The sequence below is a fragment of the Lotus japonicus genome, chromosome 2, assembly GCF_012489685.1.
Source record: "Lotus japonicus ecotype B-129 chromosome 2, LjGifu_v1.2".
Classification (NCBI taxonomy): Eukaryota; Viridiplantae; Streptophyta; class Magnoliopsida; order Fabales; family Fabaceae; genus Lotus; species Lotus japonicus.
The window spans coordinates 80,365,772-80,487,304 of record NC_080042.1 but is presented as its reverse complement, the minus strand read 5'-3'; the positions used below and the strand labels follow the sequence as shown (position 1 = coordinate 80,487,304).

At 38.4% G+C, this 121,533-nt stretch overlaps 16 protein-coding genes and 1 non-coding gene across 21 annotated transcripts; 7 read left to right on the top strand and 10 right to left on the bottom strand.

The window, feature by feature from the left end:
• The first annotated feature begins 7,543 nt into the window (after nucleotides 1-7,543).
• On the top strand, nucleotides 7,544-9,108 carry LOC130740102 (dof zinc finger protein DOF5.7-like). The gene has a single exon (XM_057592606.1). It carries the CDS (start codon nucleotides 7,876-7,878, stop codon nucleotides 8,920-8,922), a length of 1,047 nt encoding a protein of 348 aa, XP_057448589.1. The 5' UTR covers nucleotides 7,544-7,875; the 3' UTR covers nucleotides 8,923-9,108.
• Nucleotides 9,109-15,787: 6,679 nt separating this feature from the next.
• LOC130740101 (kinesin-like protein KIN-14R) lies at nucleotides 15,788-21,780 on the bottom strand. The gene is made up of 19 exons (XM_057592605.1): nucleotides 21,466-21,780; nucleotides 20,801-21,105; nucleotides 20,526-20,697; nucleotides 20,367-20,437; nucleotides 20,089-20,272; nucleotides 19,687-19,796; nucleotides 19,494-19,593; nucleotides 19,285-19,371; nucleotides 18,988-19,164; nucleotides 18,579-18,852; nucleotides 18,285-18,446; nucleotides 17,953-18,168; nucleotides 17,831-17,868; nucleotides 17,554-17,717; nucleotides 17,211-17,462; nucleotides 17,044-17,109; nucleotides 16,802-16,876; nucleotides 16,637-16,702; nucleotides 15,788-16,389 (listed from the first exon to the last, which is right to left on the bottom strand). The coding sequence occupies exons 1-19, from the start codon at nucleotides 21,629-21,631 to the stop codon at nucleotides 15,928-15,930; spliced, it is 3,147 nt and encodes a 1,048-aa protein (XP_057448588.1). The 5' UTR covers nucleotides 21,632-21,780; the 3' UTR covers nucleotides 15,788-15,927.
• A 1,460-nt stretch (nucleotides 21,781-23,240) lies between these two features.
• On the top strand, nucleotides 23,241-24,318 carry LOC130735751 (uncharacterized). The gene is made up of 2 exons (XM_057587649.1): nucleotides 23,241-23,781; nucleotides 23,871-24,318. Exons 1-2 carry the CDS (start codon nucleotides 23,602-23,604, stop codon nucleotides 24,195-24,197), a joined length of 507 nt encoding a protein of 168 aa, XP_057443632.1. The 5' UTR covers nucleotides 23,241-23,601; the 3' UTR covers nucleotides 24,198-24,318.
• Nucleotides 24,319-30,586: 6,268 nt separating this feature from the next.
• On the top strand, nucleotides 30,587-34,798 carry LOC130740100 (probable glycosyltransferase At5g03795). The gene is made up of 6 exons (XM_057592604.1): nucleotides 30,587-30,896; nucleotides 30,999-31,331; nucleotides 31,724-32,010; nucleotides 32,705-32,937; nucleotides 34,056-34,213; nucleotides 34,508-34,798. Exons 1-6 carry the CDS (start codon nucleotides 30,759-30,761, stop codon nucleotides 34,607-34,609), a joined length of 1,251 nt encoding a protein of 416 aa, XP_057448587.1. The 5' UTR covers nucleotides 30,587-30,758; the 3' UTR covers nucleotides 34,610-34,798.
• Nucleotides 34,799-37,734: 2,936 nt separating this feature from the next.
• On the bottom strand, nucleotides 37,735-39,314 carry LOC130740099 (uncharacterized). The gene has a single exon (XM_057592603.1). The coding sequence runs from the start codon at nucleotides 39,248-39,250 to the stop codon at nucleotides 37,934-37,936; it is 1,317 nt and encodes a 438-aa protein (XP_057448586.1). The 5' UTR covers nucleotides 39,251-39,314; the 3' UTR covers nucleotides 37,735-37,933.
• A 455-nt stretch (nucleotides 39,315-39,769) lies between these two features.
• On the bottom strand, nucleotides 39,770-40,918 carry LOC130737099 (glutathione S-transferase T3-like). The gene has a single exon (XM_057588869.1). The coding sequence runs from the start codon at nucleotides 40,916-40,918 to the stop codon at nucleotides 39,770-39,772; it is 1,149 nt and encodes a 382-aa protein (XP_057444852.1).
• Nucleotides 40,919-55,049: 14,131 nt separating this feature from the next.
• On the bottom strand, nucleotides 55,050-56,219 carry LOC130737098 (uncharacterized). Its single transcript, XM_057588868.1, has one exon. The coding sequence runs from the start codon at nucleotides 56,217-56,219 to the stop codon at nucleotides 55,050-55,052; it is 1,170 nt and encodes a 389-aa protein (XP_057444851.1).
• A 2,643-nt stretch (nucleotides 56,220-58,862) lies between these two features.
• Nucleotides 58,863-59,633, bottom strand: LOC130737097 (uncharacterized). The gene has a single exon (XM_057588867.1). It carries the CDS (start codon nucleotides 59,631-59,633, stop codon nucleotides 58,863-58,865), a length of 771 nt encoding a protein of 256 aa, XP_057444850.1.
• A 3,485-nt stretch (nucleotides 59,634-63,118) lies between these two features.
• Nucleotides 63,119-67,462, top strand: LOC130740098 (probable 1-deoxy-D-xylulose-5-phosphate synthase 2, chloroplastic). 3 transcript variants are annotated; one of them, XM_057592600.1, is made up of 10 exons: nucleotides 63,119-63,300; nucleotides 63,543-63,704; nucleotides 64,018-64,182; nucleotides 64,813-64,963; nucleotides 65,056-65,348; nucleotides 65,452-65,725; nucleotides 65,810-66,117; nucleotides 66,226-66,507; nucleotides 66,591-66,875; nucleotides 66,996-67,462. In XM_057592600.1, exons 1-10 carry the CDS (start codon nucleotides 63,211-63,213, stop codon nucleotides 67,140-67,142), a joined length of 2,157 nt encoding a protein of 718 aa, XP_057448583.1. In that variant the 5' UTR covers nucleotides 63,119-63,210; the 3' UTR covers nucleotides 67,143-67,462. The 3 variants fall into 3 exon arrangements, with proteins under 3 accessions (XP_057448583.1, XP_057448584.1, XP_057448585.1); XM_057592601.1 differs by having other exon boundaries at nucleotides 63,121-63,300; nucleotides 65,077-65,348; XM_057592602.1 differs by lacking the exons at nucleotides 63,119-63,300; nucleotides 63,543-63,704 and having other exon boundaries at nucleotides 64,029-64,182; nucleotides 64,796-64,963.
• Nucleotides 67,463-67,771: 309 nt separating this feature from the next.
• LOC130740097 (pentatricopeptide repeat-containing protein At5g65570) lies at nucleotides 67,772-70,690 on the bottom strand. Its single transcript, XM_057592599.1, has one exon. The coding sequence runs from the start codon at nucleotides 70,646-70,648 to the stop codon at nucleotides 68,618-68,620; it is 2,031 nt and encodes a 676-aa protein (XP_057448582.1). The 5' UTR covers nucleotides 70,649-70,690; the 3' UTR covers nucleotides 67,772-68,617.
• Nucleotides 70,691-70,844: 154 nt separating this feature from the next.
• Nucleotides 70,845-70,917, bottom strand: TRNAE-CUC (transfer RNA glutamic acid (anticodon CUC)). Its single transcript has one exon. It is a non-coding gene; the product is annotated as a tRNA-Glu (tRNA).
• Nucleotides 70,918-71,862: 945 nt separating this feature from the next.
• LOC130740095 (RNA-binding KH domain-containing protein RCF3) lies at nucleotides 71,863-77,256 on the bottom strand. Of its 2 annotated transcripts, none has more exons than XM_057592597.1 (7): nucleotides 76,540-77,256; nucleotides 75,735-76,169; nucleotides 75,259-75,531; nucleotides 74,490-74,684; nucleotides 74,301-74,380; nucleotides 73,011-73,122; nucleotides 71,863-72,291 (listed from the first exon to the last, which is right to left on the bottom strand). In XM_057592597.1, the coding sequence occupies exons 1-7, from the start codon at nucleotides 77,167-77,169 to the stop codon at nucleotides 72,151-72,153; spliced, it is 1,866 nt and encodes a 621-aa protein (XP_057448580.1). In that variant the 5' UTR covers nucleotides 77,170-77,256; the 3' UTR covers nucleotides 71,863-72,150. The 2 variants fall into 2 exon arrangements, with proteins under 2 accessions (XP_057448580.1, XP_057448581.1); XM_057592598.1 differs by lacking the exon at nucleotides 76,540-77,256 and adding an exon at nucleotides 76,424-76,480.
• A 3,908-nt stretch (nucleotides 77,257-81,164) lies between these two features.
• On the top strand, nucleotides 81,165-84,374 carry LOC130740094 (pentatricopeptide repeat-containing protein At5g65560). Its single transcript, XM_057592596.1, has one exon. It carries the CDS (start codon nucleotides 81,369-81,371, stop codon nucleotides 84,057-84,059), a length of 2,691 nt encoding a protein of 896 aa, XP_057448579.1. The 5' UTR covers nucleotides 81,165-81,368; the 3' UTR covers nucleotides 84,060-84,374.
• A 2,016-nt stretch (nucleotides 84,375-86,390) lies between these two features.
• On the bottom strand, nucleotides 86,391-89,946 carry LOC130740093 (RNA polymerase II degradation factor 1). The gene is made up of 5 exons (XM_057592595.1): nucleotides 89,519-89,946; nucleotides 88,700-89,445; nucleotides 88,157-88,289; nucleotides 86,911-87,335; nucleotides 86,391-86,825 (listed from the first exon to the last, which is right to left on the bottom strand). Exons 1-5 carry the CDS (start codon nucleotides 89,852-89,854, stop codon nucleotides 86,702-86,704), a joined length of 1,764 nt encoding a protein of 587 aa, XP_057448578.1. The 5' UTR covers nucleotides 89,855-89,946; the 3' UTR covers nucleotides 86,391-86,701.
• Nucleotides 89,947-91,322: 1,376 nt separating this feature from the next.
• On the top strand, nucleotides 91,323-94,190 carry LOC130740092 (7-deoxyloganetic acid glucosyltransferase-like). Its single transcript, XM_057592594.1, has 2 exons — nucleotides 91,323-92,042; nucleotides 92,855-94,190. The coding sequence occupies exons 1-2, from the start codon at nucleotides 91,520-91,522 to the stop codon at nucleotides 93,790-93,792; spliced, it is 1,461 nt and encodes a 486-aa protein (XP_057448577.1). The 5' UTR covers nucleotides 91,323-91,519; the 3' UTR covers nucleotides 93,793-94,190.
• A 3,322-nt stretch (nucleotides 94,191-97,512) lies between these two features.
• On the top strand, nucleotides 97,513-104,098 carry LOC130740091 (receptor-like cytosolic serine/threonine-protein kinase RBK1). Of its 2 annotated transcripts, none has more exons than XM_057592593.1 (8): nucleotides 97,513-97,820; nucleotides 98,074-98,550; nucleotides 101,583-101,840; nucleotides 102,063-102,214; nucleotides 102,316-102,395; nucleotides 102,759-102,897; nucleotides 103,352-103,501; nucleotides 103,593-104,098. In XM_057592593.1, the coding sequence occupies exons 2-8, from the start codon at nucleotides 98,130-98,132 to the stop codon at nucleotides 103,749-103,751; spliced, it is 1,359 nt and encodes a 452-aa protein (XP_057448576.1). In that variant the 5' UTR covers nucleotides 97,513-97,820; nucleotides 98,074-98,129; the 3' UTR covers nucleotides 103,752-104,098. The 2 variants fall into 2 exon arrangements, with proteins under 2 accessions (XP_057448576.1, XP_057448575.1); XM_057592592.1 differs by having other exon boundaries at nucleotides 97,514-97,820; nucleotides 98,074-98,556.
• A 1,707-nt stretch (nucleotides 104,099-105,805) lies between these two features.
• LOC130740090 (AP2-like ethylene-responsive transcription factor AIL6) lies at nucleotides 105,806-110,610 on the bottom strand. Its single transcript, XM_057592591.1, has 9 exons — nucleotides 110,167-110,610; nucleotides 109,537-110,080; nucleotides 109,100-109,182; nucleotides 107,876-107,884; nucleotides 107,670-107,758; nucleotides 106,998-107,071; nucleotides 106,865-106,915; nucleotides 106,694-106,770; nucleotides 105,806-106,591 (listed from the first exon to the last, which is right to left on the bottom strand). Exons 1-9 carry the CDS (start codon nucleotides 110,306-110,308, stop codon nucleotides 106,110-106,112), a joined length of 1,551 nt encoding a protein of 516 aa, XP_057448574.1. The 5' UTR covers nucleotides 110,309-110,610; the 3' UTR covers nucleotides 105,806-106,109.
• Between the last annotated feature and the right edge of the window lie 10,923 nt (nucleotides 110,611-121,533).

Here is a 121,533-nt window from a genome sequence, read left to right as displayed (position 1 = left end):
CCTATGAAAACATTATCACACCACTGCCTGGCCCTGACCAGTGGATTGTGACACCAAATGACCCTGTCTGCATTATGCCACCATTGTATAAAAGAGGTGCAGGGAGGCCCAAGAAATTGAGAAGGAGGGATCCTTATGATGATCCTAATCCAAATAAACTGAAGAGGGGGGAGCATTTGTAAAATGTAGCAAGTGCAAGCAGTTTGAGCACAATAAAAAAGGATGCAATAATGAAGCTGTTGATGAGGGAGATGATGATGAAGAGGCAGAAATAGAGGGATTAATGAAAACATTTGGAGAAGCAATTGCTACAGAGCAAGATGTAGCAGGAACAGGAATTGATGAACTTGCATCTGGAACAGATGAGCCTGCAGCTCATAAGAAGAAAGAAAGGGTAATTCATGTTACTAATTCCTATTACTTTGACTCTCTTCACCATGTCACTCTAAATCATATTCTGTTGTGACTATTGTTGTATGTTGTTTTTTTACAGAAAAGAGGTTTTAGGAAATGCAGTAAATGCAAAAAATATGGTCACTACAAAAACAGTTGCAAGAACATCCCACAGGTCCAAAACACTTCTCTGCCAGGAATTGTTATAAGGGAACCTGTCAATCCTACTGCCCCTACCACACTGCCTGTCAATTCTGGAAAACAGGTAATGTTATATCCCTATATCTATGCAATTGTCCTAAACAAATGTTCTCAAAATAAACAAACCTTGTTCCATGTTTTCAGAAAAGAAAAAAAAGTTGTATATGCACCCAGATCTGAGAAGGGAACACACACCAAAAGCAACTATTATTCTGGAATCACTTTTTATGGAGGTGCAAGCACTTCTGCCTCCAATTATCAAGGTCAGATGGAGAATCGTGCTGGAAACACAGATCCAAGCAGAGTAGCAGTAGCAGACCAAGAGATCCACATGCCCATAGAAGAAGAGGCTATGCTTGATGGAGATGCTCTACCTACACAGTGTAGTGTTGTTGTTGACAAAGCCCTAGGATGAAGGGATAGCTTTAGCATAGTGGAAAAAAAGCAAGGAATCTTAGCAGAATATGGACCACATGGCCACTAGGGTCGAATTTTTTGTAATATTTATGGGGGTGGAGATTATGGACCACAGACTATGTCCACTTATATTTTTATAAGTGTTTTTTGTTGGAACCTTGTTTTACATGTAATCTCAGATTTGTCCAAACAATGAGCAGTGTTATTTTGTTCAATCTATGTCATTTGAATTCAGTAATTGCCAATGTCCCTACTTATTATCATGTTACCTAAATTGTTTGAATGAACAGTGTCAATTATATTCATGAGCAATGTGTTTGGTGAATAAAGTACGAAGTCATATTGAGAAATAAATGACACAACAACTCTTGTTCAATTTCATTAAGATCAATTCAGGATACATCAATAAGGACAGAACTGCTAACAACATGAAATCTCTAACACTCTTCAACCACCACTCAACAACCACTCAAAACAATATACAATTCAAACCCTCCCCCTACATAAACACCACACTGTGACTATACAACACATCAAAGCAATCAAACATGCAAGATTCTTGTGAACATGCGGCACAGAGTTGGTGTTGGATGAATTGCCAATCTCAGAACTCATAGTCTCAGCCTGTACCTCTACATGTGGTTATCTTCCCTTAACTAGATCATCAATCCAATAGAAAAAGTCACATGTTCCTGGAATCTGAAGAAGCAAAGAGAGAAGATTTAAGAAAAAAGTCACATGTGCCTGGAAATTACATAATAGACATTCATCTTACCTGCCAATTTCTGCATCTAAGGAATCTCCTATCTTGGTTCTCACGAGTACCAGCAGTGTATAGCATTAGGGGAACTCCACATTGACATTTTGCCCTTGCACCTGCACTTCTTTGCCTGGAACGACAGGAGGATGCAGATGAAGCATTCATGACGAAAAACCGAAGGAGATCGAGATGAAGGACAACAGAAGAGGGGAAAGACGAAGGAGATCGATGAGAACGAAACAAAGCTAGGCGATTCGAGTCCAGGGAAGGAGATGGATGGGATAAAGGAAATCGAAGAGAGAATGGGGTGGGGAAGACAGGTTCGAGTCTAGGGAATTTGGGGATATCAGGAACCCTAAATTCATGTGAGAAGATTGGGAAATTTGGGGGATTATACAAATAGATATTAGTTTTTGGACTTTGATTAGGATTAGTTAGATGTTAGGGTTAATTAGGAAATTTTTATTAATTAAAACTGATTTGTATTTTTATTTTATTTTTTTTTCCTTGCCACGTCAGCCTCATTTATCCAGTCAGCGTGCCCATTCATCACTCGCCGGAGCTCCGGTGAGGGCCTGCTCCAGACTTATTGCAAACGTGAGGACCCAGATTTGTAAATTTTTCGGGGAGGGACTGATTTCAGACGGCAAGACAAAGACAGAGGCCAAGTAGACGATTAACCCTTAAAAAAATCACATATTTTTACTACTCAATTTTTTTTCTAATGATTTTTTAAAAAATAAGTGAGGGCACATGCCCTCATGGTGGTGCACTTAGATCCGTCCCTCGTCGTATTGACTTATAGTATATCCACCACAAGAAAACACTTGATTTTTTTTACCAGTGGTGATTGTCGGTAATTAAGAAATCTATCTGATGACTTAGCCATAAGTAAGTCATTTTCTCTGAGAACTTTCTTTACTAATTGTCCTTAATTGTTGGTATACGAAATTTATGCGTGCAACCTGCCGCACATCGTTCTGTCGGTACACTGGTGCGAACCTTATTTTTAGTAATAAAATTGATCGTCCAATTATGGGATTTAGGTTTGGCACCCCACCTATTGGGTTTGGCACCCCACTTTATTCAATACGGGAATTAAATTTCCGTTTTCAAAACGGAATTTAAAATTCTGATTTTTTTTATATGTAATGAATGGTTGAAAATGTGCCACATATGCTAAAACACAGAACGGTTTTTTAATTTCCGTTTTTTTCGTATTAAATTCGGAATTTTAATTCCAGTTTTTAATAAAGTGAGGTGCGAAACTCAATAAGTGGGGTGCCAAACCTAATTCCCTCCAATTATCGATGGCCTAAACCGCAAACATTTTATAAATAGTTAAATACTATATATTAGTAGATCTCCAAGTTAGATCTACTATTTAACCTGGACGAGAGTAATAAATTTAGAGGCCCTCAAGTAACCAGCAAACAACTATAACTTATCATTAGGTTTGCACTCTTAACCAAATATTTTTACTTCACGTAAATAAAGTGTATATATATTGTGTGCAACTATTCCAAAAAACAAGCAGCTTGGCTTTGTGGTAGCCATGCTACCTTGCTACAAGGTTTGTCAAGGCTCAATTTAGCACAATATCGACCCGGTCGAACCATGTGGTTTTTCCCACTAAAATTAAGTTTAGCCGATTATGGGATTCATATCAAGTTTAACTGGTTTAACATCATGTTTGATCGATCCAACTTAAACCGGTCGGACCATCGGTAATAAGTAATAACTAATAACTATGCTACTAATTAAGCCATTCACTTATCAACACTGAGGACTATAATTTCAACGATATATGAGTCATGAGGTGGAATACCACAGCGGTGAGTGGTGACGGATAAATAGAAGTGGTAGTGGACTGAACCAACCTAACCATTTGGCTAACGGGCTGAACAGGTCAATCTAGATAGTCTCTTTTTTAAACAAATCTATTTTTAACAAGTTTACATAAACCCATGGGCTGGCTCGTATATATACTTTAAGTTTAATTTTGATGCGTTGTAAAAAAACGAAATTTTGCATATGCGTACAAAATAAATCTATAATTTTTATATAACAAATACTTGAATTAAATGTCTATATTTTTTCATATAAAAAATATTTTTTTAAAAAAATATTTTTCTTATTTTTATATTGGTGGACGTGTTATCTTGCTAATTACAAGTTTCACAAACCAACTTGTGCAAACTCACAATTAAATATTAATGGATTATGTATTTTTGGGCCGACATAATAATGTCAAATCATTAATGAACATCGTAGGCAAAATTATACTTTTGGTTTATCTTTCCGATGTACCAAAAAAAAAATTATATTTTTGGTTTTTATATCGGAAATGTGTGATTTTGTTTCCTATAGTTTTAATTGCTCAAACCAAATTTATCTACTTTTAATTATTTAACATTTTTCATCCAAATGTTGATTTTTCATCAAATAGCTAAGGAAGAAAGTTGATGATGATTTTTTTTTAAAAAAAATCATTGAATTGATACATATAAATAAGTAACGTAAGAAAAAAAAAACACTTAAGAAAACTATGAACATTAAACGAAGGATAGCTGGTGAGATGTAACGTTTGAGACTTTGAGGAAATCTTGTTGTTATGTAATGTATGTCATGACGTTTGGTTTCACGGGAATCCAGCCACCCCTCTCAGTCACGTGTTCCCTCTCTTCTTCTCTCTCTCAGCTGGACCTGGCTGTTTTTCAGCGTGCTATAGAACTAGTAACTCTATCTATGGCGTTGCATCGCACGTTTCTTCACAACCGTACCACACAACCTTTGGTCGGTGGTTCCATGATGATGTCTTTGTTTGCCTGCTAACTAGCTGTAAACTCCATACTTGTAACCAGAATATATGCCAAGAGTCTATAGTAACTGTTTCTGCAGTTGTTCATATATTATTTCATTGTCAAAACTTAAAACTATCAAATTAGTGACTGATTAACTGCATTGTAAAAGAGTAGTAATTAATCTCTAAGTAAAATATCTTCTCTTTTTTGTTTTGTATTGCACGTTAGTCTATAGAACTCCTGGTTCCCAGAAAGGTATTCCATTCTATCAACTAAGCTACAACAAGACAAACAGGTAAATGGTTGATCACGACCGTTAAAGTCCTGTTATAGATTGGGCATCTTTGCAGTTATTAGGGTTCTCACAATTGTACTTCCTTCCTCATGTCAGACTCAAATATGTCAAGCTAGCAGACTGCCCGGATTCAAATTAAATTACTTTCATTCATTCATCTCTCTCATCTTCTTTTTTTCTTTTTCTAATAGATGTGGAGCTAGCAAAAGAAATTAAGGTGTCTGTGTGGTCAATTCTTTTGGTACTTTGTATGTTTTTTCAACTTTAAAATAAAATAAACTGATAAATCTTCATCTGGGTCTATGAGTTCAATAAATTAATTAATCAAACTTTCCACTTGTAACAGAACATAACTTTTCAAGAGCTTGTACTGCTTTTGCTCAATATGGTGTTCAATTAAATGGCATATAGCAAAGTGTTGTGGTAGGTACTGCATGCGGGCCATATATATGCACATATATATGCACATATATATTATTGATAATCGAGCCAAAATACACAATCAGTTAACTGGAATTAACTCAAGCTAATCATGTTAAATAAGCTATAGATTAGAGGGATAAGAAAATGTCCCACATGTGAGCTTTGATTTGGGGATTTTGGTTTTCTTAAGCAAGTGGTATCCTATTATAAGATAATCATGTTCGAGTCGAGTATGACCTCTATGTATTACAAATTTTTCTCTAATAAATATTTAACACAACTGCAATTTCGGAGGGACTCCAACCTGAGACCCTTATTTTATTTAGAAGATCGAAATTGGTTTCAGTTGATCTGCTTGTGTGATTGTGATTTGGGGATCTTTAAGTGAGGTGCAGTTAATCTTTGGTTCAACAGGGACGTTTCAAAGAGATAAATAGACAAGCTGTTGGCATGCAGTGTACAGAGCACCCAGTGCTGTTGTACTAGTGCTGTCTTTGTGTTTCCCTTTTACTGACTTGGCTCTTCTCCCTCCTATCTACCATCCTCTCTAATTCTATTGCTACTGATTTGGCTCACTCGTTGTTATAGCTGGTTCCAATTGTAGCTCATATTCTATTGTTATATTATACTGTAGCTCATGTACCATCTTAATTGTCAATTCCTTTACTTTTCATTCTTTCAGCATACCCTCATCTTTGTGTTTGTTGCCTCCTTTTTTTATCACTTTAACGATAGAAACAGGTAACACTGGTTTGCAGGGTGGGGTGGGGAGTGGGAGATATAATTATTGTTATATTCAAAGAGAACAAATGGAGGCAACCAATAAAAATTAACTTGAAATGAACATGCACTAATATTATTGTAAACACTAAACAGAAATAGATATACCCAAATTTTGTTCAAATATAAATAGAACTGATAAGGTACTTTCATTGGATGAATCCCATCATAAAGGTGAATTTTTGGTACTTTTATGCGTGCTGGTTAAGAAAAAAATTATCTAGTAAGAGTCAAGTCATTATAAATTGAGTCCAATCAATGTTTATGGCAAAGAAACTTTACAATTATATGCAAACACGAGTGTCAAAATCCACGTATATATAACTTAAAAGAGAAATAAAGGATCTGCATGTATGACGAAAAAGTTTGTTAAACATGTCCCAGCTGAGAAAGGAAAGTTACATTTAGTAAAAACTCAACACAAAGGAATTACCCGCACTGGTTTATTTGCACATTTGGACTACATGATGGAACATGGGTAACTTTTTTCTTGGTGTACTAAAAGCTTGAGTAATTTTTGTCTGAATGTAGTTTGAGACCTTCACAAATGCAAACCCCTTATACACTTGTTTCATATATTGCTTATAAAAAAAACTTGTTTCATATATTGCTTATAAAAAAACTTGTTTCATAATTAGTGTAGGTTTGTTTTGGAATTACCGTGTTAACTAAATTCCAATTGAAGTGATTTTTTCCAATAAATCAATGCAAATTAGGAGGATTAGTCACTCTAAACAGAGAATCCGTGCCATAAATAGCGGTGTTAATCAACTCTGTCGATTTCAAGCAGACAAGTTTTCGACATTTCTTCCCTTGATTAAAGGGCTCAAGTGCTATATATCCACTTGTAAGAAGCCGTTTTAAAACCAATATATGTCAAAATTACATTAAATAGGTCGCTCAAAGCGCGACCCCTTCCCGGCTACTGGACCATTCCGGTGCTTTGAGTACTACAGAGCCTCTTCCATCCATTGCAGCAGAGTTGTTTAATGGGCAGGGCAATTCTTTAAATCAAACGTTGAATGATCTCGATTCTTTTTTAGATATCAAAATATAAAATATAAATCGTACCAGATAGATGGATAGATCTATCATATCTCATCACACAGCTCATGTACAAAGCTTTGGCCCTATGAGATTCGGAAGTAGCTAATTTTCATTGCCAAATAATGCGTGAGAATGTCTTTTCTAAACATGATTTCGCATATTTCAAACCATCAATAGAGAAGATATAATTTGTCACGTCAAATTAAACATGAGTTGAAAAAAAATGATTTTAACATGTTATAACAGTAATTAAGTACTGATTAACTGTCTAATAGTTTTGTTATAGTTGTGGATCACCTCAGGCTCATACTGACACAACTACATTTTGGATCATCTACTCCTTCCACCCCATCCTCCAGTATATATAATAGCAACAGTTATTTTCTAAGTGACATCTGTGCCCCACTCTTTTTCTCTCTCTCTCCCTGTCTCTACATATATCTATCTCTTCCATACAATTATGTGTATAGACACAGCTTTCTTTATTCTCTTAGATCTGAAAAAGACCAGTTACTCAACCTCATATGTCATTTTACTAGCTCCCAACAATCACCTTCTTTCATGAGAATCACAGGTGATGTACCCATCAACACCCTTCCAATCCTTCCATCCACATCTCTTCTTCCTCCATGCATGAAACCATTCAATTGGTGATCATCACATTCAACTTTCCCTCTGCAAAAGGAAACTGAAAACACAAGTCCCTTAATTTGCTCCAACCTCTCTCTGCCTCAACCCGACCCCCACCACTTACCATGTCACCCGAGGACACATCCCCCGCAAAGCCCGCAAAAGACAGCGACAACAACCAAGGCTCCGGCAACGGTGGTCGGAAAGCCTCCTCCACCGCAAGGCCACCGGAGCAAGGCCTCAAGTGCCCTCGCTGCGACTCACCCAACACCAAATTCTGCTACTACAACAACTACAGCCTCACGCAGCCGCGCCATTTCTGCAAAACATGCCGCAGGTACTGGACCAAAGGCGGCGCTCTCCGCAACGTCCCCATCGGCGGCGGCTGCAGGAAGAACAAGAAGGTGAAATCCTCCAGACTCTCGACTGATTCCAAGGACTCTGGCTCCTCCTCCGATCACATTGGCGGTGGCCTGAAATTCCTCCATTCTCTTTCACCTTCCATGGATTTTCAGCTCGGTGGGATGCCATTACCATTCCCTCGCCTCCAACACCACCCTCCAATCTACAACCAGTTTTCTTCCTATCTCGGCGACAGTTCCGCCCCTGCTTCTTCCGGTTTCAACCTTGACCCCTCAAACTCCCTTGCTTCTCTGAACTACCCGTTTTCCACCGCCACCGGAAACGGTTACACCGGCGCCATACAGGGCATGAGCGCGTTGAGCGTGAGCAACACACTCGCCTCTAACATTGAGTCTTTGAGCTCCATGAACCAGGACTTGCACTGGAAGCTTCAGCAGCAGCGTTTATCGATGATGTTCAGTGGAGAAAACCAGAAAGAAAACAACAGTGTTGTTACACCAGTTAATACTCTTGAGAACCAGAACCAGAACCAGAGACTTCAACCCATTTTGTTTCAGAATCTCGAGCTTTCAAGGACTGAAACTGATTTCTCCATTGGGAATTCCAGAAAAGAAGGGCAAAATGGGGATACACCAACTGAGTGGTTTTTTGGGAATTACAATAACGCTGCCTCGGTGACTCCTACACCAACCACCACTAGTAGCGGCGGCGGCGCTGGCCATGATAATGTTGGCAACTGGAGTAATGGGGTTCATGCCTGGGGTGATGTGCAGCAGCAGCAGCAGCAGCAATATAATGGTCTGCCCTAGATTAAGAGGTAGAGCTAGCTAGCTTCAATTAAAAGCTTATATTAGGAAGAAATTAATAGGCCAACTCTGCTTAGGTATATGTTAATTTAGTTACTATGTCTCCTTGTTCTTAGACTTTTGGGTTGGAAAGATCATATATGTAACAGATGGGAAAAATTAAAGACCATAGAGTTGTGTTCATAATTTCATACTCTTGTTTCATCTAGCTACATGTAAATCATTTCTCTAAATTCTTAATTTTACTAGTAGTACTAATTTGATTTGATGAATTGAATTAGGGATGATATGTGATGGGATTGTTCATGGTTTTACCATTTTTCGTCCATCAACAATATGTTATTGGGATCTGTGATGGGAATTTTTTTTTGGAGTGTAGTGATGAATTTAATTAAGAGAATTGAATGGCATATCTTTGATTTGTTTTATGTAGAGTTGATATCCAAAAGCAGTGTCACAGCGTGTCCCCCTCTATGTGTGTATCAGAGAACTGAACCTCAGGCTGTTCAGCTACTGATCAATGCGACACACAAAACACGCAGTGGCTCGCCGTAGCTTTCGCTGCTTCACCTCTTGTTAGCCCTGCAATATCAAGGCCTATAGCCCTCCCTCATAGCTCTCTTTCAATTCTCTCTCTTTCTATATAAATTAAATAATCCAAATAATGTTAATTATTGTTGCAGTGTGGAGAGTGATTTGGTGGTGTCTGAAAAAGTGGGGGTTTGAAAGTGAATTGAATGAATGAACACATACACTGTCAACGTTTGAATATGAGACATGGAAATATGGCATCTAAAGTTAGGGTTGTGTTTTTTGGTGCTTTTTTAGTGTGTTGGAGAGTGAGCCACTCTCATCCGTGCTATTTGCTACTGACCATCTACTCTCATTGCAATACTGTATCATGTACAGAGATAGCTATATAGAGAAGGAAAGCAAGCAAAGCAGCAAGCTAGCTTTTTTTCGCTTTTCTTGCTTGCTTCTCATCTTTATTCCCTCCTCACTTTCACTATTTGCGCCAAATTTTCCATACCCCACAAAATCAGAAAATATTATCATTATATTTAGTAGTATATGCTAGCTCTACTAACTTCATTTATACCTCACATTATAAAGAAAACAAGTATAGGCCTTCATTTAATCCTATATAACAACGAATAAGTATGGCTTAATTGCAGTTTTCGTCCCTGATGTATAACGCTTGTGCAATTTTGGTCCCCTTTGTTTAAAACGTGCAATTTTAATCCACCTAAGTTCTGGACGTGACAATCAAGTCCATCTGTTAGTTCTCCGTCTAATCCTTAACGCCGTTAGCTTACGTGGACAATTAAAACACCATGCCTTCAAATACATACACAACCATTAAACCCCTAACCAATGAACCATGCCTCTAAACACAAATCAAAGCTTCCTATACATAAGGCCAATCACAATAAGCAACACCACAATGACTACGCAGCATATTCCAGTACACCCAAACCAAAATTTCTCCTTCTTCTTCAAGCCTTCAACCAAAGTAAGTAACCAAGCAATCACCTTCTTCTCGCGTTGATTGAACTCACGGTCATGCCACTGAAAAAACCCACATCTTCTATTCCTTCCCTGACATATTCCAAATGAAAATTGTTGTTGGGATGAGGTAAGAATCGAGAAAAGCATCTCATTCAACCACCAAATTCAGTACCACATGCTTACCTGATACAAGCCACAGCCATAGAACCTTCGCCCTGGGTTTTCATCTGTCCACGACGTCCTCAGAGGGGTAACAACCCCACAATCGCAAACGACGACTCTTCTCCTGCCATGACCGTCGCTCGTGCTAGTCGCAGACGATGAAGCTTGGGGAACTCGTCGATGGTTGGTGTCCATTCTCCTCCGTCAATGGTTCTAGCTCTGAAGGAAGCTCTGCTCACCTATCTCTGCTTCAATCGATCGATTGATTATTAGGGTTTAGAATTGGGAAATTTGGAAGGACAAATATTTGGGTAATGTTTTTTTTACCATTGAATTTTTTTTTTAATTCACCTGTTTTATTTACATGGAGTTCTATGTGGCAGTAGGGCCAAGGCCATGTCATTAATGAGAGCCACGTGTGCTAATTTAGACGGAGAACTAACAGATGGACTTGATTGTCACGTCCAGAACTTAGGTGGATCAAAATTGCACGTTTTAAACAAAGGGGACCAAAATTGCACAAGCGTTATACATCAGGGACGAAAACTGCAATTAAGCCAATAAGTATATATGTGTTAATTGCAACATTCCTTTGGATAATAACCAAAAGGAAACTCCACTTTGGTTACAAAGTACAATTTACCCCCACAAAACTATTACCTTCTAGGTACATACATTTATTATATTCTTCATTTTCTCTATAAATGTATATATGATTAGACAACTTTTTCTTCTTTTATTTCTTCTGTTTGTACAAATGAGACAAATCTTATCTTATCAGCTACAAATAATTTTAATGTAAATTAAAATATTATGTGCATGGACGAAAAGGAAATCATTTTTTGTCAAACTATAATTAATCTTTCTTTTTGTGATCATATGTGTGTTTCTGATTCTGAGTGTGTGGATACTTGTGGGATCTATGACACATGATCAGTCACGGCAATAGAAGGAGAGAATCAGAAAAAGGAAGAGGAAAACGAAGAACATGAAGCTGCGTGCGTGATTAACGTGAGTTGGAGAGAAAATTAATTAAAGCTATATTTTTTGTTGGACTGCAGTACTGTGTGGGGCAAACCGTCATTTCACAAGTCACAAAGTGCAGGAACCTCATGACACTAGACATGAGAAAAACTGTGGTGATCTCTACTAGTTCTCATCATTCCCTTGCTTATCCTACACCGAAACGTATGGTCCCCACCACCTACCATCACTTGATCGTTTCCTCCACTAACCAACTGCATGCAATCATATGTATGACCAGAAACATAAAGGAAGGAAGACACCACATCATATATACAAAGACCAAGATTACTTTCAAGATCTTATTTCATCAAACTTTATGGAGTTATTTCAGCTTTTAATAAGATTTATTCACCCTTTTAACTTTTCTGAAGTATTGGTGCTTTAAATACTTTTCATATCAAATGGTTTCTCATAATTAATTAACCACTAAGGGCATATACATCAAGGTTTGTAGAATGATTCCATGACCCAAGAAATCTGTCCGAATGGGAAAGACCCTTGGGAGGAACAACGGAGGAACATCGCAAATCGTCAATGAAACAAAAAAGAGGCAGTGAGTTTAGCAAAAAAATTGGAATGACAATGTTAGTACTCTCGTACGTGCTGCAAATTATGGCAGATCACAACTCAATTTCACTTTGAAGAGATTTCTCAATCGTAGTAATAATAAATGCATAATGTTGGAACTAGGATGAACATCATGTATAAGGTTCAAAACAAGCTTAAAATCGTGTTGCCAACAAACATTCAGCACTTGAAGAAGGGGTAACTGAGTTTCTGTTTTACAATTTCTTTTTCATTGAACGTTAGCTTTTATCTGATATACTCATTTCTCAATCGATCAGTTTATCATCTATTTACAATGGTTTGATGCCCCTTTATGCTTTTCATAAATTTAATTTAACTTATACAAAAACTTGTAGAATGAGTGACAAAATGTAATTAAAAATGGAAATGTTAGGGCTGTTAAAATTATCTTTTCCCGTCAATTTATTTTAACTTAAGAAGTTGTCTAAATCACCTAAGATTTAAGTAAAATCGCCAAAATTAGGATAGTTTTGGGGGGCAATAATATTTTAATGGTTTTAAAAAATTCTAGCTCATGACGTCACATATCCAAGTATTATTGCATAAGTGATTTGTATTATTTGCATATGCATACAGTTACATAAAACGTATATAAATTTTCTTTACATTACTTTTATTTTCCATCCACCTTATTTCACAAGACATGGACAAAAGTACAGGAATTGAAATGATGGTGCTGGATGGCTGGTGATGAGTGATGTCGGATTTAAATGCTCTGAATGCAAACCTGGTGGCGGAAAACATGGAATAAAACAAAAAATGGTGACGGAGACGAAAGCATTATTCTCGTTTCTGGGTTGTGATGGCGGTGATAAAGACAGAAGTAGATAACAACCTAAGGACTTGGAGAAGAAGTTTCTACTTTATAGGCTCAGCATTTGACATATACGAACGTTACAATGTACAAATGTTTCCACACAAAAAATTGCTTTTACGTGTTAATTTGAGCAAATAGCTAGCATGAATCTTATCAGAGGGGAAGAAGAAGAGTGTCATGATGGTGATGCCAAACTCTGCCTTCTGGCTCACATTTCTGATTTCTCCCTTGCAAACTACGTAATAAATAATAAATTTCTGAAATATATTCAAATTAATATTTTTTTAAAGTTATTATGAAGATACTTAAAAGATTTTTTTTTAATGTAAAATAATCAATCCAAAGATACTTATAACTTTTTTTTAAAGCAAAATGGAGTGTATTTATGTAATAGTTGGGAGTGCAAAGGCTTAAATATGTTATAGGTCCCCTTTTTTAGAGGTCTTTTGGTTTAAGCCCCCAAAAGTTTTTTTTTTCTTTTTTGATATACACCCTTAAATGAAAAAATGTAAGAAGAGTGTATAAAGAAAATGGAGAAAATATTGAGAGCAAAAAAGAAATCATAATTTTTATAGATCTAAAAAAATTGAAAAATAATAGCGTACTTTAGTCCCCTACTGTCAATGAACCGTTTTAAAAAAGTTAAATCAATTAGCACAAGCTTATGTGGAATTTAAAATATAAATTTTAATTAAAATTTAATATCCACATGTGTAATAAAAAAAAAACTCTTAATCATCCTAATTATGAGTGTTTTTCATTTAAAATCCAAAAATTACTCAACCCATAAAGTCATCAACCAACCCAGAAATTCATCAGCGGCCTAGAAATCTCAACCCAAAAATTCATCAACACCGAAAAACCCGAACACATAAGTTCAAGAAAAGGAACTACAGGTAAGGTCATATAACCATCTAAGCAAGAACCCTCAGAGATAAAAAAAAAAACACGTTTAAGATAAAAAAAAAAAAAAAAAAAAAAAAAAAAAACTCAGGAAAATACACAATCTGTGACGAAGAAGCCTCGGTGAAAGGGAACCTCCACCAGGGGCCTCGTCGTGGCCTTCCCGTTCTAAATCACAAATCATCACGAGACCACCAAGACGTTGTCGTGGCTGCGCAAGAACCACCACGCGAGGACGTCGCTTCCCCTTCGATCACGACCTTTCCCTTTCTCTGTCGATCCGTTCATCGTCTCCCTATTTTAATGGACTAGGGTTCAATTGGATGGTGAGAGAGAGAGAGAGAGAGAGAGTGTGAGAGAGAGGAAGGTGAGAAATAGGAAGAGGTTATTGGATAATGGAAGATTTGTATTTGAAGAGATTGAGAATTAGGTTTCGAGAAATGAAGAGTTCTGAAAATTAGGGGTTCATTTCGAAGAGAGTGCTTTAGATTTAATTCTAAAATTTTTATTTCCATGCGTGGATGCCTTGTCTGAAGCCTTGATGACATGTCAAATAGCTACCTCAACGTCTGTTAATTGAGTCACCATGTTTTGGACGGAACCTGATCGACAGCGTAGGATGAAAGCTCACTTTTATTTTCCATTTAAGGGTGTTTACCAAACAAACAAAAATTAGAGTGGCCTAAACTAAACCAACACAAAATTAGAGGAACCTAAAACATATTTAAGCCGAGCGCAAATTACAAAGAAAATTGCACCCAAAAAGTCCAACATAACAAAACACCAAGCTAAAGCCCAAGTAAGGAAAATCCAAATAACCCAAGAAGAGCACCCACCATGCAAAACGTTGTCTCCAAAAAAAATCTAAGAACCACAACAAAGCCATATGAATAAAGAACTTAAAGAAAATCCAACGAGCAAAATTATCTACTAGCATGAAACTCCACCCATCTCAGTCGCCAAACCTAAAATAGCTTCCTCATCGGAGCCATCAAACACCAAGTCAACTACCTTCACCACTAGCCAAGCACGACGAGCTCTAGCCATATCCAGGGATAGATCATCCTCTAGACGACTGCCATAAAATATAGTCAACATCTATGGAGACGATATCAAATAATCGCTTCTATGAGAAGAAACTTCGTCGCCTGAGGCTTACAACCTCAATTTGCCTTAGAATATAAACTAGACTCAAACAATACCGCTCTTAGCCTTTGGCCAACCCTCACAAGAAACTGCTTGTACCTCTTCTTAGACCTGTCACAAGATACTAAATTACTAATAAGTAATAATTACATGACTTTATTTTACTTTATTTGCTTATAATAATATTGAAATATTTAAACTTTATATTCTCAAAAAAATTATTATATTAATTTTTAAAATTATTAACTACATTTAATTACATATCGATAAACTTGATGATTTTTTCTTTTGAATGAACTTAATGATCTTAAAGGTCAATAAAATGATTTTGATAAAAATGAAATACTCACACTTATTGTTTAGAATGAATACATTAGTTAATTACAAGTTAAAATTTGATAATTGACTAATTACTAAAGCTTATCTCTCAAATAAAAGTTCTCAACGTTAATAATTTTGGATAGAATATGATTTTCAGTCATATCACTTAAATAAAAGTTATCACCGTGAAAGCTTGAGATTGCCTCCGTTCTTACAGCACTTCAACATTAGGTTCAGTAACTATGAAAACTTTGTTATAATTATGTTTGCAAGTTTACATCCAAATTAAAGGTTAGCAATAACCTACATATTTTGGAGTATAACACAAATTTGTAGTTATAATTTGACAACTTACTCATTTCTTTAAGTTAGTAAACCCCACAAAATATATCCATATATATTAGATTTCCAAATAGAAATTTTAAATTCAACTCATGGTTTCACAATAAGTGAAGAAGGAATTATATGTAAAATTACACACAAATAATATTCAACAATATTCATCAATAATATTCGTACAAGGAGCTATTTTTCTTCTATCTAGACCAAATTTTCTTCTTAGTATCTCTTTCTTTAATTCCTTGAACCTGGTCTCTACTTGTGCTAGCTCTCTTGTGAGACAATGGAGCTTGGGTGGCAATGACTGGCTTTGTAGCAGGCCTCCCAACCCTTACTATTTTAGGTGGATCAGATTTCCTTGTGATTTTTCTATCGTATAAGGAGGATGGCATGGGACAATTGTTCTCTATTTCATTGCTTCTGAACTCTCTTTTGCTTCTTATCTGATGAGTAGAATCATTCCCTTTGAACAAAGTAGAACCTTGACTCATCTGGCGGATTGCCGAGTTTGCACTCCTTAAAATGCGAGGCTCAGTCTCACTTGGATCATCATTTGTGCAGCTTTTAGCTACATTTGGTGTAGCCTTTACTGCATCAACAGAATGTGTCTGTTGCCACTGTTGCTCTCGCTCTCTGTACCTATCCTCCAGTTCCTTCCTCTGCCATGACACAAATTGCCAAATGAAATAATAACATGATTAAAACAACACAGTCAACAGATGGCAAAGAAGATCAAAGCTCTCACAAATGTTAAAAAACATTTGTGATATAAGTTAAAATCAAATATTATGCTGTTATGAATTGATCATGGTAAGATTCTATATGTGACTGAGATCAAACAAACGGCTATTCACATGTAGTATCCAGAAGAAACAAAATTCTTCTTTTTCTTCTTTGGCTATTCACCTGTTGTTGAAGTAAGGTCTCTGAGGTCTGTTCCTGCTCTTTCAGTTTTCTCTCGAGCTCCTTGATCTGAAGAAAATGAAGCAATTAGCATAAAGAGGGATCATCTAATATATCCAGTAAGATGCACAATATTGTATTATACGACCAACATTAGCCATTGCAAACCTTTTCTTTCAGAATGGCAGACTCAGACTCAGACCCTTGCACCTGATCCCTCAGCTTCTTTTCTAGATCCCAAACCTGCTTAATGTAGGAAGAATTGACTTAACTTTTCTCTTGAACATGCTAGTTTAATAGTGATACAAAGAAGGGTTATTTTTTCTTTAATGCATGTATGAAGAAGATTGGAGGAAAAAAAGGACTAGAGAAGAGGGGAGGAATCAGTTTTCTGAAGGTAACAGACAAACCTTCTGTTGAAAACTTGCTGCCTCTGACTGCAGTTGTTCTTTCAGTTTTTTCTCTAGCTCTTTGACCTTCAGCAGAAGCAAGAGTTAAACATGAGTGTCGAATGACCCAAGATAACTATGAGTAGATGAGCCACAAAATCAAACAGCATTCTTGAATAGAAAGCAACCTTATGTTGGAGAGTACAGCAGGTTTCTTCTTTTCCCTTCAGTTTATCAGATAATTGAGAAATTTGTTTCTCTGACTGGTTTTGCACGCCTGTTTTCAACTCAATCTGGCCTTCAAGCTCTTTAATCTTTTCTTGTAGATTTCTGTGAGTATGATCCTTGCTTTTGGCCTTACTCTCCATGCCTTGCAAGCTTTCTTCTAGTTTCCGCATAGATTCGTCTTTAATTCTGCACTCACTTCGTGCCTTTTCAAGCTACGCCAGAGAGTAAAAAGGATGAAAAATTAGCTATTTATAGAGCACGGTAAAATAGAAAAAGAAAAGTTATGTGTTCCAATAAGCATACCATTGTTTTCATCTTTTGAAGTTCACCTGTATCAATTTGCTTCTTAATAGGTCCTAACTCAACGCCTCTCACTCTAGTTGCAAAATTAAGTGAGCTCATAGTCTCACCCAAATCCTGGTCAGATGGGCTTATTTGTACAAACATCAAAGTTTTAGAGTCACCTCCTGCAATATGTTATAAAAACATGCAGCGAATGTTACCAATAACCTGCAGAAACCGGATCTAACTCCTAGAAATGCACAAGAAATATAAAGAAAGCTGAACTAACTAGGCATACCTAGCGAGTCCTGAAGTAAATGTGTCAATTTAGAGTTCCTGAAACCCCCCAAAAGGAAATAGTATCATTGAAACTTATATGTATATTAAGATGCCATGGGGAAAAGGGAAGGGTGGATATACCTATATGGAATGTGATTACTTTTGGCTGCTAAAGCGGAGATAACGTCCCCAAGGGCGGAAAGAGATCGATTGATATTTTGTGCTTCCTTCAGCCGCTCCCCTTGCACTTCAGTCTTTGCAAGTCTCTCACTACCTGCCAAATCCACAAGCCAAAGCTTGCTTTTGGTACACTCGCCATTCAGCAAATTTTTAGCCCTTACCATTATACAGAGCATGCTGAAAAAGAAACAAGTAATTATTAGAAAGATAAAATCTCATTGATGTCAAGGTCCTAGACAAGAAAAGTTTCTTGCAGTCATGAAAGAGGGATAAAAATTTAAAGAGCTTCGTACCAATGAGATCGACTGCTATGCTCATTAACATTATTACTTCCAACTGCTCTAGCATTACTTCCAGTCTGCAGTACATTCCACACGTCATTTATGTTATCAACCTTGGCTTCTACAACACCAGGAACATGATGAAATCCTTCAGAGTCTTGTTTTATCTCCAACCTGATAACATTTTCAAATCATTCCAGCTGCTTCAGTTTCCTGTTCATACTAGTGCTATTATACATTCTAGTATGCTGGAAAAGCTATACCATTCCACATTAGCTCATGAATGTCTAGCATAACAAAAATTACCTTTTTGACGATTGCCCCGTAGCTAATAGGTCTCTGATCTGTTCATTATAAACCTCAAGCACACTAACAGAAATGTTGTACGAAAATGTTTCACTCCTTTCCTTACTAATTTTAAACAAGTGCTCAAGAGTCCTGTAATTAACTCCCCTATTCTGCTCTGTTCCTTCCATTGTGAATGTCTTTCCTGTTCCTGTTTGCCCATAAGCAAAGATGCAAACATTGTAGCCATCCAGCACAGAGATTACCATTGATGATGCATCAGCAAAAACATCAACTGTTAAAACAAAGCAAACACAGTTGTTTATAATACTCCCAATCGCGCTAATATTTAATATTACGAATCTCGTGCTAAATAAGAAATCAATGGTGGTCAAGCAAACTGTTAATGTGTATTTGACTTTATACATACCTTGATCATCTTTTGGTGTATAAACTCTGTCAAATCTAAATGATTTCTTGTTCGATCCACTTGTCAAAATTCCAAGGGATCCATCCTTTGCTGCATCGAAATCCACAACTGTTGTGCATCCAGCTGACATTTCAACCTTGTTCAATGGACGACACCGGCAGAAAACCCTAATGCTCCCTAGTAATCACAAAAGAAACGCGCATTAACATTTAGTGCCTTTGACTTTTAAAATACTGCTCTTCAGATAGGAAAAACATCCACTTATACTATGTAGAATAAGTAATCATGAGAACATACCTTTAGCCTCCTGAACTTCGTTGAAGAGCTTCTTTCGCTGTGCCATCTCTTCATTGTACTTTACCTTAAGATCTTCACACTGCTTAACTGCAAAAAGGAATTTTTAGTACCTTTAAGATGATTTATATGATTTTAAACCCCAAAATTAAGTGCAACTCTTCAGTCTTAATGAAACAAAATGAAGATTGAATAATTTCACTGAATCATACCCAATTCCTGAACTGCAAAAACCATCTTATTTAATTCAGGGATAGAATCAACACATGCGTGCGCTTCAAGGGAAAGTTGACAACAATCACTCTTCATCAACTGCAAAACAATAAAAAAGCAGATATTCTTAAAATGTAATTCTGAGAGAAATTACGACAAATGATATTAACTAGACATCATTCTGTCGTTTACCTTTACTTTTTCCTGTAAACTGCTAATTTCTTCTTTCCATTTCTTCTTATCAAGCTCATACCTGTTGGAAATACTCCTCAGGCTCTCAGCTTGTTTCTCCAAAGTTTGATCTGCAAAGGAAATTGACAATAAAATTAGGAATGTTTTAACCTAGGATCAAATTCATTTGAAATTGAATAAGGTGATGTCATGATGGCACTGGGATATAGGCACATCTGACTGCATTACATTGGGATATAGTCTTTATAAAACCATAAGCTACGATAGCAAATGAAATGATAAGTTGTTTAAGTTCCTATACATTTGTGTCAAATAATCTCATTAAACGAGATGAAATTAAGTTTTATAACGACTATATAATCTACAAACTGTTGATGGAAAAAAGCCCTTCAAAACACATACCAGTAGTGAGTGACCTAAATGCCACTTTGTCAAGTTCCATCTGGACTTTCTCCAATTGCTCATTTGTTGAAGTTAACGACATCCATGCCTCATAGCATTCTTTTGTCTTGAGCTCACACTGCATTGACAGCTCCCTTATCTTATTCTCATACTTTGCAGTAGATTTTGTCTGCATAACTTTCATCTGAAACATTCCCATGGAAAGCAGGAAAAATGTCATGAATCAATGATACTTAGCACTTCAAACTATCACCTATCAACTAGGTTGCAACTCTTACCTGTGATGAAGGAATTTCAATTTGTCCAGCACAGTAGTTGCATTTTATGTAATCACTTGTCACTGATGGAACTGTTAAAAAATGTTGCAGAAGTAAGTTGCTGAGTAACAGCTATACCACTGGGAAATTAGTCAAGTACAGCAAACAGACAAAAATTACCCGAAGCCTTTGCCGCTTTCCTAATGCAAATCCCACTGACAACTGGGCTTCCATTTACACTTTCAAATCTTACTAGAATTATCCCATCATCCTTCACAGACACCCTTGAATCAATCAACTGCAGTGGCTTGTTGGCTCCAACAACCGCATATATATCCAATTCAGATAGAACCTGCCATATTATTTTAATAAAAAAGAGTTGAAGCTTTTACTAGAATAAATTTTTCAAATGTAAATCCACAACAAAAAAGTATAGTTTGTGTAGAAGAACTAACCTTTTCTTCTTGGATGTACACATTGAACACCCTCATTCCTTTTGGCCCATTTGTGTTAATAATCTCCACAAAATGAAGATCAACAACATAATCTCCAGGAGGAAGATTATCAAATCTATAAGAGAAACTTCCATACCGAGCTGATTGATACATAAACGGGCAGTCTCCACCCTCCACTATTTGCTCATTGGTACGCATAATGTTGCCACCATCAAAATAGGTGTCACCTAGGAATTTTATTCCACCAGCAGCTTCATTAAAGGCAGCATCCCCTCCCGCGTTAACAAACACAACATACTCCTCCTCTGCTCGAAAAGACATGACATTAAGTTAACATTTGATCCTCCAAGTAACTACATGAAAACATACATCAAAACTCCTATCCTAATTTTTGGAAACATCATGTATTCGCCTATTCGGAGATACTTAGATTAGAGTTGCATTTCCAAACTGATTGCAATTACAATTAGGCCTAAACCAGAATTCTAAAACCCTAATTGGCACCTCACTATACAATTGCCAGCGAACAGTTTCGCGAGTGGAGGGAATAAACAGAACAACTTAAAAAGACTGAATTTTTGCTCAGAAAGAACGAAAATTGGAACTTTTTTTCATTTCTTCACTTTAGTCCTCAAAATCAAAAACCCAAATTCAGAAATTCTAACCTGCATTTTCGGATCTCGTAAACCCAGTTGGGATCAGTCTTGAACTAGGATCACAGACCATCGATTCGAACAATGATTCGTCAGCATCTTCCATCAAAGAGTCTTTATTCTCTGAAATTAGGGTTTGTGGGTCTTTGGGGAAATCGTTCGATTGGGGAAGATCCATGTATAAAGATGGAGTCTTTGTAATCAAGATGGAATTTGGAGAGGGAGTGAGTGATAAAGAGAGAGAGAGAGAGAGCTTGTTGTCGCGAGAGAAAGAAAGTTTCAGAGAATAGAGTGGTGAAGGATGAGAAAGATCATTCGAATTTGAATTTGGTTACCGTTGATAGTTTAGGAGTAACGGACTTTTTAACTTTTGCCTTTTTTTTACCTTTTCACCTAAATTTGGAAACTATTTTAGTAAATCATCAAATTTAATAAGTTAATTATATTCAAATTCTTCCACGTATTTTTTAAGTTAGAAAATTATTTATTAGTTTTAAATTTAATAATCATACATTATAATTATTGATTTTTTAATATTAATATTTCATACTTTAATAAATATATATATTTTAGGCTTAAATACTCTAAAGGTCCTTGTAATTAGAAAGGGAATCAAACCCGGTCCCTAAAATATTTTTGCATCAAATGTAATCCCTAAAAAAGTTTTTTTAATCCAATTAAATCCGAAGTGTGTCAATTGCTGATGTGTTGAAAAATTTCCCACTTACCATTTCCACGTGCTTTTATCATTTTTTTAAAAACCTGCTTAAATAATACTTCAATTGCAAAATTGTCAAACTCTAAATAATACTTCCTTGCGTAAGTTGCGTTCATCTTCAATCCTCTATCAATTCCAAAATTCTCAAACTCTAAATAATACTTCTTCTTCACTGTTCATCTCCTAATTCATCACCTCAAGGCACTTCCAGAAACACTCCAACAGAGTAGTGCCAACAGAGAGAGACACAAAGAGAGAGAGATCTGGTTGTGATACATAGATCTGGGTGCGAGACCTAAGAGACAAAGAGAGAGAGGGAGGGAGATCTGGTTGCTAGACATTGTGAGATAGCCTACAACAAACTCCCCTTTTCATTCCCCTGATTTTATGAGGCAAGCCAATACAGCACCTTCGACTACAGCACCTTCAACGAACGATTGGTTATCCACCTTCGACTAACATCACCTTCTTCAACCTTCGATGACTGTAAATGGATCATCTTCTCCTTCGTCGTTCTCCCTCGATGGCTCTCTCTCGCTCACGATGCGCCGTAGTCGTCTCCTCTCTTCTTCGTTCTCCCTCTGTGTTCTATCTTCTTCAACAAACCTAGGGTTCTATTTGGGGCTAAGATGATTAATTGGGGTTGAGATGGTAATATTAGGGATTATTATTGATTTGCAATAAAAAATATTTAATCAGGTTTTAAAAAAATGTTAAAAGCTACGTGGAAATGGTAAGTGAGAATTTTTTTTGACACATCAGCAATTGACACACTTCGGATTTAATTGAATTAAAAAAACTTTTTTAGGGACTACATTTGATGCAAATTTTTTTTAGGGACCAGGTTTGATTACCTTTCTAATTACAGGGACCTTTAGAGTATTTAAGCCAATATTTTATTATGTAAAAATATTAAATTAGGCTTTATCATCTTGCTATATTATAATTATATTATGTAAAAGTAATAATATGGGGGGACATTGGTTCAAAAATATATATATATATATATATATGGGGGGACATAATTGAATGATGGAATTGATATTGAGTAAACAGCCATTCTGGTTCTTGAATGTGTTCACTTGTGATGAAGTGGTCCTCAGCTTTTGAAAATGGGCTTTTTTCATCCCTGAATGTGTTGCCGTCGGTCAAGTTAGTCCTTGGCTCAGTTTTCCGTTAGTCCCTCAGACGGAAAACACCACATGTCACGTTTTTTTACATGTTGACATCCTAGTTGGCTCTCCAACGGTCAGAATGAAAGTTTCTAACCTGTCAATTTAGTCCTCATCATTGAATCTACATAATCACCCCCAATTCTTAACCTTGGAGCCCCAAATCAGAAACCCTAGTTCTTCAAACCTACAATTGGCTTCTTCAATTCTCTCAATCGTGAAATCACTACCTCTCGTTGTCGATTCTCATCCATTAACATGACAGTGGGCTCTAATTCTCGTGGTGGTCAGAGGTCAGGGCCGACATATCGTGAAGGTGGAAGTGCTTCTGTGAATGGCAGAGTTGTGCGCTGCAAATGTGGCGTCGAAGCAAAAGTGAGGATCTCTAGAACAAATTTGAACCCAGGTAAACCTTGGTATGGTTGTCATCTACCAAAGGTGAGTTTCTTCTCTTTCTTCTTCTTGAATGTTGATGCATGTTATATTTGTAACCCATGAACTCGTGATGAATGTTGTTTTTTTCCCAGAATCATCCTCAAAATTGCAATTATTTCCTCTGGGTTAGAGATGAAGAAGATGGAATTACAGAAGTAACTAGCTCAAGGGAGGAAGAGATCATGCAACTGAAAGCAATTTTACTGAAAAATCAAGCCATGATTGAAGAATTAAGGGTTAAGAATGAAGCTGTCATTGAAGGTATAATGGTGCTGAATCAAGCCATGATGGTGAAGAATGAGAGGGTCACACAAGAACTGAGGATGTTGAGAGTTTCTGTCTTAGGTTTAGTGTTGATGTTGGTGATAGTGTTCTTTTTGTTGCTTTATTCAGGTTCTGTTCACTTTCTAGGCAGTTAGAGGTTGAGTATGTTATGGAATGTTATGGAGAATGAGAATGTATGTAATGTTTATGAATTATACAATCCTCCTTGTTATGAATCATGCTACCATTTTAATGCAAAATGAAAATGACTGTGTTCAATCCTTGTTATCCCTGACTACTACAATCCCTGACAAAGATATACCAAATCAGGATAAATTCATTCTGCATAACATAAGTCAGGATCTTGTCATTGAAGATAATTACATAATCACACAATGACAAACATATACCAAATCAGCAAATTGACATTCAACATAAATAGATTCATTAAATAAGTCAGTTACCACAAAGTTATGGCACATTAAACAAACAACATTGTTCCCAAAATATATGAAGACCATAAAAGGCCTCCAAATGTAACCAAGACCATAAAAGGTGTCTAAATGCAACCTAGACAATAAAGGGGTTCCTTGGCAAATTACAATCCCATCATACTATGGATAGGGATATCAAAAAACAAAAAGACTTGGTTCATTAGTTGTTGTTGTTCTGCCCATTCCTTGGGAAATTGGGGGTAGGCATGAAAGTCATTTGTGCTCCATTGAAGACAGCAGGACCTGGTGGTGGTGAGCTTCTGACTTGAAATTGCATAGGGCCAGCTGATGTTGTTGGAGTGGAAGACATATTTATGTTGCGGGGGGGCCTGAAAACAATTCCTGTGCCTCTAGCTCTGATAGGAGGAGGCCTAAATCCAACAGCTGGAGCTCTTGGTGGCATAGGCAGAGTTGGAGGTCTTGGTGGCATAGGCAGAGTTGGAGTAGTTGGTGCCATTGGCTGAGTTGGAGTTGTTGGTGCCCTAGCTCTTGGTGCCCTAGCCTGAGTTGGAGCTGTTGGTGCCATTGGCTGAGTTGGAGCTGTTGGTGCCATTGGCTGAGTAGGAGCTGTTGGTGCCCTAGCTCCTGGTGTCCTCCTTGTGGTTGTGGCCTGTAAAGTAGTCATAAAATTGAAATTAATTTTAAACCATAGTGGTTTTCTATCAATGAATTAAAACAACATCATACCTCATTTGATGAGCCTGCATTTGCATTCTTTCTTTGTCTTGATGCCCTCCTTCTGGTTGTAACCTGTAAAGAACCATGTTGGATGTTAATCAGGGGTTGAAACCAAAACTAAACTGATGATGGAGCAGGATTTTACCTCAGATGATGGAGCAGGATTTGCAGCATTTTCACTGACAGGTTGAGGGATAGGCTGAGACAAATTTTCCTCAGGTGGTGCATTCTGTGATAAATCAATCTCAGTTTGATTTCCCTCATTTTCCTCAGGTGGTGGGGGGACCCATCCTGTAGGCATTACTGGACAACCAATGTTCATGCAGCCTCTAGTGTTATGATTGACTCCACCACACCTAGAACACTGAATGTCAGTATATGTTCTCCTCAACCTTGTGCCCCCAGCTGTTGTTGCCTCTGTGCTATCCCTTCTCCTACACTTCTTTGGCCTCCCAGGTTTTCTCTTCATTGGTGGTGGAACTGGCTTCAGGTATGGAGTAGCCTCCCAGAACTCTTGGCTCTGTGTTGGTTGTACATAGAACTCATAAGTAGCATTGTATGCACCTGTTGTCAGCCAACCATTGCAATAATTCTCTGGCCTATCATGTTTGTGAGCAATGGCAGCAATTGCATGCTTGCAAGGCATACCTGTGAGTTGCCAAAGTCTACAGGTGCAAGTTCCTTCATCCAATTTGACATCAACTCTTGTGTCATGACATTGAACCTCAAATCTATTCCCATCTGCATCACCAGCCCATACAGCGGTCCAGGGGCGACTATTTATCTTTTCCTTATCCAACTTACTCTGTTGGACTGGTGTTAGCAAACCTCTGTGTGCTGCTAGCTTCATTTTGTTGTTTGCCATAGTCCTCATTATGTAGCATCTTACTTCCTCCAGCAGAGTTAGAATTGGTTTCCCTCTATACTTGAGGATCTTGGCATTGAAGACCTCACAAGCATTATTGCATATATTATCACATTTGCATCTGACACTGAAATATGACTTGGTCCAAGCATGTTTTGGCCATTTGTCCAGGTATCTCCAAGCAGGTTCACTCTTCAACTTCACCTTGTCCATCTTCTTGTTGAATTCTATCACAGTAGTTGCTCTAGCACAATCCCAGACTGCATTCTTCAATTCTTTGTCTTTCCATTGCTTAGTAAAGTTTCTCCACAGATGCATTGCACAAAATCTGTGATCCACTCCTGGCATCACCTCCTGCATTGCTGGAATCAAACCCTGCAAGTGTATTAAAACAAAAATTAGTCCTTCAATTTCACAACTTAAAACCAAAATAGTCCTTATAATATTCGAGAACAGTCAATCTAGTCCTTACTAACCTTCTGCATATCTGAAATGAAGTTCCATCCATGTTGTCTGTAATCTCCAAGGTCCTCATGCAACAATCTCAGGAACCATAACCAATTATCCTTGTTCTCCACATCCACTATTGCATATGCAATCACAAAAATGTGATTGTTTGCATCCTGTCCAACTGCTGATAGTAGTTGCCCTCCAAAGTAACCCTTCAGAAAGCATCCATCAAGACCTATAAGAGGTCTGCAGCCAGCTTTGAACCCCCTCTTGCAAGCAGCAAGGCAGATATAAATCCTCTGAAACTGTGGATCAGAGCCAGTGATGGGAATGGTATCCATTGCAACAGTTGTACCAGGATTGCTCCTTCTAAGTTCCTGAGCATAGTCCCATAATTTAGCATATTGCTCCTTCTCACTACCTTCTACAGCTTTCCTTGCCATTTTCAGTGCTCTGTAAATCTTGGTGTCATCTAGATGGATGCCATATTCTTCCTTCATAACATCAAATGCTTCATGGTGAGATAGTGTTGGTTGAGTTCTCAATCTGGCTTGAAGTTTCTGAGCAACCCAAGCTGTTTTGGCTTGCTTATTCCTGAATGTCCTGTAGCAAGTGTGTGTCTCAACAAATGTCTTCACTTGAAAGCACTTTTGTGGCTTGCTCCAAGCACATAAGATCACCCAAGGGCAACTGTCTAACCTGCATGCAGCCCTGGCCCTGGTGCTATCATTCTTCTCTCATCTCATTTGCCTACCTGCATCAATTGTGTAGTCCCTGACTGCAGCTTTAAAGGTTGCCAAATCTGCAAATTCCATACCAAGCTCCAAAAACACTTTCCCACCCGGTTGAGCCTTGTACTGGGGGAAAATACGAGTCCTACTTTCTCCCTCATCACCTGAACTCACAGGACTCATAAGCTCTTCACTGTGATAGCTCATGGCCCCTTCTTCGCATGACCATTCAGTTTGTTCCACTTGGTCAGCAGGCTCCACATGTGCACTGTCTGAATCTGTACTTCCATAAGAAGCAGATTCAGTTTCACTACTATCCTCATCCCTTCTTCTCTTTCCCTTCTTCTTGTTGTTCACCTTCTTTCCCTTCTTACCCTTACCCTTATCCTTGCTTGGCTTGTTCTTACTAACTTTCTTACCCTTGCCCTTCTTAGCTTGCCGTGCAGCATTCTCCTCATTCAATATGTCAGCCAAAATTGCATCAACATCATCTGAAAAGTCATGCCTTGAGCCATTCACCACAACCTCCCTCACAGCCTCCCTCACAGGTTCCACCACAGCCTCTTCCACCACAACCTCTTCCACCACAGCTTCATCAACCACAACATCTTCCACCACAGCTTCATCAACCACAACATCTTCCACCACAGCCTCTTCCACCACAACTTCATCAACCACAGCCTCTTCCACCACTTCATCAACCACAGCCTCTTCCACCACAGCTTCATCAACCACAACCTCTTCCACCACAGCTGCTTCAACACCAACATTTCCAATTCCAACTCCATGGCCAGAAAGTAATTGATCATCATCATGATCAATGACCACATCAAACTCAAGCATTGGTGCTGGCGGCACAATAGTGAGTGGTTCAAACTCAGGGTGCTCAAAGTAAATGTAAACATCCCCCTCAGTGAACTTGGCCACTGAGATCATGTTAATCACAGAACCATCTCCATCAACCTTCTTCAGGTTAAGATCCTCTCCACCAGCCTTCCACCATATATTCTTGAAGCTCCCATAACCATGCTCTTTTCCCATTGCTTCAACAAGGAATGTATTCAAAGTGTCACCATCAATGTCATCCCAAACACAAACTTCACCATTGACATATTCCCAGTCTCCAGATTCCTTGTCTACTATGAGTTGTCCACCATGGTGCAAAAGCAAATTCACCCTGGAAGCCATCTGCATTCAACCCCAAGATTATTTTAGAACACTAAATCTGACATATTAGAAGGGTTCCAAGGGTTCCACACTCAAAATTTAGGGATTTAAACACTACAACATAATCGACCAAGTAGAAAGGACATATGACAATTTAACACAACAAAGATATCAACTTTCATCTCACAAATATGTTAACCGACAAAAAACCCAAAAAATTTCAGTCACAGCTTAACTAAACATGGAATCTTTTCTTCGAAAAACCTAAACAAGCTTCACAACTACTTCAATCAACCAACAACAAGCTCAAATCATGAAACCTAACCGTAAATTTCAAAACATGCAGATGAAAGGAACGAACTTTACATACCTGAAAGCAAGGGAACAAAACCTCTCTGCCACAAGCTTTCCAACGTCGATCACAGCTCCGGTTAACTTCGATTCACAGAGCTGTTGCAATGGATGAGAAACCTAGGGTTCTTCAGCCGTTCTTCACTCTCCTCTCTCTGTGTTTTTGGTTGCTTATCTCATGGGTAATAGGTGAAGAAACACTTGGTTTCCATAAGAAGCTGGCAGGGACTTATTTGCCCGACTTTGGCATCCATTAGAGGGTCAACACCTGTCCAGGGACTTATTTGACAGTGAAGTTTTGGAGGGAATATGAATAAGGAGCCAACTAGGATGCCAACGTGTAAAAAAACGTGACATGTGGTGTTTTCCGTCTGAGGGACTAACGGAAAACTGAGCCAAGGACTAACTTGACCGACGGCAACACATTCAGGGATGAAAAAAGCTCATTTTCAAAAGCTGAGGACCACTTCATCACAAGTGAACACATTCAAGGACCAGAATGACTGTTTACTCAATTGATATTTTTAGCAGGAGCAAAATGGAGCCCACTGAAAAGAAGGCAAACTGGAAATAATTGTTGGTCTGGGCTGGACACAGAAAACTTGGGCTCAGTATCGTGTAGTAATAAGGTATCATATTAAAAATTAGATCTTTTAACAAAAATCAAGGAGAGTTTAGTTGGTAGCAACTCAGATTATGGAAGCCTGTTTTGAGCCCATAATGGCTGAGCATTGGCCCTCCACTAGTGGTCTAGTGCATTTAAAAAAAAAACTGCACAAAGCTGTAGATATTGATAATGTAGGGATTATTGACAAAAATAATAATGTAGAGATTGAATCTGATTTTGTGATGTGATTTATCTTGTTTGGTTCCCTTTCTTTTGGATAGTGTGTCCATTATCTATTGCAGGAGCTTGTAGTTCGTTTCTGTTTTCTGTTCCCCTTCATTGAAAAAAATCAAGTCATGGTAAAAATAACCTATATTAGGTCAACGTGACAAAGACATATCAAAATTTGGAAATAGTTTAGCCGTTGAGGTTCATGTTTTAGAAAGCTTAACAAATCTTCTTTTTTCCCCATCCTGAATAACACTTAGGATGAACCATGTAGACAAACATAGTTTATATATGTCCCCATTTGGAAAAATTAATCTTATAACATAAACGTTTTATACCAACAACAAAAAAAACTTATGATTTACCCATAAATTATTTTGAACCAATTTTTTGCTTAATTTTTTACCATCAATCCTCTCTCAACACCATTTGGATTTTGATTGCTTGTGCTTGTTGAAGACTTCTGAATTGGTTGTTTGTGAGTATTGATTTGGTTGAGCATCCTATACAACTCCATGTGAAACTCCTTGAGCATCTCCTTAAGCACCTACTTCCCCAACTTCTTGAGAAGTTCTTTGTTCAAACTGAATTATTTGTGTGCAATCCTTATTGTTAATGTAAAACATGTAAGTTCTATCATACCAACACATGAGCTTTTTTGTGAGAGATCGCCTGTAAATTGGGCAGTGCCACAACTGCTTCGATTGATCAAATTACCAACGGTCTAAATCATCTAAAAGGACCAGCTCAAGCCGTCGACCATAATGGTCGAGGATTTGCCGACGGCGATGCTCAAGTTGGCATCATAGCAACTAATAAGTGTCACATAAACTCATTTCGTTACATAAGTTCATTCATTTTGAACATCATGACCCAAATCACATAATCACAATATCACAATATACAATATGTTAGAGGCCAAAAGTGCAATTAATCAAGTCTAAAATAAAATAAGAAAGGGCAGGTAAGAAGCCAGCACAACAAAGTGTAATGGAACAAGCAAATGAGGTTCCAACTTCCAACTCCCATCATCACCCATGTTCATGTATCACATTCACATCACACACAGATTCACCCATCTGAGTCTTCTCTCTTCTCTTCTACTCACTCCACTGTAATCAATCAAATCCCCAAATTCAGAGCCAATGCTGATGAATTCCTCCGGTAAACAACCCCAGCAGCAATCGTTCTTCTCTCTGCGAGGCTCACTCCTCACCCTCGCAATCCTCACCCTTCTCTGCTTCACCTACCTCTCCCTCAAGTACTCCACCCCTTCACCCCAGGTAAGCAATTCACCAAAACAAACCCCACCCCATTTCTAAATTTGCCATTTTTCACTGTTTTCTTGATTACCCATTTGTTTTTTCTGCTTTTGTTTTCCCAAGGTCCCTATTGCCAACCTCGTCGGAAACCCACAGGTGGTGGAGCACAACCGTGATGACGACGACGCTGTTGATGATGATGAGTTCGGCGATGTGTATCACTCCCCGCGTGTTTTCAAGCTTAATTACGCGGAGATGGTGAAGAATTTCAAGGTTTACATATACCCAGATGGGGATCCAAAAACGTTTTACCAGACGCCGCGGAAGCTCACCGGAAAGTATGCCAGCGAGGGCTATTTCTTCCAGAACATCAGGGAGAGCCGCTTCCGCACCCTCGATCCCGATCAGGCTCACCTCTTCTTCATTCCCATCTCCTGCCATAAGATGCGTGGCAAGGTATGCTTCCACATCTTGCATTTTGTACTCCTTTTGATTATGAGATCCGGTAGTGGCTATGTTGTATGAGAAATTGTAGAATGTTAGTGCTTTGTTTCTGGTGTGTTTTACTAGTGATTGGTAGATATTCTCCAAGAATCTTTTAATGTGTGTAACCACTAGAGGTAGGAAGAGTGATCGATATGATATGTGATGTGACCAGAAGAACAGAGAGTTAGAGAGAAAAAATAGGCGTCCCGATGTATGCACTGGTTGGTTGTTTGGTGGTACGCGTATCATTACTAATATTTTAATAAGTAGTAAAAAAAGGTTCACAATGGTTGGTCTGGATGGTTAAGTGTTTGCGTCTTGGAGGAATGCAATCTCATCTCCTGCTTGTGTATATTATGCAGGGTACATCTTATGAGAATATGACCATAATTGTCCAAAATTACGTGGAGAGCTTAATAGCGAAATATCCTTATTGGAACAGAACCTTGGGTGCTGATCACTTCTTTGTCACTTGTCATGATGTTGGTGTAAGGTCAACTGAAGGACTTCCATTTCTTGTAAAGAATTCCATCCGAGCAGTGTGCTCCCCCAGCTATGATGTTGGATTCATTCCACACAAAGATGTTGCTCTCCCGCAAGTATTACAGCCGTTTGCTCTTCCATCTGGAGGGAATGATATAGAAAACAGGTGAAAAATACTCTTAACCCCTAACTCTTAGTTGATTGATTCACCCAAATTGGTTCAGGTTAGGTTTTGGAGATATGATTTGTCATCCTGTTTCCTAAGTTGTGTGTTAATCTTGTTATGGTCCTTCATGAGAGGCATGGAAATTATTTGGCGTTTCTCATAATGCACAAACAACTTTATCTTAAACGTACTCACAACCCTCAAGTCTTTAGTTTCTATAATAGTCTGCAGTTGCACTTCAATTATCCATGTTGTGCTTCAGTTTTTGAAAATTTATGTAACCTTGTTTAACATATCTACCTTGTGGATCTTAATATCTTCCATGCAGTATACTCTACTGGAAAAGAGCCATAGACATGAAAAATGCCGTTGACTCTCACAACTTATGATCTTCATTTTGTGATTTGCAACGAAATGTTTTTATGAATTCCTATGGTTCTGATTGCTATCTTATCCAAGAACCTGATTTTTTATTCTATTTTTCATTTTATGTAAAATACGATGAAAAGTAATGGAGAATTTAGTATTTCAAACAACAAAATTAGTGAGGAAAGTGGATACTAAGATAATTTATTTCATTAGATAAATGAATGTTGCTGGTGCATTGATAGGTCTGTATGATAAATTATCAATAAACAATGGTTCTACATCCTACTTATTCATTCTGAAAAATTGATGAATTTGTGCTTTGCAGGACTACTCTTGGATTTTGGGCTGGTCATCGTAACTCTAAAATTAGAGTTATTCTTGCTCGTGTTTGGGAAAATGACACAGAACTTGATATTTCAAACAACAGAATCAGTAGGGCTACTGGGCATCTAGTGTACCAAAAGAGATTTTACAGGAGTAAGTTTTGTATATGCCCTGGTGGATCACAGGTTAATAGTGCTCGAATAGCAGACTCTATCCATTATGGATGCATCCCTGGTAAGAATCAAACTTACTGATGTTTTTTCCCTTTATTTTTATAGTTGTATTGCATATTAAGTACCCTAAAATTGCTTGCCTTTATGACAGTGCTGGTATATATAAACTGAATACTTTTTGCTTAATGGTTTTTGTCATGTTTCATGGACAATAAGAGATTGGTAGATTTACCTTAGATTTCTCTTATTTTGGTCTCAGATGCCCATGTTCCTTTTTTACTATGCTAGAATATGAATTAAATAGTCTATTATGAAACATTTTCAAGCTCCTTCTTTGGTTACTTTTATCATTCCTAAGACGGTATTGCAAATTTTACTGACGTGTGTTAGGCATTCCTATGTTATACCAGTGAGAATTATCAGTAATGGGCAAAAGAGGGATTTTGGGTTGTGACAAGCTTGCATACAAAGGTCTCTCACCCTCCCAAAGGTCTTAGTTGCTTACAGAGGTCTGCAACCCTCCCTGTTTAACGGTCCCAAAACTTAATCAATGACTGGATGTTCTGTCTCATGTATCATCTACCTTCTTTTATCTTTGCTTCTAACAGTATCCCTTCCTTCTGGTCCTCCTTGCAAGAGGCTAGGCTCTTACAACCCCAAATCCCTCTTCTGCTCCTTTCTCAAGATTCCCACATGATCTAGCATAGGAATGCCTAACAGTATGATGATTGAGTGACTGAAATATGGTGGTTTAATCATCTATTAATTTATAGGATTTTATATGGTTCAATTTGAAAAAGTAGATTTCTCAAGTGGAGCAGATTACTAATAGGTGCAACTCTTTTAAGGTTGGATTATGCCTAACAAAATGGAAGGCCTTGGGATCAAATTTAGGACCTTCCACCCAAACTCCACTCCTCCAATCACCTTGGCTGAAGTTGAAGTATTTTATCTGTGGGTGATAAATAAATTTCAAATTCAGTAGTAGTTAGAACCCACCTAAACAAATTACATGTATACTTCTGCCCTACACGAGTGACATTTTACCTAAAACTTGGTTCGAATAAATTATTGTTACCTGTTAATGGTTTTGAGTTTGATATTCTGGCATTTGGGATGAAATTTGTTTGTCTTTAGACAATTGTGTAACTGACCTGAAATTTTTAATGTTGTTTGCAGTGATATTATCAGATTACTATGACCTTCCTTTTAATGATATTATTAACTGGAGAAAATTCGCTGTTGTACTCAAGGAGAGTGATGTATACCAGCTTAAACAAATCCTCAAAAATATATCGCAAGCTGAGTTTGTTACACTTCATAATAATTTAGTAAAGGTATCAATCCTCTTATTTCTTTACATGAAGTCTATATGTTGGTGAAATATTTTATTTTTCACCCTTGGTTTATAGCTCAGAAATCTTTAAATGTTACAAGTTTCATTTTTTTGTGCATTTTCTTATTTGTTGTATTTAAATTTAAACTTTGAAAAGTTAGAATAAAATTTTAAAATGTAATAAAAAGATGGCGTCTGGTACTGATCGTTGTCTGCCCATAGAAATTTTCATTTGCTATTGAATTATCTGTTAGTATGGTGAAACTGACAAAGAAAGTTTGCCATGTTCTATCAGGTTCAGAAACACTTCCAATGGAATTCGCCCCCAGTCGGATATGATGCTTTTCATATGGTCATGTATGACCTCTGGTTACGCCACCACGCGATCAAATACTGATATTAAGATACTCTTGCTTTGTATACACCTCATAGTTCTAGCAAACCCAGAGAGCACTGTAAATACGTTCCGGTTTTTTATGTAAAATCTAGTTTTTCAATATTCTTGCTCCCAGAACAATAGAACATTTCTTTATCATTATTATTTTTTTGTGCAGTAGAGCATTTCATCGTTTTTATTTGTTATTAATTTGCTGTGAACTGACTTGGTTGAGCAGGCCAAGACTACTAAGTTAAGGCAGGCGCAATGGTTAAGATTTGTTCAAAAACTGATCTGACTTGAACTGGGTTGGTTTGGCTTTCATCTACAACAACTAAACCATAGTAACTATAAGTTTATCATTTGGTTTAATTTGTAACATAATGCAGAAAATACATGAATTTTTAGATTTTTAGATTTTTAGATAGTATTGTTAGAAGAAATGGGAATTTTGGTATAACACAGCACAATCGTTAACCTGATATTTGATACACTAAATTTGAGAACTGCAGCTTGGGGCAGAGACATACTCAGCTTCCATGGTGGATAGAACTTCGCAATGGTGTCTTTCTTGTTACATGGCCATGTGGCCAGTGACTCTCCAAGAACTTGACATATGTTACCTGTGCCTTTTTTCTTCGAAAAATGATTCCTGAACCACTGAATAGTAGAAACACCCCTAAACACCCATTTTTCCTGCGGATTTGGCCAAATAATACACTGAACTAACCACCTAAATACACATGACTAACCATAAAGCACAGAACCGTGTAAAGTTGAAATTCCTAAATTAGGGATTTGGCCAAATAATACATTGAACTAACCACCTAAATACACATGACTAACCATAAAGCACAGAACCGTGTAAAGTTGAAATTCCTAAATTAGGGATTTGGCCAAATAATACACTAAACTAACCACCTAAATACACATGACTAACCATAAAGCACAGAACCGTGTAAAATTGAAATTCCTAAATTAGGGATTTGGCCAAATAATACACTAAACTAACCACCTAAATACACATGACTAACCATAAAGCACAGAAACCGGTTCTGTGCTTTATGGTTAGTCATGTGCATTTAGGTGGTTAGTTCAGTGTATTATTTGGCCAAATCCGTAGGAAAAAGGGGTGTTTAGGGGTGTTTTACTGTGTAATAGTTCATGAATCATTACTGTTTTTCTTCTGATCTATCACACGCAAAATCAATTATCACAATAACATACAATATCAAAACTAGAACCTTTGTTATACAAAAGGTCAAGGTTACATGTGCTAGTAAGCTACTTGATGATCCTTGACACCAGGAACAGTTCTTAATACTAGTAATACAACTTTTAACTACTTTTTATGTCTATAATTTATCATTAGATATTACACCCTCCGGTCACTATTATAATTTATAAGCAAAAGTTAGTTTTGTAGGTTCATTTAATAAATAATGTATGTGACCATTTTAATGACCACATACATCATTTATTAAATGAATCTAAAATACCAACTTTTACTTATAATAGTAATCGAATGGTGTAAATTTGAGTCATTATTCTCAATTCATGTATTTTCCTCCTGTAACCTAAAAAAATACTCAATTCATGAAAAGTCATGACATCATTCTCAATTCTCGTGAAGTTATGTCATATAAATAATAGTTTAAAATTTAAATAAATAAATGTTTGATAAGATTTGTCTTTTCTTGATCATCATAAGTCTTATCTCAGAAGGGTAAAATTTACTCAAATAAGAGATAAAAATGTAACTTTTCCCTTATTTTACCACTGGCTTTCCTCATCTTATTTTTTTTGTTTGATGAAAGAATCCTATACGGGATACAATCTGTATCAAGCCAAGAATATTCACATTTTACGAGCAATAATTGATATAAAAATATAGGATAAAAAAGAGTAAGTTTTATGCATTATTTAGATTAATGGAAAATTGGAAAAAAAAATTCCTCTGCTTATTTAGCTGGATGAAAAATTTATAAAGTGAATCGTTAATATATATTTTCCACCTTTGATAAGATAAAAATATCAATTCAACCTCATACTAGATAAACTAGATTAAAATTAAAATAAATTATATTGTTACTCATTATTCGTATTTTCATTCCATTTGCTGGGGAAAAACTTTAATGTGCATGCTTCTCTTCTCACGTCAACTATTTTCATCATACATTTAAATAAGAGAATATATTTGCTTCTAAAGAGTGGAGGGTCTGTATGTGTTTTGTGAAGCAAACAAATTTACTGACCATCTTGCAAACTGCAAAGCTTAGACATTTCATACATAATTTGTGTTTTGGTCTAGTTTCTTTCGTAAGGGATGATGTTATACAGGGATCTCTTTTTTCTAGGATTTTGAACATTTGCCTTCATTACTATTAAAATAAAGAAAATAATGATCTATATGCACTAACGTATAAAGTTTCTTTACACGTATGAGAAAATTTGTTATTTAATTTAATTAGTTGACGTGACACATTTTTAAAATCTGATTACATTGTTGGTGCATCCTTATTTTCTCTAAAATAAAAATTCGCTCAACTTTTCTTATGACCATTGTCTCAATTTTTTCGTCTCTAAGGGTTAGCTCAAGTGATAAGAGTTAAATGACATAAGGGTTTAATGAGATGAATGGTGAAGAGTTTAGATTCGAACCCTAACTGAGAATGAACTAATTTACTAATATTATTAACAACTAACATTTCTCAATTAAATAAAATTGCTGTCAAATGTTTTGAAGTATTAGTTAGAGCTAATGGTCAATGTTCTGGATTGTGGTCCCTTAGAGCAACTCCAATGCTTAGGCTCTTATTTGGGCTTTTATACACTATTCAGCACTATTCTACACTATTCATGTGCCACGTCAGACTTAAGAGCCTGCTAAGAGCCTGAAGCAGATTTTGCTCCAATGCATGGGCTCTTAAATTACTATTACAAGGGTCCCACTGTGTCCCACCATACAACATTAAATAATGATATTTATTTTCACCTAATTTAGATTTAAAATTTAATAGTATATCAATACTTCAACTAGAAATTAATTTAATTATTACTTATACTAATTTAATTTAAAATTAATTTTCCTAAAATTTTAAAAAAAGTACATTGTATTGAATTATAGAAATAAAAGAGAGCCAAACTTGAGAGAGAGAGCCTCATTAAAACCTTACTAGGAAAAGCCCAATTGGGATACAAGCCTAGTGAAGGAAAAAGAGTACAACAATCCCTAAGAGAGACCTTAATACATTACATTAACAAAATAAATACGAAAGGAAATACATGAGAATGAAAAATAAACAACAATACATTTGAAACGAAATACACATCAAGGCGTGAAGATTAAGTTTCATTATTATCGATTTCAGGAAGGTCCCAGATATGCTCCACCAAGTCTGCTTGAAGTTGGCGATGGATTGACTTTTCAATTTGATGTGCTCTCCTTTCCAACATATTTCTAAAAGCGGGAATAGGACCGCTTAATACTTCAGCATCCGATATGTCATTATTGACCTGCTCATAAACAAAATTACCTTTGTACGTGTTGCGCTCATCTTCAACAATCATGTTATGCAATATGATGCAAGCATAGATGATTGACTTCATGTCATTCGGATGCCACCAGCGTGATGGACCACGGACAATCGCAAACCGAGATTGGAGCACTCCGAATGCACGTTCCACGTCCTTTCTTGCTGCTTCTTGTCTTTTGGCAAACTTTTGCTTTTTTTCTCCTTGTGGCATTGGGATGGTCTTCACAAATGTACCCCACTCGGGATAGATACCGTCTGCTAGATAGTATCCCATGTGATACATTGTTTCATTCACTCTAAATTTCACCATGGGAGCAGCTCCACGCAAAACCTCATTAAACACCGGAGATTGGTTTAGCACAGTAATGTCATTATTTGAGCCTGCAATGCCAAAAAATGCATGCCAAATCCACAAGTCTTGTGATGCCACTGCTTCAAGCATGATTGTGGGTCTTCCATGATCACCTCGGGTGTATTGACCTTTCCACGCAACTGGACAATTCTTCCATTCCCAATGCATACAATCAATGGAACCTAACATACCTGGAAATCCACGAGACTCCCCCCATTGAAGTAGGCGTGTCATGTCTTCCTCGTTTGGACGCCTCAAGTATTGCCCACCAAATACTTCACACACACCTTCTACAAAATTCTTTAAGCACTCAATTGCAGTACTTTCACCAATTCTAACGTATTCATCAACACTGTCAGCAGGTGATCCATACGCTAACATACGAATAGCGGCGGTGCACTTTTGTAATGGTGATAGACCTTGTCTTCCAACTGCATCAACGGACATTAAAAAGTACGGGTTATAAGACCCAAGGGCCTCTACAATTCTGAGGAACACATGCTTTCGCATTCGAAACCTTCGTCGGAAAAGCTCTTCCGTGTATACAGGATTTTCAGAGAAGTAGTCCTTCATCAACCGCTCGTTCCCAGCTTCACGATCTCTCTTTATTACTCTTCTTGTTTTCTTGGGCCTAACGGTGTTGGCATGTTGTTGTTGTTGTTGATAGAACTCCATCTCCTGCTGCATCATATCTTCAACGAACGTGTCATTCATAAAATCCTCCACACATTCGTTGTAAAATGTGTTCCAGTCGGGTAAATTGTTTGGATCCATTATATGGCACAAATGACAAAATATTGGTGTAATTTGATAGGAGGAATACAAGATGAGAGAACGAAAGAACTGTTGAATGTTGAAATGAATGAAATATGGCATGAATAAATAAGAGTAACAACGGTTATATTCCCAACGGCTATATTCCCCAACGACTATATTCCCAACGGCTATATTCCCAACGGCTATATTACCCAACCGCTATATTCCCAACGGCTATATTTCCCAACGGCTATATTTCCCAACGGCTATATCCCCAACGGCTATATTCCCCAACCGCTATATTCCCCAACGGCTATATTCCCCAACATTGACATAGTACTTATTACGAAATTTGAATGATAAAATTACGACATTGACAATATACTAATTAAGAAATTAGAATAACGAAATTACAACATTGATTCAGTACACATGAAGAAGCTAGAATAATAAAGTTACAACATTGATGCAATACACATTAAGAAATTGGAAGAATAAAATTACATGACTAATACACATTAAGAAACACAAGAAGATTTAAGACATTCCTAGTTCACTTAAGGCGAAAGCACGTAGTGCGTTATGCGTACGCAACTCCTCATCGTTCATTCCAGATGTGTTCTTGTTAAGGATATCCATATATGCCCGAAAGTTCTCCGCCTTCTTAAATTTGAGTTCTTCCTGTCTCAATTGCAGTTCACTTTGTTTCAGTTGTTGGTCAGCTTGTTGCAAATCTAGTTCTCTGTTCCTTATCTCCCTAAAATTTGCCATCATTTCCATTTTAGCCTTCCCCATGGCTAACACATCAGGGTGAGGAGCAAAAGATAGAGTACTTGACGCAGTATCTGTTGTTTTGGCCTTTCTCTTCTCTGCCTTCTTGCCCTTCGGGCGAGTTGTTGGTGGTGTTGCCTCATATTCGTCGCAATCAATTGATGCACTTGGGTCAGTCGATGTTCCGTCGGCGCCAGCTCCTGACTTCTTTTGTCCCCTTGAATTGGTTTTCATTGATTGTCCCTTCCACTTTGGTTCATCTTTCACCATCCGCCATACATTCTCATGTGTGAAATCTTTTTTATGGTCTACCTGAAATAGGGCATGCGCCTCAGCCATGATATCCTTCTCTGAGTGTCCACTTTTCCAAGGAGTGGTAACTTTGTTGTAGCAACCGGTAAAGAATTGAATATCTTTACTCAATTTTCCAAAACGACATTTCAGCATCTTCCCTGTCCTCGGAGGAGTGTCAAAGTCACGGTACTCATCAAATTGGTCGCGGATCCTATCCCAAAACTTTGCTGCCGTTTGATCAGTTCCCACCGTCGGATCCTTAGAAATGTTGAGCCATGATTGAACAAGAAGTAAATCGTCTTTAACCCTCCATCTGGTGCGTTTCTTTCCAGAAGATTGATCCTCATCTTCAAGATCAATATCATCTAGACCCTCGTGTTGTGTATCATCAGGCGTAGCCTCACATTGTGTATCAGAGACTTTTGAACCAGTGCTACCAGTAGGAGGGGCTTGGCTTTGAAATTGGTATTGTGGTGGATACATGGGGTATTGTGGATTTGTGAAATTTTCATCAGGGTGAAGTGGTTGGTTTTGAGATGTATATGGAAACATTTGGTACTGAGAATTATGAACATTGCCACCGGTGTGAGGCGATTGGTTTTGAGGTGGATATGAAGACATTTGGTATTGAGAATTTTGAAAATTGCCACCGGGGTGATGCGGTTGGTTTTGAGGTGGATATGGAGACATTTGGTGTTGATAATTTTGAAAATTGCCACCGGGGTGATGCGATTGGTTTTGAGGTGGATATGGAGACATTTGGTGTTGAGAAATTTGAAAATTGCCTCGGGTGTGACGCGCTTGGTTGTGAGGAGGAAATGACGGCGTAGGTCGAAACACCTGTGAAGGTTGGTTTCCTTGTTGTAACACCGGCGGAGGTTGAGAACTTTCATTGGTGGGAAGTGTTTGATCGTCCAACAAATCATAGTATTGTTGATAATGTTGGTGATCCATTTTGAATTGATGTGTAAAATGATGAAGTGCACACTATATATAATGTATAAAAGCTGAAAATGGGAGAGAAACGGTCTGATAACCGGCCAAACCAGTCAGACAACCTAAAACGGTTAAAAAACCGGCTCCAGCCGGTCAAAACCGGTCTGAAACCGGTCCACAACGGGAGGGTGACCTGCTGGGCAGGTCACCCTATATATAAACCCATCAAGAGCCCCATTTGTGAACCCTAGCCGCCTCTCCCCCTCCCCCCCCCCTCGAAACCCTCTTCTCCTCCCCTCTTCTCTTCTTCTTCTTCTCCTCCCCTCTTCTCTTCTCTTCTTCTTCTTCTCCCCTCTGAAACCCAACCCACCTCTGCAACCCCACCACCACCACTGAAACCCAACCCACCGAAAGCCTCTTCTTCTTCTTCTCCTCCCCTCTTCTCTTCTTCTCCCCTGCCTCCTCGAAACCCCCTTCCCTTCTTCTCCCCTCTTCTCTTCTTCTTCTTCTCCCCTCTGAAACCCAACCCACCTCTGCAACCCCACCACCACCACTGAAACCCAACCCACCGAAACCCAACCTCACCACTGAAACCCAAAACCCACCTCACCACCACTGAAACCCAAAACCCACCTCACCCCCACCGAAACCCAACCCACATCACCGCCTCAAACACCCACCACCACAGCCAAAATCCACCTCACCGCCCCCAAATCGACTTACCACCACCCAAATCGGAGCCACCAGATCAGATCAGGGGAAAGGAAGCCCCTTTTCGCACATTCAAGTCTCCCTTTCAACAAGATCGGACATGCAAGGCTCAGAATTTTTTTTTTTCCTATGTAAATATCAGTTGCAGTGTAAAAGTTTGATTTTGGTTGTAAAGTTTGGATTTTTTTTTAAAAAAATTGATTTTGGTTTTGTTCTTGTGTTAGTTTATTTCAAATCTGTTCTTCTTCTTCTTCTTCCCTTCTACCGTTTCTTCCCTCTGAAAGTAGTTGATGAGGAGCATGTGAGAGAAAATAATCGTTTTTTAATATAAGAGCTCATTAAGCAGGAGCTCTTGCAGAAGAGCCTATGGACTGTAGCTAAGAGCTTTAAGGCTCTCTCCAATGCAGGGAAAAAATAAGAGCCGGCTCTTAGCAACTCCAGCTGGCCTAAGAGCCCAGCGTTGGAGTTGCTCTTAGGACATCGCTTTTCCCATTAGCATAGATTTTGACAAAAAAATTGGATTGGCCACTAATGTCAAACTCACCATAAATAACCAGCTGATGTTGTCAACCGTACCGTATTTTACGAATGAAAATTGATAGTATACTATATCACCAAGAAAATGACTTCTTCAAAGTAAACTCGTATATAATATAAAAATATGAAGTACTGAAGTAGTAACTTGCATGATTAATTATTTGAACTGACCAAAAGTTCAAAACTGATCGAATTGACTTGAATTTAATTAATTTTTTCGTACAAGTTTGAATTGAATTCACAACTTCATTTATAATTTGCAGTTGCTCCAAAGTAGTTGCAGCTGGCTGCTGGAAATTTTACACACAACTTGGTCCGTCAGCATACCACGCTCTGTATATACTACCTTTGCAAGTGATTCCGTTATCACAAAACACGGTTCCAAACAAAACACTAGGTCATTCTATTTGAGAATGTTAGAGAAGCTAACCTATCTCAAATCCCAATTCATTAGGTGTGTATACCTGCAGAGGGTCAACCCTCCCAAATGTAGATTTAGACTCTATTAAATATGATATATTGTTTGAAGAGTATTTGAATATCTCACAATATCCAATTGTATCTATGGATAATTTTTTTTATCGATCTTAGATTATATCTTTGAATTAGTTCTATATCTTTGAACATGAGCTGCTGTTTAGTACCAAAATAAAAACTAATGAAAATCAAGAATGATAAGTAACGTGGCAAAACAACATGGATAATGGCTCAAACTGCATTTGGCGGAAAACATTGAGAAGGCCTAGCAATTGATTCTTGTGCTTCATTTTGTGATATTTAAGCTTTTTTCATCTTTGAAATATGACATGTTTGAGTAAGAAATTTAATTAAGCAGTTATATCAAAATATATTTAATATTTACAAGCTAATTAAGAAAATTGTTTTTTTTTGAAAAGTAAATTAAGAAAATTGTTGAAATAAGATGAAAATAGATTATGAATAAACATAATCTTTTATTCATAACTTCATATATATAACATATAAACAGTTCATGAAAATAATCTCAAAATAGTTTATAAAATCATACACTACAAAAAAAACGTTATTTAGTGGGGGTTATTTAGCGGGGGTTGTTAAAACCCCCGCAGATTACATTAATTTTCATTAGTTAGGGGAGGTTTTAATAACCCCGCAAAAAATTACGTTATTAACTCTCCCAATTTTCACTCTCTGAACTCTCATCTCACTCTCACTCTCACTCTCACTCTGAACTCGTTTCTCATTCTGACTCTCTCGATTGCAACCTGATTCGTTAACCATGGAAGCTCCTGAATCCTTTCCACCGATTTGATCTCTCGATTTCCACCGATTGCAACCTGATTTGATCTCTCAATTTCCACCGATTTCAACCTGATTCACTCTCGATTTCTTCTGATTCGACTCTCAATTTCACTCTCCTGATTCCACTCTCGATTAAACCCTAAAATCTACTCTCGATTCTCTTCATGATTCCTCAATCTCCAGTGTTTCACGAGAAAACGCCCAATCTCTGCTTCACTTGCATTTTCCTGGTAAGAACTCAACTCCACTTCCATATGAGTTTCAATTTTGCTTCTGATTTTGAGTTTTGTTTCTCTTTGGAATCACAAATTAGGCAGAAATTCTCTGGAGCTGGAACCTAGACATTGTTAGGAGCTGGGAGGTAAGTCGATTTCGTTTGCTTAACTTGAATTTCTATGGCTGGATTGGTATGATATGATCGAGTAAAACTGTGGAAGTGAATACAGGTTTTCCAGTTTCAATTGACTTCTGGGAGTGTTGACTTGTTTCATACGATTGATAACTTGGATCTATCCCAATTTTTCAATGAAATACTCAAGTTGAATCTGAATGGGGAACCCCTTTTAGCTACTAAAATTCCTATATTAGAAACAAAGCGAATAGTATAAAATCATTTATTCTGTTTGATATCAGCATCTAGCATTGACATCAGCTGCATATTCTGTTATAGAAGAACGTTGCACACTAGTATTTATATTTACTTTTCCAAGTCTTGTGTTGGTGATGTTTGTAGCCAGTATAAATGGGATTATCCCTTATAGCTGCATATCTCTATTTTATATTTCTATAAGCAGTGATGGTATTATGTTTTGCTTGCTCCCCATAAGAGCTTGTTCTTGTTGATGTTTAATGGCTTGTTTTCTCCTTTTAACTGTGTTTTAGGCAGGAATAAGTTTCAAGGCAATCTCTATTGCACTACAAGAACATATTTTCCTTATCATTTCAATATTTTATGAAGCAGAATTTTTTTTATACTGTTATTGGGAACTGATTGGTACTGTCATTTTGAGCTATTAATCATTTTGTTGCTTGATAGGTTTTTGCTTTGTTTATGCAGTCATGCCAAGGTTCAAGCGTTTCCACAACCCACAAAAATCAGCTTACATACACACAAGATATTAATGAGCTTTTAATGGTTAGCCTGCAAAACTTGAGCTTAACTCATTTATATAAACTGACTGTTTGGTGAAATTTAATTTCGCCATTTGAACACTTTCTTCTTAAACCATGTATCGTTTTCAAATCTTCCTTGGGAGAAATAAATACTGCTGAGTAGAATATGTATATGCTTTTAGTGGTGCGTTATGAGTTTATGACTAATTAGCATCTTAGCCTGTGTGCACTACACAGAAAAAATAATATAGACCAGATTCCTATGATCCTTGTTCTGGAGTGCATCTACTTCAATGACATCAGTTTTCTTTCTTCTTCAATCTTCAGTGGTTGTTTGTATCAATTCGTTTGTTTTTATCCAGATTCACATGTAAATTGCATTTCAAAGGGACAGTGTAACAGTGAAGGTTGAAGTATTGATAGATCATGCGAGAAACTTGAGGATAGCCATAGGTTGTATTTTTTTATCCTAGACATGTTTGGTTGTCTAAAGTGTACGAACTATATAGGTTAGAGAATGAAACATCTATTTGGAGTTCGTTTAAACTAGTGAAGTAGGATGAAGTTCTGAAACATTGGTGAGGGTTGTTACTTCTAGGAAGATAAGAGCAGGCAAGAATGAGAGTTGTTATGATGGGGGGTGGCAATGAGTGAGGGGCGTGGAAATATATTTATACTAGTTAGAATGGGAAAAGAGAATATTAAAAAACAAATGAATGGATTGGTTTTGATATTTGAACGAGTGAAAATAGTAACTGACAAAGTTGAAACTGAAATAAAGAAAGAAGGCCTAGGATGCTGCAGAGAAAACTGTGTGTTCATAATCATAGAATAATTTATAAATAAATAAATAAGATCATGACACTTTAGAAGATATATTTATACTAGTTAGAATGGGAAAAGAGAATATTAAAAAACAAATGAATGGATTGGTTTTGATATTTGAACGAGTGAAAATAGTAACTGACAAAGTTGAAACTGAAATAAAGAAAGAAGGCCTAGGATGCTGCAGAGAAAACTGTGTGTTCATAATCATAGAATAATTTATAAATAAATAAATAAGATCATGACACTTTAGAAGATGGACTTTTGAAGTGGTTTTAGTGTAATTTCTCTAGAAAAATGAGATAGATGCTTTGAGAAGTTTAGATTTTTGGTGTGTTGTTCATCTTATGTCCATCTTAGGAAACAGTCACTTGCCCCTTCTTCTATAGTCTCTGCTAATTTTAGCTCAATTTGTAGGATTTGTCAGTTACTAGTGGTTCTCCAACTAAATTTACATTTTAAGCTTACTTTCTTTTCCTTCCTTTTTTACCTGTTATAGAAGATGTGTACCGACCTATGCTGTAAGCAATAGCATATACCTTGAGAATGAAAGAAATTAAGACCAGTAGTGCACCCAATAAACACATGCTTCTTATCCTTAATATACTACAGGTTCTTTACTTAACTCTGTTTTATCTTTCAGAGACTCAAACAGGGAAATTGATGGATGTAAATTTTCTCTCTTTGTTTCTACTTTCTACTGTTGTTACTTATCTGAAAGGTTTCTTGCTATAATCTCAGTTTCTCAAGTTTTCATTTTCAGGTTGTATGGAGTACTCTCCAAAATATATCATTGATTTCTTTCCTAATTGGTATTACTCTATTTGGATGGGCAACCAAGCAAGTTATAAATGTTATTCAGGTTGGTTCATGATACATTTATGCTTGATATTTAGATGATGATTGATGAGGTGTTGTATAATGTATCTATCTAGTTTTTTTACCAACCCCTACCCCATAATGAAATGAGGAAGAAGAAGAGAAGCAAAGCATGTAAGAGAAGAAAAGAAAATCCAAACTCCAAAGAAAACCGAGCGGAACTTAATAGTCTATATTTTTCAGTTTGGAATATTCATCTTGACAGAGTAATGGGAAATTTGTAACCTTTGAGTTCCTGTAATCTGAACTTTCTTTTAGCATGACTCAGGAACTTCATATTGTGACCTGATAACTGGCTTCAAAGATTGTTTTTTACATTCTAGCTATAGGCTTTCTTAGATTGAAAGTTGTGTATGGGTTATTTTGGATTGTAAGTTGTCTATGAGTTTGTTTCTTTAATTGAAGTGTTTTGTTATGTTGGATTATGAGGTTAAAAATGTTCCTAGAATATATTCTAGGCTGTAAATAATCTCTTGCATTTAAGGGAGGTTTAAAACTCCCGTTAAAAAAGCTTGCGGATAAGGGAGGTTTAAAACCCCCGCTAAAAACCGCCGCTAAATCCATATACAGGTACCAGGGTTTGCTGAAAAACGCCGCTAATGATTTGTGGGGAGTGTAACTTCGGGATTTTTCAAAACCCCCGCTAAGTAACTCGCGGGGGTTGAAAACCCCCACTAAATGCAAAAAAAACCCCCCACTAAATAACATTTTTTTGTAGTGATAAGTTCTCAAAGTCATTTGAATAGCTTTTATATATGTTGAGTACGGCTCATAGGCTGAGTGTCATACGTAATGTCAAGTGAGCAAGGTATGGTCCAGGGGTATTGTTGTAATCTTGATCAATAATATCTCTATATAAATAGGTTTGTGATACTGAAACTTTAATTGCATTCAGACCGAATCAATAAAACGAAACTATAATCACTTTATAGTCATAGACGTAGGCAATTTGATCGGACCGGCCGCATAACTAAAGCTTTTATGTGTTTCTCTATACCTTGATCTGCATTCGAGTTGTTGTTCTAACAATATACCTCTAAAAATGAAACCTTAGTTTTCTTATGTTATTATAATTATCTATTTGTTATTGTGAGCGGTATCATTGAAACATTGATATGTATTCGCGTTGTTATTCTAACAATATACCTCTAAAAATGAAACCTTAGTTTTGTTATATTATTATAATTATTTATTTGTTATCGTGAGTGATATCATTGAAACATTAAGATCCCATATTTTAATATATTTCAAGTTTCAAGTACCTTTGGTGAAATTTTTCATCTCTTGTTTAAGAGATGGATGACTTGTACTTCATTTTCACCATCTATCAATATCAACATGTATTATATATAGCTAAAAGTTTAGAACTAGTATAAATTAGTATTTGATCTTTTGCATATCATTATCCAACATTTCGCGTGAGAGTTTAATTTGCTCCATGCATATCATGACGTCGATCGGAAATAAGGTAAATTCCAAACTCCTGATTTGCGTGTTGATTCATGTAATTGACGTAAGATTCATGTCTGGCCATGACACTTACCAAACAAAAGCTTCTCATGCTCATGAAGATAGTAATATAAAGAGAGCGTGCTCTATAAAAATACGCGCGTTTTCCCTATAAATTTCCGTTTGTTCTTTTATCATAAAGATTAATAGTGTTTTTAATTACAAGATTAATTTAATTTTTTTTTTGTCCTATGAATTTAGTTTTAGTTCCTGTAAAAAAACCATATAGTTTTAGTCTAACTTTGTGAGAGATTAAACCTAGTTATTTTTGTAATTTCAAACAAAGGAGAAAAAAATAGTTAAGAGTTAAGACAAATAGACAATTGTTTTTTTGTTGTTGAAAAGAACTGTTATATCAATTAAATATGGGGCATAGAAGGCAAAAGGTCTGCGGTTACGAAAACATCGACTTCAGGCGGTACCTCCTCAATCCACACCAAACCGGCGTATGAGGCGGTGCTCCTAGCCAAAAAGTCTGCGACAACATTGTCTGATCGGCGAACAAAAATAACAGACACAAAATCTAAAGAACGACACAACTGAAAGCAATCACTAAAAATAGTAGCTAAGTAGTTCCTCCCGTCTGGAGGCTTCTTCCACATCTGAAAGAGGGTGAGACAATATGTCTCAAAGCAAACCCGTTTGAACCCAAGGTAGTATTAATGCAAGAACAACAGACAGTAAAATTGATCAGTATGACTGAAACTTGATTTTAAATTAGAAGTCGGGAAAAATATCCTGCTAGTACCATTAGAATACAATCCGTTTCAAAATAATTGTTTATTTCAATAAATCAATTTTATTTCATAATTACTCTTCATTTGTTTCTCGATGTATCAAAAAAAAATTACTCTTCATTTAGAATTTTAATGGAGTATTAATTGATATACTCTATTTGAAAAAAATAAATGAATAGAATATATATACTGGGCAGCAGAATAGAAAAACAAATAATATATTCATTTTTTTTTTCTTTTTTTAATACATTAAAAAGATAAATTGCATGCACTCTCTGATGATTGATCATTAGACCTCACTCACCCAACATAACTCTTACCAAGCTATCATTCGGGGATACTACTTGAAACTTAATACTTAGGTAGCGTTTGGCCCGACTTATTTTAAGCTTAAAAGCTACTTTAAAGTTAAAGATGAAAATAAGAGATTTAAAAATAAAGCTTAAGTTGTTTGGTAGTTTTGATAATTTTACAACTTAAAAGTTACTTTTAAATTAAAAGTTATTTGATGTAATTTGTTCCCTTCACATATACTCATCTAAACATTTATCAAATAATTGGCTTGCAAAATTTATGGACACGAAGCATGAACCAAATCTTGACAACTGTTTCAATATTTTATGGAGATCAAAATACAAGAGCTTGACAAATATTATCTACCGGGTTAATCAACTGAACTTATGTAAAAAAAAAAAAATCCATGAATCACCAAAACAAAAGAAACCCATTCGTGGTGAGAAGCATCAGCGAGGAGGTAGGTGTAAGTGGGGGATTCCTTCTCGAAAAGCTGGCGGAACAAGAGCTTGGGAGAAGAGGAAGTGGAGTAAGAAGTCATTCGTGGTGTGAGCATGGTGGGTGACCTGGGAGAGACCAGGCTACTCGTTGACGAGGGGTAGGTGAGGGGGATCTGGACGAGCTGAAGGACTCCAAGCTGGCAAGGTCCCGGGAGGGGCTCCTGCAAGACACTCCGATGCTAAAGTTAGTGGGTGAAGTGGTGAGAATGGTGAGAATAGAGAGGATACGTTACCTTTGGATAGAAGAAGTGTTCCCTTTATATAGGAGAGGCAGGATTAGGGTTGGAGCCATGCAACGTCATGCATGGCTCGTACTTGGGGGCACGGATCACCGTTGGATCCCCTGCAGAGGAACAGTGATCCAACGGTTTGGGGGCCCCTACGGATCTGCACCAGCTAACCTACCCCTAGGGTAGTTGGCCTAGGTCAACCCCTATGTAGTGGGCCCCAGGTTCCTTGTCCTCACCCTTGGTGGTGGGGCTCAGGAGTAGGGGGCTCTTGGCTTCCCCCAAACTGCCCCTTGTTCGGGACTTTTCGTGGGGCCAACCCTGTCCTAGGTCTCCTGTCCGTCCTCGGTCAGGGTTCCCGGAACAGTAGCCCCCTAGCCCTGGTCGGCTGTTCCAGCGGAGCGAGGGCTATTCATGCCCTATGTTTGTGGTGTTATAGACGTTTTCGTGGTCGTTACAAAAGGGGTCAGAAATTTAAAACTTTATTCATTAATGGTAGGGGCCGTTTGGCCGTTACATTCAGTACCCCTAGAAAGGGGGTGTTACTCGCATGGCATTGTATCGGAGGCGAACGACTCGTAGGTCTCTGTCGAGACTCTCCCTCACGGTCAGGAGGGGGGTCAACTCGGCTTTGATTTCGTCCATTGCTCCCTTCCCTTCGCCCTGGTGTTCCGTGGCAGAGACCTCAAGGCCCCAAATCAGCATGTTAACCTCTGAGCGGCGTCGGTGTAATTCCCACATCTCCTCCGTCAGCTCCAAGAAGGCTAGCAGCCCCGCCTTCAGTTGGGGGTCAGGATCCTCTGCCGACTAGGGATCTGATCCTACTGGGGGTGGAGGCTTGTGTTTGGTAGAAGTAGTATAGGTTGCCGTCTAGAGCCTCGGTCCTGAGTGCCTTCAGGTAAGCCTCCATGGAGGTCATTCTGGTCTGAGGAAAATGTGGATCTGGCAAGGGGGTGGTTACCATTTATAATCGTAACGTTCTTGGGTGGTAACGCCCATTAGCCTTTTCCTAGGAGTTTCTCTTGGGAAATAAAACGGGGCATTAAATGTAGAGGTCGGTAGTCAACGCGCGCCCTCCCGAGGCTGTGTGTACGGAGTCGACCGACCGGAGCCCACACCGAGTGGTTTAGGACGTTCGGGTCTCACACCGAGTGGTTTAGGACGTTCGGGTCTCGCACCGAGTGGTTTAGGACGTTCGTGTCTCACACCGAGTGGTTTAGGACGTTCGGGTCTCACACCGAGTGGTTTAGGACGTTCGTGTCTCACACCGAGTGGGTTGTCGCGGGGTTTGAATTTGAGAAGTAAAAAAGACGCGGGAGAAGGAAACAGTGTGAGGCTTTGGGCCCACTGCATTTAATGTACCTGACTCTTGAGGTGGTACGTGTCGTTTCCGGGTGGGTCGCGTCGTTTCGCGACTCCTCTCCCACGTGCCTCTAGAGGTGTGTGTCACTTCGCCGTCACTGCCTCTTTTCTGACGTGGCAGTGTCTGATTGGACGAAGCCCTTTGGTTTCCCCAAATGTCATGATTAGGGAAACTAGGGCTGTCGAAACGTCACGTCTCCCTCCTCATTTTCTATAAAAGAGGGAGGAGGGGATTCATTTGCACTTTCGCATTTCTGAATCTTCCCCAAGCTTTCCTCCTTTCTTTCCGTTAGGTACCGGTGTTTCACGGTGGTGTCTTCTTTCGCACGGTGGTCGTTTGGAAGCTTTTCCATTTTCTTCTTGTAAGTCTTTGCTTCACTTGACTTTCCTTCTTAAGGCTTTAATTTTTTCTTTCTTCTAGCAGAAAGGGTGGCTTGCTCTTGGGGGAGTTGGGAGTTTCCCCTCCCCTGGCGGCCCCCTCTTGCGGCGGAGGGGATTCTCTCTGAGGGTCTTCGCCGCCGCACGGTCGCGTTGTCCTGTCTAGGGCAAAGATGGATTCCGGGTGGGTCATTCTTTGAGCCGATTCCAACGACCTAGGTGTTGATACGGCGTTTTCCCTTGTGCAGGTGTCGTTATGGGGAAGCCTACCCAGAAGAAGAGAGGCAAGACCGTAGACGAGGCTTCGGGCGGGGCCCTAACTTCTAGGCCCCGGTCAGGGGCTCCCAAAATAAGAAGATCGATCGGGAAAAGTACCCTCATCTGAAGGGGGACGAGGCCGTGTATGACAAGTGGTGCCGCACCATTCTCGATCTCCCGTCAGAGTACGCAAACGAGAAAGAAGATTATTTCTGGAGTCAGCGTTTTATGTCGCAGACTCAGATCGGCCCCGGTCACATGGTGTATTCGCCGGGCAAGAAGGAGCGGCTACCCCACACCCCGCCGTTTGGGGTGTACATGCATATCTACACCATGAAGAAGGTGAGGGTGAGGATGCCGCTCACGGACTTTCAATGTGACGTTCTTCGCCATATGGGGGTCGCGCCGTCGCAGCTCCATCCCGGCGCTTAGGGTTTCGTGCGAGCGTACGAGGTTGCTTGCGTCTTGTTTGGCCAGAAGTCGTCGATTCCGCTCTTTTTCCATTTATTCGAGGTGGCCCACACTCAAGGATATGGCGGGCACGGGATCGTGACCTTGAGGTCGGGTAAAGATCTCCAGATCTTTCACCCGTTCGCAGAGTCTTACCGGGACTTTAAAGATCAATTCTTCCGGTTGGCGCCTACTACTCCGCCCCCTCACTGGTGGTTCGAGAGAGCCCCGAACGGCGGCAGTCGCGCCCGATTCCTGCTGACCTGGAACGCCAAGCACTACGACGTAAAGATCAGTGCTTTTGGTTACGAGGCTGGGGCCTTATCGGAGGTGGACTTGGCCTTCAAAAACCTCTTGGTGGCCGCCATACGGAAGGAAGTAAGGGGTAATCCCCCCAAAGAATTCTGCATTCGGCCGTTGCGTTGTTACGATCTTTGTACTTATAGCGTTCGTAAGAACGCTTGCTTGCTGCGCGAGAGAGGTAGGGTGTTTTTATTACTATGTCCAACGTGTTGTGTGCCCTTTCGTCCTACTAATTTTCTTCTTGTGATTCCTATGCAGGTGCTAAGATGGAGGTCAATGCTGCTTTGGTTGCCGCGCTTCAGGTTCCAGTCGACGAGGTCGAGACTGACAGTGAGGGGGAACAGGAGGTTTCTCGGGACGAAGGGGACGGGCTTGGCAACCAGGGGCAACCTTTAGCCGGGGCCAACCCCGTTGGGGACGAGCAGAGTGAGCCGGTAATCGATGAAGGAAACAGGGATTCCGGGTCGGGCCCAGTTAATCCCGAACGTCAGCAGAAGGGTGCCCTTGAGGTGGATAAGGCCGGCTCGGAGCGCCCGGTCAAGAGAAAACGTCGTTCCTCAGGCGGGGAGGTCGGTACTCCTGAACGAGCGACTCCGATTACTCAAGTGGGTCCCCCGGAGCCAATTTCTGTGTGGGGTCGCGATGCGGTGGATACGGACGAGCACAACAATCAAGTCGACGCTCTGGTGTACAACGAGCTTGATCAGGCGTTCCTGAGCACGAAGGAGCCCTACAATCTCTTGAACTATGCTCTGAAAGCAGCGCTTCAGGCTGCCTCTGTCATTCGTCACGTGCAGCAGGGACCAGTGCTCGACGTGGAATAGGCCAAGGAGCAGGCCGGCGAAGCTGAGCGCAAATTTGCTGAGGCGGGGAAAGAGTTGGTTGAGGCCAAGAAGGCAGTCGAGGGGTTGACCGCTGCTAAGGTGAAACTGCAAGGGGAAGTGCATGAGGTGACTGAAAAGGCCAGGCAGTTTGCAACTAAGTTGGAAATGAGCGAGAAGGACAATGACTATCTGCGCGACCGGGCGGATAAAGCCGAGCAGGAACTGAAAGACCTGAAGGCGGCTCGCGAGGGGGAGCTTAAGGAGATCGAGGCCCTGAAGGCGAAAAACGCCGAGCTCAAGAAGAAGGTTGCCGATCTGGGGGCTGAGAGGAAAAAGATGAGGACCAATCTTAAGGAGATACATAAGGCCTCTTTCGACAATGCATTGGCCCAGCTTGAGGTGGTCCACCCGGGGTTGGACGTGGGTCCTCTCCATTATAGGAAGGTCGTGCTGGGGGGGAAGATTGGTACGCTGGATGATCAGAAGCAGTTCACCCCGTCCTTCCCAGTTGAGCCAGCTCCTTGAGATTCGGCTTACATTTGTAGTTTTGGCTTATTTGATCGTTTAGTAGTGTTTTGTATAAACCCGTTGTTTCTAATTATTGTTCTGTGTTTGTAAAGACTTGTTGTCCCTACCTTTCACCCGGTGCTTGTAAGAACTTATTATTATATTTACTGTTTGCACTGCATTCTTCTTTCTTTACTCGTCCTAGAGTTATTCCATGCCTGAAAGGTCTTTAATGTTTTTGTGTCCGACTGGCCCGGGTGCCCTAAGGGTCTTTAATAATTTTGTGCCCGGTGGGTCTTAGTGCCCTATGGATCTTGGTGCCCGGAGGGTCTTTAATAATTTCGTGCCCGGCGGGTCTTGGTGCCCTATGGGTCTTTAATAATTTCGTGCCCGGCGGGTCTTAGTGCCCTATGGGTCTTGGTGCCCGGAGGGTCTTTAATTATTTGTCGATGCGGTCGTATGTATTGCCCGTTCAAATAATTCAAATTCGACATAAAAACCTGCTTCATTTCTACGCTTGGAGCTCGTGGCTCTAGTCGTCTACAAACTTGGACGAGATGGGTGTGTACCCTTGATTACAAAAGACTAAATTAAAAGAAAACGCTTAGATAGATGGCGGGTGCCTGGTCGGTCGCGGCTTAACTATAGTATCTTCTCAAATTGGTTGCGTTCCAGGTGCGAGGGACCTCCTTTCCTGCCAGGGTTTCCAGCTTGTATGCTCCCGTGCCAGTTGCTTCGACCACCCTATAAGGGCCTTCCCAGTTGGCTGCTAGCTTTCCCCGTTCGGTTGACCGCGACCCGACGCTGGCCTTCCGGAGGACCAAGTCCCCTGCGGTAAAGGAGCGGAGAACTGCTTTCTTGTTGTAGCGAATGGCTGCCTGCTGCTTTGCGATTAACTCTCTGCAGTTGGCTACCGCTCTCCTTTCAGCTAGGAGGTCGAGGTCTTCCCCTATGAGTTGATCGTTCTGGTTGGGGTCGAAACCCGCTGTCCGAGCGCTCGGTTCTCCTATTTCAGCCGGAATCACAGCCTCTGTGCCAAAGGTAAGGCGGTAAGGGCTCTCCCCCGTAGTCGAGTGCGGAGTGGTGCGGTATGCCCACAGGACGTGATCGAGCTGTTCGGCCTAGTCGCCCTTGGCACTCCCCAATCTCTTCCGGAGGCCTCGGAGAATGACCCTGTTGGCCGACTCTGCCTGCCCGTTTGTCTGGGGGTGCTCGACAGAAGTGAATCGCTGCTTGATGTGCAGCCCGTCCAAGAGGTCCCTAAACCCTTTAGAGGTAAATTGGGTTCCATTGTCTGTGACTAGGACCCCGGGGATTCCGAATCTACTTATAACGTTCTTGTAGAAGAAGCGTTGTACTCGAGCTGTAGTGATCGTTGCTAGTGGCTCAGCTTCGATCCACTTGGTGTAGTAATCCACTGCTACTACCAAGTACTTGAGTTGGCCGGGTGCAGTGTCGAACGGGCCCAATAAATCCATGCCCCACTGGTGGAAAGGCCAAGGACTGACTAGAGAGGAAAGATGGGCAGGAGGAGCGTTGTGCAGATCGGCGTGCCTCTGGCATGGGTCACATTGCTTAACATGCTCCGCGGCGTCTTTCTCTAGGGTTGGCCAGTAATAGCCGGCTCGGAGGACCTTTCGGGCAAGGGAACGCCCACCCGGATGGTGGCCGCAGCTGCCTTCGTGGATTTCTGCTAAGACATAGGCTGCTCTGTCCTTAGCCAAGCACTTCAGAAGGGGGGTGGAGAATCCCCGCTTGAAGAGATCATCATTAACGATAGTGTACCAGGAGGCGGGTCGTACCAACTTCTTGGCTTCAGCTTTCTCTTCGGGCAGCCATCCTGATCGGAGATACTTGATGATCGGGGTCCTCCAATCGTCTTCGGTATCGATCGACATCGTAACTTGTCCTAATGGACGATCAGGGTCAGCTACGTAGGGGAGGGCTAGGGTCCCCTGAATGACCGTTTCATTCAGGCCAGGCTTTCCAGTGCTGGCCAGTTTGGCCAGGGTATCTGCGCGATCATTCTGGGCTCTGGGGACGTGGCGGAACTCCACTTTGGTGAAGGTTGAAGCCAGTCGCTTCAAATGGGCCAAGTACTGCTCCAGGATGGGATCTTTTGCTTGAGCTTCTCCGTTTGCTTGTGAGACGACCAGAAGTGAATCGCAGCAGACAAGTATCTCCTTAGCTCCCAGGTCTTGGGCTGTGACCAGTCCTGCAATGCAGGCCTCATACTCGGCCTGGTTGTTTGTAGTTGGGAAGTTAAAGCGGAGGGATTGTTCGACCACCATCCCGGTGCTACTTTGCAATACGATCCCAGCCCCGCCACCTTCCTTGTTGCTCGAGCCATCTACGTTGACCACCTAGGTGGTCTCGGCAGGAGGCTCTTCCTCATTGGTGAGTTCGACCAAGAAGTCTGCTAGGACTTGTGCTTTAATGGCTCTCCTGGGCTCGTAGCGGATGTCATGCTCGGAGAGCTCGATGGACCAGCTAACCATCCGACCGGCTAGGTCAGGCTTATGAAGGACCTGTCGGACCGGCTGATCGGTTCGCACCACGATGCGGTGAGCTTGAAAGTACCTCCGTAGTCGTCGCGTCGTGGTCAGTAGGGTCAGCGCCACCTTCTCCAGCATTTTATACCTGAGCTCCGCGCCCTTCAATGAACGGCTGACAAAATAGACCGGAAGTTGCCTTCCTTCTTCTTCTCTGATTAGGACAGAGCTCACTGCTTTTTCCCGCACGGCCAGGTATAGGTATAGTGTCTCCCCTGGTTTTGGGCTAGTCAGAATAGGGGGGAAGAGAGGGTCTCTTTCAGCTGAGTGAATGCTGCATCGGCCTCCGCCGACCACTCAAAAGTGGCTCCCTTTTTCAGGAGTGTGTAAAGAGGTAGGGCCCGGAGGGCAGCCTTTGGCAAAAAACGGCCGATCGCGGCCATGCGACCAGCCAGCTGTTGGACTTCTTTGACCGTGCGCGGGCTCTTCATATTCATGATCGCCTGGCATTTGTCAGGGTTCAACTCAATGCCGCGGTTGGTGAGCATATATCCCAGAAACTTCCCGCTCCGAACGCCAAAAGTACACTTGTCGGGGTTGAGGCGCATGCTGTGCTTTTTTAACTGCTCGAAGACGACGGCGAGGCCAGCTGCGTGGTCCCCTCCCTTCGGGGTCTTGACTATGATATCATCGATGTAGACTTCGACCGATTTTCCGATTAGGTCCCCGAAGATTCGGGTCATCATCCTTTGGTAGGTTGCCACTGCGTTCCTGAGGCCGAAGGGCAGCATAGTGTAACAGTAGGTGCCCCGGTCGGTGATGAAGGCAGTTTTCTCCTCATCGTCCCTATGCATGGGAATCTGGTTGTAGCTTGAATAGGCATCCATAAGAGAGAGGTATTCATAACCCGAGGAGTTGTCCACCAACGCATCAATGCTCGGTAGGGGAAACGGGTCCTTGGGGCAAGCCTTGTTGAGGTCAGTGTAGTCGACGCACATGCGCCACTTCCCGTTTGCCTTCTTGACCAAGACCACATTGGAGAGCCAGGTTGTGTACTTGACCTCCCGAATAATCCCGGCCTGAAGCAACTCTGTGGTCTGTTGCTGGATAACCTGTTGCTTCTCGGCGCTCATTTGCCTTTTCTTCTGAGCAACTGGTTTGAACTTCCGGTCGACGGAAAGTCTGTGGCTGCAGAATGCGGGGTCGATGCCCGGCATATCTGCCGATGACCAGGCAAATAGATTCCCATTGGAAAGTAGTAACTTTTCCATCCGTTTGGAGAGGTCTCGGGGAAGGCCCTGAGCTATGTTGGTGGTGTTCTCTGGAAGGGGACCGACCTGGATGGGGTGGGACTCCCCGTCGGGTTTGAGGCGTTGATCGTCTCTAGACTGGTCCACGCGGGGGTCGAGGTCGGTCATGAAACTGGTGTGTTGAACGTGAAAGTTGTTCTGCTGGTCGTGCACTTTGGACTTCTTCCTCTTCCTTTCCTCCCTGGCCAGTCTGCAGCTGGAGTTGTAGCAGCTCCATGCCATTTCTAGGTTGCCACGTACTGGTACTGCCCTTCCTGCCCAGGGGTACTTAAGCATTAGGTGGTGGGTGGATATGATCGCCCTGAAAGTGTTGAGGCTTGGCCTGCCAAGGATGGCGTTGTACGCCGTTGGACACTCCACCACCAGAAAGCGAGCTTTTATAGTCCTGCAAATTTTGTGATCTCCCAAGGAAAGGCAAGTATCAAAATATCCTAAGGGTAGGACTCTGTCCCCTGTGAACCCGACCAAATCATGGTCGTAGGGGAGCAGGTCCTTCACCGATAGCCCTAAGCTCTTGTAAGCATCGTAAAACATAATGTCAGCGGAACTACCTGTGTCGATGAGAGTCCTTCGGATCTTACCGTTGCCGATCAGGGCTTCAATGACGATGGGGTCGTCTTCCTCGCCGGTATCCTCGCCGTAATCGTCCTCCGAGAAGGTAATGGCCACCTTCTGCCTCGGGGGGTGGAGGGACCCTGGTCGGGGTCGCCCAGCCGCGGACATGATGACGCGGGTACTCCTTTTCCGGCTGTTGTTGGTGGGCCCGCCAGCGGCCCACCCTCCTGCTATTGAACCGACGTGGACCAGGTTGCTTCCATGATGTCTCCTGACTTCATCCCGGCCGTGTCGGTCGGGGCTTCTTCTCCGTTCTCGGCTTCGTCCACGACGCTCGGGACTCTGGCGACGCGGAGGAGTCCTGTCTCGACGTTCTGCCGATCGGCGTTTGGGAGGAGTTCGCTCACGGTGTCTTGGTGGGGTCGGTGACCGCCTAGGGGGTGGCGAGCGCGGGCGCTGGAGGGCCCCCGTCGACACAGCTACATATTTGGACAGTCTTCCTGCTCTGATTAGTTCCTCCACCTTGTCCTTGAGGTTCAGGCACTCGTCAGTGTTGTGTCCCGGGCTGTCGTGGAACTCACAGAATCTTTTGGAATCCAGCTTGTCCCCTCTCGTCAGGAGCGGGGGGGGGACGGTCTCTGAGGTCGGTGGAGGCTCTCTCTCTCAGGATACGTGAGAGGGAGGAGTTCAGCGGGGTATAACTATCATACTTCTTCCGCTTCGACTTCCGTTCGTCTTGACCCTTCCGTCGGGACTCCCGGGTCGCAGGCTGGTCCTTATGCTCCTTCATCTTCGGCGGTCCTTTGATCGCGAGTGTTTGACTCGCGGCTCTCAGGGTCGCAGCATCCTCCATGTTTATGAACTTCTCTGCTCGAGCTAGAAATTCCTCTAGAGTGTTGGCTGGCTTGCCGTCCAGCGAGGTCAGGAACGGTCCTGGTGCAAGAGCTGCGGTGGCCAGGACCAACCTGGTGTCGGGGAGGAGACCGGTGATATCCCCGGCTTCCTTGTTGAACCGATTGAGAAATGCTTTCAGGGACTCCTTCTCTTTCTGCTTAACCAAAGCCAAAGTTTGTGCGGTCTTCGGTATGCTGCGTACCGAGGAGTACTGGGCTAAAAAGCAGGATGCGACCCCGTTCCAGTCGTGCAGTGAGTTGCTCGGTAAGTTCTGGAACCAGTTCATGGGTCCTTTTCCAAGGCTCATGGGGAAGCATCGGCAGTATAAAGGGTCGCTAGCCCCAGCATACTGCATCGCGCCTACGAAGAAGTTCACGTGCTCCTGCGGGTCGGAATCTCCCTCGTAGAGCTTCACTTTGGGCCGTGCCCACCCCTGAGGGAAAGGAAACGCCATGATCTCCGGGGATAGAGGACCTCCGATCGGCGCTGGATAGGTGACAAGCGCGTTGTTGGACCTGAGGCGGTTGTGCGTCCTATCCCGAGTCGGAGATGGGCTCCGACGCCTGGATGGGCTCCGGCGGGGAGAGTGGCGTCTCCGGGGAGTATGGCTGGCCACCCGCTCGGCCGCGGCGTCTCCGGCGACGTGCTTCCTGGTAGTAGGGGTGGGATCGGGCCCCCGTTCGTCTCCTCTTCCTGGGAGAACGCGAGCAGGGGGCGTGATTGAGTTTCCTGCTCTTCAAGTTGTCGCAGGCGTGCTCGGAGCATGTGAATCTCCTCTTGAGCGTCTCGGATTCTCATACTATGGGCCTGCTCTCGCCCCGCCCCATTGTCCTCTTCCATTGCCCGGATGCGAGCCTCCAAGCGGCAGAGCGCCAAATGGGCCGCATGCGGGGTAATGGCCGCAGGTTCCGGTGAGCGGGGGGGTTGTGGTTGAGGAGTCGGGGGAGGAGGGTGCTGTGGAGGAGGAGGAGGGGTTCTGCGATCCGTAGTTTCGTTGACAGTCTCCACATGGCCTTCAGGAGTTGGAACAGGACGGCGTGAAGTCTGACGTGTCTCCACCATAGCTTGCTAGTTGATGACTTGAGGCGACGGCACGCGATGCTGGGGAGAGTTTTACCAGATCCCCACAGACGGCGCCAATTGACCTGGGAGAGACCAGGCTACCCGTTGACGAGGGGTAGGTGAGGGGGATCTGGACGAGCTGAAGGACTCCAAGCTGGCAAGGTCCCGGGAGGGGCTCCTGCAAGACACTCCGATGCTAAAGTTAGTGGGTGAAGTGGTGAGAATGGTGAGAATAGAGAGGATACGTTACCTTTGGATAGAAGAAGTGTTCCCTTTATATAGGAGAGGCAGGATTAGGGTTGGAGCCATGCAACGTCATGCATGGCTCGTACCTGGGGGCACGGATCACCGTTGGATCCCCTGCAGAGGAACAGTGATCCAACGGTTTGGGGGCCCCTACGGATCTGCACCAGCCAACCTACCCCTAGGGTAGTTGGCCTAGGTCAACCCCTATGTAGTGGGCCCCAGGTTCCTTGTCCTCACCCTTGGTGGTGGGGCTCAGGAGTAGGGGGCTCTTGGCTTCCCCCAAACTGCCCCTTGTTCGGGACTTTCCGTGGGGCCAACCCTGTCCTAGGTCTCCTGTCCGTCCTCGGTCAGGGTTCCCGGAACAGTGGGTTTGGTGGTGGAAATGGAAAAAGAGAAAAATGTGAAGTGAAGAGAGAAGAGGAGAATCGCACCATTTTGGTTGTGATAATGGAGATTGGAGATGAATTTTGATTGAGAATTGAGGACGATGCCCTCACCGAGAAAAACCTCGCAACATGGAAACAGAACAACGACGTAACTTCAAAGATGGCAGAATTGGGATTTTCAAAACAGGGGAAGGGAACCAGAGGTAAATCTGATACGATATCAAGAATGAAGCGAAAGGAAATAAGTTACTCTCCCTGACTTCTCCTAATAATAATGAGCTTCTCTTTATTTTACACTATAAGAAATAAGTTCCTTAAAATTTTAGAACTTTTTTAAAATTGTGTTTGACCCAATTTTAACTTAAAAATAACTTAAAAGTAAAAAATAAGCCGGGCTAAACACTACCTTAGTACATTTTATACTGTACTTCTTTTTAATATATATATCTTAAGCTTATAAAAAAAACTTGTTCTGTACGTACGCAGAATATTATGGATGTCCATTAATTTTAAAGTATTAATTGAGTGAGGAAAACCGAGCATTTGAACGTTTACTACAAGCATTTATGAACTTTGAATTGCATTTACTAAATAATTTAATAAAAATAAGCGTTGACGTTTGACCACTAAGGTATGATTATATTTTGTGTGTATTTTGAAGCTCTCATTTATTGACTAAGGTCTAAGGCAGTTGGTCATGCATTGTCAGGATGGCAGATCAGGTCCTGGATAATTAAATAATAAAATGGGGGATGAATAATTAAAATATCTTTTCCCACAGTTTACTGAAACAAAAGAAGAAAGCACCAACTCATAACAAACCAAAAGTGTAAACGTTGACAAAATTAAAATTAGTTTTCTTTTTCTTCATCAGAAAATTAAAATCAGTTTATCAAAAAAGAGAATATTTTAATAAGTTATAAACATTAAATGAGTAAATTTTTAAATTACGTGGTATCCTGAATTTTTTTTGTGTGGTACCCAGGGTTTCAATTTAAGACTTTTTGATCATTTTGCTTAACATTTCATACTCTTCTATTTCATCTGTTGTTTAATAAATTGATAATTCGTTATATCTATGATTTGATTTGTTCTATTGTCTTCATGTTCACGACGAATGTCAAACCAGTTTCTGTTGATCTGGACCAGCCTTAGAAGATAAGTCATTTTGTTGACTTTAGTACGCATTTCAGACTCTTATATTCCATCTGTTGTTTAATATATTATAAAAAACAACGTATTGATCGACGTATCAAATACGTCAGACATATTACCCGTGCGTTGCACGGGTAAAAAAACACTAGTATTAAGTAATTTAATAGATTATTATCATGTTATTCAAGGTTTAGATTTTACTTTACTTATCAATTAACTTTATCTCATTAAATTTATTTTTTAATGAAAAATGAACGAGGGGTGGAAACGATGATGGTGATGCGCGTAAAATGACCATGGTTAATGGATAAACAAAACTCAGAAAACACAACTCGCAAATCTCACGTCCCTAAGAATGGAACGTTGCATTACTATAATAGAACAAAATCAAACTTTTAACCGGTACATGAGTCTTTATTATCAAATCAACTCATTTTAGTGACCACATCTTAATCTGACTTAAGGTACCACAACAAGCACCAAATTATTAAGATAAATTAATAATTTATCTTATAAATTAATAATCTATCTTATTATTACATTAAATGAAATTTTATAAATATTGTATAAATGGATAGGCACCACAATAATTGTCTACATGAATGGATAGGAACAACAATCATTTGTATGACTTGATTTGCAAATGCAATGAGCCAAAATCATATGCATCAATTTCTCCTCCCAAGGCCCATTCCTGCTGGTCTAGTTCAGGTATTTGAATGTATAAATTTTGTTGACCAAAAAAAAAAAGAATGTATAAATTTTGTTTTTCTACCCATACAAGGAAAAAAATATATAAGAATGAAAGGGGTAAATGTGTATGTAAAGAAGGAAAAAATCTTTTGGTAACTTCTTCAATTTAAATACAATGTCAATATAATAGTTTATTTTAAATACTATTAATTAATTTGGTTTTGACCATTTTTATGAGTGAGAAAAAATAAATAGTTCAATAAGACAGTTATCACATACCTGACTGAGTTCTCAGTATTATTGGAGCATCAATTAAAATTTTATAATAAAAAAATGGAGAAAAGAAAAATTCTCTGCCTTCATCTTTAGGATCCAATTAGCTATAAATACAATACACAAACCATGTTATGCAGTCGTAGCTTGCTCTGGCTCTTGTGTTCTCTCCTCTTTCCTGTAACACAGCCTTCTCCCTCACTGATATAAAAAACCATGGCTTCCTGTGGCGCCTTCCTTAAGCCAAACCACTCTCTGCTTCCATGCCATAAAACTTCAAGTCCAAAGCATGATAGCATAAAACAGGTTGGTGAATCACACTTACTCAAAAGAATGAGTAATGTCACAAGAGACTCTTACACACCACTTCACTTCTGTTTCATTTGCCATTTATGATCAAACAATTAGACACCATTTCTCTAAGTATATGGTTTTCTTATTTGTTTTATGTTAATCTATTTTGGTTTTCATAATTCACTGTTATAATTGCTTTTTCTTACCAAAGACCATGTAATAATGATAATGATGTATGTTTGCAATTCTATCAGTTCTGTGTGAGAGCTTCAGCTAGTAGCACCGATGATGGGGAAAGGACAATTATAAGGAAAGAGAAAGATGAGTGGAAGATCAAATACTCAAGCAAGAAACCAGTAACCCCTTTGCTGGACACAATCAACTACCCAGCTCATATGAAGAATCTTTCCACACAGGTAAACCATTTGAAACTGGTTATCATTTAATTAGTCTTGGAGGCCATGTGAACTGAAGATCTTGCATAAATTTATTCAATCTAAATCACAAGTTATATTAAAATAATAACAAAGATATAAAAATTCAAACTATATTCATTTGAATACTAGTTTAGGCTTTTGATTGGTTAAAAGAAATAGTCAAACAGACACTGTACTGTATTTATGCAAGAATAATTCTGAAATGTTACCTATCCAGGCTGGTGCATCAGTTATTTGTCTCTAGTTAGTTTCTGATTTTTTGTCTTTAAAACATTATGCATGTATTTGTCAGGATCTTGAACAACTTGCTGCAGAGCTAAGGGCAGACATTGTACACACTGTTTCCAACTCTGGTGGGCATCTTAGCTCAAGCTTAGGAGTAGTGGAATTAACAGTGGCTCTGCATCATGTTTTCAACACCCCAGAAGACAAGATTATATGGGATGTGGGGCACCAGGTCAGTCTATGATTCTCTTCTTTGTTCCTGTTTCTGAATAGAAATCAAATGGAATAATAAAAAGGTAACTTAAACTGCATTCATGCAGTGAAATTTGCAAATTTGCTCTTACAAAGAAATTTATGGCATGTTCGATTACTGGTTTGTGAAACATAAACATGAAAGAAGGATTTGATTTTAACAATTAAAAATTGAGGGGCTATCAAAAAATTATTGGGGGATCAAAATCATACATCAACCGTATTAAAGGGACCAAAAGCGCAATTAAGAAAGAAAAACTTGTTTGGTAGGAATTGTATTGAAAAATTAATTTTAAAAATAGATTTTGTTTTTAGTTTTTAAAACTAAAATTTAAAAAATATTTCATGGCTTTTTCTGTTTTTAATTTTCCAGCCATAAGTTTTTAACTTCACAAAATATCTCATTCAAGCCGTTTTTCTTATGAAAAATATTTTTTTAAACTTGTTTCTGAAAAAAAAAAAAAAAAAAAAAAAAAAAAAAAAAAAACTTAAAAATTGATAAGAGAACCAAAGAAGCCCTTCATCTTTATTTCCCTTTTTACATGTCTTTTCTATAGCTGTCAAGTGTCACTTATTGTGTAAGATGGTCTCAGATGCAATAAAATTGCAGGCATATGCACACAAGATTCTCACAGGTAGAAGGTCTAGGATGCCCACTATTAGGAAAACCTTGGGACTAGCAGGCTTTCCTAAGAGAGACGAAAGCGTACATGATGCTTTTGGGACAGGGCATAGTTCTACAAGTATATCTGCTGGTCTTGGTAAGATAATCTTAAACATCAAACATTTTATGAAACACGTGCACACATCCAAGAATCTCAAAAGGCTGGACAACAAACCTCAATGTTCTCAGTTTTTGTACAAAAAATTGTAGGCATGGCAGTTGCAAGGGATATACTAGGAAAGAACAACAGTGTCATCTCAGTGATCGGAGATGGGGCAATGACCGCTGGCCAAGCTTATGAAGCCCTGAACAATGCAGGATTCCTTGACTGTAACATGATAGTTATACTTAACGACAACAAGCAAGTCTCTTTACCAACTGCTACAGTTGATGGCCCTGCAACTCCAGTTGGAGCCCTCAGTAGTACTTTAGCCAAAATTCAAGCAAGTACAGAATTTCGCAAACTCAGAGAAGCTGCAAAAGTATACTTCTCAAACTTTTCTTATAAAAAAGAACTTAGGGTTTCATTTCTTGTGTCAAATTTCATTAGACCGTGGCATCTGACTCCAATTTTATTTGATAAAGACCATTACAAAGCAAATAGGAGGACAGACGCACCAGGTTGCGGCAAAGGTAGATGAGTATGCAAGAGGTATGATCAGTGCATCCGGCTCTACACTTTTTGAGGAGCTCGGCTTATACTACATCGGCCCTGTGGATGGTCACGACATTGAAGGTCTGGTCACCATTCTTGAAAAGGTGAAGGCAATGCCTGTCCCTGGTCCAATTTTGATTCATATTGTAACAGAGAAAGGGAAGGGATACCCACCAGCAGAAGCAGCTGCTGATAAAATGCACGGTGAGAATCGAACTTTATTTATTTTGTCTTAACAGGATTATTAGCAGAAACTCTGAAAGGAGGCTCATATTGTCACACTTTCAGGTGTTGTTAAGTTTGAACCAGCAACAGGCCGTCAGTTTAAGCCAAAATCCTCTACTTTGTCATATACCCAGTACTTTGCTGAGTCATTGATCAAGGAAGCTGAAATAGACAACAAGATAGTAGGGATTCACGCCGCAATGGGTGGGGGAACAGGTCTAAATTATTTCCAGAAAAGGTTTCCAGACCGCTGTTTTGATGTGGGGATAGCTGAACAACACGCCATTACATTTGCAGCTGGATTAGCCGCAGAAGGTCTCAAGCCATTTTGTGCCATCTATTCATCATTCCTGCAACGTGGATATGATCAGGTTAGCCAACAACAATAGACAAATATAGCAGATACTAATTTTATTCTAGTGTTTCTGTTAAACTGTCACAAATCATCTCACATTTTGTAATTTGAATTGTGTATGAAGGTGGTCCATGATGTAGATCTTCAGAAACTACCAGTTCGATTTGCTATTGACCGAGCTGGTTTGGTTGGAGCTGATGGACCAACCCACTGTGGAGCATTTGATATCACATTCATGGCCAGCTTGCCCAACATGGTGGTCATGGCTCCATCTGATGAAGCTGAACTGATGCACATGGTTGCGACAGCAGCAGCCATAGATGACAGACCAAGCTGCTTTAGATTTCCAAGGGGCAACGGGATTGGAGCCACCTTGCCGCTCAATAACAAAGGAACTCCACTTGAGGTTAGCATGAGTAACGAACAGGCATTTTCCATACTTAATGCTAATAGATAAGTAATTAAATGGGGATTTTTTTGCTTATATAGATAGGAAAGGGCAAAATTCTGACAGAAGGCAGCAGAGTTGCCATTTTAGGATATGGTTCTGCAGTTCAACAATGCTTGCACGCAGCACAAATTCTCGAAGAACATGACATTTCTGTGACAGTCGCTGATGCAAGGTTTTGCAAACCCTTGGATATTGATCTCATTAAGCTATTGGCTAAGGAGCACGAGTTTGTCATCACAGTGGAAGAAGGTTCTATCGGAGGTTTTGGATCACATGTTTCACAGTTCCTAAGCATAGCTGGCCTCCTGGATGGACCGCTGAAGGTAAACCTTCCTTTTATGTCGACAGGTCACTCTTTCCATGATTTTTGTTTTCAGCTTCTTAGTTCTACTACATGGCTCCATTTCTCTAGTTGGTAATCCTCATTTGACATTTTCCTGCAGTGGAGAGCAATGACACTTCCTGACAGATACATAGAGCATGGATCACCACAAGATCAGATGGATGAAGCGGGACTTACATCAAAGCATATTGTAGCAACAGTCTTGTCTCTTCTGGAAAGGCCAAAAGAAGCTCTCTTATTCAAGTAAAATCATAAATGGATCAGAATCTTCACCTGGAACCTGGAAGATAAATCATATTCTTAGAAGGCTCCATGCAAGTCACAAAAAGATTTTAACCAAGCCTTACAACAGAAAACATGCAAGTCACACAATTGAAGACTCAAATTTGCTGGCCAAATTTCAATAATTGAATCCGGTCACAGACCCTGTCTATATGTCAACTTGTAGTTATGATATAGTTATTTTATAATAAATTCTGTTTCAGTTCGTGTTGTATATCCACAATGATTATGTCATCTTAACAATGGTTCCAATTAGTGGCAGAAGCTCAAATGGTTACCAGTCGATTCTATTGCTAGCAACAATAAATATTCTGAACAATTAATTGATTCATATTAAATTGATTCTTACAATATTTATAGATAAGGTTTCCTAGTCCTAGTAAAAAAAATGACAAACTATAATAATAAGATACAGAATAATAACAGAACCATACTAACAGAGCTATAGACAATAATCCTAAGTCCTAACATAATAAAAACATTTCAAGATATAACAAATAACAACCATATATATCAAAACTCCCCATCAATATGGAGTGTATAGATTATATGCATCCAGATTGGAGCCTATCTAAGATGTCCTCACATTTGTTAACGATTTAGTGAAACCTCACCCTTAGAGCAAACAAATCTTTTGAAATCTCTCGGATAAAATGACAATCAACTTTTGTATGTTTTACTATCTCATTAAAAACTGGGCTGGAGGAGAGATGCAAAGCTGATTGGTTATCACACATCAGCACCATAGGACCAACATCACATAACTACAATTATTGAATCAAATGTTTTAGTCACAAGAGCTCATAAGTTTTGTGAGTTATTACCTACTCCGATACGTACTTCATGTAGCTACCACACTTTGCTTCTTACTTTTCCACAAGATAAGGTTTCCGTCCGCCCATAAGAATACAACAGCATGAAGTAGATAGTCTATGAGTCGAACCTCCAGCCTAATCTGCATCAGAGTGTCCAACAATTTTCAGTGTAGCCCCGGTTTGGGTAAACAAGTCCCTTTCCAAGTGACCTTTTGACATTGAAGAATACAAATAACGACTTGCCAATGACTTAGAAAGATGTCTTGCTACATTGATAACTTCTTGGATCAATGTATGATCATGGTGAGATAATTCAACTTGCCCACTAGTCTCCGAAATCTTCCTGGATCAGGATAAGGCTCCCCCTGATTGGGAAATGGCTTGACATTGAGATCCCTAGGGGTGTTAATTGGCTTGTTATCAAGAAGACCAAGGGGACAGATGAGGAATTCCTTCATGTAAGCATTGAGCACAGGTCTGTGTTGGAGATGGTATAATTAGTTAAAGTAATGGCAAGACAAGGGGCCAGATGCTCAATTATGCATGGTTATCTTACCTTCACAGGCTACACATGAGGTGTAGTAAGTGAGCATCTGGATGGTCTATGATACAAAAAAGTGATTCTTCACCAATAATCTTTACAGGAGCATAGTCCTCCTTTAAAATGATGGAATCTCTTTGAATCTCTAGCAATAATATCTCTCCCAGTAAGTAAAGTAACAAATTTTATCCAACTGTGACAGTCCCCACAAACTCTAAGATTCTTAAAAATCCTGATAGCAGTAGTCCTGCCACAAGTCTTCCACAAAGCAAAAGCTATAGCTAATTTTTCACTGTGATAATATAAAGAACTCATCTTCTTCTCTTCATGCAAATCCTGCAACACAAATCTGGTATCAGGACTATAACCCAGAGTTTTGACCTTCTCTATTAACTCATGCAACATGTCAAAAATCTCATGAGCTCTTGGGTGAGACATATCTCCTGCCATAAAAGTATGAACCCCTCTATCAACATCAACCCAACTCATTGCCGGACTTTTCTTCAATTTCAAATCTCTTATTGTGGTTTTCATCTCAATAACCTGGTTCCATTTTCCAGCTGAAGCATAAAGATTTGTCAAGAGGATATGCGTCCCTCCATCACCAGGAGCAAGCTGAAGAACTTTTCTCATAATTTTCTCAGCCATCTCTATCTCTCCATGAATCCTACATGCGTTCAGCAGTGTCCTCCATAGTACAACATCTGGATTTGTCACTTCCTTTATCAACATTGCAGCCTCTTCAAATCTCTTAGATCGTCCTAGCAAATCAATCATACAAGTAAAGTGTTCTCTTGTCAACTCAATATTGTGATTATTCTTCATGAAAGCAAATAATTGACAGCCTTCTTCAACTAATCCTGCATTGTTGCATGCCAAGAGAATGCTAATAAATGTCACACCATTTGGTGCAAGTCCCAATTTTTTAATTCTTTTGAAAAGCTGAAGAGCCTCATACCCGAAACCATTTTGGGCATAAGCATAGATCATTGAATTGACGGATACTAAATCTAACTCAGTTAACACATCAAAAACAGACCTTGCCTTGTCTACATTTCCACATTTTCCATACAGATTAATCAGTGCTGCACCAGCATACTTATTTCCTTCCATTCCTAGTTTTGTAGTTATGGCATGGATTTGTTCCCCTACCTCAAGCATTGCAAGGCTAGAACATGCTTGAAGAATGCTGGACAATGTGAAAGGATTTGGACTTACTGAACACCGAATCATTTCCCTGAATACTGACACAGCAACCTCCTCTCTCCCATTTTGCACAAGACCAACTACAAAAGATGTCCAAGTCACGTGGCTTGCATAAGCAAGCTGATTGAACACCTTTACAGAATCCTCAACCATGTTACATCTTGAATACATGGTGAGGAGTGAAGTCTGTGAAGCAACAAAAGATTCCAGACCAGACTTAACAATAAAACCATGAATCAACTTACCATTAATCGAATCCACTAGATTACCACAACTAGCTAAGGTGCTTGCCAGAGTATACTCATTAGGCTTGACTCTCCTATCAACCATTTCCCGAAAAACCTCAAGAGCTTCCCCATCAAGACCCTGCTGCGCATAACCCGCAATCAATGCAGTAAACAAGACCACATCTTTCTCCAAAACCCGGTCAAACACCAAATGGGCATCCCTCATTCTATCAAATTTGGCATACATATCAACAAGAGCACTAGCAACAAACACGTCCAATACCTCCAAACCGAGAACCACCGCCAACCCATGTGCCCTTCGGCCATAGCGTACAAGACCCAACTCCGAAAAGGCCTTAAAGATAGCAGAGAAAGTGTAGGCATCAGGTAAAACACCCTCCACAAGCATGTTCCCGTAGAGCTCAACAGCTTGTTTGCTCTTCCCATGGCTGACATGAGCAGAAATCATCGAATTCCAAGTAACTATGTGTCTCTCAGGCATTTCATCAAACAGCTTGCGTGCTTCAGCTACACTACCGCATTTGATGTAGCCATCAATGAGCTTGTGGCCCAACAAACAGTACGAGAAACCAGAACTGATAACATGTGCATGAACTGCTCTAAGGGTAGTTAAGGATTTTGTGTGTGCGCATTGTGTGATCAGGGATGAATAGAAATTCATACTAGACAGAACCCTCTTTTTTCCAGCTCTGTACTAATATTCTTTCCATTGAAATTCAGTCTCTTTATCAGAACCAAAATGTGCTAGTGGCGGTTTCAAACGCCACAAAATTCCATAAAATTGAATGAAGGGACTAAAATCAATAATGCGCTATTTTAGAGGGACCAGAAACATATGAATAAAAAAATGACAAAAATTCCGTTGCCGGGACTTGAACCCGGGTCTCTCGGGTGAGAGCCGAGTATCCTGACCAACTAGACTACAACGGATGCTTGACATATTGCTATGAATATACGTACTTGTATATTAATAAAATCATTACTAAATACTAATATATGTGACGAAAAGTTAAATAATTTAGTTAATTATTTGACATTTGACTGTAGTGCACTCAATTAACTGCTCTATATAAGATAAATTGTGATTATTTGACTATTGACCATATTTTATGTAGAACTATTCTCAATCACTTGTTTAATTTACAAGCTTGAGTGCTCGACTAATTTTAATACTTTTATTGTATGCTTAACCTTGCTTGTTCATTGTGGGTTTTTCGGAGTAGGAAAATTGGTTTGTATTACACGACCATTGGGTTCTTCCTACCTCAAAATATGTAGATCAACTTGTGAGATTTTACAAGCTTTAAGCAACTGCCTGAGGTCATTGTGCATACAGTTGAATTAAATGTTTGGTAGGAAGTGTATTGATGCCTATAGTAGTTATACTCGACTTAGAATAGGTACTAGAGGTTAGAGTGCGTGATTTGAAATTAATAAAATAATCTATAAAAAAAATTGGAATTCCTTAGGAATAAGGTTAAACCTATCACGCTATGTTTCGATGATTTGAACATTGTTTTCTTTTGTCAATAATTTAATCATTGTTTGTTTACACTCATGGCTTTCTTCCATTATTTTCTCCATCTTATTTTCTTGAAATACCATTATTGCTCATTATGAAAACTATATATACCCCAATTTTACAATAAGCAACATTTAAATGCTCATTAGTTCATCTATCAGCATGCATATTTTATATGTTTTACACTTTTACTTCTAATAACTTGCCATGAGTCAAATCACCTTGAATAATATTATCATACAATGCTTCCATATATAACAAGGTGGCGAACTGAATCGATTGTAATAAAAAAAGAAAAAGAAAAAGAAAACACTCAAAATTTACCTCTAATGATAAAAATAGATATGTGAATATCAACAGCAAAAAACCACAACGGGGATGAACTGTTATAAATGGGGTCTTTAAGTGAAATTGAACTATCGATTGATGTTAGTGGCAGCTGCACCCCTTCTCTTTTTTAAGAGAGAGTGAGGGAAGGGGAGAGAGAGAACAAAAAGAGACATAAATTGAACAAAATCTATGTTTGGAGTGCCTAGAAAGAAAGCATCATCTTTCAGGAAAACAGTAAATTCATATTCACAACGTGATTAGTGAAGGTTGTCGACTTGACGTGTGATAATGGAATGCAACTTCTCATCAGCTCAGCTTACTTGTCCAGATTGAATGAAGGCTTGAAGCAAGCTCTGTGCTGCAAAGGTTTGATCAGGTGTCCCGGATATCACTACCTTCCCTTGGCTTGTTCCGGCAGAAGGATCATAAACCGTTACACTTGCACCTGAAATCTGGTCATCATAACACTAGAACATATTAATACCAACTTCATGGTAACATTTCCTTAGGAATTTGAATAAAATTGATGAACAGCTGGTGAAGTAGAAGAGTTACACAATTGGGGATTAATGGACAAGATACATACTGTCTATAGTGTACTAAAACATGAACCCGAATTTGTGTGTGAATATATCCACAAGCTTTAAGTAGATACACACGCATCCACACTCACAATTTTCAGATGTGGTCAAAAATGTTATTTTCCCAATAATAATATACATAAGATGCCAAAGCTAAACTTTGATAATTTACCATAGTGCAAATAAAGGCAACAACAACCACCAGAGCCTTATCCAACTAGGTAATGTCCTATCATGAATCATGTCAGATAATAAACCATCTAAATCTAAATCAAGTACAAACAAAGCCAAAATTACCTAACTTTCAGGCACGTGCAGACAAATTTAACAAAAAGGAATGCAAATATCTTACAGACATTAATTTTTTTTACGGTTAAAAGTTAAAACCAATAGAATTTGCCACTGAACCACTAGAAGATTCTTACAAACATTATTGATATTTGATAAAATTATGTTATTTAAGAAAAAATATTAGTTCTAAAATAATTAAATTGATCAAAACAAAATAATCAAAAGAAAGCATAAGAGATCAACCACAATTCACCGCGAAGTAATAATTCATGAAAGTCTCTAAAGGAATAACCAAGTACCTGTCTGATTCGATCCACATTGCCGCCATCTTCGCCATAAACAGAACTGAAGACATGTTCAGAAACTACAATCTCCACAGTAGTATTTGTCACAGTAGCAAGCATGTTTCCTCTGTGATGGGGCAGTAAGGGGAGGAGATAGTTTAGAACATAAAAGAGAGAAGAAAATGAAATGCAGGAAGACTGAATCTTATACTATTATTCTCTACCTTTCCTCCACCGTTCTCACCATACAAATAGTTAAATAGCGCTCAATTACAATCATTCCTCACTCTACAGATCACAATCCATTTCTAATTAACCAACTCTAACAAAATCCCTATCTTTCCACATCCCCAAGACATGGTGCTTACACAAAACCTCTCAGATACTTTGGCCTTAAAGTGACTTGTTCGGGCCTCTTGGCAGCATCATGCTGCTCACACCTCATAGATCCAGAATTCTCACCCTTGCTGAGCCAATACCAATTTGCTCCCATCACAAAGGTTGAGAAAAAGACCAGAAGCAGGAAGGTGTCTTACTAAATTGAGGTATTTGTCTACCAAGCAATGTGTTATTTATTTTATTTATTCGTAGTTAATATGTTATGTCAGTGGATTCAACATCAAACTATTAGGAATATCAGATTTTTCTAAGTGCCTGTGTGGTAATCTTCTTTTGTTCCTAAGATCTATTTATTAGTTTAATCAATATTATACAAGATTAAAAATGCAGAAAAATAATTTTAAATTGTCATTTTATAATAATTGTTATATTATTATCATATTTAAAACTTTTAATTATTATAATTTTAATTAAAAATTAATACAAAACTTTTTTTTAAACTCTAAATCTCAACAATAGAATTGGAATGGAATTAATAATTCTATTTCAATGCCTTAATTATTTGCAAAGCCCGAACATGGAATTTTTTATTCTAAACCAATTACAATTTTAACAAAATTGGAATTAAAATTAAAATCTATTTTATAACTTCAGTTACGCCATTGAAAGAGAACATGATAATGTAACTCAGTTAATTTTTTTTATTCAACTGAAAAATGAAATGAAAAAAGTTCATTGATAATATAACCCCCCCTTCCTACAGATTTGGCTCAAGTCGCACATAAGATTGATCTCTTAATTCTAAGATCACTACCACCAAGATTGATCTCTTCAGGACAAGAAATAAACTTCCATAGTGAAGGACAAGGGCATCATCTGCTAACCTTTACTAAGATAGTTGTAAAAATGTAAAAAGGGGATGAATGACAGCAAAAAAAATTGTATTCCATGCTGCATTACACTGACCTCCCACGTTCGGAATTCTCACTTAAATCCGTATGTAATACTCCATTCTCTGAGTTAGATCCACCATGCCCCCCAGCATTCTGCAAATATAAAAACTCTTAAATATTCTTGCCATAAGACCCTATGAAAAACCAGAAACAGACACAAAAGAAATTGAAAGACAAGTAACTCAAAGGAGGTGAAGAATACCTGTCGCATAAACCTCCCTAAAGGAAAAGCAGATTTTCCATGGGCAGAAAAATTACCCTCTGCAATATCCTTATTCACTTGAAAGTTGGAATTCGTTCTTGCTTCAGCAAGCACCTCATTTGGGTAAAGATTATCCCTGATTCTACTAGTGATTTTATGTAGAGCATTTTGTACACATCTGTACCCACCAGTGATCTGCATTAAATCTCTCTTTCTAATTACAAATTTGACTGGGAGACATGACAAAACATTGTTGGAGCCATAACAACTCAATCTATTCTGAGTGCATGAATGCCTCAGTAGTCAACTCGGTGCAACAATAGAAGATATTTGTTATGCAGTGTCACTCTGCAATCTACACCAATAACTAAGCAGATAGAACAATGATAAAAAAGATACTGCAAACTAAGTACACGCAAAACACAGGAAGTTCCACAAATAAACTAACAGATAAGGACCACTTTTATTGGATGTAATACACATTTTTCTATTTTAAATATTTTATAGAAATACATTTGCGAAAGACAAGCAGAGCTTCCAGAGAGTTACAGTTCTTAACTGTTTTCCATATCACTATCAAAGAACTTTACATTGGAAATTTAGCAACAAATAATATGTTCTCTTTTTATCATGAAAGGATATCAGAATATGAAAACAAAATCAAGCTTTTAAAAACTATAGAAGTTCATGATGTTAAATTTAAACCCATAACATCATTGAAAATTGAAAAATATGGCTAACTGGATTTACACGAGATAAGTCAGTATACCTGTACTACCACATCATTATCAGAAGCAGTTGGAACCGGCTCTCCATGCAAAATTTGTATATCAGCCCTGGTTGACTCTTTCAATTCCGAAATCACCTGACCTTCATTGCCATTCAAGCAATTTACAGAGCTTGATGCAACTAAAAGCCTCACAGTTACAGGTGATTCTACACTAGATGCCGGTAGAAAACCCTTTCCAATATGATCTTCAATAATTCTAGCGAAGACCAGAATAACAGCATCTTGTGCTGGAGAATAACTAGATCCAAGGTTCTGGATGAACAAAAGTCAAATCTAAATCAACAATAAGAATTATGGGAATGCAAAATGTGTTTTCATGCAGATCTATCAAATGCATGGTTTATGTGTCGTTTCATTAACATACACCCAAGAAAGAGGGAGCAGAAGAAACTTGAAAACACTATGAATGAGCATAAGTCATTAGCGTCACAGAGCAACAGTCTCATATGACTAACCTCGATGGCAGAAACGGTGACAATGCGCTCAGCAAAGTTGTTTATAGGAGCTGCAAAGATAATAGAAGCACCTGTTTTGTTTTCTAGAGCTCTGACTATAGCCCCTCTTTTGCCAATCACACTACCAGCTACGTTATTAGAGCAAAGGATTCTGAACACAACTTGGTGCTCTGCACCTTTCGAGTCAAGATTAAAGTTTCCATTAGAGTTTGTTGTCTGTCTTGAAGCATCGTTTATAGATAAACCTTCCATGGAGGGTAGCCATGAATTAAGGTGAGGAAAAAGTTCATCATGTGGATCCGGGGATGACATATCAGAAGAGCTAAGAGTTGGCGGGCTCAAAGATACCGGAGCTTTGGCTAATGGTGGACAATCTTGAAGACAATGAGATACAGAAACCAGCGCTTTCTTTACACCCAAACTTTCACCAGTAATCTGCCAATCCAACAAGTTCCCATATTAAAGAAAATGAAATGACAATTTCTGCTGATTCAGTATTGCCATTTGGCAAAATGAAAGATCAGAGTCAATCAGCTGAATTACTTAACATAGACATTACTATAATTAGCAAAACGTGCCACTCGCCTACAATCTCAAAATTCACCTCCATACACATTGAAATATGATACTCATTCAAATTAACCAATGCAGTGTTGAAGATGCAAGCTTCCTAGGAAGAAAAAACATACCATGTAGGCGTTGACCACTGATAAAAACAAAACATTTGACATATTATTCTCAAACCTTGATCCAAAATTTTCATAGTAACAATAATAAAAATGATAATGATAATGATAAAACTCACTAGAACTAACTCCTCGTCTTTAGCGGCACAAGGAGGAGAAGGGCAAACCCTAATTTTCGTACAAGTATTATTCCTAATGGTGGAAATGTTCTTCCCTCCTTTCCCCACAAGAGCACCAATCTGAGAAGTGTGTGCAAGCAATTTACAGACAACTTCACTGTTAATGGTTCTGTTAACCCCTTTCTCAGCTTCAAGCTCCCAAACCCTCTCAAAAACCCTAACCGAAGCTTCCTGCGCGTTGGAAACCTCGACCTCGCCATCTTCCAACGCGACGCCTTTCCGGGGCCAAAGAGACCCGATTATCAGTATGACCCGGTCATCGGTGCCGGGCACGGCGTCCTCGCAGTGGATTTTGCAACCGGTTTCTCGCCGGAGCTGGGACACGATGGAACCGGAGCTGCCGATTAAGCCGCCGACTATGGACGCGTGGCAGACCAGACGGAACGCGATCTGACCTGGGAGAATCTTGAATACTGGCCGCTTTGACTTGTAGTTGCGCTTCGACGATGACGGCCGCGGCGACCGGTGCTGGTGCTGGTGCTGGTGTTGTTCGGGTTCGGCGGCGGCGGGGGAAGTTGGGTCTTGCATTGGGAGAGAGGTGGATTCCATTACTGTGTGATTTGTTTCCATCAGTCAGTGATGATGAGAAGAGAAGAGAATCGTGAAACGACACAAAAACGGAAGGAACGAGGAAAGAGGTTGGACTTTTTTATTGTCAAAGTTAATTAATGTTTGGATGTGTTTTGTTTTGTTTTGTTGAAATCAATGTTTAATTGCAAGTTGTTAATGGATGGAACAGTGTTAATGCCACTGTAATAAATTGAAATCTCAAGTTAATGAATCATGATTAACATCAGAGTTGATTAACAGAATGTAATTGATTGTCAATGAGTCAATTATGGTCCTTTATTAGGTCAACATTTTTACTATGTTTGACATAAAAGAAAAAAATCTGTTAGTGTTAGTGACTTGGTGTAGTGAAATCGTTGTTGATTAGGTTAAATCTGTTTAGAGTTAGGTTGTTATGTTAGTTTGAATTGTCATTTGTGTGTTTTTAGTATAAAAGCAAATACTGTTTGTTTCTTTATTTCTCTCATTGAATCATTCTTACTTCTTAGTGTGTGACAACCGATCAATTTTCCAGTTTCATGCTCCTCTCTCGTTTCCTTTCTTTGATGCTCTCCTTTGTAGGCCTTTTTCCATGCAATGCTTGGTTTTAGCAATTGGTCAAATGACCTCATTGTTGTAAGTTGTAACACAATGGTTTAACTTTTACCCCAAGCATAACCAGAGCTATGTCTCTTTCCTACCATGTCACGTCCCTATACAAAGACCAGGCAGCAGCAATTTCTTTTTTTTCTTTTGAACTTTTTTGTAATTTTTTAGAAAATTGAATAAAGGTTAAAAATGAAATTTAAAATAATAAAATTAAAAGGTTATGTTCAAATGAAAATTAAAACTACACCTAAAAAGAAAATAGATAAAATTAATATTAAAAAAAGTCGGATAAAATTGGGTACTGACAAACATCGCGACAACAATGGGGCTTAAGGTGGGTGGAGGTGGGGAAGGGGAAGGGGAAGGTTTGATGGATAAAGTTGGTGTGAGATTATAAAGATAACCATGACCCAGTATTTATTGAATAATTCACGGGCATACTATTCATCAAACTCTGACTATCACTAATAAGTAATAATGAGTTAGAGTGGGGTTGGGTAGCTCACATGGTTGAGATATGAGTAATTGTAGGTGAAGGGTCAAGGTTTGAACCCTAAGGATGGATAACTTATACTAATTTACTAACAATTAACATTTGTCTATAAAAAAAACTAATAATGAGTTAGATCCATTTCAAATTAAGGTCGCTTAGGTTGAAGGTATAATGATTGATGATTTCATTGTCTACCAAACTGACACTTATAATTTCTTAGTCGATGCTAATTAGAGTTAATCAAGTTAGTGTTGCCATTAAGCGACACAAGTTTAATTGTAGACGCTTTGTGTCAACTATGCCGGTACTAACTGATAGTTATTGACGTCAGTTTTGGGACTGAAACATAATTTTGATGCTAAAGCATCCATTTCTTGTAGTGAGTTTTTTTATATTTATAATAAGCAATGTTTTAAAAATCAAACTGAACATTGAACCAATAAAGATATTGGTTCACAGTTCAATAGTTTAAACATGATCCAACCAATAACACTTAATTTTTTTTAAATATTTTTAATATAATAAATAATTTATTAACGTAAAATGCTAAGAATTATGTCAAAATAAATTTTTAATTGACATAAAATCATTATAATGTATATGTTATATGACAAAAGATAAATATAGAAATGATAATCCAAGTATGTGGATATTTCAACTTGATCTTGGACATTTATTTGAATAAAATGCATTTTTATTGATTTTTAAATATTTTTGTATTATTTGGATTTTTTTCATTTTGAAAAATATGATGGTTTAAACTGATTCATTGGCATCAATTTTTGCCAGTTTTTACCAATTGGGTATCTCTAACTCTAATATCTACTAATTTTTTCCTTGAAATAGACCAATTGCTTAACCGTCCCCTGATTCAATTAATCAAACCGGTTGCGCGGTTTGATTTTCAAAACTAGGATAATAAGTATCAATATGTACATATCTTTACAAGATCTCATTCTCAATACAAATTCATTTTTACATGAGTTGTTGAAATGTTTGTTTTTGTTTTTGTAAAATATGGTTTTTGTCTTGGGAAAATATGGGTGAGCTGGATCAGGGCCCTCCAAAAAAATTAATAGTTTTTAGTCCTAAAGCGTTAATGAAATAGGTAAGGTTAGTCCATGTGGTGCATTTTGCGTCTCTAATGCACAATGACCATATTTTACAAGGAAGCAAGGAGTTCGTGAAGGAATGTAGAAACAAAAGGGCACGACTCTGTAGAAGTCAATACAAATGAAAAAAACATGTTCTCTAGTCATTTTATAACTGGATTATTTGGGTATTGGGTCAGCTAGATAACTCAAGTACGCCCAATTCATGGAAATCCCAATGTAAGTTATCCACCTAGATCATAACAAGTCATCCTTATCCTTATCCTCATCAAGGCTTTGTCGTCAAGGCCTAAAGTCATCCTTATCCTTATCCTTATCAAGGCTTTGTCGTCAAGGCCTATTGACTCCTGCCTTTGGAGGATTGTGGACTGTTAATGTACTGGGCCGACCAAGTTACTAATATTATGTCGGAATCTTAGCATGCTGACTAGGTACCTGTTAACATGTGTCGGTCATCCACAGAGAAATATTTTAAATACATTCTCCCCCGCCTCATTATTAAGTACCCCAAATTCTCTTTGTCATCCTCAAATGTAATTATCTGATTCTCTCTCCATCATTATGTTTGCATAATTTGCAAACCACTTTATTTGTGATATAGGGATACATGAACTATATTTTATAAGGGGCTCTTCTATATCTAACAGGACATGTTCATTTTACTGAGATCCTAATGTAGCCTTCTTTTTAGGTTTTTTCTTGAACAATAAAGTATAGTAATGTTTTTTATGAATGCAATGTTCACGCAGATAAGCCATAAGATGGCAGACATTCTTCGATTTTGCTGAACACTCTTATTATCCTTCTATTGTTAAAGATTTCTAGTAGACATATATCTTACTCAGTGAAAAAATTGAAAATTAGCATATTGGACTTAAACCTTGAATTTTTTAAGTAGGCATGATAGTATAACCTTATACAATATATTATGGACTTATCCATTGCTTGGTGCTCACATTGTATTGTATAAGCTCATACATCAATCATCTCTTATATATTAAAATGATGGATTACTTAATCCACACTATAGATGATGGATAAGATATAATAATAACATAATGGATAAACTTCTTGAATATCTTTAATCAACCGCCACCACCACCGGCGCCGCCACTACCGCCGCCATCACCACCACCACCACCGTCGTCGTCGCCACCACCACCACGCTCCATCATTGCCACCATCGTTGATATCGTCATCGTTATCGCCACTACTACCACCACCATTAATGCCACCACCCCCACCACCTCTACCGCCACCACCATGATCGTCGACAACATTGTTATCGCCACTACGACCACCACCACCCCCCACCACCCCTTCCGCCACCCTCCACCACCGCTGTTGTCACCATCGCCGCCACTACTACCATCACCACCACCATCACCACCCTCCAAACACAACTGTCGCCACCAAATTATGTTAGTGTATGACCAAACGTTGTACAGTATTAAAATTTTATCAAGTCCTATCATATCAAACCTAATACAATCAAATTTTATACTATCAGACCTTATACTATAAGGCATACCAAACTAGCCATTATTGAAGTTGATTTTTTTATAGACAAATGTTAGTTGTTAAAGATGTTAGTAAATTAATCTCTCATCCGGGTTTGAATCCGAGACCCTTCACCTCACCCAAACTCTTAAATCCATAACTCTTACCACTTGAACTATCCGAAGACATTGAAGTTGATATTTTACAATCTAACTCCCATCAAAATTAGGTTGAGTAGTTGGGTGAGGAATGTGACTTCACATTTGAGAGCTCTAAATGGTTAGTCAATTCGTTGTAACTTGTAAGCATTCCCACATCGTGGGCTCGTGGCAATTTAATCAGAGACCAGAACCCGCGGCTATGAACGAACCACGATTTCCAAACCCTGCTTCATCTCTCTCACACAACACTGCAATCACAGTTTGATCATCTTCCAACAACCAATGCAATTGTCACAGAGAAAGCATAAGCTCCCACAGTGACCAACCCTCGTTCATGGCTTCTAGATGAGAAAACTCACACCCTTTTCCACTCTTCTCCATCACAACAACAGCCTCCTTAAACCCCTTAAACCCTTCTCTTCGTCTTCACTGCAACCCGATCTCCCTTCTCAGATCTTCACCATCCTCTCTCGCCCCCAATGGCGAAAAGATCCCACCGTTAACACCCTTATCCCCTCTCTCACCACAACCCACCTCTCCTCCCTCTTCAACCTCAACCCTCACCCTCTCACCGCCTTGAACTTCTTCCGCTGGATCCGCCGCCAACACGGCTTCACCCACACCGTTCGTTCCCACGAGCCGCTTCTCCTCCTCCTTGTGCGTAATGGGTTGCTTCGTGCTGCTGAGAATGTTCGAAACTCCATGATAAAGTCATCTCTCTCCCCCCATGATGCGAGGTTTGTGCTGAATCTTTTGCGCCGTATGAACAATAGTGATGATGAGAAGCTAGCTTTTAAGCTTTCTGTTACCTCGTATAATAGGCTTCTCATGTGCTTGTCGCGTTTTGCTATGGTTGATGAATTGGGGAGTTTGTATAAGGAGATGTTGGATGGCGGGGTTGTTCCGAATTTGATAACGCTGAATACCATGTTGAATGCTTATTGCAAATTGGGGAACATGGTTGTGGGGGAGCTTTATTTTTCTAGGTTGCTAATAGGTGGTTTTTGTCCTGATGCATTCACTTACACTTCGTTGATTTTGGGTTACTGTAAAAATCATGCTGTGGATAGAGCTTGTAGAGTGTTTGAGCTTATGCCGCAGCGAGGCTGCCCGAGGAACGAGGTTTCGTATACTAATCTTATTCATGGGCTCTGTGAAGCTGGGCGGCTCGATGAGGCTCTCGAGTTGTTCTTGCAAATGAAGGGGGATAAGTGTTTTCCCACGGTTCGAACTTATACTGTTCTCATAGGGGCGCTCTGTGAGTCGGGTAAGGAGGTGAAGGCTTTGAAATTTTTTGAGGAGATGGTGGATAGTGGTTGTGAGCCGAATGTTTATACTTACACTGTGTTGATTGATTACTTCTGCAAACAGAGCAGGATGGATGAGGGGATGGAAATGTTAAACAAAATGCTGGAGAAAGGCTTGGCTTCTAGTGCTGTTCCGTACAATGCCTTGATTGCTGGGTATTGTAAGCGTGGGATGATGGATGACGCCATGAATGTTTTGGTTATGATGGAGTCGAATAAAGTTTGTCCAAATGCTCGTACACTTAATGAACTGATTTGTGGGTTTTGTGGGAACAAAAGCATGGACAGGGCAATGGCATTGCTTAATAAAATGTTTGAAAAAAAGCTGTCTCCGGACCTCATCACGTATAACACATTAATCCACGGGCTGTACAAAGCAGGTGTTGTAGATAGTGCTTGCCGATTGTTTGATTTGATGATTAAAGATGGTCACATTCCTGATCTGTGGACCTTTAGTGCTTTGATAGATGGCCTCTGTAGAACGGGTAAGATAGAGAAAGCTCATCAGATCTTTGAGTCTCTGAAGGAAAAACATGTCAAAGCAAATGAACATATATATACAGCCTTGATTGATGGATACTGCAAGGCTGGGAAAATTCAAGATGCCCATTTATTATTTAAAGGGATGCTTGCAGAGGATTGTTTGCCAAACTCTATCACGTTTAATGTATTGATAGATGGCATGCGCAAAGAGGGGAAAATGCAAGATGCAATGTCGTTGGTGGATGACATGGTAAAGTTTGATGTGGTGCCTACTGTTCGCACATATACAATTCTCATTGAGGAAATGCTGAAGGGAGGTGACTTTGACCGTGCTAATAGGATCCTCAACCAAATGATTTCAATTGGATATCAGCCTAACGTCGTCACATATACTGCATTTATCAAGGCATATTGCTGCCAAGGAAGGTTAGAGGATGCTGAAGAGATGGTGGCCAAGATTATGAAAGAAGGCATAGTACTTGACTCCTTGATCTATGATTTATTAATTAATGCATATGGATGTGTGGGACAACTAGATGGTGCATTTAGTGTTCTCAAACGCATGTTTGATACTGGCTGTGAGCCTTCGCGCCAAACTTTTTCCATCCTAATGAAGCATCTAATAAATGAAAAACATAAGATGGAAGGGAGCAATCCTGTTTCTCTGGATTTAAATTCAACTAATATCTCAGTTGACTATGCAGATATATGGAAGATAACTGACTATGAAATCACAACTATGCTCCTTGAGAAAATGGTGGAATATGACTGTGTGCCTAATGTAAACACTTATAGCAGGCTTATTAAAGGATTTTGCAAGGTGGAACGCATGGACATAGCCTTCAGATTGTTCAATCATATGAGAGAAAGTGGAATTTCTCCATCTGAGAATAATCATAATTCTCTTCTTAGTGGTTGCTGCAAGTTGGGAATGCATGGGGAGGCATTGGGATTGTTAGATTCTATGATGGAGTGTAGTCATTTGGCTCATCTAGAATCCTACAAGTTTCTCATTTGTGGGTTATTTGAACAAGGGGACAAAGAGAAGGCTAAAGTAGTTTTTCATAGTTTACTAAGTCGTGGGTACAATTACGATGAAGTGGCTTGGAAAGTTCTAATTGATGGCTTAGCTAAGAGGGGGTGTGTGGATCAATGCTCAGAATTGTTGAATATTATGGAGAAAAATGGTTGCTGTTTACATTCTGAGACTTGCTCTATGTTAAATCAGGAACTAAATGGAAATTAACAAATTGATTGTTTATTTTACCCTGGAATGGAACAGGGGAAAAGAGGCTTCCCATTATTATTATCATCAGTTTTTTTTGATGAATCTTGTTAAGGTTGTACAGATGGAAGAACACCTGCAATTTTGAAATACACTCTGAATACACTTACTCTATGTCTCTGTCTAAACTGGTGAGCTGGGATCAGCTCTTTTTGCGGTAATACTTAACAGTCACAGACAAGTCTAATCACACGGAGAGAGAGCAATCAGCAGAAGATCAAGAGGCGAGTGACTATATAAATTCTTGAGAGAGGGCAATCAGCAGAAGATCAAGAGGCAAGTAACTATATAAATTCTTGCTCAAATTGCATTTCTTCATTTTTATTATCTAATGCCTCATTTTATGCTTTCCAATTTTTTATTTCACAGCTTGTCTCAGACTGTTTGATGAATTATATTTGATTTGATAATTTCACCTGAATTATTTGCTACTTTACTTGAGTCATATTATGCCTTTCAAGTTTCTATTAAATATGAAATTGGTTGAACTCTTAGTGTTAATAAATACACACTAGAGTTCCAACTTCCAAGGTATTGATCATCATTGGAAATGAATGGGATTTTTTTATCAAGAAATTTATCAGTAATTTTATGCTGAGCATAACACTTTGGCCATTCATCGTATAATTGGGTTTGGGGGTTGTTGTTTATCATATTGGTGTATTTGCTAGTAGTGTTTGGGGGTAGGGATCGTTGTAAAGTTGGGTTTAAATTAGTGAGTTTATATGGCCATATTACATAAAAAAACTTGGATTTGTATTAGATCTCTTGGTTCAACATTGTGATATATTTTTATGTAGTTAATGCTAATGGTTGAGACTGAAAAACTGTTTATTGATTGAGAAGTACTTAAGTAGCATTTTGTCACAAAGGGTTGAGCTTTGTGCTTTCTATTCTAGTGCTGTGAATGAGTAAACTAATATCTGTTGTCTTAAGTGAATTTGGTGATTGGCTTATCAATGTGGGTGTCTATTGAATTATCTCTCTAAAGAAACTCGTTTGCCCAAAAAAGCAACTGAGTGATCTGTAACCCTTACTTGAACACCACTAATTTTCTCTTCTATTTTTCTCACAGGTGTTCTAGGGGCAACTAAGTCTATTCTTTGCAACTCGTGACCCAAGCTGAAGGCTGAAGCTGTATAAGACAACCTAGAGAGTTTACTAGTCAATGTCTTTTGGAACCGCTAAATCTATGGTCGTTATAGATTATAGTCAAAGATTCATTGGTATTAGGAGAATTCATTTTTTTTTTGGTCATAGGAGAATTCATTTCAAATGTAAGTAATTGATGTAGTATTTAGGAACCTAGTATCCTACTACTGTCTTGGAAGGATTGTTCTAAAGCTTCCGAATTTTCTTCGCAATTTTGGCAATGTGATTGGGGAGCTGACGAAAGAAGATACAAGTTCACAGGAACAGCTAAAGAAATTAAATTGGCTAGAAATTAAATGAAATATTATGCTTTCCAGACTTTTGCCTCTTGCAAGCAATACTTCAGTAGCGGTAGGTACATTTCTTCTACTCCCATTAGTATGTGTTCATGCTTGTGATTCTCGTTCTTTTTCAGTGTATATATTCTTGGAGCTTAGGATGCTCGGAAGATATGCTGTATGTACACGTTTGTGGCAGCTCTGCCTACAAATAGGAATGCCTATATACGCGTACATATAAATCAAAAGCTTGCGATATGTTCATGTTATGATAAATATACTTGAGCGAAAATGCGAAATATAATTTACAGTTGATTTGTATTATAGGATAATATTTCAAGTTTTAATCAAATCTGAATTATTCAATCATTTTGAAACGGATTAGAAGTATTGAGCATTTACCTCGCACTTTAACTGAAAAAAAGCATTCAATTTGCACATTGTATAAGGTTCTAATGGTAGGTTAAATTGTTCAACTCATGTAGTGCCTCCATATTATAAACGGGTAATTGTTAAAGAAAGATCAATTGACATCAAATATGCAGTCATTTATCAAATTTGAATAATTTTCATTCTTCGATAGAAAAAATAATATTTCTCATTCAGCATCTTTCATTCTATATACTTTGGGGAAGTTACGGTGGAGTATTCTCCATAAGAAGGACAAGACAAGGGTCCATGTATTATCCCACATATACCATAGTCCATAGAGGCGAGGCGACTCATTGCTTTCAGCCCAAACTCCCCATAATCCTTCATAATGGTGGTGTAGCATTGCAGTGGCATTGTACAGTAGAATTCTTTCTCATGAAAAAGTTTTGAAAATTAAAATAACCAATAAAAAATAGGAAGCATAAGCCAGTGAAGAAAAGTAAAAACTTCCCTTCCAATTTACGTAGCTGTCATGTGATCAGAAACATTAAACAACTACATGCCAACAAAAGTAGATCTAATTTTAATTTTACATACAATGTCCCTAGAAGAAGTTAGTACATTAAGGGAGTGATTACTTCAAAAAATATATGTTAGATCCAACATGGTTAACTTTGCAATAATGCACTATGTGTGGTCTACTACAGTACCAGAAGGGGCCTCACAAATTTGACAAGGATCATACCAGATTTAAAGGGCTTGAAATGATGCACAAATTGGCTGACCAAAATACTAGAAAAACTATTTACTACTGGGCGAAGTCAGTCTATTTTCCTCTGAATCAAGCTTTGTTGAAGAAGGGGAACCCATCAATTCCTGGAAGCCCTCCACCTTAACAGGCCGGGCTCTAACCATGCCAATGTTCCTATATGCAAACAATAAAACAGTAGTCATAATAAAGATAACTTAAAATGTGATCATAACAGTACCATTTATTTAAAGCAACTCACGGCGACTGCATTGCAGGAATCTGTAGGTTTGCCATCTGTCTGAACTGATTGCTAGATTGAGGATGGAAACTTGACATTGCAGCCATCTGCTGCTGCCTAAACTGCATTTGAGGATGTCTGGTATTGAAGGAATTACCATCAACTGGTAAATCTGTTTGGTTTTCAATCTTGACTTGAACCAATGGTCTTTCCTTATCTATATCCATTGCAGCGCGGGGAGTAGACGTTGGGTGAGTTCTCAATCTCTCTAACTGCTGCTGCTGTTGCAATTGCTGCTGCTGCTGCTGTTGTTGCAACTGCTGCTGCTGCTGCTGTTGCTGTTGCAATTGCTGCTGCTGTTGCAATTGTTGCTGCTGTTGCAATTGTTGCTGGTGCATAGCCAAATTACGGGAATGCAAAAATTGTTGCATCTGTCTCATCTGAACCTGCACATTAAAAAAAGGGTACTAATGCATTACAGAAATCATTAATCAAGCTTGCAGATAATATATTGAAAATCTATTCCTGAAGAACGATATCAATCATGTTATATAGGATGCAACATGCCACAGGTTAACTAAGAGACAGAAAGGACATACATGCAGAAAAAATTTCAATCATCACAAAATCTCCTCCTTTACATGATGTATAGTTGGTTAGGGGGGCAAGAACAATGCATGTTTCGAATGTATAATACAAAGTTTAAAACTCAAAAGGAATAATGTCAAATCACTGCTACCTCCATGACTCCATCAACTCAAAATAGAAGAGTTGGAGTCTTATATGAACCTAATAAATCAGACAAACTAATAGCAAACTAGCAAAGTAAACAAAATGAGATGTGAACATATATAAATATGACACCGTGCCATATAAATTGGACATGAGACCAAAAAGAGAAATGCAGCCACAGGGGTTGAAGATGGTATGTGAACTGCAGTCTCATGTAACTCACTTGAATCATGAATGGTTGTGAGGATAGGCCTTTGGTTAATGTGTCCTCTAACTGCATACATTTGTATCAAATAACATGCAACATAGAGAAAATCCTTTTTTGATGCAAGCTATAGACAGCGCTGGTCACAGATCAAAGAGAAAGTCTCATAATTACACTTGAGGCACGGTGTAACTTTGTTTTGAAAAGCATATGATATATATCCAAGAAAAGTAAAAGGTTGTCAACGGATCTTAATTCTGTTAATGTCCATGCTTTACATTGTAGTATCTTACAACCTTAAACAAAGCATAAAGAAGTGGATATAAGTACCTCTCGAGGTAGCCTAACGGAACTTTGCTGTTGTGGCTGCATCTGCATCTGACTTCCGAGAACTTGTTGCTGACTTTGCTGTACAATATTCTTGGAGCCATCTTTAACCACATCCACTAATGGGGCAAAATTACTGCGAGCAAGAGGGGAAAATGTTAAAATGGATCCATCACATGTCAAGGTATATTGAGTTAAAAGAAAACTATAAATCAGGCTAATATAGCCCACAGAAAGCACCCTACACATGATGATACATTCAGCATCACAAAGTTCATATCATAGTAGTACAGTTTGTTGTCATGTATTCCGCTTCTTCCTCTCTTCTCTCGCAGATTTTTATTTCATAAATGTGTGAATAAAGCAGTACACTACTCATTTTTTCATTACATGAAAATAAAACAAAAAATTGTAAAACATGTTACACACACACACTTCAAATATTCAGCAGCAAATTGCTTTTTGCTGGATTGGATGAATATGATACAGGTTAACAAATGGAAAACCTGACAAAGCAAACATTGGATGCATTAATTTCAAACTTACCTAAACCCCACTGTTTTAAGCAACATCTTAAGAAGTTCAATGGCGGAGCACTGTTTTTTATAACTATCAGTAAGCACTTTCAGATTGGTACCGATTTTAACAATGCGTTTGCTCATCACTTCAGCAAAGTACTCAACCGGACCTTCCATGGAAGCTTCAAATCCCACCCCCAACAATATCCGCGCCACCACCTTCTGAGACAACTTCGTCCCTTGCTCCGGACTAAGAACTCTGCCGGTCCACTGAGGCCTGAATTTCAAGGGTCCCCCATGTTCGGCGCTAATGATCTCAGGCCTAATCCCAAGCCTCTCGATCATAGCAGGATTCCTCGTCATAAGAGGAGGCAATGTATCAAGAATACTACTATACAGCTTCATCTTTTGTGGATTAATCTCCACCCTGTTAGACATTGGAAGTGCACTCTCAGGTACACAGTTCCACATAAATGTTACTTCAGGAAAAACAGACTCATCACCATCACCATTATCATTGCTATCATCAACAAAATTACCACCATTTGGTTGCATTGTGGAGGCATGATCAGCAGCATGATTTCCTTCCCTAAACGCGAGACGCCTCTTTTTCTGATTCGCGGTGTACTTAACATAGGAAGCCATCTCCACCGGGGAGCGTTTCGGGGATTCTCGGTCGCCGGCGAGTAGCTTCTTGTTCGCCTTATAGCTCTCCATGACCTGAGTATACCAGGTTTCAGGCAAATCGTCGTTCCGGTACGCTTTGGATTGATTCTGCATAGCGATTGAAAGAGAATTCACACACTACGAGAGTTGAATTTGAATCTAGAGATGTTGAGATAGGTACCTTAGGGGGAGGTTGATCGAGTGTGAAGTAGAGGTCGTCGGGGTGCAAGCGGAGGAAGGAAGGGTTGAGGAGGGAGATGGAGGAAGAAGTGGTGGTGGTGGTGGTGGCGGAGGAGGCTTTGTCGAAGAGGAGAGCGCGGACGCGGAGTTGAAGGTGGATGTGAGCCCTAGAATTGGAAGGATCGGTTGAGATGAAGGAGTCCCAAGCGGAAGGGGAAGAGAGGAAGGGAGCGAAATTGGAGTAGGTGGAGTCGCCGAGCCAGGTTCGCCAGACGCCGCAGGATTCAAGCTTCCGCGCCAGTTCGTAACCGCGACCGTCGTCTCCCAGCAGAGCCATCGTTGCCGGTGCTCTCAGCTACTCTTCCTCTGGTGTTTGTTTTTTTTTTTTTGGTCAAATTTCTCTCTTCTTCTTCGATTGATCATTTACTTCAAATTTGTTTCCTTTGTTTTTGGTCAACCAATTTTTTTCCCTGTGTCATTGAGTTCAACTGGGCTCTACACTAACTGGGCTGAGTTGGGCTTGGTGGCCCAACCTTGATTCAGTTAAGCTTGTAAGATACTATTTGAGATTGCAAGTTATTTTGACAAAAAAAAAATGCAAGTTATTTAGAGTTGTAAGAGACTAAGAGCCCATGACCTTACTGCTGCTGGAGCTTCTAGATCTTAGAACAGGAGCCTTTACTGCCTTGGGAAGTAGGTGCATGTGAAACAACAGTTCCCTAGAACATAGACTTAGGCCCGTTTGAAAGAGTTTATTTGAGCTTATCTGATAGTATAAGCTCTTATGTCAGTGTTTGAGAGAGCTTATGCAAACAGCTTATGGCCTACCATAAGCTGTTTTGAGCTTATTTTCATAAGCTATTCAGAATAACTTATGAAAAATAACTTATGCTTATATATAGCTTATTTTCAATTTATTTTAATAAATGTTTTAAAATAGCTTATAAATAAGCGTTTATGTCATAAGCGCTTATGGTCATAAGCGCTTAATTAAGCTGTGTTTCCAAATGAGAACTTTTATGTCTCCTTTCTAAAGCCAATACATTTTCAGCTATTTTTTTTCTCTGCCTATACACTTATTTAATGAATTTTTTCTCACTTATCATCTTTCATATCAACAAACTACAACTATTATCTATTAATTACATTTTTATATTCAAGTAAAATTCAATAGCTGCACATGGTACTAGTAAAATTAAATAAGAGTATTACAGTAACATTATACTATCAATAATTGTCATATTACTCTTTGTATCACAACCTTAAACAACAATCTTTGTGGAACGGAGGGAGTAGCCCCTAAACATTGTTAAACAATTATCTCAAAATGTTAAATTATTACGTAAGATTACATGAACGATTTTATATTATTTTCTAACATGTCTCCTTACGTAAGAATCTATTTGAACTTGAAGCGTCCCTTAATTTTTTTTTATTAGAATAATTAAAAGGCGATGATCGAACCCTAGACCGTTTAATCATTAAGATTATAAAACTATATCAAACGTACAATTATCTAAAAAACTATTAAATAAAAATTACATGAATAATTTTAAATTGTTATTTCCCAGGCAAAACACAACTACAAGTGAGGTGAGGTTAATTAACCACTTAACTAGTTAACCCTTGTGGTAGCCAAATCCCATTTGACATGTGCAACCAAAAAAGGGAGGAAAACCTTTTGTTCTTATTAGGTGTGAATTGCCATAACGAACCCTCTCTTTCTTTTTATCTTTTATCACTTGACAAGACAACATTGGCTTTTTGGCAAAATTTTCCACCAATGATGATAATTTCATAAGCTGATAAACTTTGAAGTCCCACCGGTAATAAGAGGCAAAGAACAAGTGGTGTTCAATGACCGCAGGAACATGAACAGAGTATGTCACAGCATGTGACATATCTTAGTCCATCACCACACAACACAACCCTCCATTGTCAGCATTCAGCAGCACCCATAATATCAAATTATTGTTGAAAAATAAGAAGAAGAAAAGGATCAATGGAAGAAAACTCTGCATCAGCTTCAACTGCACACGTGCTCATCTTCCCTCTTCCAGCGCAGGGCCATGTAAACTCCATGCTGAAGCTCGCTCAGCTTCTCGCCCTTCACAATCTCCATGTCACCTTCCTCAACACTGAGTACATCCACAACCGCCTCACTCGTTTCGGCAACATCCAAGCTCTTTCAGCTGCATCTTACCCAACGCTCCATTTCAAGACCATCTCTGATTCTTACACAGAGAATCAGCATCCAGGATTCGGATCAAGTGGAATTAAGGACGTGTTTACGTCCCTGAGTTTATATGGCAAGCCTCTTTTGAGAGAGGTTCTAGCGTCACAGAGTGCTGGAATTCCCAAAGTGAGTTGCATTATAGTGGATGGGGTTTTTGGAAGCCTTGCCACTGATGTGGCTGCTGAGTTTGGGATTCAACTCATTCATTTTCGTACAATCAGTGCTTGTTGCTACTGGGCTTATTTCTGTGCTCCAAGGCTCTTTGAGACCAATGAACTTCCCATTAGAGGTATATATGCCCTCTGATTCATCTCTCCTTTCAAGCTGACTAATGTGTGCATATATGTTCCAACTTCCATTGGTGAGAAATTAAGTCAGAGCACAAATTCCTAAAGTAATTTTGCCCTGATTTCATGATTTTTTTTGGAATGAATTATTGAAGAGTTAATATGCTAGTTTTATCCCTCTAACTTTATTATCAGCAGAAATTAAATTTAGTCACTCATATGAGCAAAATTGCATTTTAATCCCTCTAACTTTTGAATTATTTAGTTTTAGTTCTCATCTAAGTTTGAGTTGTCGTGAGCGTTTACAAACACGTCTATACCATTTGCCACATCACGTGGAAGATGACGTTATGAGTGGAGTGTTGATGCAAGAGCCTGTTTGAGCTTTCCAAGAAGCTCTCATTTTGTTTATGCGTTTTTAAGAAGAAAGTTAGAGTTTCGAGGATTTTTGAATACCCTTCAACACCCCCTTGATACTCTCTCTTAGTTATATTTTCTAGTTCCTTAAATCCTTTCCTTCTTATTCGCTAAAAACTGAGAAACACACCCAACCCATAACAAGACCCATTGCCCACCCCTTCCCCACTCAAATGTGACGCGATAAGTGTTGTAGGTGTATTGTAGGTGCTCACTACACATCAGAAACTCATACTCGAATGAGGACTAAAATTGAACAGTATAAAATTAGAGGATCAAAAAGCAATTTCTCGCTCATGAGAGGCTAAACTTTGCGATCAATGATAAAGTTAGAGGGACCAGAAACATATTTAATCATTATTGAATTTCTGAATTAAAATTGCTAATTTGTTTATAGGGGACGATGACATGGATCGCATCATAAAGAACATCCCAGGCATGGAAAACTTGCTTCGTTGCAGAGACCTCCCAAGTTTTTACCGAGAAGGCAAAGAGATAGACAAGCCTCTGTCTCTGGACTCTATTATCTCTATGACCCTACAATCACTGGAAGCAGATGCATTCATACTCAACACATTCGATGACCTAGAAGGCTCGGTCCTCTCCCAGATTCGCCTTCACTTCCCTAAACTCTTCACCCTCGGCCCCCTCCACCACCACCTCAACACCAGAAAAACAACTTCTTCTGAACACCCTTCAAATTCGTTCAAGAGCAGTTTATACGAAGTGGACAGAAGCTGCATGACATGGTTGGACTCTCAGGCTAAAGGGTCAGTGATATATGTGAGCTTTGGCAGCACAACGTCGATGAAGAAAGAGCAAATGATGGAGATTTGGCACGGATTGGTAAACAGTAACAAGCGGTTCTTGTGGGTGGTGAGGCCTGACACAGTGGCAGGAGGAATAGAGGGTGTGGCGGTGGAGGTGGAGGAAGGGACTAAGGAACGAGGGTTGATTGTGGGGTGGGTGCCGCAAGAGGAGGTGCTAGCCCATGAGGCGGTCGGTGGGTTCTTGACGCACAGTGGTTGGAACTCTACTCTAGAGAGTGTGGTGGCTGGTGTGCCTATGATTTGCTGGCCTTACTTTGCGGATCAGCAAGTGAATAGTAGATTTGTGAGTGAGGTTTGGAAGCTTGGGTTGGACATGAAGGATGTTTGTGACAGGAATGTTGTGGAGAAGATGGTGAATGAACTCATGGATGGCAGGAGGGAGGAGTTTCAAAGATCAGCTAAGAAAATGGCTTTGTTGGCTAATAAGAGTGTGAGTCAAGGTGGTTCTTCGCATTCCAACCTGGATGATTTGATTGGGTTCATAAAATCAAGAGGCAGAGGTTGAATAAATTGTTTTGGTTGCAGGCCCAAATTGAATTTGAGGTTATGGAGTTTCCTAAATCCTAACGGAGTAATGTTGCACTCCTTTCTACAGTTTGGGTCTTGGCCCATTTGGAAGTTTATTTTTTTGCGTTTCAAAGTTTAAAAAAAGGAGATCATTATTGTTAGACTCTTACAAAAACAATAATTGTGATAGACCCCAATTAAGAGATGATGATTTGTTAAAAATAAAAATGAGTGAAAAGAGGATAATAACTTTGTTCTCTTGAAGCTTTGGGGAGCTCGACAATAAGAACACCAATAGTGTTAGTGTGCATATGCTAGATCCTAATTTTTCTTAAAGCCTTAAATAGACTCAAGGTTGTCTCGTGTGATTTATTGAGTGACACAATGATTGATCAATTGGTTTGGGGTTGGCTATTTAATGTTTTCATACACATGACTCGACCATGTCAACTCCTTAAACTATATAACGGTAACATTCTCTAAGTCGAGCTATCGTAGGCGATGGCTTAATAGGTATACAACTTTTCAAAGACTTAAGCATTTGTGCTTGATGAGCTTTATAAGTGAATTCATCATTTAGGTTAAGATAGATTTTCCTCCCCCAGTGTATTAGAAGATTTTTAAATTTTAATGCACGGGAAAATCTTACCAATTAGCACCCTCCTTTACTTAAAAAAAAAAAAACCATATAGTAGGGTTTACTAATTTGTCCAAAGCCCTCTCGCACAATAAGTATGTCAACCGTGAATTATTTCATGAATTTAGTAGACAAACCTTTCAATTTTGGATTAATCATGCATATTGTATTACTGTTTTATATTTATCCTATTGCTATTTCATCATGTGGTGGATACCTAGCTAACTCACTAGATCTTCACAATGAAACAAATCCATTGCGACCCTTTTTGAGAAGTTGCACAACAAACCCACATAGGTATCATCCCATAAAGATCTCATATATCCTTTCACTACCCAAGTCGTCTCTGTCCATGTCTATCTTCTCAAGTTGGTGCCCCCACCTTGAATTTTATTACCAAAAACATGACAATAAGCATAGAATTAAATCAATTAAGAATTGGTTATCTTGGTTTGGTTCAGTTTGAAGCTGCACTTCTCTGTTTATAAAATTGCAGGGTCCCCACAAATCGTCATGTTAATCAAATTATAATTGACTCATGTACTTCAAAGAGACATCAATGGAATTCAGTTAAGCCCACTTCTCTAACTGAAGCGTGACTTGGTGAGGTTGCTGGGAGTGGGGGTTTCAGATTAAAAGAATTAATTAATAATATCTTTCTAAGTTGCCAATTAAAAACACAAAAAACACACGCACATACATTTTTTTTTTTTTTGATAGGCACGCACATACATAATTAACGGGTTTGGTTCACCAACTTAACCAAGGCAAGGGTGACACTGTGACAGTGACCTTATGAAGAGGGAACATATATCTCAATTGGCGCGGGGTTTGCGGGTGCAATTCAAGAAGCGGGACCGTAGCCAGACAAGGACAACATGGCTGTGAGCCTAATAAAAGTTGAAACAAACATGTCACTAGCTATGGTATGGCCCGAAAGTGAAAGATCTTTGGATATAAGCACTAAATTACATTCTACATGTGAGGGTTTAGCCTAATAAAGATGTGAATAGCTCAACCAGATTGTCTCTATCCATGTATTAGATAAAAAAAAAAAAAAAGAGCTCTTAGTTATAAGTGTTTGTCTTAGCTGCACTAGCTAAGACATGCTTATGTATATATTGATCCATGATTTTTGCAAATGATACAACTCCCCTCCCTAGGAAAAAAAAGGTTGACCGATCAAAGAAAACTTGTAATAAATGAGCTCTTAGTGTTTGTCTTTCTCTTTAAAAAATCACAGTTTCACACTAGGTTGAATTAGTGTGACAAAATTTTGCTTCATCATCAATGCGTTGGGTTGTTTGTTTTCGTTGTGTGCATTTTTTTCTGCAAATTTCAGACATTGATATAGTTGATATAATTCCAATTGTTGGTTCCTAAAATGGCACCGTCACGGCCAAACACATGGATATGGCTACGCAAGTTCCCAGTTCGCAGGTGCTTCTGCGCGTTAATTGCGGCAGACGTCCCGAGCAACATTTTATTACTTAAGAACTTCTCTTTTAGTACTCTTTTATGCTTACAACAGCCAACAACTAATGTGAATGTTTTTTCTCGTACATGCGAAGTATAATGAACAAAATTAATTATGTTATTTTGTATTACATATTTCCACGTAAATTTCAAAAAAGAAAACATATATCCACTTAGTGATTTTAAATTATGAGAATTATTCATCTTCGAACAATAGCCTAAGCGCACGGTAAGACCCGAAGGACATATGAGTTGAGAAAACAGAGGTTCAGTAATCAATTATTGGAGGGTGTAATTTATTATTCGATGTGTAAAAAATTATAAGAATTATTTTGTAATACAAAATTAATTATTTTGTATATCTCAAGTGTTGAACCACAACATTTCTTTAAGTTTTATTTTTTAGCAATTTATTTAATCTGGCCAATATCGAACCGTCTAACGTACTTATTGTGATAAATGTCGTGAAAAACCTTGGGAAAATATAAGTTGGAGCCTTGTGGTCGATAGCTTTAGGACAAGTTTTGGTTCCCTCAATTGGGACAATATAATTCAACTGAGATGATGAAGTTAAATAGCTTTAAGACATGCTTCGCCTTTTAAGGCTCGGTGGCATGGGGACTTGTGGATCAATATAGTCAATGTTTGGGAAGATCTTAAACATCGTGATAGCCGAGGGCATTCCTTTCCACAGATCTGTCAATGCAGATGACGATTTCAATTTGAAGGCACATGCCTTTTAAGGCTCGACGTCTTTAGGGTTTGTGGATTGGTATGGTCGAGTTCCATATAAGGCCAAACATATATTCATATCGTGAACTAGGCCAATGCTTCCACATCGGGTCGACCATATTTGCAAATTGGGAACTAGGTTAGTGCATCCACATTATGTTGACCATATTCGCATGTTAAGAAGTAGGTTAGGTTAGTCATATTCGCATATTAAGAAGTAGGTCAATACTTGGTGGCCTTCCATAAAAGTTAAGTCGAATTGAAGTTGAGGTTGGAGACCCATATTCTGATACAGTTCATCAGGTCGACCACAAACTTTTATATATATGTTTAAATTACTGTTAAGTATTAAGATGAAATTTTATTTATTTTATATTAATTTTAGACATCTTTTAACTATTTTCCCAACATGATTTTTTCCTTACGTAATATTAAAACCCAAGAATTTATCTTCCGGATATAAAAAAAACCCAAGAATTCAATTAAGAATAATTAAGAATTTATGTACTGGTAATTAATTGATCATTTTTTTATTGATTTACAAAATACATTTCTTTTTGTCTTTAGCATAAATGCATTCATTTGAGAATTTATATCTATTATCTATTTCTTTTAATAGATGATTTTTTTTCGAGATTTGAATATGTATTCTCCCATTTACGGAATCTAATTTACTTTTTATTTTATGGAGTCTAATTTACTCACCATTTAGACCATGTTTGAGATTTATGAAATACTTATTAATTATCCAAAAACACAACACAAATAAAAAAAAGTCCAAAACAAGTCAAACAAATTAAATAAAAATTAAGGAAAGAAAAATAGAAAAGTGATAAGACTTGGGTGTATAAATATAGTAAATATTCCAATGCTTCCTGTCTCTCCCTCCCTCCCAAAGCTGGAATTTTGCATGATCCTCTCCTCTGCCTCCAACAATAAGCACCGCTCATACTAATTTAGTATTCTACCTTCTTCTCTGCTTTCCCCTCCCTCTCTCTGTTTCTTCCATCCTCATCTCTTTCTTCCTCTCACGCCTTCACCAAATTGCAAAGAAGGATTTCCCCCACCACCTTCATCATTGTCAATAGTCCTTCTTTCAGATTTCAGGTGTGGGCACGAGCTCCCTGGGTTTAGAATCTATGGAATTAACATTCCCGTAAGAGATACCATGGCACGCTAAGGTAATTAACCTTTTTCATTCCCCTCCCCTGTTTTTTTCCATAGCTTCCCCTGTTTCTGTTGCAAAACTCATTGAGCAAAATAGTCAACAGAAAATAAAATAAAAATTGATAAATTGTTTTGGAAATGGAAATGGCAATGAAAATGGAAAACTCGTTTGATTTTATATTGTGACAACATATTAGTATTTATTTTTCATAATTTACAAGCAAAAATGTTAAGGTTTTTTCTTCCATTCCCCTGTTTTTTCTGCAGCTTGTGTGTATGTAGATTGTGGAGAAGAGAAGAGGGGAAAGAAGGAAAACCCAGAAATGAAATCTACTGGTGATAACGGAAAAGAGTTTTCGAGCGACGATGAGGCTTCTCCGAGGGGGATACTGGAAGCCCCTGTTTCTGGAACAGAGTCCGACCACAGCGGAAGCAGTGATTTCAGCTCATTTTCATCGGAGAAATCGGCGGCGGAGGTGGTGACGGAAGAGAAGGAGGTTGTTCGAGAAGTTTCTGTGCCGGCATGGAAGTCTATGATTGATGTTTTCAAGTTCAAAACTGTGCGAAGATTGACTGCAATTCCTCTGCTTGTGGCGAACCATGATGTGTCTAAGAAGGGTTTATCGAAAAAACTGGCTCGTATTCGAAGTGCTGAAGATAGTATTGATATTGGGGCTATTCCTACCAAACCCTCTTGGAGGAACTTCGAGTACGCTGAGCTTGTAGCTGCTACCAATGATTTCAGTTCAGGTTTCATCCTTACCTCTGTTTTTCTTACCCTGTTTTCCAAAATCTCTGTTAGACTAGTGTCAATGCATGTTTATTATAGTGTTGGAGTCACCGCAAAAATTATAATTTGACACGTTGAGTTTAATACTTATCCTAAAAACATAGTTTTGACTAGTTAACTTTAATGTGGATTCATGTCAGGTTCATAGGAAATACAAACATGCATTTAGTAGATTACACATTGAGTCTGCTATATCCTTATGTGAATGGAATAAAACAGTTGATCTTAGAAATTATAAGAGGTTTATCTGTTAATTTTAGGGTAATATGAGTTATCTAAGGTGAATTCTTATTTTTACACATAATTATCTTCCACATCTTAAAATGTTTTCCTTTGATATATCTTGCTATCTCTTTCCTCCATGCGAAGAATGTCAATCCAAATCAGTGTATTAGCAATGGTTGATCGATCTAAATTAAGGAAAATGATGACTGAGCGGTCAACTCAACTGCTGCCATTAGCTTGGGAGTTGGTTTGGGCCAAATTAACTTTCTCATGAAAATAAATAGAGTAGATGTCCTTTTTGACCAAAGCCTAGAGCCTCTGTTTCTGCCTCTTCAGATAAGGACAGATAACTTATAATGCCCCCTCTCACACTGTTTGCAACTAGGGTTAGTTTGCATGTATAGTAAATGATTAGTTAGGATGAGAAGGTTTGTTATGCTTTTATTTATAAATAATATAAGCTTTACTTATAAATATAATTAAAAATTGATTAAAATATGATATACTCCCTCCAGTCCTATTTATAAGCATGAAAGAGAAGAAAAAACTTGATCCTTTTTATAAGAACCAAATGAAAGTTTGAGCTATATTAATTAATTTTTTCCAATGATGCCCTTATTAATTCTAACTTGTAAAATGTGTCTCATTAATTATTCTCTCTCTTTTCCAGTTTCCAACACTAATAACAAAGGGTAATTTTGGAAGTTCATTTTAATTTAAGACAAATTTAATGCATTTTATCTAGTTTAACTACATTTTTTAAACTATGTGAATTTTTTTTTTTACTTATAAATAGGACCGGAGGGAGTATTTGATTTCACCTGTAAAATAAAAATAAATAATAAAATGTTATTTCATTCTGTCCAAAGAGCAAACATTGTTTTAAAATTACATTTACTATCACCACAAACAAACAAACTTGTACTTGGGAGTTTTCTTAAAATGCACAGGGGCGTGCCGTTTGCAGGTGCTGTTGGTGGCAACATCATCAACAATGTCCAACACATGCTTTAAGGCTTGGGCAGTGTGTCCTTTGAAAATGAGGCATATTAACAGTGTCCATACTGGCATACTCCATAGTCTACAAATAAATTAATACTGCTCATTAGTCTATTTCATCAATAATATTTGCATGTGGGAAGTTAATAAATGGGTCACTGAGAAGTATCAACCAAGAAAAGGTGCTTATAGGAGATGAGATGTAGAAATAAAAGAGAAAAAAATAAATAAATAATGAGTGATATAGACATATAGTGCTCCTTACTCCTTAGGCTTAATGTGTTAAAAAAATTAATTGAAAAGAAAAAAAAAAGTTGTTTGATAAACACAGTTTTGTTTGTCAACCGCATGGCTTAATGGTTACATCACAAATTCCAAAAAAGTTTATTAATGTGTCAGAAATTGTTTGTTATGGGGACATGCTTTTACTGTACCGGCACAAGAGTTGAGATTTGGTTAGACCAAGACAAGACATTCTTTTTCATAGGGGTAGATAGATAGATATTCATTCAACCTAATACTACTATTTTGACCCGGAGTATGCCAAACCAAATCATAAGTTTTTTTTGTGAAGGGTGAAATTGATCCTATCTTCATTTTCTAATTTCTAGTAGAAGTAAATACTCTAGTTTATGTTTATGAATTATGATCATGCAAAAAGTTAATTTTGTTATATATATATATGAATTAATTTGACCGACATTTAATCAGATAACATGACTATCTTGACTCATACAATTAGTGATTGTATGCGGTATTTTTTAAATGAGCAATGCTATATGGTACGAAGAAAGAGGTACGACAGATGCACGAAAGGCATTTTGTGGCGGTTTTGAACCGCCACAAAACTACAACTGTCAAAAAAAAAATAAAAGCTACGGTTTCTGGCGGTTTTAAACCGCCAGAAAGTGCTTCGTGTGTGGTGCACGACGCCCAAGGTCGTGCCCCACAGCATTTTCCTTTTAAATTCATGGCCGAAGTATATCGACACTTAATACTTTGAGTGACCAATTTCTTTTTAGATATATGACACAATTTATAATCATAGTGGAAAAAGTCATAGATTTTGAAATTGAAAGAGCATAATACATTCACATATTATATTTTTTTTCCATAATTTATAATCTGCACACTACTTATACCATGTAAAATGAACATGTAGCACACAATTTGTGAAAGCTGCACAATAAAAAAAACTATACTAAACATTTCAGCCTTTTTAACTCAAATTTTCAATATGCTCTGTATTTATTTTCTTAATTGTCGGCTATCAGTCTATGATTCAAAATTTCAAATAATTTTAATGGAGAGACGTCAACAATTAGTTTGAATAAGGACCCAGACGAACAACGTTTCTTCATTAGAGTTAATTTAAAGTTGATTTGTCCCATGTGAGTAACCATGTCCAATACCATCCAACTTAATTGCAGTTAGATGCCAAATTTTGCTTCCAAGTCAAAGTCCCCAATTCTACAGTATGTTGGTGAGCCTGCGATAGTTAGATTGTCTCTTTGCTCCTATTAAATTAAATTTGATAAAAAAAATGTTACCAACATATGTTGAATTGAGTGAAAGAGATTCTAGTCATTTAAAGATATTGTCTTGTTTTATACTTGGATTTTATATGTACTGAGAAATATAATAAATCATTTTTTTGTTGTTGCTTTGTGCCTGAATTTAGAAGCTACACTTACTAATGAGATCAATAACAATAATTCAAAACCTTTAACTTGTTTCAATCTTGGTATTTTTGGTTCCCCAGAGAACTTGGTTGGGAAAGGTGGTCATGCTGAAGTATACAAAGGACAGTTACCTGATGGTCAAGTTATAGCAGTAAAGAGACTAATGAAGAATGAAAAGGATGCTGCAGACAGAGCTGGTGATTTCTTAACAGAGCTTGGGATCATTGCACACATTAACCACCCAAATGCCACACGCCTAGTCGGGTTCGGAATTGACCGTGGTCTCTACTTTGTCCTGCAATTTGCTCCACAAGGCAGCCTCGCTTCTATGCTTTTCGGTGCGCTGCTTATTCCATCTCTAATACTACTCTGTGCATGTTTGGAACTCCTTCTACAATTGATTTTAAGGTAAAATCAATCCTGGAAAGAAGCTACTGTGTGTAGCTTCTCAATATCAGGATTGATTTTGAAGAAATCTAAGTTGATTCAAACATGTTATACTCTACTTGCACCTCTTCTTATAGTTTCCAATGCTAACCAAGAGATGTTCAACATGTTAGGTTCTGAATGCTTGGAGTGGAAGATGAGGTTCAAGGTAGCTACTGGGGTAGCAGAGGGATTGCATTATCTCCATCGAGATTGCCCAAGACGTATCATTCACAGGGACATCAAAGCTTCCAACATATTGCTCAATGAAAACAATGAAGCTGAGGTACTAATGTAGCAGCTTACTATGTAAATTCTGAATTTCATGTTAGATTCTTTCTTACTATATAACTCAAGGAAAATAACTTCTTCTGTAATTAACTTCAGATTTCTGATTTTGGACTGGCAAAGTGGCTTCCAAATAACTGGGCACACCATGTTGTCTTCCCAATTGAAGGCACATTTGGGTTAGTATTGAACCCTCTTTGACTCTAGCTTATTTTCTTCTTGGATAATGCTAACAGTTGCAATTAAGAAGTGAAAGTTAAAGCCACTACCCCTCTATCATTTCCCACAAAGGCTATTAGTTTTGCCTTGTCACATCAGCATTTCTTGCATTTTCCCTTTGTAACATACATGCATGTTTGGAAATAACTTAATAATTGATTCTAAAATGAAAATCAATTTTGATTAGAAGTTTCTGTGGGTAGCTTCTGGTGCAGGATGTTAGATTTGATTGTGAGGAAAAGAAGCTATCTAAACATGCTGATAGCTGTGCTCAATATAACCATTTTCTAAAACACTTGATGCATATTAATGGCTGGTTTCAGGTATTTGGCTCCTGAGTACTTCATGCATGGACTTGTGGATGAGAAGACTGATGTTTTTGCATTTGGGGTTTTGCTGCTGGAGCTCATAACAGGTCGTCGTGCAGTTGATTCAAACAGCAGGCAAAGTCTTGTGATCTGGGTAAGCCTTTAAAGTTTAAACCCCTTATTTAGATTCAACACTTAGAGCATGTTTGGATCAGCCTTATGAGAAATGATTTTTGGAAAGAATTGATTTTGATAAAATTGATTAAAGTAAAAGTGAGTTGATAGTGTAGTGATTTCTATAGGATAATATTGTGGAGTCCTGTTATGAAATCTTACAATTGATTATATCCCCCCGCAGCAGATAGTCTCTTTAGCTTCTCGCATAATTAATTTTGGGACAAAAATCAATTCTCTATAACATTTGCCAAACGTCTATAACCACCGAAAAGTGAATCTGGTCAATGAGAATTTATTCTAAGGCTCTCAAACATGGAACGAAACACACACAATCAAGTTAATTATATCATCGCATTCAGTGTTCTGCTTAAGTTTGCATATTCTTAATTTGAGGAAGGGAAAAGATTACCATGATAATATACTGTGTTCAGGCCAAGCCTCTTCTGGACTCAAACAATGTGAAGGAAATAGTAGACCCAAGATTAGAAGAGAATTATGATCCTACTGAAATGAAGCTTGCAATGGCTACCGCTTCCATGTGCGTCCACCATACATCCTCAAAGCGGCCATATATGAATCAGGTAAGAAAATCAGCATCATTTCTCTTTCAAATTTGTTTAATTTGACGCATTGTTTCACTCCATGACTTGTGTCTTTCTCTGCTCAATATAGGTTGTGCAGCTCCTGAAGGGTGAAGAGACAATTATCGATGCGAAGCCAACTACAGTTGCACAAAAATCTCTTATGTTGGAGGCATGTGACCTAGAAGATTATACTTGTTCTAATTACTTGAAGGACCTCAACCGCCATAGGCAACTAGTCATGGAGTGATCTTTTGTTAATCCTGCTTGTTGTCTCTACTGAATCTTGGGATTTCTTGTTTCCCCTATGTACATTATATATATCTATTGAAGGCTATGGAGTGATCCTTGTAGCAGTGTGTGAGTGGCTGAATCCAAAGTCACAAGCTACTGTTTTTTTATCAACCTTAATGGCTTGAAATTTAGCATGACTTGGTAGGGAGGATCAGTCATGAAGTGAATCATAGTTCTGGCTTTGGGGATTGAGTTAATGCCTGAGAAAATCTATTTCTGAAAGAACAATGTATTTGTGAAATTATGCACCAGAGTGTTTGTACCTTTTTTACTCTGCAGTGCGATCCAGACATGTTCACTCAACTTAATCAGTCTCAATCAAATATGAGCCTAGTTTCCATTTCACTACCATTTGGAAATTTTGAAGGGAGATTAAGGAAAAGGTGAAATTTGATATTCATGGGATACCTAAGCATATAAAAAGCTTTACACCATTAACATTATACTTGAACTAGATGAAAATCCATGCTGCATATCAAAAAAATACTTTTACAGTTAAAGTTTTAGAGCCATTGGAAATATGCATTAATTATATATTCAATTAAAAGCAAATGAAATAATTATTTATATAAGAAATTAGTAGTATGATAATGTTGAAATATTAATAATGACTAATAGAAGTAGTAAGAGAATGTGAATCAACTAACAAGGTCTACCACAATTGGCACAATTGGTAAATAGATGAGCTCCTTAAACATTTAGTCGTGAGTTTGATCCCTAGGAGGTGCGTACGAAAAACGATTTGTTGGGAGAAGTCTACCTACTTAGCGTGATCCCAAAGTTCCGAGGGGATTAATCTCACTGACGGCGGTAGGATATGTAGGTAAAAAATAAAAATGAATCAATGGGTCCAAAGTCCATGAAGTAACTGTCTTTTGGGCCAACGTTTGTTGGGGCCGAACAAATTGGGTGCAAGTTGCATTTGGTAAAAATTTGGAAACAGGGACTCGGATTCCTTTTTTTTGGTCACAGTGAGTCGGATTCTAGTGGGCCACTTACTTTGTTGCTGGAGGCCGCCGAGAAATATTTTGATCTCTTTATGTAATGATAATAACGTTTGACCCAATGAACAAAAGCTCAATTAGAAGTGAAATTGCTATCAATTAATAAGATCTCTTCAGCAACATCATGGTCTAAATGAGTTTGTTGGAGCTGGGCCAAATAGTGTTCTACCCGAAGTCCTCAAGTGCAAGTTTCTCCTTCAAGTTATCCTTTTCTCCTTCATCTTCTCTTCATTTTTTTTGTATGTTCCAAATGTGTCGCTATTTATGGAGTTTAACAATTATTATTGAGTTTAATCATTAGATTATGTATTGAAACTCTTGCAACAAAAATACAACTATTATTACTAATTGACCCACGCAATAAATATTCTTGAATTTTCCCTAGTAAAGAGTTCTTAATTGTATAGGACGACAACAAAAAATATAGTAAATGTCATACTCAGTCATATAGATTGGGGGAGGGGAGACTACTGTAGTATAATTTGACATTCTCTAATTTCATGATTTTTTTTTGAAAAATTAACCCCACTCAGTAAAAAATGACACCAGACCGGGATAATTGATAATTCCATTGAGAAACGTCGTTTTAGAAGAGTGAAAGTAACATCAGTTATACTGTTAAATGAAAACTGGGGCACATGGATCATTGATTCACAAGATCATAAACGAGGGAATACAAAATAGACAATTCTCCAAATTTGTTATTGAGAAAACAAAACGAATTCGGAAAATAATATTGCCTTTAATATTTAAGAACTGAGTATATTAAACAGGTTAAGCTCACATGTTTTTACATTCCTAACTTTATCCTAATTATCTCAACTATGTCTTATAGCCTAATTCCCATTTTTTCAAATTCTGTTTCAGGTGCTATAGAATCTGAGAAGAGAATATTAATATAATGTTGTAACCTTAATTAGAGTGATGTTTAGTGCATTGACCAACATAGAGAACTGACACATATTCAGTTTTAAGTTCAATAAGATTGTTATAAATTCTAAGTGCATGGAGGAAAAAAAAACACTATAAGAAGCCAAATTGCTGATAAAACAAAAGTGCAAGTTGAGAGAAGCATATAGGAATTCTTTGCAAGACTGAATGTATTTCTCAATGTTGGAAAGTTAGATAGCTTACCCCTGTAACTAAGGCTAGTAGCGAACACAAAAATGAAACCTCCTATATCAATCTTTCTTAGCATCTAATCAAAGGGTCAAATTATAGAGAGGGGTTGGAAGCTTGTCAGCCAAACTGTGCTAGCTTTTCATTTGTTACTTGTTAGCAGGAGCAAAAAATTAGTCCATTTGATGATGTCAATAATTCTGATTAGGCCAAAGAAAGAACTCAGGTGCTGATGCTGGCAGAGGAGTCAGTCCAGCAACATTGTTAGAACTCACACCAGACTCTGCAGTGCCATCGTTGGATTGATGAAGATGCTGGAAGAGGCTGTGATGATAATACGCTGTCGTTGAATCATAAGGAATTGCATATTGGATTGGAGCTGCAGCTGGCTGGTGAGGAATAATGGCTGAGAAATTGATGCTGTTACTCATGTTTGCACCACTCTGTGAATACTGCTGATGATGTTGATGACTAGTTGTGCTCAGTTGAGCTGCTGCTTTCTGTTCTGATTCCAGAGAACGCTTCAAGCGTTTTGCTGCACCTCCAACTGGAAGAGAACTGTTCATTATGGCTTCCACATCGTATCGGTTCATCTCGAAATTGGTTACCGCGTTTGCCCCTCTGAACTTTATGGCTGCAATGTCATATGCTTCTGCTGCTTCCTCTTCAGTTGCTGTTACCATAATGTGAAATGGATTAAATTAAATCAAGCCATAACACAAATCCTACCATTTATTATATAACATAGTAAACATGGAAGGTATATTGTATTTACCGAATGTTCCTAAATACAGATCTTTGTTCCCGGCAACGCGGCCAATTCTTGCTTGCCATCTACCCTGTTGGTGATGCCTGCAGGATTTAGAAATAAGACCATGTGACTATAAGTTACACAGCAATAAAATGGTAATGCATTAAGTATGTTGAATCAATTGAAGTTCCAAACCTTGTGACACCTCTATAGATTGAAGCTCCTCTGGAAAACCCGCTACTTTTCCTGCCAGAATGCAAATTCAACTACTTTTAGTAGCTGCATAGAAGTATAGTGGTAAATTTTTAATAGGAGAATTCAGACAAACCTTCTCAAGGATGCAATAAATTCTTGCTTTGTTACATGTTTCATGTCTTCCAGTTCCTTTGAGTAATTGGAAACCTAAAAAGTAAAGAGGACAGAATAAGGTAAGTGATGCTAGTTGTGTAATTGAAAATCTGACAAATACAAGTGAAGCTAGCTTGTTTAAAAATACTGATCCATGTACAATCTGAATTCTTACTATATATGATCTAGACTGCCCATCCAATTCTTATATGTACTAGACACCTATCATAGCTGTTAGAGATATCGTGTATCTTTTGAACCCTTCCATAATTGATTGTAAAGTTAAAATAATTCACGTGAGAAGCTTTCATGAGTAGTTGATTCAAAGATTCTAATCAAACCCTTTCAGAATCATGTGTATAACAAAAAAGCTACTACCATAAAGGTGGTTTTAAAATATTTACCAGACACATGCATTAAGTAGCATCTAATTTTTTTGTGTACCAACTACCAAGTAAAGCATATACTTCTTTTTCTTCAATACAAAACTTCCACCACATTTCTCATTACACACAAAAAAAACCCCACAACTTTTATCTTGCTATGGAATCTCCCATTCTGTTGTCCCACTTGAAGATTTTCAATCCTGCTACCAACGTAGGATTCATGTATACATTGATCACAAGTGAATACAAGAAGTGACAGTACTTACAGGGAAGTTGGTGGTAGCGGTGGGACCCCAATACTTTAGAGCTGCCAAATCATAGGATCTTGCTGCCTTTTCTTCCTTGTCATACCCACCTGATAATCAATTAACCACCACAATTCACCGCGTTACCAAACCACTCCTCATAAAACAATACACAAGCTTACAAAACAGACAAACACTCAGCAACAAAACTAACACTGCTAGCTTACCCAAATAGACTGTAGAGGAAAAGTCAAAAAGATGAATGACAGCCAGCGCACCAAGTCACGTTCCATGCAAAGGAAGAGCCAATAACAATAAACAAACAAACATCAGCTTAAGGAGTAGTCAAAATTATCTGCAAAAATCCACTTTTCTATAAATTAAAAATGCAAATGGCCGATATAAAAATTGAAAAAGTGTTCATTTGCATGCGCACAAGTAACCTTTAATTTTGTTCCCCTCTCTCACGCCCTTTATACGTAGGACAGAAAACAACTATGCATTGGATGAGATACATCATCCCCATCCACTTTACCCAGAACAAGGACTTGTCCAATTTTAATGGTTAACAAAAAGCTAAGAACATTAATAATGTAGCCACGGTCAAACAAATATCCCTGCACAAAACACATGCGGAAAAAAGAAATGCTGAATTGCCTATTTCCCCATTGGATGGTGTACAGAAAGCTTTTTTCCCTTTTCTTGCTTTCTTCCAATAATAAACAGAATCAATTACATTGCAATATTTATATGTTAATAGTTTTATTTTTGTGTCTGGAACATGACACATGAGATCTATCTAAGAAATCTAGCCCGTGAGTTTAGTTTCAGAAGCTAACTAAGAGGACATTATTATTCTGAAGAGGGCCATTGTCAGAAACCTTTCATGAAACAGTACACGCTCCAACACCACCTGAGTGTAAGTACAAGTTTCAATACGGGAAGTGATGGGTTGTGATGTGGTCAAACTCAAACGCATGCAGCAGCAGAAAGCAAAAGCAAAAGAAAGATAGATAGATACCAGTGAGGTGGCACCAGAATAGTACGGAAGAAATAACAAGAGAAGAAGAAGAACAGATTTATTGATTATGAAACTAGTCTCTTCCTCTCTGAGTGAGCAGACAAGAAAGCAAATGCCCCCGGCTCAAATGGGAGTGAAATGGCGGCACAAGAGATCACATCAATAATCAATTGAAAGAAAAAATGCTGAACCAAACAAGTAGAGTACTATAAGCATTATACACTCACACACACCGCCATCAGTCAATCATAAAAATGACTGTTGAGAAAGCAACCCAGGTGTCCTATTCCTACCACACACTACAAACCATTAATGCACCTTCAATGCATGCAACACACTTTTCACTCTCACAATCACAATCACAGGGACCAAATTCAAATTAAATTTTTTCAGTTTGTTAATAGAGAGAGAAACACAAACAGAAACAGACCTTGACGCCCTTTCCTTGCCTGACCCTCCCTTCTACAGCTGTTATCCCATAGATGCGCTTCATATCTACCCGTCCATCGATGCCTGCACAAAATCATCAAAATAAAAATAAATAAATAAATTACAAGATCATCAAAATCTAGCATGAAATAGATGTGTGAGTGAGAAAAAAGGTAAAAAAAAAACAAAATCAAATCAATATCAACCATTTTCAACAAGTGACAACTGAACCACATGCAGATACTAGCTACTCTAGCTACTCTATTTTTCAACTCAAACGTGACCAAAGAAAAGATCCTTTGGGTAAAAGAGATACTTGAGTTTCATTTCACACCAACAACAAGAAAAAATAAAAATAAAAATGTTTTGTTAACGATAAATGAGTGAAACTGAGATCGAAGAGAAAATAAAATGTAAATGAATCAAAACTCGAGTTACCTGGTTACACCTCTGTAAATGGAAGTTCGCTGACCGAAAGTATCAGCGACCTTCTTCGAGCTGTCGGAATCAGCAGCGGCGACAACAACCTCCTGGGGACTCTGAGCAACGCAGAGAGATAACGCTCCGGTGGCGGTTGCGGCGGTGGAGAAGCCGAAATCGTTACCGGAAGACTCGATGGAGCGAGTAGCGAACTCGTTGGGTTGAGATTTCCCGATGGAGGAAGAGTCATCCACCTCTGAGCCGGAGTTGGTGGAGAAAGCTTGGAAGGACGCTGCAATGGCTTTGAGATCTTGGTGGTCGCTTCCGAAGTAAGCGGCGGAGGAGGCATGGTGGTTGTGGTGGTCGCACATGTGAGTCAGGGAAGAGTCCTGCGTCTCTGTCTGGCTATGATCTCCGAGAAAATCCTCCAGCTTCGGCGGCGGCGCGTGGCTCACGCTCTGCGACTGCAACGCGTTCATGAAAAGAAACGACGGTGGCTGTTGCTGTTGCTCCACTTGCTCCTCGCCGTAGAGTGTCTGAGACTTCGAGTTCCCCCAACCACCTGAAAAAAAAATATAAAAAAACTCGTGAGTCGGTGCGGAGGTTTTAACAAGCGGTGGTGGATGGTGGTTGGTGCGGTGCACTTACCGTTAGCAGCATACAAGTTGTCGAGAAAGTAGTGGTGAGAGGAAGTGGCGGAAGCGGCGTCGTATTGATGAACAAGGTGATCTTCCATGGGTGAGAGTGAAAACGATAGCCAGTTATTAGCACTGGTTGTTGAACGAGCCATTGAGATTGATGATGTGATATATATTTATTTTTTTATGTAGATCAATGAATGCAAATATAAATGAACTCGTTACTCTATTGATCAACGTCTATGACTAATTAGTACTACCAAAAAAATTAATTGAAACTTCTGTTGCACACTTCATATGATGAAGTTAGTATTTGGTTTTTGAAAGAAAGTAGCTGAAGTGAGTGCATGCAAGGAAGGTTGATAGTTTTTTGACACAGAAATGGTGGTTGTTGTGTGAGAGAGAAGGTTGCAAGTTGCAATAAGAGAAGAGCAAGAGTTTCAGCGTAAAAGCAGAGGGTTTGATTCGAGTTATAGGCAGGCAAAGACAGAGGGGGGAAATTAAAATATTAAGAAATGGGAAAAGATTTTGATTATAGAATAAATAATTAATATTAATAATTAATTTAATTTGAGTGAATTAAAAAGGGGAGAGAAGAGAAGGGAGTGACTTTTGGCTCTGCGGGGAAGAAAAATTGTCTGAAACACGGTCGCGAAAGATCCGGGCTGGCGGAAAATTGTTTGTTTTCGTAGGGTTCGTTGAGGGCTTGATAGTGAATTACGGAAATGTCCTTCTGGTTCATCTTTTGAGATTGTAGGAGTATTAATTAAGATGGTGTTGGCATTCATTTCACACACTTGTCTTGCATGCACCTCTTCCTCAACAAGCTGCTAATTGCTTTCCTCATTTGGGTCCAGTAACAAAATTCAAATTAAACCCGTATCTCTCTTCTTCTTTCTCACACTACTTTTTATCCATGTCCTTTTTCACATTAGATTCCAAAAGAGGTGCTAATTAAATTAAGTGTTTTTAGTTTGAAAGTGCTTTCATTTAATGAAGGTTTAAAGTTTCTTTCACGTTTGAGGTATTAAAATGTGTGATCTTAAATTCTAATGTCTCAAACAAACTTCAAATTAAAAACCAAACACAACTTATCTCATATGCTTGCATTATTCAAGTGATTAATGTGTGTTAATTATTCAATACACATGGATTAGTTGTGATTTTATACCACCTCAAACATTTGGAGCCGATAAAAAACCATTAAGTAATGGTTTAAATATTATTTAGTTGTGATGTTATAAGTGAACCAATAATATTTAAGATGATAAACTATAAGTTACATATTTTATGACTTATTTTAAATTAAATATTACTACTTAATATAAAACTATGTAATTTAGCTCAAATTTTGTCTTGAATTATTTAGAGAACCCTACTCTTTTTATTTATTATACTTTTAAGCTATTTTCTTATCTATGTTTGGTATAACAATTTGCTTCGATCCTTATTTATTAGGAAAATATTGTATGCACATTGCGCTCTTTATTTTCAGTATGAGATAATAAAAAATTCTCCCAAAAAAAAGTGACAAAAAATCAATTAGAAGTAAAATTATTTTTTAAAAAGTTATTAGTTACTCAATTGAACTCCGACGAGGATTATAATTCTTTTTTACTATTGAATAGAAATCACGTATTTAATTGGGAGCCACAACTTATATCAACATCAACTAATTAATGTATACCTTGTCGTTAAAGTAGATTATCAATGTCAGAGTTGTAGCCTGTAGGATGCGCTTTGGGATATAACAATTTTTAGTCATATTGTTTTTTTTAGAGAAATACATGTTTAACTCATATATTCCTAGCTACTTTTAGCAAATTAAACGATCATTGCTAGTATTGTCTATACAAATCCAGACGGGTCGAGATGTTTCAGTTCAACGAAAGATACTTATCTTACCTTGTGCACATAGAAAAAAATCATTACATTCAACTGAGCTTAATGAAATTATGATGATGATGCCCGGACCAATCAAACAAAAGCTCTAAAAAAGAAGTTAACAACAGGGAATCTACATCATATCATCATAAATCTTGACACTGTTTGGCTGCAAATGATGGATAAAAGAAAATAAATAATGAAAAAAAGATAAACATGTTATATTTCGGCCCAAACAGCCCGCTACAGGTGTGATTGGCCCACATAACTCACAACTAAATGAATATCAACATCTTCTAACCATCTAGCTGAACAAAAGATTAAGTGTGTGTTTAGATTTTAATTTGTACGCGGATGAAGATTTGTAAAACAAAGTAAAGTCAATGTAATTTATTGTAATATGTTTATGTTTGAATACTTATATATTAGATGTTTGATAAATTAACCTTATTTTGGACACTATTAGCTAAAAGCAATCCGTTGGTCTCTCCAAAGCTCTTTGTCTACGTTGGGCAATGAGGTTAGCTATTGATCTTGGTTTTCATACCGTGTGTTTTGAGACGGATTCTCTGCAGTTGTACCAGTGGTGGCGTCGTCGTAGTAGGAGTCGTTCCTATTTTGATCTTATTATTTCTGATTGTCGTTCACTTGCACTTTCTTTTACAAACATCGATGTATATTTTGTTCGTCGTTCCGGTAACTGTGCCGCAGACTTTTTGGCCCGGGGTGCTTCCTCTTTTTTGGTTTGGATAGAGGAGGGACCGCGCGAGACTTAATGCTTTTGTTCGCTCTGACATTTTGGCCTAATTTCAATACATTTGACTAAATTTCAAAAAAAAAAAAGCTAAAAGCACTTTTTTAAATGTGTGTAATTATTAAAAAGGTAATAATTTTATTATGAAATTAAAACTCAAAACAAGTGAAATTTAAAAAATGAATTTTTTGAATCTGATTAGATATTCTCGATAGGGATTAAACATCTTCATAAACTCATTCTTATTCTCGCAAATTAAATGTAGTAATAGGCTTGTAAGGATCTCCTAGAAGGATGGTTTTGAAGCAGAGAAGGAAACCAACAGAAAATTAGTTGATCAACTTGGAAACACTAAAAGAAAAAGGAGTACATGGACTGGAATAGTGAAGTAGTCGAATAAAATTTGAAACTCCTAACAAATCAACATCTAGTTGGGTGAAGATGGGCTAGATGAAACTCTCTGCACATATGGAAAAAAACAGAGAATGATCATTGAATTTCTTTCATTTAGCATAAATAAGAAAACGAAACGAAAAGGCTAACTTATGAGATACACATTAAGAAATTTCAAATGATAACTAACTTACCCAATATATAAACACAATAACAAGGGGGGGAAAACAACTAATTAATAACCGTTTTAGTCAAACTTCACAGCTAGCAGTACAGTAACCGATGGTAGGAGAGGCCAGCGCGCGCATTGCTTCCTAGGCAACATCAAGCTATCTTTGTGGAGAAAGAAATTATAAAGTACGTTTTTTTAATAAGCAATTAGTATAAAGTATGTAGTAATTAGAGATAATCAATTTTATTAAATAAGATATCTATTCAACGTTTTTTTTAAAGGCTATTCAACATTGTTAATGAAATTATTTGTACCGTCTACCGCAAAAGTAATGATTAATTCTTTTGTCATGAGTATTTACATTAAGCAGAAAATATGTTTCATCGCCCAAAATTAAACCACCAATCACATACTTAAATAACGAGCTAACCTAACCACTACGTCGCACTGTATAGTTAGCTAATTAATGACATATAACTATATAAGTATGCATGTTGTGTACTCTATATATAAATATAATTGAGTATATTAAAAATATTGCACACCACCAATGATATATAATTAACAACTTTAATTTTGTCCTTTTTGGCTCTTGCTTCCGAAGAAGTGGCAACATCAAGCTTCTGTGCACCAAACAAATGAAAATGCAAAGTGAAACGCACACTATTGCGGTACTAGACCAGTGGGCGAGAAAACGGGAAGCATGAGCAGTAAAATGGTTGATTGATCACCCCCTAGACATAGCATAAGACTAAGATTAATACACTATTATGCAAATGAGCCACTTTTAAGGTAAAAAATCGTAGCGGGAAACATGAGTGCATTATGCATAAAGCAGTGCCGACGAATACGCATCATCCTCTGCATTCTACCACATCTACACCGGCACCACCTACGGATTCTTCTCTCCAATATATATCCATTGCAAGCATCCAATGTTTACTTCAAATCTCTCTCTTATTGTCCCCTTAATTGTATTAAATATTTTTATTTTGTTCATGGTTAACGAATAACGTAAATGATTATTCACTAGGGCCAATGGTGGGAGATCAGAAAAATTTATTAAGCACAGGCAAGGGATTTTTAAATTAATAATTATTGTAAGATAATATCCTATGATTCTCAAAATTTAAGAGGGCAGTGAAGAAATGTGATTAAAACTTTGATAGTAATTAAAAAAAATGCAATAGTATTTTGAAACAGGAACTGGGAACCGGACCCCTTACCGGTCCGAGCCATTAATCAGATCGGCCAAGCAATCAAACCGGTATAAACCGGTTTGGACCAGCCGGTTCAGGGGATAAACCGGCGACTCGGCCGATTTTTTGATGGGCCGGTCAGTTTTTTTTTTCCTCCCTGATTTTGCCTTTTTTTTGTCAAAACTGTTTTTAATGGTCAAACTGTAATTAATTTACATTCAATGTTAATTATTTGGTCAAATGATATTCAATTGAGAGTTATTTAAAAAAATTGTCATAGCTAGGACTTAAACACATGACCTAGAGGGAGGAAAGCTAATCCAAATTTTCACTACACCACCTTGCTTCTTGTTAGGAAGAATGCATATTATTTTATATATATGATATAATAAGGTTATATTTTAAATTATTATAATTTTTTAATATAAACCAAGTCAAGCAATCGAACCAATGACTCGGTGGTTGAACCATTGACTCATTGACCCAGTGTCTCAACCGAGTCGATCACCAGTCCGAGTCTGATAACACTGCTATAAACTAATGAAATAGGAGTAATACCTTTAACAAAAGCTTCTATAGAAGTCTAATTAATTAGTGAACATGGTAAATTTTGTTAAGGTTGATATAGTTATTAATTTAATAATCCAAACCGCCCCTTATTGTTTTGCGGCCAGATCCATGCACATATAGTCAAAGATTTTAGGCTATCGATGGCAGTGATTATATGAGGCGTATGAAGCAGTTTATTATAATAATTGACTACTTTATTTCATGAGGGATTGAAATACTCTAATGTTAAAATTGGGTGTATTTTTTAAAAAATATATTTAAAAAAATCTTCACATGTATATATCTGTATTTAATTTATGTACGTGAAGAGAGATAAACATTAAATTTTAACATGCATGAGATCACATGAGAAAATTTTCACATAAAATGATATTGATTCCTCGCATTGAGTTTTTCTTTATAAGCCAAGAATTATATTGGAAATAAGTATAAGGAATACTTCAACCCAATCCAAAAGGAAGGAAAAACAAAAAGAAGGGAAAAAAGATACATTTCAAAAAAAAATATAAAAAAACCCAAGGAGCAAGACTTATTAAGATACGCCTCATTAAAACCTTATTAGGAAAGCCTCATTGGGAAAAACCTAGTGCAGGAAAAAGAGTACATACATTAACAAGTCAGAAGTGCACCTCTAGAGAGACTAGATAAAGAACACATTGTTCATGATTCCTTGCATGAGTGTGTAAGCTTTTATCTTTCATCTTCCACCCTCCCTCCCTCACTCTCATTTTTACATTGAATTATTAAATACTCTAAACCAAACCTAAACCCGACGAGACAGAGCGAGTTGCGCCGACATCAGACCTAAAATCCATCATAAACCCTTAACCCGCCTTGAACGGGTCGGGCTTACCTAAACCCTAAAATCGCCCTTTAATTAACCTGGACGAGTCAAGCCAATTGTAAACTAGTCAGGTTGGCATGAATAAGTTCAAACCCTTAAACCCGAAAATTGGCCCTAAACCCAAAAATCGGCCAAAACATAAGCCTTAAATTTAACTTGTCCAAATTGGTGCCGATCTGCCTGACCAGACCCAAGCTCCTCGTCGACCAACTCGTCCTGCTGCCTTACCGACCGTAAACCTTAAACTCGAACTAAAACATTAAAATTGATCCTAAACCCTACAAAATTGAGACTAAACCCTAAAATTGATTTTAAATCCTAAAATCAACCCTTAACCTAACCTTAACCCTAATGTCGGTCATATACTCTAAATCTAATTACCCGCCCATTTTGCATGCCCAACTCGGCCCCGACATGCTTAAGTTGGCCAGATCAGGTACTGACTCACCTGAATCGACGTCTACATGTTTGATTCAACACTGACCCGCTCGACCCGACAAAGACTCTATGTTTTCATATCATCTTTTCGCAAAGCATGTCGGGCGAGTCGGCGTCAGGGTGTATGAGTTGTTGGTGTCAAGTCCGATGGTCAGTGTCAAATAAATTCATTACATTTTAAATTTCTTGAATTTCTGGATTGCCCAATTCAAATAAATTCTAATTGCAATGTTTGTTTTGTGGGGGGAATGCATCCCTGTAACTGACGGCACTATACTGCGTTGGACGTGGCCTCTCGTTGTGTTTATTGATGGAGACACTCTAGAGGTAGCCACAGTTATTTCATGACAACTTCTTTTTGTTTTTCTTCTCTTCCGACTAGTTCCTTGCATGCTAGCTAGCTAGCTTTCGTGTTGGCAATGTCTTTCTTTTCCATGCGTAAGCAGTAACCTGCCATCTTAGTGTAATTGAAACCCATATGCGGCCTAGTGATCTCGTTACCTACTAGCTAGCGACTCTTCACTCATCATACGTATTGTGAGAAATTAACAGTACGTTATTGGGAGGCCTAACTCAACCCAAAAGCTAGCTCAAGAGTTAAGGTTTGCACAACCATATATAAGCAATTGCTTGGCCACATCTCTAGCCAATGTGGGACTCTAACACACCCCCTCACACCCAGTGTAGAACATCTGAAGCGTGGAATGAAACGGGTGGCCCAAATATGGGAGGTCTCCACAACAAATGGATCTAGGATAGGGGCCTAGGCCCATGGTCAAACAACCATTGGCTCTGATACCATATTGGGAGGCCTAACTCAACCCAAAAGCTAGCTCAAGAGTTAAGGTTTGCACAACCATATATAAGCAATTGCTTGGTCACATCTCTAGCCAATGTGGGACTCTAACATACGTTATATATATGAGCACTCAAATACTCTAATGAAATTCATCAATAGTAGTCCATGCAAAATCCTGTTGAGAATTTTCCAATATTATGGGATCAGAGTAAAGGATACTTAAGGAAGTTGATAAATCTTGTACAAATATATATTGAATATATATTGAACGGCGCATCGGCAGTTTTAATTAATTAGGTAATATGATTAGCATAAACAATTAAAATTGACATCTTGGTCAAATAATTAGAACACGTGTACGTATAGGATATAGCATGTGATATTATATATGAAGGTAAATTTCATTCTTGAGTCATATCTAGCAACGGGTGCATATGAACTAAGAATGGCATATTGATATTTAAGTCACATGACTGAGTTCTGAAATCAGAGCAGCTAGAATATGAAATTTCATTTTAGGGAAGTAATGCAAATTTGAAGTTGATTAAGATGACTAGACTATGTTAATATTGCAATTTAAGAGATATTTTGGATATGTTTTGATTCAATGAAGATCGAGACAAGGGCCATATTGGCTCAATTGACTATCTACTTTGATGATTCAGTGTGTTTGTTTAAATGTTGGGGTAAACATATTTTGTTCAATCCAACTCCTCACATAAATTTATTTTAAGGGGATTTTTCCGGTAAGGTTTTAACAAGACATGTTTTAAAAATTTTACTTCCAAGAAGATTATTCTTATATTTTCGGATCGAGTAGTAATCGTTTTAATTTTTTGTTTTTACTACATGCTCATCTCATTTATTGTATTGGGTTGAAGTACCCATTGTACTTCATATCAATATATTCTTAACTTATAAAAAAAATATAAGTTTAATTGACTTTCTAATTATGATTATGTGGGAATAGATTTTCGGGAGGGAGCCAAACCGAAAAACAAAGAGAGCCTAGCTTAGATCATCAATTCCTGATACTTCAACCCATAAATTCCACATCCGCAAATGTGTAATTATATAAGTTTAAGTATGTTAAAAAAAAATATGTTTACAAGTATGATAAAAACGTTTTCTCTGTATATGAAACATGCATGTAAACCCAAAGAAAGCTTCTATTATAATTTATATTTGAGCCTGGGCTAGTTGCAGATGAGAACGTAACCGAACCCAACTCTACTACAAAAGTTGATTTAATTTAAAAGTGAGGATTATCAAACCTATAGTCCTATTAGTTTTATATCTCTAAACACGTACTGTGATTTAACCGCTTCCAGTATTTTTTCAAGAAATATATTCATGCATGAATTATTTAATTATATCCTTCAACCTTCTTCCCCACCAACTTTACGATAATTATCAATATCTGTAGAAGAATATAAAATTTGAGTGTAGGTACAAGTTGTTTGTGTACAATATTAATTCATAAAATACCTTAGCTTTGAGTGATGTCTAGCTTGATTCTGTTGACGCAGCAATCTGCAAGTTGCAAATAAGGTGACTTGCTCTGCTCGTTCTTGTCTATCCCGCCCCTCCCAAACGGCATGTGACATCACACGTGGTACCTCTAGACAAAAGGAATGTGCAATCTGCCACTGCTCTACAATTTGGATTGTTAAATGTATATATGGTTCATAGTTGAAATTGAATATTCAAATGAAAACGTGGTTGTCTTATACAACATGATCAATTTCAGTATTTCATAGTAATATCTTCTCTTCATCCTAGTAATATCTTCTCTTCATCCTACCTGTAATTTTTTCCTTTTTGTGCGTGTGTAGAAGATCAATAAAGGACAATCGATAGTTTAGGTTTTGGTTTAGACTTTAGAAGCATGCTAAAAAGTTCGAAGTACATGTCTTTAAGCCAATCTAATATGATTCAATTCGCGAATACCCCTAATAAGCATTGTGGCATAATAGTTAACCTTTGGTACGTAAAATCATTTTGAGTGCGCGGTTCTAACAACTCAGATTTTATAGTTAGCGAATTGGTTAAAAGATTAGATACAATGTTCTAATCAATGACTTGATTGTGATTTCGCATTCTATTGTTCTAATCATCCACCATAAATGCCACTGGACATTAGCTATTTAGGTTAGCCTGAATAACAATATTGGATTTAGTGTCATTCAAAATTCGAAAAAGACCCAAAACTCATATATTAATATAAAAACAAAAAAAGGAAGAGATACGTGTGATGAATGTGGGACTAGAGCTAAATTATTGGCCAAATATACACACATGATTTGATTATTGAAGCCCCCTGATCATCATAGGAGAGTGATTGAACGGTGATGATGAGAAAACAGAGGAAGTAGATTCTAAGACGTGTAACAAAGGATCCCTCCTAATCATCGTTCTCATCTTCTTTCTGTAAAGCTCACCTTATATATTAAACCCTGGCTGGCTTTTGACCGTTGACTGAGGAGAGGCACGTGCGCCGCATCGTTCCTTCTTTTCTTTCAAAAACGATGATTTCGGCGACGCACGTGCACTCTCTTGTCCCGACATGTAGTAACATAATCATGCCTTAACTGTTTCACTTTATGTTTGTTTATTGCTGCTCCCTCCTGTTTTTCTTAATTAATCAACCTGCTTTGAATATATCCCACTTCCCCCTTTAAACTAATCTCTCACTTAGTTAATTTTATCGTATAGCCACGTTCATCATATCATATAGTAAATTCAAGTGGTCCCGGAAACTTTGCACGTGACATGCCTAAACTGTAACTTCAATTTAAAGCTCTTTTATTTTAACCATACAGACACAGTACTGTGAATGAGAATCAAATTGCGTATAGTATTGGTAATTTATTATGATAAGTATCACAGTTGTTGCTTACTCAACACCGCCATCAATTGCAAATGCAGATTGAAAAAAAAAGTTAAAAATTGCCTAACTAAATGTGATGAAAGCTAAAAATCATCTATAAATTAGTTTATATTTAAATAAAAATAAACTATGATTTTGATCTGTTAATTTTTTAAATTAAGTACATTCTTAAATATAGCAATATTACTTTTTAACACAAAAAAATGCGACAATATATTGTCCGGCAATTTAACACAAAAAATGCTACATTTGCCATGTACTTTTTTTTAGAATAAGGTTTTTTTTCCAATTGAAAACATTTCATTGATAACATCGGGTTGGATCATAATTCGAGAGGGTAGTCCAACTAGTTGGGTAAAGCCAACGGAGAATTACAAGTTAATTTCTTGCACTTGAGCTCATAACTACTTTGCACACCTAACAAAAAATAACCCAAGAAGACTTAAACTTGTAACACTGAGTCCACAACCATAGGTCGGACAAACCCTCATCCAACCGCAGAGAGAAGATGACGGTGGTGTTTACACCAAATTTTGGTAAAACAAATAGAGAATCCAATGATCAATCTAGGGACTGGATTCGAGTCCAATGGGTGAAATCTCATTTACTTTGCATTTCAATTCATATTGTTTCATCTTTTCTTATTTTTTCTCTTTTATTTTTCCTTCATTTGTCTCAATTTCTTTACTTCAACCTGTTCTTTATGAAAAAATCTGGAATTGACACTCAAACGTTTTCACCAAAGAACCCAAGAGGACTCGAATCCAGTCCCTAGATTGATCATTGGATTCTCTATTTGTTTTACCAAAATTTGGTGTAAACAAATTGGCACGCCCAGTGGGACCTCTTTGTGAAAATAGTTGTTGAATTCGGTTATCATTCAAACTTACTTAACCCACGTTTATGCGTTTAAGAAGTGGAAGACTAGTAAGTATGGCGAATGGTAGATCGAGAAGTGGTAATTCCCCTCCCGCGAATACTGGACCTTCGGCAAATCAAACCGGAAATCCCGGTGCTGGAGTGAATGTTGAGGGAAATGCCTTGAACTCTGGAACGGCACAGGCAACAACGACCAATGTGGCCGAAAATGTTATACCTGTGGTGACGCAAGCGGCTACAGTGCCCTCTCCGACGACTCCAGTCGTATCACAAATGGTTGCTGGGGCATCTCGCCCTCAACCGGTGAACATGCCGGTGAATCCGCCATTTGGGATGCCTCCAGGGTTAATGGCTGGAGTAGGGACATTTCCTGCCATATATTCAGATAACGTAATGTCAGTCGGATCCCCGAGGAATCAACACCAGGCTTCGGCCTCCAACGTCGGGGGTCGAAATAATATTTATCCTCAGGGGATGGCAGGGGCGAGTGTCAACCATTTAGGGACTTCGTTGACAAATACCTCTGTTAACGTATTGAGGCAACAAATGGATGAT

Excerpts from the sequence above, each read along its gene's own strand:
- LOC130740102 (XM_057592606.1), top strand. The coding sequence starts at position 7,876 with ATGTCACCCGAGGACACATCCCCCGCAAAGCCCGCAAAAGACAGCGAC.
- LOC130740101 (XM_057592605.1), bottom strand. The coding sequence starts at position 21,631 with ATGGATCTTCCCCAATCGAACGATTTCCCCAAAGACCCACAAACCCTA. Across the intron at positions 20,273-20,366 it reads TTGAAATTCCTTCATCACAG|ATGAAAGTTATGCAGACAAA; the intron begins GTAAGAGTTGCA and ends GGAATGTTTCAG. Across the intron at positions 19,165-19,284 it reads CGAAGTTCAGGAGGCTAAAG|GGAGCATTAGGGTTTTCTGC; the intron begins GTATGTTCTCAT and ends TGTGATTACTAG.
- LOC130735751 (XM_057587649.1), top strand. The coding sequence starts at position 23,602 with ATGACAGTGGGCTCTAATTCTCGTGGTGGTCAGAGGTCAGGGCCGACA. Across the intron at positions 23,782-23,870 it reads ATGGTTGTCATCTACCAAAG|AATCATCCTCAAAATTGCAA; the intron begins GTGAGTTTCTTC and ends TTTTTTTCCCAG.
- LOC130740100 (XM_057592604.1), top strand. The coding sequence starts at position 30,759 with ATGCTGATGAATTCCTCCGGTAAACAACCCCAGCAGCAATCGTTCTTC. Across the intron at positions 30,897-30,998 it reads ACTCCACCCCTTCACCCCAG|GTCCCTATTGCCAACCTCGT; the intron begins GTAAGCAATTCA and ends TGTTTTCCCAAG. Across the intron at positions 32,938-34,055 it reads CCATTATGGATGCATCCCTG|TGATATTATCAGATTACTAT; the intron begins GTAAGAATCAAA and ends TGTTGTTTGCAG.
- LOC130740099 (XM_057592603.1), bottom strand. The coding sequence starts at position 39,250 with ATGGATCCAAACAATTTACCCGACTGGAACACATTTTACAACGAATGT.
- LOC130737099 (XM_057588869.1), bottom strand. The coding sequence starts at position 40,918 with ATGTCTTCATATCCACCTCAAAACCAATCGCCTCACACCGGTGGCAAT.
- LOC130737098 (XM_057588868.1), bottom strand. The coding sequence starts at position 56,219 with ATGGTGGTCGAACAATCCCTCCGCTTTAACTTCCCAACTACAAACAAC.
- LOC130737097 (XM_057588867.1), bottom strand. The coding sequence starts at position 59,633 with ATGGCGTTTCCTTTCCCTCAGGGGTGGGCACGGCCCAAAGTGAAGCTC.
- LOC130740098 (XM_057592600.1), top strand. The coding sequence starts at position 63,211 with ATGGCTTCCTGTGGCGCCTTCCTTAAGCCAAACCACTCTCTGCTTCCA. Across the intron at positions 65,726-65,809 it reads AGCTGCTGATAAAATGCACG|GTGTTGTTAAGTTTGAACCA; the intron begins GTGAGAATCGAA and ends TCACACTTTCAG. Across the intron at positions 66,876-66,995 it reads TCCTGGATGGACCGCTGAAG|TGGAGAGCAATGACACTTCC; the intron begins GTAAACCTTCCT and ends ATTTTCCTGCAG.
- LOC130740097 (XM_057592599.1), bottom strand. The coding sequence starts at position 70,648 with ATGAATTTCTATTCATCCCTGATCACACAATGCGCACACACAAAATCC.
- LOC130740095 (XM_057592597.1), bottom strand. The coding sequence starts at position 77,169 with ATGGAAACAAATCACACAGTAATGGAATCCACCTCTCTCCCAATGCAA. Across the intron at positions 75,532-75,734 it reads TCACCGTTTCTGCCATCGAG|AACCTTGGATCTAGTTATTC; the intron begins GTTAGTCATATG and ends TTGTTCATCCAG. Across the intron at positions 73,123-74,300 it reads GAGAATTCCGAACGTGGGAG|AGGAAACATGCTTGCTACTG; the intron begins GTCAGTGTAATG and ends GCCCCATCACAG.
- LOC130740094 (XM_057592596.1), top strand. The coding sequence starts at position 81,369 with ATGAGAAAACTCACACCCTTTTCCACTCTTCTCCATCACAACAACAGC.
- LOC130740093 (XM_057592595.1), bottom strand. The coding sequence starts at position 89,854 with ATGGCTCTGCTGGGAGACGACGGTCGCGGTTACGAACTGGCGCGGAAG. Across the intron at positions 88,290-88,699 it reads CTTAAAACAGTGGGGTTTAG|TAATTTTGCCCCATTAGTGG; the intron begins GTAAGTTTGAAA and ends TCTTGCTCGCAG. Across the intron at positions 86,826-86,910 it reads ATTCCTGCAATGCAGTCGCC|GAACATTGGCATGGTTAGAG; the intron begins GTGAGTTGCTTT and ends GTTTGCATATAG.
- LOC130740092 (XM_057592594.1), top strand. The coding sequence starts at position 91,520 with ATGGAAGAAAACTCTGCATCAGCTTCAACTGCACACGTGCTCATCTTC. Across the intron at positions 92,043-92,854 it reads CAATGAACTTCCCATTAGAG|GGGACGATGACATGGATCGC; the intron begins GTATATATGCCC and ends ATTTGTTTATAG.
- LOC130740091 (XM_057592592.1), top strand. The coding sequence starts at position 98,130 with ATGAAATCTACTGGTGATAACGGAAAAGAGTTTTCGAGCGACGATGAG. Across the intron at positions 102,215-102,315 it reads ATGAAAACAATGAAGCTGAG|ATTTCTGATTTTGGACTGGC; the intron begins GTACTAATGTAG and ends AATTAACTTCAG. Across the intron at positions 102,396-102,758 it reads CCAATTGAAGGCACATTTGG|GTATTTGGCTCCTGAGTACT; the intron begins GTTAGTATTGAA and ends GGCTGGTTTCAG.
- LOC130740090 (XM_057592591.1), bottom strand. The coding sequence starts at position 110,308 with ATGGCTCGTTCAACAACCAGTGCTAATAACTGGCTATCGTTTTCACTC. Across the intron at positions 109,183-109,536 it reads ATTTACAGAGGTGTAACCAG|GCATCGATGGACGGGTAGAT; the intron begins GTAACTCGAGTT and ends GATTTTGTGCAG. Across the intron at positions 107,072-107,669 it reads CCGCTACCACCAACTTCCCT|GTTTCCAATTACTCAAAGGA; the intron begins GTAAGTACTGTC and ends TTTACTTTTTAG.